Source organism: Ranitomeya imitator, chromosome 8 (genome assembly GCF_032444005.1).
Source record: "Ranitomeya imitator isolate aRanImi1 chromosome 8, aRanImi1.pri, whole genome shotgun sequence".
In the NCBI taxonomy this organism is placed as follows: Eukaryota; Metazoa; Chordata; class Amphibia; order Anura; family Dendrobatidae; genus Ranitomeya; species Ranitomeya imitator.
Genome location: NC_091289.1, coordinates 204,672,528 through 204,816,706, shown reverse-complemented (window position 1 = coordinate 204,816,706; position 144,179 = coordinate 204,672,528).

Here is a 144,179-nt window from a genome sequence, read left to right as displayed (position 1 = left end):
AAGAAACCTGAAGACACAAAAGAGAATAGTAAAACCAAAAACACTCAGTTTGAAAAAATGTTGCAGTAATCCGCAAGTGCTAGTAAAAGATGTAAAAAACAGGGTATTTGGTTGATACGTTTTTTGCAAAAAATGTATACTAAGCTGCTCTACCAATCTTCACGGTATACCCTTATCAGAGCAGTCCTAACTAATGTATGCAATCCCTATCTGATGTATTTAAAAACCTGATCATCTGTATATAACCTGTGTGAACAGGGTTCAGAGAGGAAAAATCCATGTGTGCATACAGGGTAGAACAGCTTTTGTGCAGATAGCCCAAGAGGAGTGGTGGAACTCCCCAGTCTTGTAGACACAAGAGAACAATTATGGAAACAGGAACACATGGGCTACTTGCACAGTGAACAAGTCTGTATGATTATGTTCACACACCACCAAGAAACCTGAAGACACAAAAGAGAATAGTAAAACCAAAAACACTCAGTTTGAAAAAATGTTGCAGTAATCCGCAAGTGCTAGTAAAAGATGTAAAAAACAGGGTATTTGGTTGATACGTTTTTTGCAAAAAATGTATACTAAGCTGCTCTACCAATCTTCACGGTATACCCTTATCAGAGCAGTCCTAACTAATGTATGCAATCCCTATCTGATGTATTTAAAAACCTGATCATCTGTATATAACCTGTGTGAACAGGGTTCAGAGAGAAAAAATCCATGTGTGCATACAGGGTAGAACAGCTTTTGTGCAGATAGCCCAAGAGGAGTGGTGGAACTCCCCAGTCTTGTAGACACAAGAGAACAATTATGGAAACAGGAACACATGGGCTACTTGCACAGTGAACAAGTCTGTATGATCATGTTCACACACCACCAAGAAACCTGAAGACACAAAAGAGAATAGTAAAACCAAAAACACTCAGTTTGAAAAAATGTTGCAGTAATCCGCAAGTGCTAGTAAAAGATGTAAAAAACAGGGTATTTGGTTGATACGTTTTTTGCAAAAAATGTATACTAAGCTGCTCTACCAATCTTCACGGTATACCCTTATCAGAGCAGTCCTAACTAATGTATGCAATTCCTCTCTGAACCCTGTTCACACAGGTTATATACAGATGATCAGGTTTTTAAATACATCAGATAGGGATTGCATACATTAGTTAGGACTGCTCTGATAAGGGTATACCGTGAAGATTGGTAGAGCAGCTTAGTATACATTTTTTGCAAAAAACGTATCAACCAAATACCCTGTTTTTTACATCTTTTACTAGCACTTGCGGATTACTGCAACATTTTTTCAAACTGAGTGTTTTTGGTTTTACTATTCTCTTTTGTGTCTTCAGGTTTCTTGGTGGTGTGTGAACATGATCATACAGACTTGTTCACTGTGCAAGTAGCCCATGTGTTCCTGTTTCCATAATTGTTCTCTTGTGTCTACAAGACTGGGGAGTTCCACCACTCCTCTTGGGCTATCTGCACAAAAGCTGTTCTACCCTGTATGCACACATGGATTTTTCCTCTCTGAACCCTGTTCACACAGGTTATAGACAGATGATCAGGTTTTTAAATACATCAGATAGGGATTGCATACATTAGTTAGGACTGCTCTGATAAGGGTATACCGTGAAGATTGGTAGAGCAGCTTAGTATACATTTTTTGCAAAAAACGTATCAACCAAATACCCTGTTTTTTACATCTTTTACTAGCACTTGCGGATTACTGCAACATTTTTTCAAACTGAGTGTTTTTGGTTTTACTATTCTCTTTTGTGTCTTCAGGTTTCTTGGTGGTGTGTGAACATGATCATACAGACTTGTTCACTGTGCAAGTAGCCCATGTGTTCCTGTTTCCATAATTGTTCTCTTGTGTCTACAAGACTGGGGAGTTCCACCACTCCTCTTGGGCTATCTGCACAAAAGCTGTTCTACCCTGTATGCACACATGGATTTTTCCTCTCTGAACCCTGTTCACACAGGTTATATACAGATGATCAGGTTTTTAAATACATCAGATAGGGATTGCATACATTAGTTAGGACTGCTCTGATAAGGGTATACCGTGAAGATTGGTAGAGCAGCTTAGTATACATTTTTTGCAAAAAACGTATCAACCAAATACCCTGTTTTTTACATCTTTTACTAGCACTTGCGGATTACTGCAACATTTTTTCAAACTGAGTGTTTTTGGTTTTACTATTCTCTTTTGTGTCTTCAGGTTTCTTGGTGGTGTGTGAACATGATCATACAGACTTGTTCACTGTGCAAGTAGCCCATGTGTTCCTGTTTCCATAATTGTTCTCTTGTGTCTACAAGACTGGGGAGTTCCACCACTCCTCTTGGGCTATCTGCACAAAAGCTGTTCTACCCTGTATGCACACATGGATTTTTCCTCTCTGAACCCTGTTCACACAGGTTATATACAGATGATCAGGTTTTTAAATACATCAGATAGGGATTGCATACATTAGTTAGGACTGCTCTGATAAGGGTATACCGTGAAGATTGGTAGAGCAGCTTAGTATACATTTTTTGCAAAAAACGTATCAACCAAATACCCTGTTTTTTACATCTTTTACTAGCACTTGCGGATTACTGCAACATTTTTTCAAACTGAGTGTTTTTGGTTTTACTATTCTCTTTTGTGTCTTCAGGTTTCTTGGTGGTGTGTGAACATGATCATACAGACTTGTTCACTGTGCAAGTAGCCCATGTGTTCCTGTTTCCATAATTGTTCTCTTGTGTCTACAAGACTGGGGAGTTCCACCACTCCTCTTGGGCTATCTGCACAAAAGCTGTTCTACCCTGTATGCACACATGGATTTTTCCTCTCTGAACCCTGTTCACACAGGTTATATACAGATGATCAGGTTTTTAAATACATCAGATAGGGATTGCATACATTAGTTAGGACTGCTCTGATAAGGGTATACCGTGAAGATTGGTAGAGCAGCTTAGTATACATTTTTTGCAAAAAACGTATCAACCAAATACCCTGTTTTTTACATCTTTTACTAGCACTTGCGGATTACTGCAACATTTTTTCAAACTGAGTGTTTTTGGTTTTACTATTCTCTTTTGTGTCTTCAGGTTTCTTGGTGGTGTGTGAACATGATCATACAGACTTGTTCACTGTGCAAGTAGCCCATGTGTTCCTGTTTCCATAATTGTTCTCTTGTGTCTACAAGACTGGGGAGTTCCACCACTCCTCTTGGGCTATCTGCACAAAAGCTGTTCTACCCTGTATGCACACATGGATTTTTCCTCTCTGAACCCTGTTCACACAGGTTATATACAGATGATCAGGTTTTTAAATACATCAGATAGGGATTGCATACATTAGTTAGGACTGCTCTGATAAGGGTATACCGTGAAGATTGGTAGAGCAGCTTAGTATACATTTTTTGCAAAAAACGTATCAACCAAATACCCTGTTTTTTACATCTTTTACTAGCACTTGCGGATTACTGCAACATTTTTTCAAACTGAGTGTTTTTGGTTTTACTATTCTCTTTTGTGTCTTCAGGTTTCTTGGTGGTGTGTGAACATGATCATACAGACTTGTTCACTGTGCAAGTAGCCCATGTGTTCCTGTTTCCATAATTGTTCTCTTGTGTCTACAAGACTGGGGAGTTCCACCACTCCTCTTGGGCTATCTGCACAAAAGCTGTTCTACCCTGTATGCACACATGGATTTTTCCTCTCTGAACCCTGTTCACACAGGTTATATACAGATGATCAGGTTTTTAAATACATCAGATAGGGATTGCATACATTAGTTAGGACTGCTCTGATAAGGGTATACCGTGAAGATTGGTAGAGCAGCTTAGTATACATTTTTTGCAAAAAACGTATCAACCAAATACCCTGTTTTTTACATCTTTTACTAGCACTTGCGGATTACTGCAACATTTTTTCAAACTGAGTGTTTTTGGTTTTACTATTCTCTTTTGTGTCTTCAGGTTTCTTGGTGGTGTGTGAACATGATCATACAGACTTGTTCACTGTGCAAGTAGCCCATGTGTTCCTGTTTCCATAATTGTTCTCTTGTGTCTACAAGACTGGGGAGTTCCACCACTCCTCTTGGGCTATCTGCACAAAAGCTGTTCTACCCTGTATGCACACATGGATTTTTCCTCTCTGAACCCTGTTCACACAGGTTATATACAGATGATCAGGTTTTTAAATACATCAGATAGGGATTGCATACATTAGTTAGGACTGCTCTGATAAGGGTATACCGTGAAGATTGGTAGAGCAGCTTAGTATACATTTTTTGCAAAAAACGTATCAACCAAATACCCTGTTTTTTACATCTTTTACTAGCACTTGCGGATTACTGCAACATTTTTTCAAACTGAGTGTTTTTGGTTTTACTATTCTCTTTTGTGTCTTCAGGTTTCTTGGTGGTGTGTGAACATGATCATACAGACTTGTTCACTGTGCAAGTAGCCCATGTGTTCCTGTTTCCATAATTGTTCTCTTGTGTCTACAAGACTGGGGAGTTCCACCACTCCTCTTGGGCTATCTGCACAAAAGCTGTTCTACCCTGTATGCACACATGGATTTTTCCTCTCTGAACCCTGTTCACACAGGTTATATACAGATGATCAGGTTTTTAAATACATCAGATAGGGATTGCATACATTAGTTAGGACTGCTCTGATAAGGGTATACCGTGAAGATTGGTAGAGCAGCTTAGTATACATTTTTTGCAAAAAACGTATCAACCAAATACCCTGTTTTTTACATCTTTTACTAGCACTTGCGGATTACTGCAACATTTTTTCAAACTGAGTGTTTTTGGTTTTACTATTCTCTTTTGTGTCTTCAGGTTTCTTGGTGGTGTGTGAACATGATCATACAGACTTGTTCACTGTGCAAGTAGCCCATGTGTTCCTGTTTCCATAATTGTTCTCTTGTGTCTACAAGACTGGGGAGTTCCACCACTCCTCTTGGGCTATCTGCACAAAAGCTGTTCTACCCTGTATGCACACATGGATTTTTCCTCTCTGAACCCTGTTCACACAGGTTATATACAGATGATCAGGTTTTTAAATACATCAGATAGGGATTGCATACATTAGTTAGGACTGCTCTGATAAGGGTATACCGTGAAGATTGGTAGAGCAGCTTAGTATACATTTTTTGCAAAAAACGTATCAACCAAATACCCTGTTTTTTACATCTTTTACTAGCACTTGCGGATTACTGCAACATTTTTTCAAACTGAGTGTTTTTGGTTTTACTATTCTCTTTTGTGTCTTCAGGTTTCTTGGTGGTGTGTGAACATGATCATACAGACTTGTTCACTGTGCAAGTAGCCCATGTGTTCCTGTTTCCATAATTGTTCTCTTGTGTCTACAAGACTGGGGAGTTCCACCACTCCTCTTGGGCTATCTGCACAAAAGCTGTTCTACCCTGTATGCACACATGGATTTTTCCTCTCTGAACCCTGTTCACACAGGTTATATACAGATGATCAGGTTTTTAAATACATCAGATAGGGATTGCATACATTAGTTAGGACTGCTCTGATAAGGGTATACCGTGAAGATTGGTAGAGCAGCTTAGTATACATTTTTTGCAAAAAACGTATCAACCAAATACCCTGTTTTTTACATCTTTTACTAGCACTTGCGGATTACTGCAACATTTTTTCAAACTGAGTGTTTTTGGTTTTACTATTCTCTTTTGTGTCTTCAGGTTTCTTGGTGGTGTGTGAACATGATCATACAGACTTGTTCACTGTGCAAGTAGCCCATGTGTTCCTGTTTCCATAATTGTTCTCTTGTGTCTACAAGACTGGGGAGTTCCACCACTCCTCTTGGGCTATCTGCACAAAAGCTGTTCTACCCTGTATGCACACATGGATTTTTCCTCTCTGAACCCTGTTCACACAGGTTATATACAGATGATCAGGTTTTTAAATACATCAGATAGGGATTGCATACATTAGTTAGGACTGCTCTGATAAGGGTATACCGTGAAGATTGGTAGAGCAGCTTAGTATACATTTTTTGCAAAAAACGTATCAACCAAATACCCTGTTTTTTACATCTTTTACTAGCACTTGCGGATTACTGCAACATTTTTTCAAACTGAGTGTTTTTGGTTTTACTATTCTCTTTTGTGTCTTCAGGTTTCTTGGTGGTGTGTGAACATGATCATACAGACTTGTTCACTGTGCAAGTAGCCCATGTGTTCCTGTTTCCATAATTGTTCTCTTGTGTCTACAAGACTGGGGAGTTCCACCACTCCTCTTGGGCTATCTGCACAAAAGCTGTTCTACCCTGTATGCACACATGGATTTTTCCTCTCTGAACCCTGTTCACACAGGTTATATACAGATGATCAGGTTTTTAAATACATCAGATAGGGATTGCATACATTAGTTAGGACTGCTCTGATAAGGGTATACCGTGAAGATTGGTAGAGCAGCTTAGTATACATTTTTTGCAAAAAACGTATCAACCAAATACCCTGTTTTTTACATCTTTTACTAGCACTTGCGGATTACTGCAACATTTTTTCAAACTGAGTGTTTTTGGTTTTACTATTCTCTTTTGTGTCTTCAGGTTTCTTGGTGGTGTGTGAACATGATCATACAGACTTGTTCACTGTGCAAGTAGCCCATGTGTTCCTGTTTCCATAATTGTTCTCTTGTGTCTACAAGACTGGGGAGTTCCACCACTCCTCTTGGGCTATCTGCACAAAAGCTGTTCTACCCTGTATGCACACATGGATTTTTCCTCTCTGAACCCTGTTCACACAGGTTATATACAGATGATCAGGTTTTTAAATACATCAGATAGGGATTGCATACATTAGTTAGGACTGCTCTGATAAGGGTATACCGTGAAGATTGGTAGAGCAGCTTAGTATACATTTTTTGCAAAAAACGTATCAACCAAATACCCTGTTTTTTACATCTTTTACTAGCACTTGCGGATTACTGCAACATTTTTTCAAACTGAGTGTTTTTGGTTTTACTATTCTCTTTTGTGTCTTCAGGTTTTTTGGTGGTGTGTGAACATGATCATACAGACTTGTTCACTGTGCAAGTAACCCATGTGTTCCTGTTTCCATAATTGTTCTCTTGTGTCTACAAGACTGGGGAGTTCCACCACTCCTCTTGGGCTATCTGCACAAAAGCTGTTCTACCCTGTATGCACACATGGATTTTTCCTCTCTGAACCCTGTTCACACAGGTTATATACAGATGATCAGGTTTTTAAATACATCAGATAGGGATTGCATACATTAGTTAGGACTGCTCTGATAAGGGTATACCGTGAAGATTGGTAGAGCAGCTTAGTATACATTTTTTGCAAAAAACGTATCAACCAAATACCCTGTTTTTTACATCTTTTACTAGCACTTGCGGATTACTGCAACATTTTTTCAAACTGAGTGTTTTTGGTTTTACTATTCTCTTTTGTGTCTTCAGGTTTCTTGGTGGTGTGTGAACATGATCATACAGACTTGTTCACTGTGCAAGTAGCCCATGTGTTCCTGTTTCCATAATTGTTCTCTTGTGTCTACAAGACTGGGGAGTTCCACCACTCCTCTTGGGCTATCTGCACAAAAGCTGTTCTACCCTGTATGCACACATGGATTTTTCCTCTCTGAACCCTGTTCACACAGGTTATATACAGATGATCAGGTTTTTAAATACATCAGATAGGGATTGCATACATTAGTTAGGACTGCTCTGATAAGGGTATACCGTGAAGATTGGTAGAGCAGCTTAGTATACATTTTTTGCAAAAAACGTATCAACCAAATACCCTGTTTTTTACATCTTTTACTAGCACTTGCGGATTACTGCAACATTTTTTCAAACTGAGTGTTTTTGGTTTTACTATTCTCTTTTGTGTCTTCAGGTTTCTTGGTGGTGTGTGAACATGATCATACAGACTTGTTCACTGTGCAAGTAGCCCATGTGTTCCTGTTTCCATAATTGTTCTCTTGTGTCTACAAGACTGGGGAGTTCCACCACTCCTCTTGGGCTATCTGCACAAAAGCTGTTCTACCCTGTATGCACACATGGAGTTTTCCTCTCTGAACCCTGTTCACACAGGTTATATACAGATGATCAGGTTTTTAAATACATCAGATAGGGATTGCATACATTAGTTAGGACTGCTCTGATAAGGGTATACCGTGAAGATTGGTAGAGCAGCTTAGTATACATTTTTTGCAAAAAACGTATCAACCAAATACCCTGTTTTTTACATCTTTTACTAGCACTTGCGGATTACTGCAACATTTTTTCAAACTGAGTGTTTTTGGTTTTACTATTCTCTTTTGTGTCTTCAGGTTTCTTGGTGGTGTGTGAACATGATCATACAGACTTGTTCACTGTGCAAGTAGCCCATGTGTTCCTGTTTCCATAATTGTTCTCTTGTGTCTACAAGACTGGGGAGTTCCACCACTCCTCTTGGGCTATCTGCACAAAAGCTGTTCTACCCTGTATGCACACATGGATTTTTCCTCTCTGAACCCTGTTCACACAGGTTATATACAGATGATCAGGTTTTTAAATACATCAGATGGGGATTGCATACATTAGTTAGGACTGCTCTGATAAGGGTATACCGTGAAGATTGGTAGAGCAGCTTAGTATACATTTTTTGCAAAAAACGTATCAACCAAATACCCTGTTTTTTACATCTTTTACTAGCACTTGCGGATTACTGCAACATTTTTTCAAACTGAGTGTTTTTGGTTTTACTATTCTCTTTTGTGTCTTCAGGTTTCTTGGTGGTGTGTGAACATGATCATACAGACTTGTTCACTGTGCAAGTAGCCCATGTGTTCCTGTTTCCATAATTGTTCTCTTGTGTCTACAAGACTGGGGAGTTCCACCACTCCTCTTGGGCTATCTGCACAAAAGCTGTTCTACCCTGTATGCACACATGGATTTTTCCTCTCTGAACCCTGTTCACACAGGTTATATACAGATGATCAGGTTTTTAAATACATCAGATAGGGATTGCATACATTAGTTAGGACTGCTCTGATAAGGGTATACCGTGAAGATTGGTAGAGCAGCTTAGTATACATTTTTTGCAAAAAACGTATCAACCAAATACCCTGTTTTTTACATCTTTTACTAGCACTTGCGGATTACTGCAACATTTTTTCAAACTGAGTGTTTTTGGTTTTACTATTCTCTTTTGTGTCTTCAGGTTTCTTGGTGGTGTGTGAACATGATCATACAGACTTGTTCACTGTGCAAGTAGCCCATGTGTTCCTGTTTCCATAATTGTTCTCTTGTGTCTACAAGACTGGGGAGTTCCACCACTCCTCTTGGGCTATCTGCACAAAAGCTGTTCTACCCTGTATGCACACATGGATTTTTCCTCTCTGAACCCTGTTCACACAGGTTATATACAGATGATCAGGTTTTTAAATACATCAGATAGGGATTGCATACATTAGTTAGGACTGCTCTGATAAGGGTATACCGTGAAGATTGGTAGAGCAGCTTAGTATACATTTTTTGCAAAAAACGTATCAACCAAATACCCTGTTTTTTACATCTTTTACTAGCACTTGCGGATTACTGCAACATTTTTTCAAACTGAGTGTTTTTGGTTTTACTATTCTCTTTTGTGTCTTCAGGTTTCTTGGTGGTGTGTGAACATGATCATACAGACTTGTTCACTGTGCAAGTAGACCTAGAGCATAGTAAACAATTCCAAGACCTTTATTTAGGCAATAATATGAAAGGTCCATATACGATCCACCACACAAAGGATAAAATAGTCCAGAACCCGAATGCAGTTCAGTAAGGGGATAAAAGTCCAACAATCCAGCAGACAAAGGATCACATAGTCCATATACTCTTCTTTCTCTCTGAGGTGCTGTGAACACATCATAGTTCCACACATAGTTACATAGTTATTAAGGTTGAAGGAAGACTATAAGTCCATCTAGTTCAATCCATAGCCTAACCTAACATGCCCTAACATGTTGATCCAGAGGAAGGCAAAAAAAACCCATGTGGCAAAGAATAAGCACCACATTTGGGAAAAAAATTCCTTCCCGACTCCACATACGGCAATCAGACTAGTTCCCTGGATCAATGCCCTATCAAGGAATCTAGTGTATATACCCTGTAACATTATACTTTTCCAGAAAGGTATCCAGTCCCATCTTAAATTTAAGTAATGAATCACTCATTACAACATCATACGTCATAGAGTTCCATAGTCTCACTGCTCTTACAGTAAAGAATCCACGTCTGTTATTATGCTTAAACCTTTTTTCCTCCGAACGCAGAGGATGCCCCCTAGTCCCGGTTTCAGGTCTATGATTAAAAAGATCATCAGGAAGGTCCTTGTACTGTCCCCTCATATATTTATACATTAACATAAGATCACCCCTTAGTCTTCGTTTTTCCAAACTAAATAGCCCCAAGTGTAATAACCTATCTTGGTATTGCAGACCCCCCAGTCCTCTAATAACCTTGGTCGCTCTTCTCTGCACCCGCTCTATTTCAGCTATGTCTTTCTTATATACCGGAGACCAGAACTGTGCTCAGTATTCTAAGTGTGGTCGCACTAGTGACTTGTATAGAGGTAAAATTATGTTCTCCTCATGAGCATCTATGCCTCTTTTAATGCATCCCATTATTTTATTTGCCTTTGTAGCAGCTGCCTGACACTGGCCACTGAATATGAGTTTGTCATCCACCCATACACCCAGGTCTTTTTCATTGACGGTTTTGCCCAGAGTTTTAGAATTAAGCACATAATTATACATCTTATTACTTCTACCCAAGTGCATGACCTTACATTTATCCCCATTAAAGCTCATTTGCCATTTATCAGCCCAAGCTTCTAGTTTACATAAATCATCCTGTAATATAAAATTGTCCTCCTCTGTATTGATTACCCTGCAAAGTTTAGTGTCATCTGCAAATATTGAAATTCTGCTCTGAATGCCCCCTACAAGGTCATTAATAAATATGTTAAAAAGAGGGCCCAATACTGACCCCTGTGGTACCCCACTGCTAACCGCTACCCAGTCCGAGTGTGTTCCATTAATAACCACCCTTTGTTTCCTATCCCTGAGCCAGCTCTCAACCCACTTGCACATATTTTCCCCTATCCCCATTATTCTCATTTTATGTATCAACCTTTTGTGTGGCACCGTATCAAAAGCTTTTGAAAAGTCCATATACACTACATCCACTGGGTTCCCTTGGTCCAGTCCGGAACTTACCTCTTCATAGAAGCTGATCAGATTAGTCTGACATGAACGGTCCCTAGTAAACCCATGCGGATCCTGGGTCATGAGGTTATTCCTCCTCAGATACTCCAGTATAGCGTCCCTTAGAATGCCCTCCAGGATTTTACCCACAGTAGAGGTTAAGCTTACTGGCCTATAATTTCCGAGTTCAGTTTTTGTTCCCTTTTTGAATATTGGCACCACATTTGCTATACGCCAGTCCTGTGGTACAGACCCTGTTATTATGGAGTCTCTAAAGATTAAAAATAATGGTCTATCAATGACTGTACTTAATTCCTGCAGTACTCGGGGGTGGATCCCATCCGGGCCCGGAGATTTGTCAATTTTAGTGATTTTTAGACGCCGCCGCACTTCCTGCTGGGTTAAGCAGGTGACATTTAATGGGGAATTTTTATCACTAGTCATTTTGTCCGCCATGGGATTTTCTTGTGTAAATACTGATGAAAAAAAGTCATTTAGCATATTGGCTTTTTCCTCATCCTCATCCACCATTTCACCCAGACTATTTTTAAGGGGCCAACACTATCATTTTTTAGTTTCTTACTATTTATGTAGTTAAAGAATATTTTTGGGATTATTTTTACTCTCTGGCAATGAATCTCTGTCTCAATCTTTGCTGCCTTGATTTGCTTTTTACAGAATTTATTTATTTTTTTGTATTTATTTAATGCCTCCTCACTACCTACTTCCTTTAATTCTCCATATTCTTTCTTTTTGTCCCTTATTGCGCCCCTTACAGCTCTATTTAGCCATATTGGTTTCCTCCTATTTCTAGTATGTTTATTCCCATACGGTATATACTGTGCACAGGTCCTATCCAGGATGCTAATAAATGTCTCCCATTTTCTTTGTGTATTTTTGTGTCTCAGGATATCGTCCCAGTTAATTGCACCAAGATCCTCTCTCATCCGTTGGAAATTTGCCCTCCTGAAGTTTAGTGTCCTTGTAACCCCTCTACTATACATCTTATTAAAGGATACATGAAAACTTATTATTTTGTGATCGCTATTCCCCCAGTGACCCCCAACCCTTATATTTGCTATGCGGTCTGGCCTGTTGGTTAATATTCGGTCTAGCAGTGCCCCCCTTCTTGTTGGGTCCTGAACCAGTTGTCAGAGGTAATTGTCTCTCATAGTTGTCAGACCCCGATCACCTTTGCTGGAACTGCAGGTTTCTGTTCCCCAATCTATTTCAGGGTAGTTGAAGTCCCCCATAACAATGACTTCCCCTTGAGTCGCAGCTTCATCTATTTGCTTTACGAGGATATTCTCCATTGCTTCCATTATTTTGGGAGATTTATAACAAACCCCTATCAGTAATTTATTATTTTTTCCCCTTATCTCCACCCACAGGGACTCTACATTTTCATTAAATTCACCTATATTATCACGCAGGATGGGTTTCAAGGACGATTTTACATATAGACACACCCCACCCCCTCGCTTATCTGTACGGTCATTTCTGAACAGGCTATAGCCCTGCAAGTTCACAGCCCAGTCATGGCTCTCATCCAGCCACGTCTCAGATATCCCCACCATGTCATAATTATGCTCCAACAACATTAGTTCTAATTCGTCCATTTTGTTGGCGAGGCTTCTGGCATTAGTATACATGCACATGATGTTCCTCTCTGTACCTCTATTTCTTAAATTATTAACTGTTCTAACCCCACTCCCCATGCCACCGCCACCCCCAACTTCCTTATTTGTGCCAAGGTCTCTGTCTGCACTATCTTCCCCTCCTATATAATGAATACCCTCCCCCCCAATTCCTAGTTTAAACACTCCTCCATCCTTCTAGCCATTTTCTCCCCCAGCACAGCTGCACCTTCCCCATTGAGGTGCAGCCCGTCCCTAGCGTAGAGCCTGTAGCCAACTGAGAAGTCGGCCCAGTTCTGCAGGAACCCAAACCCCTCCTTCCTACACCAATTCTTGAGCCACTTATTAACCTCCCTAATCTCCCGTTGCCTCTCTGGCGTGGCACGTGGTACAGGCAGTATTTCGGAAAATACCTTGCTTTCAGCTTGCAGCCTAATTCCCTGAAATCATCTTTAAGGACCTTCCACCTACCTCTAACTTTGTCATTTGTGCCAATGTGCACCATGACCACTGGGTCCTCACCAGCCCCTCCCAGTAATCTGTCCACCCGATCAGCGATGTGTCGGACTCGAGCGCCAGGTAGGCAGCACACCGTCCGACGATCCCCATCTATTCCCCTAATAATTGAGTCGCCCACTACCAGCACCTGTCTGGCCTGCCTTGCTCTCCTATTTCCCTCCTTACTGGAGCAGTCACTCCCCCGGCTTTCAGAGGACATGCCTGGCTGCAGCAGTGCTACCCCTGTACTGGCACCCCCCTCATCTGCCAACTTAGCAAACTTATTGGGGTGTGTGATGGGGTGTACGGCAGAGCAAGAAGGGACAACAGGCCAAGGGATGATTCCACAGATTTATTATCAAGAACGCTGGAACAACACATGCAGGTAGATCTACAGAGTCCACAATTAGTCCAATGGAACAGGTTCGGGGCACCTCCCGATAATCCTTGTGCCAGGTAACAAAGCAATAGTCCACAATTAGTCCAAGGGATCCCAAAACAATCTCAGGAACGACGAGATATGTCCTCAGCTCAAGTCTCGCCCCGTTCGCTTCCGCAGTCCCAGATGGACATGGGGTTTTGCCTCAGCTAAGAATCCCCACTCCTTCTCCTTCAAGGATCAACTCACATCTGATCTCAAAATAAGAATGGATTGTCTGAGCTCCTGGGATCCGCCCATGAAGGGGGGTAGGGTCACACCTTCTATTCAATGGTTGGGTCCACCAGAAGATTCTAGACTGGTGGGCTCCAGGCAGTCTATGTAATATGTACATTTGACTAGCCACCTGCTGTGAGGAAGAATGGCTATTCCTCCACTAGTGATGTTGACAAAGCTTAATTACATTAGAGCTTAGGGCTGCAAGTATTGGGGGAACGAGACATTGTTACAGGTGAACTCCCAGCCAAGAAAATACATTAATTACAGCTAATAGAAACCAGAGAACAGTTACATACATCAAATGGCATATTATTCAAATACAGGACAGGGCAAAAGTACATATCATGACAATCCCTTCCCCTCCCAATTTGTGTACGTACCAGGGACCTCTACAGGTCGCTGGTTAAGTACACACAGGCAGAGCGTAACTTACATGTGGCTTCATGCAGCCACGAATTGGCATCGTAGCTCTCCCACATCATTGCCCAGGAGAACATCTGCAGGCAGACCACCCATCACCCCAATCACACATCGCCTGACCCCAAAACCAAAGTTCAGATCTACAGTGGCTGTGGGAATAGTCCTCCATTGTCCACCAGCCAGTTCAATGACAATCCCAGGTCCTCGATGGATTGCCTCAGGCCGAACCACTCGGGGATCAGCCAGTGTGAGGAAAGCCCCTGAGTCACAAAATCCAATAAGTCTCTGTCCATCCAGCACGACCTCCTGCAAGTGCTTACCTCGATGAGCAGAAGTCGTCATAGCTGCGGGTCGCACACCATAAACTCCTAGTTTACGACTGGGTACAGGATTAATCCTCATTTGAACAGCTGGGCAGGAGGCTTGCAGATGCCCCGGCTGTCCACATCGATAGCATCTCTGCTGGGTCTCACTCCATCCAAGGCGTCCTCTTGGGCGAGGGGTAAGGGAACCTGGAGGCCGGCTTCCACCTGAAGGTGCTGTAGGGGTTTGAGGATGACTTCTCCATGAGCTGGCTGGGCATGAGGCCTGCAGATGCCCCAGATGCCCACAACCATAACACCTGCGCTCTGCTACTTCCTCTCCTCGTCGTATTCCAGAAAACGCAGTAGAAGCAACTGGAGGCACATTTACACGGGTATCAGCATGAGGTGGTGGCTTAGAGGAACGGGGAACAATGGGGACAGAAGAACAGGGGGCCACCGGTGTTGTGGAGCTGGTAGGCCTCTCTCCATCCTCCAACAGAACCCTCCACTGAGGCTTGATGGTGAGAGCTTCATCAGCTAGAGCTGCAGCTTCCTCCACAGTGGCTGGTCTCCTCTCATGCACCCATTCCCGGATCTCAGCAGGGCACTTGAAGTAAAACTGCTCTTTTAGGATAACCTGGAGGAAGGTCTCCCAGGTTAAGGCCTCATCTGCCTCCAGCCAGCGATGACATATCTGTTTGAGTCTGTGGGCATACATCTTGAAAGACACTTCCTCATCACAGGCTAAAGTACGGAACTGAGTCCTGTAAGTGTCTGGGGTAACAGCATAATGTTCTAGAATAGTCCGTTTAATCTCCGCATACTCACAGTTCCCCTGAGGGTCCATAGCTCTATAGGCTGCGGCAGCTCCACCCTCTAAGAGCCCCACCAGATGTCGGACTCGGTCCCTTTCCGGGACTTCCATTAATCGACACTGATGCTCAAAGTCCTGGAAGAAGCCCTCAATGTCGCCTGCAGCCTCATTAAAGGGCTTGAAGTCTTTGCGGGACACTCTGGGGAGTTCCCTCATGGTGGGTGCTGGGGTTAGAGTCTGTCTGGAGCTTCTAGCTGCTTCCAAAGCGATCTGCCTCTCCAGCAATGCCATCTCCTGAGCTCTGTCCTCGGCTCTGTGAATGGCCTCCCTCTCCCTCTCCTCGGCTCTGTGAATGGCCTCCCTCTCCTGAGCTCGGTGAATGGCCTCTTTCTTATAGTCTATGGTGGCCTCTTCTCCCAGCAATGCCAACTCCTCCTCGTACCACATAACCCACTGACGTTTTTGGGCATTTACCTCCGGCTGCCTTCTTTCCTCCATTTGCTGTGAGGATCCTTCCTCAGCGTCATCTTGCAGGCGAACTACTTCCAAAGCCTCAATAAGCTGCTCCTTGGAGAGTCCTTTAAAACGGACTCCTACTTCCTGGGCCTTTGATTGTAGGCTCCCCAAACTCCAGTTCTTGTACTCTGTGGTGCTGGTTCTCGATGTTGATGGGCCGTTGTCCTCCATTCCTTCTGCTCTGATCCCATTGCTTGCCACCAGTTTGTGACGGGGTGTACGGCAGAGCAAGAAGGGACAACAGGCCGAGGGATGATTCAACAGATTTATTATCAAGAACGCTGGAACAACACATGCAGGTAGATCTACAGAGTCCACAATTAGTCCAATGGAACAGGTTCGGGGCACCTCCCGATAATCCTTGTGCCAGGTAACAAAGCAATAGTCCACAATTAGTCCAAGGGATCCCAAAACAATCTCACGAACGACGAGATATGTCCTCAGCTCAAGTCTCGCCCCGTTCGCTTCCGCAGTCACAGCTGGACGTGGGGTCTTGCCTCAGCTAAGAATCCCCACTCCTTCTCCTTCAAGGATCAACTCACATCTGATCTCAAAATAAGAATGGATTGTCTGAGCTCCTGGGATCCGCCCATGAAGGGGGGTAGGGTCACACCTTCTATTCAATGGTTGGGTCCACCAGAAGATTCTAGACTGGTGGGCTCCAGGCAGTCTATGTAGTATGTAACATAGTAAGATAGTAACATAGTAAGGCCGAAAAAAGACATTTGTCCATCCAGTTCAGCCTATATTCCATCATAATAAATCCCCAGATCTACGTCCTTCTACAGAACCTAATTGTATGATACAATATTGTTCTGCTCCAGGAAGACATCCAGGCCTCTCTTGAACCCCTCGACTGAGTTCGCCATCACCACCTCCTCAGGCAAGCAATTCCAGATTCTCACTGCCCTAACAGTAAAGAATCCTCTTCTATGTTGGTGGAAAAACCTTCTCTCCTCCAGACGCAAAGAATGCCCCCTTGTGCCCGTCACCTTCCTTGGTATAAACAGATCCTCAGCGAGATATTTGTATTGTCCCCTTATATACTTATACATGGTTATTAGATCGCCCCTCAGTCGTCTTTTTTCTAGACTAAATAATCCTAATTTCGCTAATCTATCTGGGTATTGTAGTTCTCCCATCCCCTTTATTAATTTTGTTGCCCTCCTTTGTACTCTCTCTAGTTCCATTATATCCTTCCTGAGCACCGGTGCCCAAAACTGGACACAGTACTCCATGTGCGGTCTAACTAGGGATTTGTACAGAGGCAGTATAATGCTCTCATCATGTGTATCCAGACCTCTTTTAATGCACCCCATGATCCTGTTTGCCTTGGCAGCTGCTGCCTGGCACTGGCTGCTCCAGGTAAGTTTATCATTAACTAGGATCCCCAAGTCCTTCTCCCTGTCAGATTTACCCAGTGGTTTCCCATTCAGTGTGTAATGGTGACATTGATTCCTTCTTCCCATGTGTATAACCTTACATTTATCATTGTTAATGTATGTACATTTGACTAGCCACCTGCTGTGAGGAAGAATGGCTATTCCTCCACTAGTGATGTTGACAAAGCTTAATTACATTAGAGCTTAGGGCTGCAAGTATTGGGGGAAGGAGACATTGTTACAGGTGAACTCCCAGCCAAGAAAATACATAAATTACAGCTAATAGAAACCAGAGAACAGTTACATACATCAAATGGCATATTATTCAAATACAGGACAGGGCAAAAGAACATATCATGACAGGGTGTTTCAGATCTGGACTAGCCTCCCTGGCACTCTTCCCTCTACCCCGCTTCCTAACTGTCACCCAGCTTGCTACTTCACCATCCTGCAGCTCCATCCTACCATCCCCCCCCCTCATCTGTCCCATTGAGCGTCTGCTCCGTGAGCAGAAGACTCCTCTCCATATTGTCTATGGATCTCAGTGTTGCCAGCTGCACATTTAGATCCAGAATCTGGGTTTCCAAATGCACAACGTGCTCACATCTCGCACAGCAGTATGCACCCTCGATCGGCTGCTCAAGGATTGCGTACATGTGGCAAGATGTGCACTGGAGGCATTAACAAGAGTGGAGCACATTTCCTAATGGGGATTGCACCAGACAGATAAGTTAAATAAAAAAAATAAAAAATAAATACAAAATATTATTAACTCCTTTACCCCCAAGGGTGGTTTGCACGTTAATGACCGGGCCAATTTTTACAATTCTGACCACTGTCCCTTTATGAGATTATAACTCTGGAACGCTTCAACGGATCCCAGTGATTCTGACATTGTTTTCTCGTGACATATTGTACTTCATGACAATGGTAAAAATTCTTTGATAGTACCTGCGTTTATTTGTGAAAAAAACGGAAATTTGGCGAAAATTATGAAAATTTCGCAATTTTCCAAATTTGAATTTTTATGCAATTAAATCACAGAGATATGTCACACAAAATACTTAATAAGTAACATTTCCCACATGTCTACTTTACATCAGCACAATTTTGGAACCAAAATTTTTTTTTGTTAGGGAGTTATAGGGGTTAAAAGTTGACCAGCAATTTCTCATTTCTACAACACCATTTTTTTTAGGGACCACATCTCATTTGAAGTCATTTTGAGGGGTCTATATGATAGAAAATACCCAAGTGTGACACCATTCTAAAAACTAAACCCCTCAAGGTGCTCAAAACCATATTCAAGAAGTTTATTAACCCTTCAGGTGTTTCACAGGAATTTTTTGAATGTTTAAATAAAAATGAACATTTAACTTTTTTTCACAAAAAATTTAATTCAGCTCCAATCTGTTTTATTTTACCAAGGGTAACAGGAGAAAATGGACCCCAAACATTGTTGTACAATTTGTCCTGAGTACGCCAATACCCCACATGTGGGGGTAAACTACTGTTTGGGCGCATGGCAGAGCTCGGAAGCGAAGGAGCGCCATTTGACTTTTCAATGCAAAATTGACTGGAATTGAGATGGGACGCCATGTTTCGTTTGGAGAGCCCCTGAAGTGCCTAAACATTGAAACCCCCCACAAGTGACACCATTTTGGAAAGTAGACCCCCTAAGGAACTTATCTAGAGGTGTGGTGAGCACTTTGACCCACCAAGTGCTTCACAGAAGTTTATAATGTAGAACCGTAAAAATAAAAAATCATATTTTTTCACAAAAATTATATTTTCGCCCCCAATTTTTTATTTTCCCAAGGGTAAGAGAAGAAATTGGACCCCAAAAGTTGTTGTACAATTTGTCCTGAGTATGCTGATAGCCCATATGTGGGGGTAAACCACTGTTTGGGCGGATTGGAGAGCTCAGAAGGGAAGGAGCGCCGTTTGACTTTTCAATGCAAAATTGACAGGAATTGAGATGGGACGCCATGTTGCGTTTCAAGAGCCACTGATGTGCCTAAACATTGAAACCCCCCACAAGTGACACCATTTTGGAAAGTAGACCCCCTAAGGAACTTACCTAGAGGTGTGGTGAGCACTTTGACCCACCAAGTGCTTCACAGAAGTTTATAATGCAGAGCCGTAAAAATAAAACAAAATTTTTTTCCCACAAAAATTATTTTTTTAGCCCCCAGTTTTGTATTTTCCCCAGGGTAAGAGGAGAAATTTGACCCCAAAAGTTGTTGTCCAATTTGTCCTGAGTGCGCTGATACCCCATATGTGGGGGGGAACCACTGTTTGGGCGCATGGGAGGGCTCGGAAGGGAAGGAGCGCCATTTGGAATGCAGACTTAGATGGAATGGTCTGCAGGCGTCACATTGCGTTTGCAGAACCCCTAATGTACCTAAACAGTAGAAACCCCCCACAAGTGACCCCATATTGGAAACTAGACCCCCCAGGGAACTAATCTAGATGTGTTGTGAGAACTTTGAACCCCCAAGTGTTTCACTACAGTTTATAACGCAGAGCCGTGAAAATAAAAAATCTTTTTTTTTCCCACAAAAATGATTTTTTAGCCCCCAGTTTTGTATTTTCCCAAGGGTAACAGGAGAAATTGGACCCCAAAAGTTGTTGTCCTATTTGTCCTGAGTACGCTGATACCCCATATGTTGGGGTAAACCCCTGTTTGGGCACACGGGAGAGCTCGGAAGGGAAGAAGCACTGTTTTACTTTTTCAACGCAGAATTCGCTGGAATTGAGATCGGACGCCATGTCGCGTTTGGAGAGCCCCTGATGTGCCTAAACAGTGGAAACCCCCCAATTATAACTGAAACCCTAATCCAAACACACCCCTAACCCTAATCCCAACAGTAACCCTAACCACACCTCTAACCCTGACACACCCCTAACCCTAATCCCAACCCTATTCCCAACTGTAAATGTAATCTAAACCCTAACTGTAACTTTAGCCCCAACCCGAACCCTAACTTTAGCCCCAACCCAAACTGTAGCCCTAACCTTAGCCCTAGCCCTAACCCTAGCCCTAACCCTAGCCCTAACCCTAACCCTAGCCCCAACCCTAACCCTAGCCCTAACCCTAGACCCAACCCTAACCCTAACCCTAGACCCAACCCTAACCCTAGCCCTAACCTTAGCCCTAGCCCTAACCCTAGCCCTAACCCTAGCCCTAGCCCTAACCGTAGCCCTAACCCTAATGGGAAAATGGAAATAAATACATTTTTTAAATTTCTCCCTAACTAAGGGGGTGATGAATGGGGGTTTGATTTACTTTTATAGCGGGTTATTTAGCGGATTTTTATGATTGGCAGCCGTCACACACTGAAAGACGCTTTTTATTGCAAAAAATATTTTTTGCGTTACCACATTTTGAGAGCTATAATTTTTCCATATTTTGGTCCACAGAGTCATGTGAGGTCTTGTTTTTTGCGGGACGAGTTGACGTTTTTATTGGTAACATTTTCGGGCACGTGACATTTTTTGATCGCTTTTTATTCCGATTTTTGTGAGGCAGAATGACCAAAAACCAGCTATTCATGAATTTCTTTTGGGGGAGGCGTTTATACCGTTCCGCGTTTGGTAAAATTGATAAAGCAGTTTTATTCTTCGGGTCAGTACGATTACAGCGACACCTCATTTATATCACTTTTTTATGTTTTGGCGCTTTTATACGATAAAAACTATTTTATAGAAAAAATAATTATTTTTGCATCGCTTTATTCTCAGGACTATAACTTTTTTATTTTTTTGCTGATGATGCTGTTTGGCGGCTCGTTTTTTGCGGGACAAGATGACGTTTTCAGCGGTACCATGGTTATTTATATCTGTCTTTTTGATCGCGTGTTATTCCACTTTTTGTTCGGCGGTATGATAATAAAGCGTTGTTTTTTGCCTCGTTTTTTTTTTTTTTTTCTTACAGTGTTTACTGAAGGGGTTAACTAGTGGGCCAGTTTTATAGGTCGGGCCGTTACGGACGTGGCGATACTAAATGTGTACTTTTATTGTTTTTTTTTTTTTATTTAGATAAAGAAATGTATTTATGGGAATAATATTTATTTTTTTTCATTATTTTGGAATATTTTTTTTAATTTTTTTTACACATTTGAAAAAATTTTTTTTTACTTTTTTACTTTGTCCCAGGGGGGGGACATCACAGATCGGTGATCTGACAGTTTGCACAGCACTCTGTCAGATCACCGATCTGAGAGCAGTGCAGGCTGCTTCACAGTGCCTGCTCTGGGCAGGCACTGTGAAGCCACCTCCCTCCCTGCAGGACCCGGATCCGCGGCCATCTTGGATCCGGGACTCGAGCAGGCAGGGAGGGAGGTAAGACCCTCACAGAAATGCGATCACATCGCGTTGCTGCGGGGGGCTCAGGGAAGCCCGCAGGGAGCCCCCTCCCTGCGCGATGCTTCCCTGCACCGCCGGCACATCGCGATCATCTTTGATCGCGGTGTGCCAGGGGTTAATGTGCCGGGGCCGGTCCGTGACCGCTCCTGGCACATAGTGCCGGATGTCAGCTGCGATAGGCAGCTGACACCCGGCCGCGATCGGCGGCGCTCCCCCCGTGAGCGCCGCCGATCGCGCTGGACGTACTATCCCGTCCATAGTCATGGGGGCCCCCCCCACCTCGACGGGATAGTACGTCCGATGTCAGAAAGGGATTAAAAAAAAAAAAAAAAACAGACAGCAATTCAGTACTTCCTCCCTTGGAAACTCCCTGACTCCAAAGTCACTGAATCACAAGTCACACTTACCGCCGTCCACACTTAAGGTACCTTCACACTAAACGACGCTGCAGCGATCCAGACAACGATCCGGATCGCTGCAGCGTCGCTGTTTGGTCGCTGGAGAGCTGTCACACAGACAGCTCTCCAGCGACCAACAATGCCGGTAACCAGGGTAAACATCGGGTTACTATGCGCAGGGCCGCGCTTAGTAACCCGATGATTACCCTGGTTACCATCGTAAAAGTTAAAAAAACAAACGCTTCATACTTACTTACCGCTGTCTGTTCTCGGCGCTCTGCTTCTCTGCTCTGGCTGTGAGCGACGGGCAGCCGGAAAGCAGAGCGGTGACGTCACCGCTCTGCTTTCCGGCCGCTGTGCTCACAGCCAGTACAGAGAAGCAGAGCGCCGGGGACGGACAGCGGTAGGTAAGTATGAAGCGTTTGTTTTTTTAACTTTTACGATGGTAACCAGGGTAAACATCGGGTTACTAAGCGCGGCCCTGCGCATAGTAACCCGATGTTTACCCTGGTTACCAGTGAAGACATCGCTGAATCTGTGTCACACACGCCGATTCAGCAATGTCTGCAGGGAGTCCAGCGACCAAAGAAAGTTCTGGCCTTCTAGCCCCGACCAACGATGGCACAGCAGGATCCTGATCGCTGCTGCGTGTCACACTGAACGATATCGCTAGCCAGGACGCTGCAACGTCACGGATCGCTAGCGATATCGTTTAGTGTGAAGGTACCTTTACGCTCTGGTCACACTCAGCTCGCTCACACTCGCTATGCTGAAGATTTATAGTTTTTTTTTTCTCTAGTTCCCTTAACAGCAATCCACCTTGCTGTCCAAATGCACTTCCCAAAAAAAAAAAGACTCATCTGTGTCTCACCTTCCTGACATTTACAAGTCCCTCTCCTCATTCACAGGTTAGGCTTGTTTCACACTTACGTCGACAGTGTCCCATCGTAATGCGTCGAGGAGACGTACCGATGGACGTTTAGTAAATAGTGTTAAAACGGATGGAACGTGTGCAGTATTTCAATAGATGCGTCGCCCGAATCTTTCTAGTGTAGAAGTTGGATTTTGTAGTCCGGGGATGAGAGGGAGGATTTTGTAGACCGGTGTAGAGAGAGAAAGAGAGAGAGAGATTTTTCCCCGGTCTACAGAATCCTTCCAGGCATGCTCAAAACAGAAAAACGCAATACGTCGCTGGAATCCTGCGTTTCACAGGCAACGACGCATCCTGCTTCCATAGGCTTCCTTTATAGCAGCCGACGTATGCTGCAGGATGCGTCGTGGCACGTTTTTCCACTGCAGACAAAAACGTTTCATGGAACGTTTTTTGCAAACGATGTGCCGTCAAATTCCGCAGGATCCAGTGCACGACGGATGAAATGTGTGGCCATACGCCGCGATATGAAAAAACAGGATCCTGCACATTTTTTTGCAGGATCCTGTTTTCTCAAAAAATGACGTATCTCGACGGGACTGCAAAAACGGAAGTGTGAAAGAGGCCTTAGGGGGGTGGGTCACAGGGACTCATTGTTTCAACAAGCTAGGTCAATATGTCATTAGCATATTAGCAAACAATACAGTGCTGTGGGGGCTGATATCAGATGGCAGCAACAGCCATTCATTAATTAGCAAATAACAACTCCTACAAGAGAACACCATGAAAATAAGTAAAATAGAAATATACACAAAAATGATACCCGCATAGCATATCACACCGTCACAGAGTCCTCTACAACTTTTATTGATAGGGTCAGTGTAAAACTACTAGAAAAAACTTAGTACTCAGTACAAGGCATAGAACATATCTAAAGTACATAGTCTTATGTGAACTGTGCAAATATTTCTAATATCAAAAGACTACTTTGATATAAAACATGTAGAACAGAGTAGCTACATAATACAATAACAAGGGGAAAATAATAACTCCCTGACTTTGCTATGTGGAGGTAAACAACCTGAAAATCAGGGAGAGATAATCAGCATGTCAGTATCCATGAGGCCAAAATGGCTGCTGGAGAAGACGGGGCAAGGCTAATGCAGAGGCTGATGGGAAACTACGGAAGCCTTGATGAGCAACGAATAATTGTACAGCAACAAATTAAACAGAAAGTAAAGCTGTAATGAGAACATTGTCAAAGTATGGCTCTGTTGGATAAGTTATCACAACACAGCACACTTCAATGTTATCCATACACTACAATTCAATACAAAGCATAGCAAAACTGATTATATGCCTCTGAACAAAGGCATGACACTCCCTGTCTGATATCCAGGGGATGCCAAATAAACTTAAACTAGAAAGCAATAAAATAAGTTCAGAGACAGGACAAAGAAACAGTTTTCAGCTTTGCTTGGGGATCTTGATCTCCACCTTCTGGACCTGTCCATCTTATCTTGGGAAGACTTTGGTTAGCAATCCTAGAGGCCACTCGTTCCTTTTAGACTGAGTGTTGTTGACTAGGACAACATTTCCAGGTTCCATGTTGGGCTTACCAGCTTGCCATTTGTCTCTTGTCTGTAACGTAGAAAGACAGCAAAAGGGAATAAAGCCAGCTCACCGAGTAGCCACCGCAGGTGCACGGAACTCCACGCTGATCCACGTAGTCGTCACATGTAGAAAAGGAAAAATCGTTCCAGCTCCATATTAGTAAAATCAAGGCTTTCAACTTTATTATGCCAATGTAAAAACAGTGGAAATGTGCTCTGCAGATGCACACCAGGACACGGGAGACGCGTTTCGATCACTGCGGATCTTTATCAAAGCTATATATACAAAGTTCACAACCCGATATATAGATCCCAAGAACCAATGAATCAAATAAGTGGTCACATGCTTAAACAAAAGGTCCTTCAAATGTGAAGGAAAACAATTACTAATGAAAAATAACGAAACATAACAATTAATGACAAGACAATATCATGAGACGATACTAAAATTAAAAACATAATGAAACATATATACATACTATTAATAATGAAACATCAATTCATTACGCTTGTTGAGACCTGTGGGAGACCGGGTATTGAGGTAGTAAATCCAGAAGGCTTCACGGGTATGGAGACAACGTGTGGTGTCTCCACCCCGTAGAGGTCTATTAACATGTTCAATTCCATATACTCGGAAGAACTTGGTGCTGCGAGCATGAACAGTGACAAAATGTTTTGAAGCCGCAGACAAGGTGCGAGTCGAATCTCCAATGTGGCCTATGTCATACAAGTGTTCATTTATACGAACTTTCAATTTACGTGATGTGCAGCCGACATATGATAACTGGCAAGCAATACAATCAATTTTATAGATAACAAAATTTCAAATCAAAATCAAAGTATTGCACTTGATATACTGCTTGATATTAAAACTTTGCGAGTTATTATGGTTGGAAACTGTTTTGGTAACGGTCGCATGTGCACACGTTCTACAATTGTTAGAACCGCACTTGAAAAAACCATTATACTCTAGCCACGTCTTATTCCTCTTCTTGTCTGCACGAAACATACTCGGTGAAATTTTATTACCTATGGAAGGGGCTTTTCTTGCTACAACATTAATACCGGTTTTCAAAATCCTAGCCAGACTCTCGTCTTCATATAACATGGGGAGAAATTTATTTATAATCCCCTTAATTTGGTGAAATTGTGGGCTAAATTGAAAACATACATAAGGCTTTTTATTATTTGAAGATGCTGATGTCGTTACTTTTTTCCGTGCAATGAGATCCTCACGATCCTTATGACTAAGAATATTTTGGGCTCTATTAAGAGTCCAATCTGGATAGTTGCGGCATTTTAATTTGCCCGATACCAAATCTATCTCTGCGTTTAAATCACGCTTATTACTACAATTACGTTTAATTCTAACGAATTCGCCCACTGGGACAGACCGGATAGTATGTCTGGGATGGCCACTATTAGCGTGTAAAATGGTATTTCCACTCAACGATTTATGATGTGTACTTGTAGAAATAAAACCGTTAACTGTACCACTTAAATTTAAATCCAAAAATTGAATATAACCGGGATCATGTCTGTATGTAAAACGAATATTAAACTGATTGGAATTCAAATAATTAATAAACTCCGGTATGGCAGATACATCGGAACCCCAAATTATGAGTAAATCATCGATGTATCTGCCATACCTGTTGTGAATTCTGTGGTCAAGCTCCCTCCTGTGGTCATGAGTGGTACTTCGGCTGGTTCTGTCCTTGAGCTTCCTTTGGTGGATGTGAGTGGGGCTGCGGCTTCTGAGTTTCCTTCCTCAGGTGACGAGGTTAAGTCGTTAGGTGCTGCTCTATTTAACTCCACCTAGTTCTTTGTTCCTGGCCTCCAGTCAATGTTCCAGTATTGGTCTTGCTCTCTCCTGGATCGTTCTTGTGGCCTGTCTGCCCTGCATAAGCTAAGTTTTGCTGGTGTTACTTTTGTTTGCTATTTTTCCGGTCCAGCTTGCTATATTGGTTTTTCTTGCTTGCTGGAAGCTCTGAGACGCAGAGGGAGCACCTCCGTACCGTTAGTCGGTGCGGAGGGTCTTTTTGCGCCCTCTGCGTGGTTGTTTGTAGGTTTTTGTGCTGACCGCAAAGCTATCTTTCCTATCCTCGGTCTATTCAGTAAGTCGGGCCTCACTTTGCTAAAATCTATTTCATCTCTGTGTTTGTATTTCATCTTTACTCACAGTCATTATATGTGGGGGGCTGCCTTTTCCTTTGGGGAATTTCTCTGAGGCAAGGTAGGCTTATTTTTCTATCTTCAGGGCTAGCTAGTTTCTCAGGCTGTGCCCGAGGCGCCTAGGTCTGGTCAGGAGCGCTCCACGACTACCTCTAGTGTGGTATGATAGGATTAGGGATTGCGGTCAGCAGAGTTCCCACGTCTCAGAGCTCGTCCTATGTTAATAGTAACTATCAGGTCACTTTGTGTGCTCTTAACCACTAGGTCCATTGTGGTTCTGATTCACCAGTTCATAACACATACCATACCAAACATGACAAAAAAGGATTGGATACTGAAAAAATAAATTACTAATATGGAGCTGGAATGATTTTTTCTTTTCTACATGTAACGTAGAAAGGTATTGTTTTTTTCCACTTGGTCTAGAAAAGGTCTGTTAGCATTTGCACTTTCTTCTACTGGGATTTGTACAAGTCTTTCGTAGTAAACTTCCCTGGTGTTGAGTTGAGGGAGTAAGCAGGGATGGGTCTTCAGGATCATTGAATGTGGCAATCAGTGGTCTAGCATTTATAATGGCTACTACCTCAGCCATGAAGTTAGTGAGAGTTTCATGGGTGAGCTTCGAAGGACCTAGTTGTAGAAAGATGGCATTGAGGATTCTGCGAGCAATGCCGATCATGCGCTTCCACATGCCTCACATATGAGATGAGTGGGGACTATCCTTAGGGACATCTCTATGATTTTGGAGGGACTCCAGAGTCTGTGTATAAGCCTTATCCTGGACACAACGAATGATAGCATGTTTCACCTGCATGAACTGGTCCTCTGAGTAAGCTTTATGACCATGATGCCAGCCTTTGTATAGAACTGACCTTGTTGGTGTGATTTTAAAAGATCTAACAAGATTGGAACAAAACAAAATCCTCTAAACTGCATGCTCGCAAACGCCAGAAGCCTGACAAACAAGATGGAAGAACTAGAAGCAGAAATATCTACAGGTAACTTTGACATAGTGGGAATAACCGAGACATGGTTAGATGAAAGCTATGACTGGGCAGTTAACTTACAGGGTTACAGTCTGTTTAGAAAGGATCGTAAAAATCGGAGAGGAGGAGGGGTTTGTCTCTATGTAAAGTCTTGTCTAAAGTCCACTTTAAGGGAGGATATTAGCGAAGGAAATGAGGATGTCGAGTCCATATGGGTCGAAATTCATGGAGGGAAAAATGGTAACAAAATTCTCATTGGGGTCTGTTACAAACCCCCAAATATAACAGAAACCATGGAAAGTCTACTTCTAAAGCAGATAGATGAAGCTGCAACCCATAATGAGGTCCTGGTTATGGGGGACTTTAACTACCCGGATATTAACTGGGAAAGTGAAACCTGTGAAATCCATAAAGGCAACAGGTTTCTGCTAATAACCAAGAAAAATTATCTTTCACAATTGGTGCAGAATCCAACCAGAGGAGCAGCACTTTTAGACCTAATACTATCTAATAGACCTGACAGAATAACAAATCTGCAGGTGGTCGGGCATCTAGGAAATAGCGACCACAATATTGTACAGTTTCACCTGTCTTTCACTAGGGGGACTTGTCAGGGAGTCACAAAAACACTGAACTTTAGGAAGGCAAAGTTTGACCAGCTTAGAGATGCCCTTAATCTGGTAGACTGGGACAATATCCTCAGAAATAAGAATACAGATAATAAATGGGAAATGTTTAAGAACATCCTAAATAGGCAGTGTAAGCGGTTTATACCTTGTGGGAATAAAAGGACTAGAAATAGGAAAAACCCAATGTGGCTAAACAAAGAAGTAAGACAGGCAATTAACAGTAAAAAGAAAGCATTTGCACTACTAAAGCAGGATGGCACCATTGAAGCTCTAAAAAACTATAGGGAGAAAAATACTTTATCTAAAAAACTAATTAAAGCTGCCAAAAAGGAAACAGAGAAGCACATTGCTAAGGAGAGTAAAACTAATCCCAAACTGTTCTTCAACTATATCAATAGTAAAAGAATAAAAACTGAAAATGTAGGCCCCTTAAAAAATAGTGAGGAAAGAATGGTTGTAGATGACGAGGAAAAAGCTAACATATTAAACACCTTCTTCTCCACGGTATTCACGGTGGAAAATGAAATGCTAGGTGAAATCCCAAGAAACAATGAAAACCCTATATTAAGGGTCACCAATCTAACCCAAGAAGAGGTGCGAAATCGGCTAAATAAGATTAAAATAGATAAATCTCCGGGTCCGGATGGCATACACCCACGAGTACTAAGGGAAGTAAGTAATGTAATAGATAAACCATTATTTCTTATTTTTAGGGACTCTATAGCGACAGGATCTGTTCCGCAGGACTGGCGCATAGCAAATGTGGTGCCAATATTCAAAAAGGGCTCTAAAAGTGAACCTGGAAATTATAGGCCAGTAAGTCTAACCTCTATTGTTGGTAAAATATTTGAAGGGTTTCTGAGGGATGTTATTCTGGATTATCTCAATGAGAATAACTGTTTAACTCCATATCAGCATGGGTTTATGAGAAATCGCTCCTGTCAAACCAATCTAATCAGTTTTTATGAAGAGGTAAGCTATAGGCTGGACCACGGTGAGTCATTGGACGTGGTATATCTCGATTTTTCCAAAGCGTTTGATACCGTGCCGCACAAGAGGTTGGTACACAAAATGAGAATGCTTGGTCTGGGGGAAAATGTGTGTAAATGGGTTAGTAACTGGCTTAGTGATAGAAAGCAGAGGGTGGTTATAAATGGTATAGTCTCTAACTGGGTCGCTGTGACCAGTGGGGTACCGCAGGGGTCAGTATTGGGACCTGTTCTCTTCAACATATTCATTAATGATCTGGTAGAAGGTTTACACAGTAAAATATCGATATTTGCAGATGATACAAAACTATGTAAAGCAGTTAATACAAGAGAAGATAGTATTCTGCTACAGATGGATCTGGATAAGTTGGAAACTTGGGCTGAAAGGTGGCAGATGAGGTTTAACAATGATAAATGTAAGGTTATACACATGGGAAGAAGGAATCAATATCACCATTACACACTGAACGGGAAACCACTGGGTAAATCTGACAGGGAGAAGGACTTGGGGATCCTAGTTAATGATAAACTTACCTGGAGCAGCCAGTGCCAGGCAGCAGCTGCCAAGGCAAACAGGATCATGGGGTGCATTAAAAGAGGTCTGGATACACATGATGAGAGCATTATACTGCCTCTGTACAAATCCCTAGTTAGACCGCACATGGAGTACTGTGTCCAGTTTTGGGCACCGGTGCTCATGAAGGATATAATGGAACTAGAGAGAGTACAAAGGAGGGCAACAAAATTAATAAAGGGGATGGGAGAACTACAATACCCAGATAGATTAGCGAAATTAGGATTATTTAGTCTAGAAAAAAGACGACTGAGGGGCGATCTAATAACCATGTATAAGTATATAAGGGGACAATACAAATATCTCGCTGAGGATCTGTTTATACCAAAGAAGGTGACGGGCACAAGGGGGCATTCTTTGCGTCTGGAGGAGAGAAGGTTTTTCCACCAACATAGAAGAGGATTCTTTACTGTTAGGGCAGTGAGAATCTGGAATTGCTTGCCTGAGGAGGTGGTGATGGCGAACTCAGTCGAGGGGTTCAAGAGAGGCCTGGATGTCTTCCTGGAGCAGAACAATATTGTATCATACAATTATTAGGTTCTGTAGAAGGACGTAGATCTGGGGATTTATTATGATGGAATATAGGCTGAACTGGATGGACAAATGTCTTTTTTCGGCCTTACTAACTATGTTACTATGAATGAGGCAAGCTAATGTCTGTAAACTGACCTTCAGGTGGAGAATCTGAGGGAGCGACTGGAATCAAGGTGCCTTTTGGTGACTGTTGTCTTATTGTTGAAACTTGAGGCCGGATCTCTACATCTGATTCGGGCTCGAAGAGTTCATATGTATATGTCTCGTGAGCAGTGGCTACTGTTTGATACATAAATGCAGGCCCGACGAGCCAGGTAATGTCTTTCAGGCATGATGCTGGTATGCCCTGGTTGTATAGTCTGCAGGATCCTGGTTAGTCAGTACATATCTCCACAGAGAAGGCTGTAAAGACTTCCTCATTCTGAGTACTCAGTTGTTTAGGTAGACGTAGAATCTCCTAGTCTCGTTATGAATGCAGCCTAGCACTACTTTGCTATCAGTGAAGAATTCTGTGTCTTCAAGTTGTAGGTTGAGTTCTGATGTGATAAGTTCCACCAGTTTTATGGCAAGAACAGCAGCGCAGAGTTCTAGTCTGGGTATGGTAGATTCAGGACATGGTGCCAACTTGGCTTTACCCATGAGGAAGCCAATGTGGGCATTACACCTAACATCTAAAGTTTTAAAGTAGGAGACTGTGGCTATGGCTTTGACTGAGGCATCACAAAATACACAGTTTCCTAGAGAAAACTTCTTCTGAGGAGAAATACGGTGTACGGCCTGTGTATTTGCAGGTCAGATAACGACTCTAGAGAATCCGTCTAGATTACCCACGAAACATATTTCTCAGGAGAAAGTGGGGTGTCCCAACCGAGTGTACAATTAACTCGTGTAGCAAAGTCATGCCTTGAATGATCACCGGTGCAGTGAATCTAAGGTGATCATATAGACTGTTGATTGTGGACAGGATGCCTCGTCGTGTGAAGGGTTTTTGCTCTAGGTTGACCGGAAATGTAAAAGTATCAGACTTTAAGTCCCAATTGAGCCCTAGACTGCGTTGTACAGGAAGAGAGTCTGTGGATAAGTCTAGGTCTTTCAATTCAGTGGCATAGTCTTTGATGGGAAAGGCTTCCATCACCATTTTGCTATTAGAAGCTATCTTATGCAGTCTGAGATTAGAACAAGCAAGTGCATTCTGAGTCCTTTTGAGTAGGCTGATTGCAGCCTCTGGTTATGGAAGCAACTTTAAACTGTCATCTATGTAGAAGTCTCTTTCAATGAACTGTCTGATGTCTTTATCAAAGTCTCTTTTGCTTCCTTGTGCGCATCACTTAAGGTACGGTCACACTCAGCAACTTTACAACGAGAACGACAACAATCCGTGACGTTGCAGCGTCCTGGATAGCGATCTCGTTGTGTTTGACACGCAGCAGCGATCTGGATCCCGCTGTGACATCGCTGGTCGGAGCTAGAAGTCCAGAACTTTATTTTGTCGTCAGGTCGGCGTGTATCGTCATGTTTGACATCAAAAGCAACGACGCCAGCAATGTTTTACATGGAGCTAACAACCAGCGAGAACGATAGATGAGTCGCCGTTACGTCACTGGATCGCTCCTGCATCGTTCTGGAGTTGCTGTGTTTGACTTCTCTACAGCGACCTAAACAGCGACGCTCCAGCGATCGGCTCGTTGTCTATATGGCTGCAGTGTTGCTGAGTGTGACGGTACCTTTAAGTGTGTAGATTGCTATGGCAGGGGTTGGGCTATTGCCAAAAACATTGTGTGTCATGGAGCTATGAGGCAGCAATGTCTTTGGTAGGTTCATTATCTCTGAACCAGAAGAACTGTAAAAAGTCTCTATGTTCTTCATTGATGAAGAAACTGAAACATTTGTTGTGTCTGCTTTGATGGCAACTGTTTCTTTCAGGAATCTGGAGGTCAGGACCCTTTAAAAAAACATAATTCAAGGAAAGTCCTTGGTGTTGTGAGCTGGAGTCGAACACTACGTGTATCTATCCAGGTTTTTTTAGGTGATACATACCAAATATTGGTAAGTACCAGCGTTCTTTGTTCTCTTCCAGAGGTGAAGCTATCTCCGTGTGGCCATTTTTTAATATTTTGCCCAAGAAAGCAAAGAAGTGTTCCTACAATTCTGGCTTCCTTAAGAAGCTGCGATTCACAAGGGCAAGGTGCTTTAGTGCAGGCTCTTTGCTGTTAGGAAGAAGGGGTCTCTGCGGTTTGAACAGTAGTGTAGCCACGCCACCCAGCTGTAGTTTTCATCCTTGTGAAATCCTTGATCCACTATCTCCAGGTAAGTCTCATCTTCGATGGAATGGGTTAATTTATAATCATCTTTAGTCCTTTGGAAGACAGCACACCCTAGGTGATCTTTTTCTCCGTTAGACAGGTACTCCATGGTATACGTGTCTTCCCTTTCTTTCAAGTGTGCTGAGTTGGCGAGCTTCTCCTTTACAAGAAATTTGTTGGGCAGGGTAAGAAAAGAGATGGATGCCCACTCTCTACCGTGTTCGTGTAGAGAGAGTTCACATTGTTTGGTTTCTGAGTGTTTCCTAGGCAAACGTCCCCCATGATGACCCATCCCAGATCTAGCTTATGAGCATAGGGCGAGTTATGAGGACTGTTTTTCTGCTTCTTCACCTTGTGGACTCAGCAAAAGGACCATCTTAGCTTGAGGATTGAGTGCAAGAATGAGATGCGCTATGCATCTCAAGTGACGATGATGTAGCGCTGATTCTGGTGTAGGGATTTCTTCCCTGTTTTTCAGGATAGAATTACACTCAATTAATGTAGAAAGGGGTAAAATATCCTTATATTTGCCCATCCAGGGATTCGATTTGATAATCTGTGGCTCTTCTCCCAGATTCTTCACTCACTCCTGTGCATGTTTTAAGTGAGTAGGATAAGCTGAGTCTGTCTATTTTAATTATGTCAAAGAAAGCTGAGCTGGCAAGCGATCTATTATTTTGATCATCGAAGATAGTATAGAGCAGGAGTCTCAAAATGCATTTCTCGAGGGCCTCAAACCATGCGTGTTTTCAATATTTCCTTAGCATTGCACAAGGTGCTGGAATCATTCTCTGCAGGTGATTAAATTATCACCTGTGCAATACAAGGACATCCTGAAAAAATGACCTGTTTGCAGTCCTCGAGGAATGCAGCTTGATGCCCAACTGTTTGGGAGCAGTGGATGGAAAACATTTTAGAATTACCAAACAGGCTGGAACTGGATCCATGTACTTTAATTATAAAAAATATTTTTCCATAGTGCTCATGGCAATTGCAGCTGTGGACTGAAGTTTAGTCGCCGTGGACATTGGAACATTTGGCCGTGGTAATGACTCCTAGACATTTAAAAACTCGGACATAGCCAACGGTTATATGGCAATAATTTCAATTTCCCCCTGCCACAACCTCTTCCCAACACTTAAGGCCCACCAATGCCATTTGTTGTGGTTGAGGATAAACCATACTCCAGTCGGGACTTGACACACACAAAAAGGATTTTTAATTACCGACTGACCAGGACTCGAAGAACAGTTGAGTGTGCCTTTGGTATTCTTATCTCAAAATGGTGCATTTTAGAGACTGCCATTAATCTCAAAATTGAGACAGTTGATGAGGTTGTCAAGGCGTGTGTGGTTCTGCACGACTACATAATGGCTAAAGAACGACCCAACATTGAACTTGATGAACCTGTAAGTAACCCATTGCCAAATTACTATCATCACCCTCTCAGGACAACAGTTGAAGTTGCCCAAATGAGGTATACATTTTCGTCCTACATTGTTTCTGAGAGTGGACATCTGTCCTAGTAAGATGAAATGGTTTAGGGTTCTTGTAATGTTATGTACCTGTAATTATTAAAATGTACCTTTTTAATGTTTGCTGACAATAAAACACCTCTAGTTAAACACCTGTTCCAAGTGCCCTCTGTTGTGAATTCTGCTCTTGGGTTCCCTCCAGTGGTTGTAGATGGGAATGCAGCTGTCTCTGAGTCACAGACCTGGCCAGGTGTATCGGATGATTACAATTCTGACTGGGATATTTAAGTGGGCAGGATCCTTTAGCCCTTGCCAGTAGTCAATGTTCCTTGTGAAGTGTTGGATCACTTTCTGGCTTCTCCTGCTCGCTGCCAATTTCAGCAAAGATAAGTGTTTGGTTTTTGTTTCTGTGGCACACTGCCAGTGTTGTTGTGAATTCTGCTCTTGGGCTCCCTCCGGTGGTTGTTGATGGTAATGCAGTTATTCCTGAGCAGCAGTCTTGGACAGGTGTTTCTGCTAATTGCAATTTGGACTGGGGTATTTAGCTGTGCAGGACTCATTAGTCCTTGCCAGTAGCAATGTTCCTTTGGAAGTGTTGGTCCTCTGCCTGGCCCCTCCTGCTTGCTGCCAATTCAGCTAAGATAAGTGTTTTCTTAATTTTTTTAGACACACTGCTGTGTGTTTATTTTCTGTGCTTATCTTGTTTCTATTTTGTTCCTGCTAGACTGTGCCTGTTGTTTTTCTCAGTCTAGTTGGACTCGCTGGAGTCGCAGATATACTCTCCACATCTTTAGTTAGGTGGTGGAGTTTTTGTATTTTTCTGCTGTGGATATTTTGTAGTGTTTTATGCTGACCGCATAGTATCCTGTACTATCCTTTCCTATCTAGGTAGAAGTGGCCTCCTTTGCTTATCCCTGTTTTCTGTCTGCGTGTGTCTTTTCCTCTCCTACTCACAGTCATTATTTGTGGGGGGCTACCTATCCTTTGGGGGTCTACTCTGAGGCAAGAGAGTTTTCCTATTCCCATCTTTAGGGATATTTAGTCCTTAGGCTGTGTCGAGGTGTCTAGGTCTGGTTAGGCACACCCCACGGCTACTTCTAGTTTCGGTGATAGGATCAGGGGTTGCGGTCAGTAAAGTTACCACTGCTCCAGCAAAGGTCATTTCATGCTGCTCCAAGGCCACCTGATCATAACACAGTGTGCTTGTTTCAGTTTTATTCCTGCTCTGATTGTAGGATTCACTGGAGTTGCAGATTTACGCTCCTACATCTTTTAGTAAGATGTAGGAAGTTTTTGTATATTCTGCTGTGGATGTTTTGAAGGGTTTTTATACTGACCGCACAGAACTCTGTCCTATCCTGTCCTATCTAGCTAGAGTGGCCTCTTGTGCTAATCCTGTTTTTCTGCCTGTGTATGTTTTTTCCTCTCTGACTCACCGCCAATATTTGTGGGAGGTTGTCTATCCTTTGGGGATTTTCTCTGAGGCAAGATAGTATTCCTATTTCCATCTTTAGGGGCATTTAGTTCTCCGGCTGTGACGAGGTGTCTAGGTGTGTTAGGCACAATCCACGGCTACTTCTAGTTGTGGTGTTAAGTTCAGGATTGCGGTCAGTACAGTGGCCACTTTCTCCAGTGAAAGTTCTCATGCAGCTCCTAGGTCACCGGATCATAACAGTACTACTGGCCAACAATGAGTTAAATGCATCTCAGAAGAAGGGAAGGAGGCTCTTGAGCCATTTTTTTTTTCTCCAGTCTGTTTTGTCTTCTCCTCCCTCTTTATCTCTGGGTGGCTGAGGAGCCTGGTGCAAGCATGAATGTTCAGGAGTTGGTTTATCGTGTGGACCAGCTTGCTGCTAGGGTGCAAGGTATTTCTGATTATATTGTTCAAACTCCTGCTTTAGAACCGAAGATTCCTACTCCTGATTTGTTTTCTGGTGACAGGTCTAAATTTTTGAGTTTTAAAAACAACTGTAAACTGTTTTTTGACCTGAGACCTCGATCCTCTGGTGATTCCATTCAGCAGGTAAAAATCGTAATCTACGTGCTGCCTGGCGACCCGCAGGATTGGGCGTTTTCCCTGTAATCTGGGAATCCGGCTTTGCTTAATATTGACTCCTTTTTTCAGGCTTTAGGACTATTATATGATGAACCTAATTCTGTGGATCAAGCTGAGAAAACCTTGTTGGCCCTGTCTCAGGGTCAAGAGGCGGCAGAATTGTATTGTCAGAAATTCAGAAAATGGTCTGTGTTGACTAAATGGAATAATGATGCTTTGGCGGCAGTTTTCAGAAGGGTTCTTTCTGAATCCGTTAAAGATATTATGGTGGGGTTTCCCACGCCTTCCGGTCTGAGTGATTCTATGTCTCTGGCCATTCAGATTGACCGACGCCTGCGGGAGCGCAGAACTGTGCGCGCTGTGGTGTTATCCTCAGAGCAAATTTCTGAGCCTATGCAATGTGATAGAATTCTGTCTAGAACGGAACGACAAGGTTTCAGACGTCAAAATAAGTTGTGTTATTATTGTGGCGACGCTTCTCATGTCATTTCTGTGTGCCCTAAGCGGACAAAGAGGATCGCCAGTTCAATTACCATCAGTACTGTACAACCTAACTTTCTGTTATCTGTGTCCCTGATCTGCTCATTGTCATCATTTTCTGTCATGGCGTTTGTGGATTCAGGCGCCGCCTTGAATTTAATGGATTTTGAGTTTGCCAAGCATTGTGGTTTTCCCTTGCAGCCTTTGCAGAATCCTACTCCTTTAAGGGGCATTGATGCTACACCCTTGGCTAAAAATAAGCCCCAGTTTTGGACACAGGTGACCATGCGCATGGCGCCAGCCCATCAGGAAGATTGTCGATTTCTGGTGTTGCATAACTTGCATGATGCTATCGTGCTGGGTTTTCCATGGTTGCAGGTACATAATCCTGTGTTGGACTGGAAGTCCATGTCTGTGACTAGTTGGGGTTGTCAGGGGGTACATAGTGATGTTCCTTTGATGTCAATCTCCTCTTCTTCACATTCTGAAATTCCGGAGTTTTTGTCTGATTTTCAGGATGTATTCGATGAGCCCAAGTCCAGTTTCCTTCCACCGCACAGGGACTGCGATTGTGCTATTGACTTGATTCCAGGCTGTAAGTTTCCTAAGGGTCGACTTTTTAATCTATCTGTGCCTGAACATACCGCCATGCGGAGCTATATTAAGAAATCTTTGGAGAAAGGGCATATTCGGCCATCTTCACAGTTGGGAGCGGGGTTCTTTTTTGTTGCTAAAAAAGATGGTTCCTTGAGACCCTGTATAGATTATCACCTCTTGAATAAAATCACGGTCAAGTTTCAATACCCTTTACCTTTGCTTTCCGATTTGTTTGCTAGGATTAAGGGAGCTAGTTGGTTTACGAAGATTGACCTTCGGGGGGCATATAATCTTGTTCGTATTAAGCAGGGTGATGAATGGAAAACTGCGTTTAATACGCCTGAAGGCCATTTTGAATACCTTGTGATGCCATTCGGACTCTCTAATGCTCCATCTGTTTTTCAGTCCTTCATGCATGATATCTTCCGGACTTATCTTGATAAATTCTTGATTGTATATTTGGACGATATTTTGATTTTTTTCCGATGATTGGGAGTCTCATGTGCAACAGGTCAGGATGGTATTTCAGATCCTTCGTGAAAATGCTTTGTTTGTGAAAGGGTCTAAGTGTCTCTTTGGGGTGCAGAAAGTCTCTTTTTTGGGCTTCATTTTTTCACCTTCGTCTATAGAGATGGATCCGGTTAAGGTTCAGGTCATTCATGATTGGATTCAGCCCACATCTGTGAAGAGCCTTCAGAAATTTTTGGGTTTTGCAAATTTTTATCGCCGTTTCATTGCTAATTTTTTCAGCGTGGTTAAACCCTTGACCGATTTGACAAAGAAAGGCGCTGATGTGGCGAATTGGTCCTCTGTGGCTGTCTCTGCCTTTCAGGAGCTTAAACGTCGATTTACTTCTGCTCCAGTGTTGCGCCAACCGGATGTTTCTCTTCCGTTTTAGGTTGAGGTTGACGCTTCTGAGATTGGGGCAGGGGCCGTTTTGTCTCAGAGGGATCCTGTTGGTTCCTTAATGAAACCATGTGCCTTCTTTTCCCGTAAGTTTTCGCCTGCTGAACGCAATTATGATGTCGGCATTCGGGAGTTGTTGGCTATGAAGTGGGTATTTGAGGAGTGGTGACATTGGCTTGAGGGAGCTAAGCACCGTATTGTGGTTTTGACCGATCATAAGAATTTGATTTACCTCGAGTCTGCTAAACGGCTGAATCCTAGACAGGCTCGATGGTCCTTGTTTTTTTCCCGTTTTGATTTTGTGTTCTCATACCTTCCGGGTTCTAAGAATATTAAGGCTGATACCCTCTCTAGGAGTTTTTTGCCTGATTCTCCTGAGGTCTTAGAGCCGGTCGGTATTCTGAAAGAGGGGGTGGTCCTTACTGCCATTTCCCCTGATTTACGACGGGTTCTTCAGGAATTTCAGGCTGACAAACCTGACCGCTGTCCTGTGGGGAAATTGTTTGTTCCTGACAGATGGACTAGTAGAGTGATTTCTGAGGTTCACTGTTCCGTGTTGGCCGGTCATCCTGGTATTTTTGGTACCAGAGATTTGGTTGGTAGGTCCTTTTGGTGGCCTTCATTGTCACGTGATGTGCGTTCTTTTGTGCAGTCCTGTGGGACTTGTGCGCAGGCCAAGCCTTGTTGTTCCCGTGCTAGTGGGTTGCTTTTGCCATTGCCAGTCCCTGAGAGGCCCTGGACGCATATTTCGATGGATTTTATTTCTGATCTTCCGGTCTCCCAGAAGATGTCTGTTATCTGGGTTGTTTGTGACCGGTTCTCAAAGATGATTCATTTGGTGCCCTTAATAATCGGGCTAGTTCTGCTACCTTGGTTTCACCTTTCTTTTGTAACTTTGGTTTTCATCCTCGTTTTTCTTCTGGGCAGGTTGAGCCTTCTGACTGTCCTGGTGTGGATTCTGTGGTGGACAGGTTGCAGCAGATTTGGGCTCATGTGGTGGACAAGTTGGTGTTGTCTCAAGAGGAGGCTCAACGTTTTGCTAATCGTCGTCGGTGTGTTGGTTCCCGGCTTCGGGTTGGGAATCTGGTCTGGTTGTCTTCCCGTCATGTTCCTATGAAGGTTTCTTCTCCTAAGTTTAAGCCTCGGTTTATTGGTCGTTATAGGATTTCTGAGAATATTAATCCGGTGTCTTTTCGACTGGCGCTTCCGGCCTCTTTTGCTATCCATAATGTCTTCCATAGATCTTTGTTGCGGAAATATGTGGAGCCCGTTGTTCCCTCTGTTGATCCTCCGGCCCCTGTGTTGGTTGATGGGGAGTTGGAATATGTTGTTGAGAAGATTTTGGATTCCCGTTTTTCGAGGCGGAAGCTCCAGTACCTGGTCAAATGGAAGGGTTATGGCCAGGAGGATAATTCTTGGGTTTTTGCCTCGGATGTCCATGCTGCTGATTTGGTCCGTGCCTTTCATCTGGCTCGTCCTGATCGTCCTGGGGGCCCTAGTGAGGGTTCGCTGACCCCTCCTCAAGGGGGGGGTACTGTTGTGAATTCTGCTCTTGGGTTCCCTCCAGTGGTTGTAGGTGGGAATGCAGTTGTCTCTGAGTCACAGACCTGGCCAGGTGTATCGGATGATTACAATTCTGACTGGAATATTTAAGTGGGCAGGATCCTTTAGCCCTTGCCAGTAGTCAATGTTCCTTGTGAAGTGTTGGATCACTTTCTGGCTTCTCCTGCTCGCTGCCAATTTCAGCAAAGATAAGTGTTTGGTTTTTGTTTCTGTGGCACACTGCCAGTGTGCTTGTTTCAGTTTTATTCCTGCTCTGATTGTAGGATTCACTGGAGTTGCAGATTTACACTCCTACATCTACGTAAGATGTAAGACGTAAGATGTAGGAAGTTTTTGTATATTCTGCTGTGGATGTTTTGAAGGGTTTTTATACTGACCGCACAGAACTCTGTCCTATCCTGTCCTATCTAGCTAGAGTGGCCTCCTGTGCTAATCCTGTTTTTCTGCCTGTGTATGTTTTTTCCTCTCCGACTCACCGCCAATATTTGTGGGGGGCTGTCTATCCTTTGGGGATTTTCTCTGAGGCAAGATAGTATTCCTATTTCCATCTTTAGGGGTATTTAGTTCTCCGGCTGTGATGAGGTGTCTAGGTTGTTAGGTACACTCCACGGCTACTTCTAGTTGTGGTGTTAAGTTCAGGATTGCGGTCAGTACAGTGGCCACTTTCTCCAGTGAAAGTTCTCATGCAGCTCCTAGGTCACCGGATCATAACAGCCCTCTATATTACAATATTTTTTTTAAAGTTTAATAAGGTGATCATTGTTTCACAAGTACAGTTTTTATAAAATCCACTCGCTATATCATGCAGATTGCATGAGACAGGGATTCGATTATAACCAAATTGGATTATGCAGCCCATGCTTTATACTACACCTCTTCTCTCTGAGGTCAGTGCTATGGTAGGTGACATTGGATTAGCTCCATCGTCTCTTCAGTCTGCATTTCTATAGTTCTATATATTAATGCAGACTGAAGAGATGAGGAGCTAATCCACCTAATATCTTTACTTACCTGCCTGTGTGTCAGAACTAGTGCACTCAGGATGCAGAAAACACAGCATCCTGAGAGCACTAGTGCTGACACCTGGGCAGGTGAACATTGCTGACCCCTGACCTTCTGTGCTTTATATACTGTATATATTTGGAGGATTTTCAGTCCTCTTTGTGTTTTTGCCACCTCATAGCTCCATGACAGACACAAGAAGCAAATCTGCAGTGTAAAGCAAATAAAGAAGAGGGGCAGCAGATTGTGTGTCATGGAGCTATGAGGTAGCAATAACACTGTGTGTAGACGGCAACGTGTGTTGACTGCGCACGGTGTGTGTTGCTGGTGACTAAAGAGACAAAGAACAAGCAGTGATTGGGGAAAAACAACCAAACAAAAAAACCTTTTACATAACAATGAGGGGGAAATGTTATAGACCTGGGGGTGTGGAGCTGGGAGGATTGGCAATGTGTGGACGATGAAGGGGTTCCAGGGGAAGGGTTAACTAAACTTGTGGGGTCTGGGAGGTCAAGGATGAAAGTAGACACATTAGGAGTGGAAGCATGGGACAGGAGAGACACATTGGAAGGGCGAGAAAAACTGGACAACACAGACACATTGGGAGGTGAGGGTGGAGGTAGTACAACAGTTCTGGGGGTACGACTCTTTTTAGCTTTTGTCCCGTCGTAGGTGGCAGCCTTCTCTTTTTGTGTCTCCTTGGGAGGATGGTAAGGGTCAGCAGGGCGTCCAGAATGTGGACCAGGTCTGGTGGGGGCGATGGACAGCCGTGCAGGATCTGGACGCAGCCTAGTGGTTGTTGCTGTGCACACCCATGCAGGATCTGGAGGCGGCCTAGTGGTGGTGGCAGTGGACAGCCTAGCAGGATCTGGAGGTGGCCCAGTCGTGGTGGCGGTGGACAGCCGTGCAGTATCTGGAGGCAGCCTGGGGTGCTGGTGGTGGTGGACAGCTGTGCAGGAGCGGGACTTGGCATGGTGGTGGCGGTGTAGTGGTGTGCGGCAGGACTGGGCACGGTGGTGGCCGTACAGTGGTATGGCGCAGAACTCAGTATTGAGGTTAAGTGTGTAATTTGTGGCACAGGTGGAAATACCACCTGTGGCTGCTGTAAGTACCAAGTCTGCTGCATAGCCTGAACGTAAGCAGCATTGCAGGCCTGCATCACATTGAGCTGGAGTTCAGGCGTAAGGTGATCGCTTCAGAAGACGATCCAGGTTATAGGTTGCTGCTCCAGGTACTGTGAAAAGGAAAGTAAAATATTACTCAAAAAAAATAACAATTGTAAAAGCGCCAACTCCTGTGGAATAGAAAAATTCAGATTAGGGAATACAACACAAAAATACTTACATTCTCTGAGCCAGGATAGGCCTCAGGAAATCCAGCAGCCGGTAGTATTTGTATTTCCCTATCCTTGCTGCAGCACCACTGTGAACTTGGATCTCCTGTCTCAGGTCCTTGTTAAAGCGATCCTTCATCGAACGCCAATGGGTTTTGACTTTGATCACTGTGAATAGGAAAAAAAATTGTTAAACAATGAACTTTAGGCCGGGATCACACAACCGTGTGTGATGCGAGAAACTCGCAGTAGTTTATCGCATCACACACGGTTATGTGATCCCGGCCTTCAGGTTCACTGCCACATCAGACCACACTGCAATACTTACGAAAAGCCTTTCTGACTCGTGACGTGTTGTTGTCCCAGTCATCCATCATTGCTTGGGCCACCTCATTCCACAGCTGCCGAATCACCACAGCATCCGAGTGCTGCTGCTCCCGGGTGTCCCACAACGCAACTCGCTCTTGCACCAATGTGATGAGGAGGTCGTTGTCAAGGAATTAATCCTCCCATTGTGGAAACTAGAAATGAAACAAGGACATTAATGTTGGAAAGATAAAACACTTAAAACAAAAAAAGGAAAAAAGAAAAAAAACAGTCAAGAGTACCAAAAACAGTCAAAAATAAATAAAAACAGTCAAGACTACTTACACGCCGTCTTGCCACCGGAACTTGGGCCTGAGCCTGCTGCTCCTGCTCATCTGCACTGGAATGGTTCTGTAAAAAGTAAAATAAATATTTTGCCACGTGTAATAGTGACAGTGAATACTTACCAATCAGGAGCAAATGTGCTCACTACAGTCTCCTTTCCACTCTGTGAGTTCTGCTCTTCACTGGAGGACATGATGAGGAATGCTGCAAGAGAGACAGAAATGATTACAGACTGCAGGGAGAAAAACAGACAGGCAGACATACAGCTTGTATACTCACATTATAGTCAGAGTCTTCCAGTGCTTCCAAAAAAGACTTCCGATGCTTGCAGAGTCTTGAGAGTACTGGACTTCCACTGCCCACACCTTTTATAAGCTTTGCTTGTGAGTGGCTTAAAACCAGTTCCTAGACATGTTTGTGATGCACCAGGGTCCTGGTCATCACAGTGGCATTGTTTTCCTCACGGGGAGAGTGATGTCATGCTTGGAAGCGATGAAAGACCTCTTTTATCAGGTAATCACATACGCACAACACGTTCATGCTCCAGGCCAGAAGGGGGAGCTCTGAACCCGGATTAAGGGGAACTTCACTAATATATTCTGGCTGTAAGGAAAGGGAGGTTTTCATTCAGTCTGACAGAGGAGAGTGCATTCGGACAGTGAGTGTCAGAAAGATTGAAGGGGCCATGTAGCCGGAATCACTATAAAGCTCCTGGAGAAGGGAAACAGAGAAGGAAAGGACAGCTTGTGGAAAGTGTGCAGGAGAGAGAAGGCACAGGAGAGTGACACCAGGGGAGCAGAGCAGTGATTTGACTACCTCCCTGGCTGTGTGCAGATTCTGGTAGCCGGAAGACCGAGGCCATGTTGAACTCTAAGAGACATAGCTGAAATCGGCAGGACAGCTGAACTTTAAGTTACCTGTCTGCCTTTATACCCAGGAGGCACAATGAAGCATAGGGCCGGGTCGTGATAGAGACCCTATAAAAAGGCTCAAGTCACATGTCATAGGGGATTGTGTTCTAACCTATATGCGGGACAGAGAGGAACTGTGTAGACCTTATCAGAAGCCATAGACAGTAGGGGACTACAACACCACCGTGCTTTGAGGAAGGCTTTCATCTTCACCTGGTAAAGGGGACTCTGGATTCGCTTCCAAGCCAGCTGGATCCTGCCTGTACCTGTTGTCTGGTGCCCTGGACTGCGGTTGCCTGAAGCTTCATAAACCAGGTAAAGAGACTGCAAACCTGTGTCCTCCGTTTCTTTATTGCACCATTCACCATCCTCATCTATACACCGGGAGCCCTGGAGACCTACTTCACCTGTGGGAAGCTATACCATCTAGCTGCCATAACACCACCCCAGAGGACCCCTTTAAGCAGCGTCAGTCCCCACTGACCGAATACCACAGGTGGCGTCACGAACACAAACTTTAATCAATTTCCCTTGACTCTAATACTAATACTCTAACATATTACACATTTGTTAAAATATCCAATACAATTTAGGTATATTTTTATTTTTCAATTTTTAAAATGATCAATAATATCGCATACAGGGGACAAATACCACCGCACCATGACCAAACCATGTATTACCACCGCATAGTGACCTATAATACCACATACAAAGGAACAAATACCACCACACCATGTCCAGACAACATATTAACACCACAGAGACCTATAAAACCATATACAAGGAACAAATAGCACCACATCATGTCCAGACACCATATTACCACCTCAGTGACCGAATAATACCACATACAAGGAACAAATACCACCACACCATGACTAGACCACATATTACCACCACGTGGTGACCGAATAATACCACATACAAGGGACAACTACCACCACACCATGACCAGACCACATATTCCCACCACATGGTGACCGAATAATACCACATACAAGGAACAAATAACACCACACCATAGCCGGACAACATATTACCACCACATTGTGACTGAATACTACAATACTGATCATTAACACAAAAAAACACAATACTAATATCACCTTAAGTGACATTATACACAGGAGATCTGTACTTAGTATGCAGTGTCTGTGTACAGGTAATACAGTGATCACCGGTGACATTATACACAGGAGCTCTGTCTATAGTGTCAGTGTACAGGTAATATAGTGATCACCAGTGACATTATGCACAGGAGCTCTGTATATAGTGTCAGTGTACAGGTAATATAGTGATCACCGGTGACATTATACACAGGAGCTCTGTATATAGTGTATAGTGTACAGGTAATACAGTGATCACCAGTGACGTACACAGGAGCTCTGTATATAGTGTCAGTGTGCAGGTAATACAGTGATCACCGGTGACATTATACACAGGAGCTCTGTATATAGTGTCAGTGTACAGGTAATACAGTGATCACCAGTGACATTATACACAGGAGCTCTGTATACAGTGTCAGTGTACAGGTAATACTGTGATCATTGGTGACAATGTACACAGGAGCTCTGTATATAATGTATAGGTAATACAGTGATCACCGGTGACATTATACACCGGACCACTGTATATATTATGCAGTGTATAGTGTGCGTGTATATGTAATACACTAACTCACCAGTGACATCTCTAGGTGAAGTTCTTCATCTTCGCTTTTAGTTTTCATCCAGCACAGACCGCCATCACGTCTTCCAGCCAGGGCTCATCTCTGCAGGAAATAACAAAAGTTATCTAGAGCACCGCTTCCAAAACACATTACTTAATTTTATTCCAAATTCTAAACTACACCAGATGAAGAAAAAATGTGACAGTGTTGCTCTGCACATTAACAGGACCGCCTCCTCCATTTAAAACAGTACCCTTAAAAAAGGTGCATATCAAAACTTATCCTTTACTATGTAAAATTGTAAAAAGCCAAATTAGTCAAACAAAAACAAAGGGGTACCACAGTGAAGGAAGTGCCCTATAACCAATGAACAGAAAAAGGGGTGGGGGGTTGTTAAAAAAGTACCACTGGCCTCTCAGATCCTCAATATTAATCTGACCTGATAGCAAAATGACTATAGTTGTTATAGGGAAAGGAAAAACAGAGAGAGAGAAAGAAAGGAGAGAGAAAGTAAGAACAGAGAGAGAAAGAAAGAGGGGAAATAAAGAAAGAACAGAGAGAGAGAAAGGAAGAACAGAGAGAACAAAAGAGGGGAAAGAAAGAACAGAGAGAGAAAGAAAGGGGAAAGAAAGAAAGAACAGAGAGAGAAAGAAAGAACAGAGTGAGAGAGAAAGGAAGAACAGAGAGAAAGAAAGAGGGGAAAGAAAAAGAACAGAGAGCGAAAGAAAGAACAGAGACAGAGAGTAAGAGGGGAAAGAAAGAACAGAGAGAGAAAGGAAAGAAAGAACAGAGATAGAAAGAAAGAAAACAGAGCGATAATAAAAGAGGGGAAAGAAAGAAACAACAGAGAGATAGTGTTCTGTCTCCGCCATCTAATATTGTTACCCTGATTATCTGTTTGCGTAATTGCAGGTTTCTCAGTATGGATGTTCATATCTTTATTTGTTTTTAGTGCTTTGGCTCCCTCTAGCGGTCAGAGTTATGTTGGCAGTTCAATCTTGTTTTTGTATTATTCATGTCTGATTCTCCTCCTCCTTTGCAATGCATTATGGTAGCTCAGCCTCCATTTCCCTCCATTTTTCCTTTCACTTTCTTCGGTTTGCCTTCAAGGAAAGACGCTTCAATTCATCCCCCTTGCGATTGCATTGCCGGTATGTCTTTATGCTTTCTATAGATATTTCTGCTCTATATTAGCTTAGTTTAACCAGTTGTACTCCTAGTTTAGTCACTAGCTTTCTAAATGTTATGCATAATGTATATCATGTGTATTATGTATCTGTTCTATGCCATGCACTGATTCTATGTATATCATTGTTCACAGTTTCACCGCATCAATATACCACTACGTTTAATAAAGCACAGACTCAACCACAGTCTCCTTATTGGACACCGGTATAGCGGTTTAGCTGACTGTATAGCTACGTATGAGCCTGCCTCAGCTAGTGAGGACAGAACAGTGAAACGGCAGCCATCCAACTAGTGGGATTCAAGTCACCGGCTACTCAGAGACTAAATACAGCTACAGCAATCTCTGCACAGCCAAGCACTTTCCCAAGACACCATGTCTCACAAATCGCATAGGACAAGATCTGTTACTTCCGTCTCCTCAAAGACAACATCCATCAGCAGCGCTGTCGCCATTGCCCGCGCAAATGCTGAAGCTGCCAAAATACGAGCGAGCTTTGCTGATCAAGAGATGCAACTTAAATTAGAAAAAGCACGCCTAGATGACGAAGAGAGAAGGTCGCGCTTATAGAGAGCCAATCAAGAGAGAAGGTTGCAGTTAGAAAAAGCATGCATAGATGATGAGAGAGCCGATCAAGAGAGAAGGTTGCAGTTAGAAAAAGCACGCATAGATGATGAGAGAGCCGATCAAGAGAGAAGGTCGCAGTTAGAGAAGGCACGTGTGGATGCCGCCTTAGAAAGCCTAGCAGCAAAAAGGGAAGCTGCCGCAGCCCTCGCCGAAGCAGAATCGCTAGAAGCCGCGCAAAATCCCAAGCTGCATAGCCAAAGCAGTACGTCGAGTCTGGAGTTTCCACTGCAAGACTCACCACAACGCACATCTCAGTATGTTAATGACCTTCCTGATCCAAACTATAACCCGTAACCAGTACCAAAACCAGAATACGACACCTCCAGAGAAGTGAGCGAGAGTCGTCACGAGGCTCAGGACAGAAACAAACTCGAAAATGTGAGGCAAAACAACTCTGCTAATGACTACCTTGCCCCTCATCAGGTAACCAACGTGGATCACCCTGCTGACGCACCGTACATCAGGCCGAAGCAATATGACACCGGCTGGCGCCACCATGAGGACACTAACAGGTACGAACGCACCTCACATCACTATCAGGGCGACCCATCACCAGTATACTCTGCTGACAACCGGTTCATGACAGAATTTGCCAAGTTCTTCACACGACGTGAACTGGTTGCCAAGGGACTCATGAAATTCACTGACCGAGCTGAAGGTTACAGAGCTTGGAAAGCTTCCTTCCAAAATGTCATTAGAGACTTGGGGCTACAACACAGGGAAGAGATAGACCTGTTAGTCAAATACCTGGGAGAAGAGTCAGTCAAACACGCAGTAAGGATCAGAGACATTAATATAAACCGCCCTGAGACTGGCCTCAAAGAGATCTGGAAAAGGCTGGATGAGTGTTACGGCTCAGCAGAAGTAATAGAAAGAGCCTTGTTCAAAAGAATCGATGACTTTCCTAAAATATCTAACAAAGGTCTCCAGAAACTTAGAGAGCTAAGCGACTTGCTAAAGGAAGTCCAAGTTGCCAAATACGAGGACGACCTACAGGGACTTGCATTTCTCGACACAGCCAGAGGTGTTAACCCTATAGTCCAGAAGTTGCCCTACAATCTACAGGAGAGGTGGCTCACACATGGTTCCACATACAAATACAAACACAGCGTTCCATTCCCTCCCTTCTCCGTTTTTGTAGACTTCATACACCAACAAGCGAGAATTAGAAACGATCCCAGCTTTGACTTTGCAATACCATATGCCACACCGTCACCACCTGCAAATCCACGCAGAACATCTGTGGAAGTACACAAGACTTATGTTTCTTCTCCAGGTTCTAATTACAGGTCTGCTGGCTGCTCCCAATCAGAGACAAAGGTGCAGGACCCTGACAAGCAGTGCCCACTTCATCAGAAGCCTCATCCTCTCCTGAAATGCAGAGTCTTCAAAGGAAAATCTATGCCAGATCGCAGAAGCTTCCTGAAAGAAAACGGTATCTGCTACAAGTGCTGCTCGTCCACAGCTCATCTCGCCAAGGATTGCAAGGTCAGTGTAAAATGCACAGAATGTGGCACCACAGACCATAACACCGCTCTACACCCTGGCCCAGCTCCATGGAATACACAAAACACGCCAGCTGACAGTGAGCATGGCGGGGAGGAAAGGAACACTGATACAGCTACGCCAGAGATCACTTCACAATGCACCGAGGTCTGCAAAGGGACAATAGACAGTAGGTCCTGTTCAAAAATATGCCTCGTCAAAGTATACCCGAAGGGCCATAGAGACCAAGCTGTAAGACTGTATGCTATCTTGGATGATCAAAGTAACCGATCCTTGGCTAGATTAACATTCTTTGACCTATTCAACATCAAAGTGCCAAGCACTCCCTACTCCTTAAAGACGTGTGCAGGTACTGTGACAACAGCAGGCAGGAAAGCTACTGACTACCAGATCGAGTCTTTAGACGGACAATTCTGCCTACTGCTACCTACGATCATCGAATGTAACCAGATCCCAGACAACAGATCTGAAATCCCTACACCAGATGTAGCAATCCATCACGCTCACTTAAAACGAATAGCACACCTTATACCAGAACTCGACCATCAGGCCCAGATAATTCTGCTGTTGGGGAGAGATATCCTGCAGGTTCATAAAGTGAGACGTCATATCAATGGACTCCACAATGCTCCCTATGCCCAAAGGCTAGACCTAGGATGGGTCATAATTGGCAACGTATGCTTGGGACGCATGCACGCCCCATCTTCTGTGACAAGCATGCTGACAAATACATTGGAGAAAGGACGTCCATCTCTGTTTCAACCTTGTAACAATGAGTTCCATGTCAGGGAACTGCCACACAGCATCCAACTGCCCAACCATTTAATAGACTTTACTCACGACAGCAGTATAGTGTCGGGAAGCTATGAGGATCAGTTAGGGTGCACAGTCTTCCAGAGAACTAAGCAGGACAACCAAGTGGCAATGTCGGTAGAGGACAAGTTGTTCTTAGAGGTAATGGACAAGGGACTCGTTAAAGATGAGACCAACAGCAGGGTCGCACCTCTTCCCTTCAAAACCCACAGACCACGTCTACCGAACAACAGAAATCAGGCATTACAACGTTTCTCCTCTCTCATTCGTAATCTGCAAAAGAAACCAGAGATGAAAGATCACTTTTTCTCCTTCATGTCAAAGATTTTTGAAAACCGTCACGCAGAACTAGCTCCCACTCTCAAAGACTCTGAAGAATGCTGGTTCCTACCCATGTTCGGAGTATACCACCCTAAGAAACCAGGCCAGATCAGAGTCGTGTTTGATTCCAGTGCTAAATTTAATGATGTCTCCCTGAATGACGTTCTGCTGACAGGACCAGACCTCAATAACAAACTACTGGGTGTACTTATGCGCTTCCGTAAGGATTCCATTGCCTTCATCGCTGACATCCAGCAAATGTTCCATTGTTTCCTTGTGAGAGATAGAGACAGGAACTTCCTAAGATTCTTCTGGTACAGAGACAATGATCCTACTAAAGAAGTCACAGAGTATCGCATGAGAGTGCACATCTTTGGCAACAGTCCTTCACCTGCAGTCGCCATTTACGGACTCAAAAGGTCGGCTCAGGAAGGAGAAGCAGAATACGGAGCAGATGTCAGACAATTCATAGAAAAGGACTTTTATGTCGACGACTGTCTAAAAGCCATGCCTTCAAATGAGACTGCCATCAGTCTTCTCAGGAGGGACATGCTTGCCTGCTCGAACCTTAGGCTTCATAAAATAGCCTCAAACAGCCAAGAACTCATGGAAGCGTTCCCTTCTCAGGACCTATGTAATGGTCTCAGAGACCTGGACCTGGGGTCAGACCCCGCGCCAATGCAACGCAGCCTCGGGCTTCTCTGGAATCTACAATCAGACACTTTCACCTTTCAGGTCAGCCAGGAAGAAAGGCCTGTCTACCATCAACAGTCTGTACGACCCCTTGGGTTTCGCAGCTCCTGTTACTATACAAGGCAAGGCCAAACTAAGAGACTTAACTAGGGAAACATCTGACTGGGATGCACCTCTGCCACCTGATAAGAGGATCCAGTGGGAAGAGTGGAAGAACTCGTTAGCGGCACTCTCCAACTTGCATATGCCAAGACCATACACCCCTGTGCCATCTACTGAGATACAGAGCCAAAGACTGTACGTATTTGCAGATGCTTCTGTCAAAGCAATTGCCGCTGTTGCCTACCTCAAAACTGTAGACTCCAAATGTCAGTGCCACATTGGTTTCGTCATGGGAAAGGCCAAACTCGCACCACAACCAGAGCACACTATACCCAGGTTAGAGCTTTGTGCCGCAGTCTTAGCCGTTGAGTTAGCGGAGTTCATCGCATCCGAAATGGATATCGACCTGACACAGGCCAAGTTCTACTCAGACAGCAAAGTAGTCCTGGGATATATCCACAACGAAACCAGGCGATTCTACGTTTATGTCAATAACAGAGTGCTACGAATCAGGAGATCAGTTCACCCACAGCAGTGGCATTACATACCCACAGACCAGAATCCCGCAGATCATGCAACTAGAGCAGTTGACGCAAGTCGACTAGGAAGCACAACGTGGCTCTCTGGACCAAAACTATTGTACATTGAGGAATGTTTTCCAGACACCTTCGAACTTGTAGGAGAGGACTCAGATGCTGAAATCCGCCCTCAGGTGTCTACACTACATACAATGACCTCTGTTATCCAGCTTGGATCTTGCAGGTTCGACAGATTCTCAAGTTGGAAGTCACTTACTCGAGCCATTACCTGCCTGACACATATAGCTCGCTCATTCATGGCTACCAGAACTTGTGGCACAGAAAAATGTAAAGGTTGGCATCTTCGTAAAAATACCTACGTTACCTCCGACTTAGAGTTCTCTAGAAATCACATCATCCTCACTGTTCAAAGAGAAACCTACTTTGCAGAAATCCAATGTCTTACTAACAAAGCTCCAATACCAGCGAGCAGCGTATTGAGAAAACTCGACCCATTCATCGACAACAGCGGCCTGCTGAGAGTAGGAGGCCGACTCAAAGAAGCTGAGAAGGAGTTTGTGGAGAAATTCCCTCTTATACTTCCTGGAAATGTCATGTTGCCTACCTAATCGTACAACATTACCACAATCTGGTCAAGCCCCAAGGAAGACTATTTACAGAAGGAGCAGCGAGGCTTACCCATGAAAGCCTAATCACCTTCATGGCTGAAGCTGCAGCTATAATCAATGCAAGACCTCTGGTTCCAGTTCCTAACGACCCTGAGGAGCCTTTGTTATTGACTCCAGCTACTTTACTTACCCAGAAAACAGGACTGTCCAGTGCCCCTCCAGGAGGATTCGATGCAAAGGACCTCTACAAGCGGCAATGGAGACAGGTACAAAGTCTTGCAAATACTTTCTGGGACAGGTGGCGCAAACAATATTTGTCTACCCTGCAGCCACGGACGAAGTGGCAATCTACTAAACCTAATCTGAACATAGGTGACCTTGTTCTTGTGAAAGACTGTCAGATTCACCGGAACCAGTGGCCACTTGGTCTAGTTACCGCAACGTTCCCGAGCAAGGACGGCAACGTCCGCAAAGTTGAGCTAAGGATGACCAAAGGGAATGAACCTAAGACATCTTCCAGACCGGTATCTGAACTGGTCCTATTGTTGCCTTCGGAAGAAAGGAGTAGTGACATCCGTTGATGCCAGACGGGGAGTGTTCTGTCTCCGCCATCTAATATTGTTACCCTGATTATCTGTTTGCGTAATTGCAGGTTTCTCAGTATGGATGTTCATATCTTTATTTGTTTTTAGTGCTTTGGCTCCCTCTAGCGGTTAGAGTTATGTTGGCAGTTCAATCTTGTTTTTGTATTATCCATGTCTGATTCTCCTCCTCCTTTGCAATGCATTATGGTAGCTCAGCCTCCATTTCCCTCCATTTTTCCTTTCACTTTCTTCGGTTTGCCTTCAAGGAAAGACGCTTCACTTCATCCCCCTTGCGATTTGCATTGCCGGTATGTCTTTATGCTTCCTATAGATATTTCTGCTCTATATTAGCTTAGTTTAACCAGTTGTACTCCCAGTTTAGTCACTAGCTTTCTAAATGTTATGCATAATGTATATCATGTGTATTATGTATCTGTTCTATGCCATGCACTGATTCTATGTATATCATTGTTCACAGTTTCACCGCATCAATATACCACTACGTTTAATAAAGCACAGACTCAACCACAGTCTCCTTATTGGACCCCGGTATAGCGGTTTAGCTGACTGTATAGCTACGTATGAGCCTGCCTCAGCTAGTGAGGACAGAACAGATAGAAAGAACAGAGAGCGAAAAAAGAAAGGAGAGAGAGAGAAAGAACAGAGAGAGAAAGAGAGAACAGAGATAGAAAGAACAGAGAAGAAAAGAACAGAGAGAAAGAAAGAAAGATTAGAGAGGGAAAGAAAGAACAGAGAGAGAGAGACAAAAAAACAGAGAGAGAAAGAAAGAAAGATTCTATAAAGATACTACAGCAGCTCGGCTCTCATTGTAATGCTCACCTGAGCCTCCTGATGCAGGACATATGATCCGCTCACATGGCCAGCATCCCCGATTCCAAGTTGATCCCGCTGTCCACGCTGTCGGAGGACACAGTGATGGATCTGAATCATTCCCTGAAGTGCCTCCATGGTTCCGTCACAATCTCCTCCCGAAATTACCTAATTTCCAGTCAGCTTCCAGCATGTCACTTCCGGTGGAACGTCACGTGAGAGTTTTAATGTGCTCCTCGGGACTCCTGTGTGCACGGGAAAAGTAAGCTCCCGGCCGGGACAGTGGGGCAGATTCTCAAAATCGGGACTGTCCCGTTGGATCCAGGACGGTTAAGAGGTATGAAATTTGCTCCCCACCATTCACCAACTTCGTACACGCACGGCTCCACACACCTCATACACACACGTTTCCGCTTTGTATGCCTCGTACACACATCTCCGCTCCGTACACCTCGCGCACACACACGGCTCTGCTCCGTACACCTTGTACACACGCGGCCACGCTACGTACACCTCGTACACACATGGCTCCACTCAACCTTGTACACATGCAGCACTGCTCCATACACCTTGTACTTAAGAAGCTCCGCGCCGTACACCCTGTACACACAAGGCTCTGCTCCGCTCTGTACACACATGGCTCAGCTCTGTGCACTTCGTACACACGCGGCTTCGCTCCATACACCTTGGACACACACGGCTCCGCTGCATCCACGCTGTAAACCCCTCCTGACCCCACACAAACTTCACCTCATCCAGCACCAAGACAACCAGCACAGCAGAGTCCTACATACACGGAGGCACCTGATCATGTGACCCCTGACTCCTCCCCTACTGTGACCTCATCACAGATGCAGGAAAGGAGCAACTTCAGCTTCAGGACCCGTGATGATGTCACGATCACGTGACCGGTCACGTGACGCGGGGAGGGCTGGAAGGAAGGATTCAGGATGCAAATTCAGTTACTACAGCAGCAGAATCTGCTGCCCCCTCTCTCCATTGAAGGCAGTGCCGCTTGAGGCAAAGTACTCAACTTGCCACATGGTAGCAGCGCCCCTGCAAACGCATGAACCTGCGTCCACAATGTTAAAGATATGAAATCAAGCCTCTGCTCGGGTGGTTGATATTATCTCTGATGCGTTTTTTCTGCTGATTCATTTCCTAGCCACTTAACCAAGAGGTCGATCTCTTCACTGGCTGAGATGTCTATGTGGCGCCCCAGGGTCCTGGTCGTCACAGTGGCATTGCTTTCCTCACGAGGAGAGTGATGTTACGTTTGGAAGTGATGAAGGATCTTTTATCAAGTAACCACCATACAAACAACATGTTCACACTCCAGGCCACAAGGGGGAGCTTTTGATTTTATTACTAGGTGACTCTCCTTGCATAGGCATATATATTGTGGTTTGGAGGGAAATAGTAGTTAGTTCCTGTCAGAGAGACAGAGGAGAAAGCAAACCGACAGAGTGTCAGAAGGTCTGAAGGGGCCTGTAGTCTGAAGTACTGCAGCGCCTGGAGAAAGAGACATACAGAAAGCTGAATATTGTTCAGTGACGAGAGCGAAGCACAGGAGAGTGATATCAGGGAATACCAGCTAAGAGCAGGCTGCCTCCCTCTGAGGCACAGATAACCAGTAGCCGGACCACAGAGGTTGTGAGGACTCTACGACTTATATCAGAGACCAGCAGGAGAGCTGAACTGCAAGTTACCTGTCCACCTAAATACCCAGGAGGCACGGTGACACCTATAGAGCGCGGGGCATGCTAGAGTCCCTGTAAAAAGGCTCAAGTCACCAGTCACAGTCATACAGGTTTATGTCCTATCCTATATGGGGGACAAAGAGAAGAACTGTGAGGACCTTATGTGAAGCCATAAGCAGTAAGGGACTACAACACCACCGCACTAGAGGGAGGCTTTTAAGGTCTCAGTGAGCTATTGTTACCGTTAAACGTGTTATTGCCACGATAGTCACCATCTGAGTCTTCTATCTTGACTCTGATACTAAAATGACTCTGAAACTAAAATGAACTCTATAATTGAGTGTCCTCTTTAGGATGACTGGACTCAGCAATTCAGACCTTCATGTTTTCTTTGATTTTGAAGAGTCTCCATCTCCTGTAGATGACAGTGTGCGTGACTCATGTAAGAAGATGACCAGGTGTGGGGGGTCCTAAATTCTTCTGAATGAGTCTCTAAATTTAATAGAAGTGAATTTAGGGCAGTCTGTCCCCTGAGGTGTGACCGCTACACATGCCATCGAATTCCCTAGAGGTAGTGAAGGTATTCACCAGGTGACAGGACTGCAAGGATGGACACATTTATGTTGTGAATTCCGTTGTTGAGCTCCCTCCTGTGGTTGTGAATGGTACTTCGGCGAGTTCTGTCTATGGGCTCCCTCTGGTGGCTATGAGTGAAGCTGCTGCTTCTGAGGTTCCTTACACAGGTGACGTGGCTTATCCTTTGGTTGGCTGCTCTATTTAACTCCTCTCAGATCGTTACTCCATGCCAGCTGTCAATGTTTTTGCATTCGTTCAGTTCGCTCCTGGATCTCTCTGGTTCCCTGCCTTCTCCTGCAGAAGCTAAGTTCCTTATTGTCTTATTTTGTTCTCTGTTTTCTTGTCCAGCTGGTTTTCATGATTTTGTCTTGCTAGCTGGAAGCTCTGTGATGCAGAGTGGTCCCTCCGCACCGTGAGTCGGTGCGGAGGTCTTTTTTGCACACTCTGCGTGGTCTTTTGTAGGTTTTTGTGCTGATCGCAAAGTTACCTTTCCTATCCTCTGTCTATTTAGTAAGTCTGGCCTCCCTTTGCTGAAACCTGTTTCATTTCTGCGTTTGTGACTTTCATCTTTACTCACAGTCAATATATGTGGGGGGCTTCCTTTACCTTTGGGGAATTTCTCTGAGGCAAGGTAGGCTTTATTTTCTATCTCTAGGGCTAGATAGTTCTTAGGCTGTGACGAGGCGCCTAGGGAGCGTCAGGAGCGCTCCACGGCTATTTCTAGTGTGTGTGATAGGATTAGGGCTTGCGGTCAGCAGAGCTCCCACATCCCAGAGCTCGTTCTGTATGAGGTTTAATTATCAGGTCATTCCGAGTGCTCCTAACCACCAGGTCATAACAGTACAGCTGGCCCAAAGTATTAATGCATCTCAATAGAGGGATAAGAGAACTTCTGAGACCATTTTTTTTCTTTGCACTGTGTTTTGTCTTTCTTTTCCCCTAGACCTTTGGGTGGTTCAGGACACAGGTGTAGGTATGGACATTCAAGGTTTGTCCTCTTGTGTGGATCATCTCACTGCAAGGGTACAAAACATTCAAGATTTTGTGGTTCAGAATCCTATGTTAGAGCCTAGAATTCCTATTCCTGATTTATTTTCTGGGGATAGATCTAGGTTCTTGAATTTCAAAAATAATTGTAAACTGCTTCTAGCTTTGAAACCCCGCTCCTCTGGTGACCCCGTTCAACAGGTAAAAATCATTATTTCTTTGTTACGTGGTGACCCTCAAGACTGGGCATTTTCCCTTGCGCCAGGAGATCCTGCATTGTGTGATGTTGATGCGTTTTTTCTGGCACTTGGATTGCTTTATGATGAGCCAAATTCAGTGGATCAGGCAGAGAAAATCTTGCTGGCTTTGTGTCAGGGTCAGGATGAAGCGGAGGTGTACTGTCAGAAGTTTAGAAAGTGGTCTGTGCTTACTCAGTGGAATGAATGTGCCCTGGCGGCAATTTTCAGAAAGGGTCTTTCTGAAGCCCTTAAGGATGTCATGGTGGGATTTCCCATGCCTGCTGGTCTGAATGAGTCATAGTAACATAGTAACATAGTAACATAGTTAGTAAGGCCGAAAAAAGACATTTGTCCATCCAGTTCAGCCTATATTCCATCATAATAAATCCCCAGATCTACGTCCTTCTACAGAACCTAATTGTATGATACAATATTGTTCTGCTCCAGGAAGACATCCAGGCCTCTCTTGAACCCCTCGACTGAGTTCGCCATCACCACCTCCTCAGGCAAGCAATTCCAGATTCTCACTGCCCTAACAGTAAAGAATCCTCTTCTATGTTGGTGGAAAAACCTTCTCTCCTCCAGACGCAAAGAATGCCCCCTTGTGCCCGTCACCTTCCTTGGTATAAACAGATCCTCAGCGAGATATTTGTATTGTCCCCTTATATACTTATACATGGTTATTAGATCGCCTCTCAGTCGTCTTTTTTCTAGACTAAATAATCCTAATTTCGCTAATCTATCTGGGTATTGTAGTTCTCCCATCCCCTTTATTAATTTTGTTGCCCTCCTTTGTACTCTCTCTAGTTCCATTATATCCTTCCTGAGCACCGGTGCCCAAAACTGTACACAGTACTCCATGTGCGGTCTAACTAGGGATTTGTACAGAGGCAGTATAATGCTCTCATCATGTGTATCCAGACCTCTTTTAATGCACCCCATGATCCTGTTTGCCTTGGCAGCTGCTGCCTGGCACTGGCTGCTCCAGGTAAGTTTATCATTAACTAGGATCCCCAAGTCCTTCTCCCTGTCAGATTTACCCAGTGGTTTCCCGTTCAGTGTGTAATGGTGATATTGATTCCTTCTTCCCATGTGTATAACCTTACATTTATCATTGTTAAACCTCATCTGCCATCTTTCAGCCCGTTTCCAACTTATCCAGATCCATCTGTAGCAGAATACTATCTTCTCTTGTATTAACTGCTTTACATAGTTTTGTATCATCTGCAAATATTGATATTTTACTGTGTAAACCTTCTACTAGATCATTAATGAATATGTTGAAGAGAACAGGTCCCAATACCGACCCCTGCGGTACCCCACTGGTCACAGCGACCCAGTTAGAGACTATACCATTTATAACCACCCTCTGCTTTCTATCACTAAGCCAGTTACTAACCCATTTACACACAATTTCCCCCAGACCAAGCATTCTCATTTTGTGTACCAACCTCTTGTGCGGCACGGTATCAAACGCTTTGGAAAAATCGAGATATACCACGTCCAATGACTCACCGTGGTCCAGCCTATAGCTTACCTCTTCATAAAAACTGATTAGATTGGTTTGACAGGAGCGATTTCTCATAAACCCATGCTGATATGGAGTTAAACAGTTATTCTCATTGAGATAATCCAGAATAACATCCCTCAGAAACCCTTCAAATATTTTACCAACAATAGAGGTTAGACTTACTGGCCTATAATTTCCAGGTTCACTTTTAGAGCCCTTTTTGAATATTGGCACCACATTTGCTATGCGCCAATCCTGCGGAACAGACCCTGTCGCTATAGAGTCCCTAAAAATAAGAAATAATGGTTTATCTATTACATTACTTAGTTCTCTTAGTACTCGTGGGTGTATGCCATCCGGACCCATCCGGAGTCTATGTCTTTGGCCATTCAGATCGATCGGCGCATGCGTGAGCGCAAAGCTGTGCACCATATGGCGGTATTCTCTGAGCATAGGCCTGAGCCTATGCAGTGTGATAGGACTTTGACCAGAGCGGAACGGCAAGAACACAGACGTCGGAAAGGGCTGTGTTTTTACTGTGGTGATTCCACTCATGCTATCTCCGATTGTCCTAAGCGCACTAAGCGGTTCGCTAGGTCTGCCACCGTTGGTGCGGTACAGTCTAAATTTCTTTTGTCCGTTACTCTGATTTGCTCTCTGTCGTCCTATTCTGTAATGGCATTTGTGGATTCAGGCGCTGCCCTGAATTTGATGGACTTGGAGTTTGCCAGGCGCTGTGGTTTTTTCTTGGAGCCCTTGCAGTATCCTATTCCATTGAGAGGAATTGATGCTATGCCTTTGGCCAAGAATAAGCCTCAGTACTGGACTCAATTGACCATGTGCATGGCTCCTGCACATCAGGAGGATATTCGCTTTTTGGTGTTGCATAATCTGCATGATGTGGTCGTTTTGGGGTTGCCATGGCTACAGGTCCATAATCCAGTGTTGGATTGGAAATCTATGTCTGTGTCCAGCTGGGGGTACATGGTGATGTTCCATTGCTGTCAATTTCGCCATCCACTCCTTCTGAAGTCCCTGAGTTTTTATCAGATTACCGGGATGTATTTGAAGAGCCCAAATCTGGTGCCCTACCTCCTCATAGGGATTGCGACTGTGCTATTAATTTGATTCCTGGTAGTAAGTTTCCTAAAGGACGTCTGTTTAATTTATCTGTGCCAGAGCACGCCGCTATGCGGAGTTATATAAAGGAATCCTTGGAGAAGGGTCATATTCGTCCGTCATCGTCACCATTGGGAGCAGGGTTGTTTTTTGTGGCCAAGAAGGATGGTTCTTTGAGACCTTGTATTGATTACCGCCTTCTTAATAAGATCAGAGTCAAATTTCAGTATCCTTTGCCGCTGCTGTCTGATTTATTTGCTCGAATTAAGGGGGCTAGTTGGTTCACCAAGATAGATCTTCGTGGTGCGTATAATCTTGTGCGAATTAAACAGGGCGATGAATGGAAAACGGCATTTAATACGCCCGAGGGCCATTTTGAGTACCTGGTTATGCCATTCGGGCTTTCTAATGCTCCATCTGTGTTTCAGTCCCTTATGCATGACATATTCCGAGAGTACCTGGATAGATTCATGATTGTATATTTAGATGACATTTTGGTCTTTTCGGATGATTGGGAGTCTCATGTGAAGCAGGTCAGAATGGTGTTCCAGGTCCTTCGTGCGAATTCCTTGTTTGTGAAGGGGTCAAAGTGTCTCTTTGGAGTTCAGAAGGTTTCATTTTTAGGTTTCATTTTTTCCCCTTCTACTATCGAGATGGACCCTGTTAAAGTTCAGGCCATTTACGATTGGACTCAGCCGACATCTGTGAAGAGCTTACAGAAGTTCCTGGGCTTTGCTAATTTTTATCGTCGCTTCATCGCTAATTTTTCCAGTATTGCTAAACCGTTGACTGATTTGACCAAGAAAGGTGCTGATGTGGTCAATTGGTCCTCTGCGGCTGTAGAGGCTTTTCAGGAGTTGAAGCGTAGTTTTGCTTCTGCCCCTGTGTTGTGCCAGCCAGATGTTTCGCTCCCTTTTCAGGTTGAGGTTGATGCTTCTGAAATTGGAGCAGGGGCTGTTTTGTCGCAAAGAATTTCTGATGGCTCGGTGATGAAACCCTGTGCCTTCTTTTCTAGAAAATTCTCGCCTGCTGAGCGCAATTATGATGTGGGCAATCGGGAGTTGTTGACCATGAAGTGGGCATTCGAGGAGTGGCGACATTGGCTTGAAGGAGCTAAACATCGTGTGGTGGTCTTGACGGATCACAAGAATTTGACGTATCTCGAGTTTGCCAAACGGTTGAGTCCTAGACAAGCTCGATGGTCGCTCTTTTTCTCCAGTTTTGATTTTGTGGTTTCATACCTTCCGGGATCTAAGAATGTGAAGGCTGACGCCCTGTCAAGGAGTTTTGTGCCTGACTCTCTGGGTGTTCCGGAGCCGGCGGGTATTCTTAAAGAAGGGGTAATTTTGTCTGCCATTTCCCCTGATTTGCGGCGTGTGCTGCAAAAGTTTCAGGCTGATAGACCTTACCGTTGTCCTACGGAGAAACTGTTTGTCCCTGATAGATGGACTAGTAGAGTTATCTCTGAGATTCATTGTTCAGTGTTGGCTGGTCATCCTGGAATCTTTGGTACCAGAGATTTGGTGGCTAGATCCTTTTGGTGGCCTTCTTTGTCACGGGATGTGCGTTCTTTTGTGCAGTCCTGTGGGATTTGTGCTCGAGCTAAACCCTGCTGTTCTCGTGCCAGTGGGTTGCTTTTGCCCTTGCCGATCCCGAAGAGGCCCTGGACGCATATTTCCATGGATTTTATTTCTGATCTCCCTGTTTCTCAAAAGATGTCGGTCATTTGGGTGGTTTGTGATCGCTTCTCTAAGATGGTCCATTTGGTACCCTTGTCTAAATTGCCTTCCTTCTCTGATTTCGTGCCATTGTTTTTCCAGCATGTGGTTCGTTTGCATGGCATTCCAGAGAACATCGTCTCGGACAGAGGTTCCCAGTTCGTTTCGAGGTTTTGGCGGTCCTTTTGCGCTAAGATGGGCATTGATTTGTCTTCTTCTTTGGCTTTCCATCCTCAGACTAATGGCCAAACCGAACGAACTAATCAGACTTTGGAGACATATCTGAGATGCTTTGTTTCTGCTGATCAGGATGATTGGGTGTCCTTCTTGCCTTTGGCTGAGTTCGCTCTTAATAATCGGGCCAGCTCAGCTTCTTTAGTTTCTCCTTTTTTCTGTAATTCTGTTTTCCATCCTCGTTTCTCTTCAGGGCAGGTTGAGTCTTCGGACTGTCCTGGTGTGGATGCGGTGGTGGACAGGTTGCAGCAGATTTGGACTCATGTGGTGGACAATTTGACATTGTCCCAGGAGAAGGCTCAACGTTTCGCTAACCGCCGGCGTTGTGTTGGTCCCCGACTTCGTGTTGGGGATTTGGTTTGGTTGTCATCTCGTCACGTTCCTATGAAGGTTTCCTCTCCTAAGTTTAAGCCTCGTTTCATTGGGCCATACAAGATTTCTGAAGTTCTTAATCCTGTGTCATTTCGTTTGCACCTTCCAGCTTCTTTTGCCATCCATAATGTGTTCCATAGGTCGTTGTTGCGGAGATACGTGGCGCCTATGGTTCCCTCCGTTGATCCTCCTGCCCCGGTGTTGGTCAAGGGGGAGTTGGAGTATGTGGTGGAGAAGATTTTGGATTCTCGTGTTTCGAGACGGAAACTCCAGTACCTGGTCAAGTGGAAGGGTTATGGTCAGGAAGATAATTCCTGGGTTTTTGCTTCTGATGTTCATGCTGCCGATCTGGTTCGTACCTTTCATTTGGCTCATCCTGATCGGCCTGGGGGCTCTGGTGAGGGTTCGGTGACCCCTCCTCAAGGGGGGGGGGTACTGTTGTGAATTCTGTTGTCGAGCTCCCTCCTGTGGTTGTGAATGGTACTTCGGCAAGTTCTGTCTATGGGCTCCCTCTGGTGGCTATGAGTGAAGCTGCTGCTTCTGAGGTTCCTTACACAGGTGACGTGACTTATCCTTTGGTTGGCTGCTCTATTTAACTCCTCTCAGATCGTTACTCCATGCCAGCTGTCAATGTTTTTGCATTCGTTCAGTTCGCTCCTGGATCTCTCTGGTTCCCTGCCTTCTCCTGCAGAAGCTAAGTTCCTTATTGTCTTATTTTGTTCTCTGTTTTCTTGTCCAGCTGGTTTTCATGATTTTGTCTTGCTAGCTGGAAGCTCTGGGATGCAGAGTGGTCCCTCCGCACCGTGAGTCGGTGCGGAGGTCTTTTTTGCACACTCTGCGTGGTCTTTTGTAGGTTTTTGTGCTGATCGCAAAGTTACCTTTCCTATCCTCTGTCTATTTAGTAAGTCTGGCCTCCCTTTGCTGAAACCTGTTTCATTTCTGCGTTTGTGACTTTCATCTTTACTCACAGTCAATATATGTGGGGGGCTTCCTTTACCTTTGGGGAATTTCTCTGAGGCAAGGTAGGCTTTATTTTCTATCTCTAGGGCTAGATAGTTCTTAGGCTGTGACGAGGCGCCTAGGGAGCGTCAGGAGCGCTCCACGGCTATTTCTAGCGTGTGTGATAGGATTAGGGCTTGCGGTCAGCAGAGCTCCCACATCCCAGAGCTCGTCCTGTATGAGGTTTAATTATCAGGTCATTCCGAGTGCTCCTAACCACCAGGTCATAACACATTTATACCACACACATATATACATGGTATAGCCAAACACCATAAGAAAGTGCAGAGGTGAGTTAGAAAACATCTGCACTGGGTCCTCGCAATAATGACTTGTTAAAGGGATTTTATATTTAGAGGCCGCGGCTCAAGCGCTGAGCACAGGTTATTAAATGGCCTGTCTGAATGTACATCAAACCTGTCCCTGGTGGGGCCAATGCTAAATTCCATCATTAAAACCTATTACCGAGCCATCAAACTCCGCTGTAATTCCCTCTAATGACCTCATTTCCCTAAGTGTCAGAGCTGCGCTCTTCTCCACGTCTTTCTGCTGACTGGAGCGTCTCAGAGAGAGAAATCAATGTGTAAAGAGATGAAGGTGGAGAGCCGGCAGCAGGGGACCCAGAAAAATCTCCAATATTCCCTCTTCTATCCAGTCTATTAGCGTTCTCTGTCAGCCGCTACCTCTGGATATGATTGAGGGCCGAGCCGAGACCAGACAGGAGGGGGCTGCTGGTTACAGCTCTTTTATGAATCCACTTATGAAGGCGGGTGTATATAAAAATGGATTATTGCATTAAAAGTTCACAATGTTCTCGGTTTCTTGCAGTTTCCCGAGAAATCAAGAAATAAAGCAAGACCTGGAGAAGATACGCAGCCAAGAAGCTGCTCTCCTCCTCCGCCCGCCGCTCTCTGCTAGAAATCATTTGGTAAATACAAGAAGGTGCCCCCGGGCGATCGGTGCCCAGGCACTCATTTTTAGAGTGGATAATTGACTTCTTTCAGTTGATAATTCATAGCTTGCATATGTTACCTAATACATCAACGCGCGCAGAGTCGCCACTGCCCCGAGCTGCGGCCGAGACTGCGGATGATAGATGACTGCATTATGGCTTTGGGAATGAATAATGTCTGACAAACGCGTTGAGCGGGAGAGGCGGCCGCCCTGTATCTGCCCTAATCTGGGAGGAATTATCACTATTTCCACATAAAAATAAAAGGAACTAATGGAGCAATTGAGCCATTAAAAATGTATAGTGCTACGATTTAGCGAGCTCTTCGCACACATCCATCATGGCGCACTTCGCTGGTTCCTTCTAGATAAACAGGTCAGAATTATTATGACAGCGAGAGCTGCAGTCTAGAGCCCACTGACCATGGTGTTCACCCAGTACCACGTGGAAGGTCATCAGCTCCGAGCGGACACATCACATACAAGCACCTCCACAACTAGCAAATTCTGGAATCATGGAACTCCATAGCCCCACCACCAGACTACAAGTCTCCAGTAACCACAGGGCGAGATGAGTAACCAGGTGAGGTTCGGAAGCCTTCCGTCTCGCACTTTTAGGCGAGTTCCTTGCTGCCTGTGGCTTCTGTCAAGATTAAGATACCTTACACCACCACACACAATCATCCCTACAAAATAATCTAAACCCTAAAGCCCCCCACCCAGCTATGTTCACTTACAGTCCAATACATACAGTCACCAGTGACAGTATATCTAGGGACCTACACCGTGTGCACTTATTAGGCAATTTGTATTTCTGATCATGTATTTTATTATTGAACATGTCCAGTGCTGTCATCAGTCCAAAAGGTTGATAAACCTGAAATCCGAATATTTCAGAAAGTAAAAGTGCATTTTTGTGTTTCACATGAGAATATCTACAGCATATGTGCTGAATTCTTAGGTAACTAATAGAAAATGTAAATTTTCCATCTCAATTGTTTTTTTCCATCTGTTACAGTGAGAATAAGAACCAGAAATCAATGTGCAAAATCCATTTCTGACATTTCACAACAAAATAGTGACCAATATAGTGATGTTGCTGCCCTTCTTTTCAATATCAGTTTTCAGCCGTCCATCCATAGTCTGTCAGTTTCTTCATCTGTTGATGATTATCTTTTTGTGCAGCACCAACCACAGCCCCAAACATAGCTCCGAGAGGGGAAACACAAGTTCCCTCTATGGTTTAGGTGCCCAAGCAGTGGAGAATTTGATGCTGTGATGTAGACTTGGTCTGCAGAACAATCCTGCTTTTCTGGAGAGACACGGACTTTTTACTGCTCTACTGCTGGAAGAAAGTGTCTGCTAATTAGAGATGAGTGAACTTTTCAAGGTTCGATTCGGATCGATTCACCAAATGATTAGACGTTCGCCGAACATGCTCAACGAGCTTATCCAAGCCCCATTAGATTCAATGGAAGGCCAAAACCAAATGTATACACAACACCTTAAGGGATGAGAAAGAGCTTCTCAAACAGCTTAAATTAGGGGCAGACACCATGAAAAGTGGCATCAGTTGACCCACAGTAGAAATTTGCAAATGGCACAGCAGCAGTCAGCCATGGGCCCTGCATGAGGTATCAGGGTCTGTCCCAGCATTTACACATTGGAATTGAAGTTTTTATAAGGCCTTTTTGGTTAAGGGGGTGGTGTAAGCCTTCTTAGGCTACGTTCACATTGGCGTTCCGCCAATGTGCGTCGCTGTTGCGCCGGCGACGCAGCGGCGACGCAGCGGCGACGCGCCCCTATGTTTAACATAGGGGATGCGTGCGTCGTTTTGGTGGCGTTTTTCGCCATGTGCGTCGTTTCCGACGCTAGCGTCGGACGCAAGGAAACGCTACATGTAGCATTTTCTGTGCGTCCGATTTTCGTCGGAAAACGACGCACGCGTCGCAAAACGCGCGCGTTTTTGCGCGCGTTTGCGTGCGTTTTAGCGTGCATCGCGCGTTGCGTCGCCGACGCATGGCGGCGCAACGCTAATGTGAACGTAGCCTTAGCTGGCAGAACTAATCCCACATGCAACACCTTCCATTTTTTTTATTACAGCCATACTCAGATCTAACAAGCATCAGTTTCATAGACTTCTATTGGTATAAAAAAGGAAGGAGAGTAACACCGGTAGGTGACTGATCAATTGACCCACAGTAAAACATTTTTTAATAGTACAGAAGCAGTCAGCCATTGGCCATGAATGTGGTATCAGGGTCCGGGCCAGAATTTACAGCTTTGAATGTAAGATTAAATTAATAGGAGCTGGGTGAGGGATCAGTGTAGGCCGGCTGTACTGGGAGCCCCGATACCTCATGTAACAGCTCAATTTTTTTCCCAGCCAGATTCAGGTAGCACAAAAATCAACTTTGTAGAGCACTAATGTTAGAAAAATGGAAGGATACTAACACTTTTTATTCTGACTCTTCAAGGCAGTATGAGTCTCTAAATCCTTAGCAATCAATCCCTTACATAACTGTATGATTGTTGTACTCGCATACCAGGTGTCCTCAGATAGTGCCAACTCAGCTAGCAGTGACTTGTAATAAGAGTCCAGGAGAAACAGAGTTGGCATTCTCTGAAATCTTGTATTAAGTACAATGCAGCAGGTGGAAAGAGTAATCCCAAACAGAGAAATATACATGTGCATCCAAAGATGGCTACAGCAAACTGATAATGAAGAAGAAGGGAGGAGCAAGGACTCACATCATCAACTACAGGAGACAAAGGGACAAACTTCAGAGGTCAAGCTTCTTCCTGGCAACAGCAGAATTAAACACATATCACAGAAAATACGCAACAAGTTGTTCCCATTCATGGGACACAACATTCCCCATCTGAAGTCTTCAGATTTCACAATGTCTCTATATGACATGATGAGTCATTGCTATCCAACGCTAACATGGAACCTGAAAAGAGGAGAGAAGAAAACAATATGAAACAATAATGCAACAATTCAAGTCCATACTTGAACGATAACACGTAGTGCTTGAATAAAAAATAAAGAAATTAATATGAGTTCAGTAGAAAAACCCAACAATCCAATGGTAACGTTTAATCCACGGAGAATTGTTCAAGGCGTTTGATGTCCTAGTACGGCTGGGGTATGAGGAAGTATGCTCCCCGCCATGATGTAGTCCAGCAACAATGTTCAGCTCATGTGATGTCCTCCTTCGGTAGAAGTAGCACAAGTTCAATGACTGGGCGAAAGAAGATTCGAGATTAACACCTTTTGTCACCTTGACTATTACCTTCCGAGTCTTTCCGTCATCGCTGGGCACAATCTTGGTGATAAGACCCATCGGCCAGTGGTTGGGATGTGCCTCTTTGTCTTCAATGGTAGGATGACCCTTGCACATGTGCCAGCCGCGACATCCTGATAACTTGTCAATGGTAGAGCAATGAGTGATGTGAGTAAGATAAGCCATGGCTCGTAAAGCAGATGACCAACTTGAGAAGCGTTCAAAACGATGAGGTTTCAACTTTGGCCTTGATGTTATTAAAATATAGTGTGTGGAGATAGTTGGTCTAATTTCTTTGTCAGATTGCTGACGTAGTTATCATAGGTATCCTCGTATAAGATACTTGGAGGTGTCAGCCACATGTTGTCACTGAGCTTGGATGCAGCTGTGAGTCTCATTCCTCAGCTGGGTTTAGATCAGTGGGGATGTGTGTGCCCAATTAAGAAGTAGGCCCAATGTAATGTAATGCCCAATTTCCCAATGTGGGGTGTAATGTATAAGAATTAGATCTGTCTCTTTAAGAAAGTGAGGGCGGGAGTTGAGAGGAGTTTCAGTTTCAGTTCTGACCTGAGGAGGCGACGAAGGATGGGATAGAATCACCTGCTACTGTGAGTACTGACCCCTGCTTTACTGCTTCACACGCCAGCGCCACTGAGAGACTCCATCATGGCTGAATACTTGCACATGTTCCCACAGTTTGATATGACTGATGTCACTAATCTCTCTCATAACTGGAGAAAATGGTTAAATCGATTTGAGAATTTCCTGGAAGCAATAGATATAAAAGAGGAGAACAGAAAAAAAGCCGTGTTCCTGCATTGTGCGGGCACAGGAGTCTATGACATATACAGCACATTACCAGCAGCGGAGACAGACACGTACAGCAAATGCTCCAAAGCTCTCACCGACTACTTCAACCCTAAACAAAACATCAGATATGAAAGATACAAGTTCAGGATTGCTAAGCAGCTTCCAGAAGAATCCATAGACACCTATGTCACCCGGGTGTGCATTTACTGACGTAGATGATGAAATCCTAACTCAAGTAATTGTCACCTGCTCGTCTAATACCATAAGGCGTAAAGCTCTACAGCAGGATCTCTCTCTGCATGATTTACTCAAGATGGCCCGTGCTATAGAGATAGCAGATCATCAGGCAACTGCAATGGAGAGTGGGGATAATTTACATGTGCATAATCTCAAACATAACAGTGCACAAGGCAAGCAGGCCCCGCAACAGAAGAAATGTTATAGATGTGGACAAGATTTCCCTCACCACATGAACAAATGTCCAGCTATAGGACAAACTTGCAGTAAATGTGGAAAAGGGAACCATTGTGCAGTTGTCTGCAAATCAGCGCCCAACAAGTCTCCTCTGTCAATTACAAAGCCTGCAAATATAAAAATGGTAAATCAGGATATAGGAGAAGTGTCTGTGGCTGAGAACTATGTGTTCACGACGTCTGCCACTGGCTCAGTGCAGTCTCCATGTATTACACTCACCATCTGCAACACGGATATCACCTTTACCATAGATACAGGAGCTTCGGTGGATATCATAGACAGCAATACTTATGAACAGTTGAAAACAAAGCCAGTCCTACAGCAAGTGCATACTAAAATCTTTCCATATGGATCTAAAACACCTCTAGTTACAATGGGACAATTTGATGCTGAACTTAGCTATAAAGAAAATAGGCAGAAAACCACTTTTCACACATTACAAGGATCCGGAGGCTGTCTTCTCAGCTATCACACTGCCTTGAAGCTAGGACTCATCCAGATTGTTCATACCATAACCGACCCTGCGGACCTGGATGTACAAGCCATGGTGAATAGTTTTCCCTCCCTATTTAGTGGATTGGGGAAATTAAAGGACTCTCAAGTGCATCTTCATGTGGATGACAGTGTCCGTCCAGTAGCCCAGGCTCACAGGCGTATTCCATTTCACCTGAGAAAGAAGGTAGAAAAGGAACTCCAATTACTCATGGATGATGATGTCATTGAAACAGTTTCTGGTCCCACTCCGTGGGTCTCTCCACTTGTGGTAGTTCCAAAACCAAAGACTCCAGAGCAGGTAAGACTGTGTGTTGACATGCGCCTGCCCAACACTGCTATTCAAAGGGAAAGACACATCTCACCCACAATTGATGACATTATTAATTTATTAAATGGAGCAACTGTTTTTTCAAAGCTCGACCTCAATAAGGGCTATCATCAATTAGAATTGAGTCCAGAATCCAGATACTTAACAACATTTTCCACCCATGTGGGTCTCAGAAGATACAAAAGATTGACGTTTGGGGTCTGCTCAGCAGCAGAAATTTTTCAAGATACGATAAGGAGTGTCATTCAACATATTCCAAATGCCTTTAATTACAGTGATGACATACTGGTTTTTGGGAAAACTCAAGCTGAACATAATCGTGCTCTATATGCTATCTTTGAATGTCTGCTCTCTGCTGGACTCACTTTAAACAAAGAAAAATGCGAATTTGATAAAAATTCATTGGAGTTCTATGGTCACATTTTCTCGGCGGAAGGATAACGACCTGATCCCAAGAAAGTGGAATCCATCAGAGCAGCTTCAATTCCACAGGATGCCAGTGAAGTGCGCTCTTTTCTTGGAATGGCAAGTTACTGTGCTAGATATATTCCAAATTTTTCGACAATCAGCACTCCATTAAGGGAACTTACGATACAAAATTGCGTTTTTCAATGGTCCCAAGACTGTCAGGCCTCTTTTGAAACAATCAAAAAGGAACTCTGCTCAACAACCACCATGGCCTATTTTGATCCAGCTCTTCGAACCGAACTGATTGTGGATGCTAGTCCCGTGGGACTGGGTGCAATTTTAGCACAATACAAGGATGACAATCAAAGTCCCCACATCATTTCTTATGCAAGTAAAAGCTTAACAAGCACTGAAAGAAAGTATTCACAACCTGAAAAAGAAAGCTTGGCAGTCTGGGGATGTGAACACTTTCACTTATTTCTCTATGGAGCTCCCTTCACCATTGTCACAGATCATCAAGCTCTCCTTACAATTTTTGGAAATCCCTGAGCTAAAATGCCAGCACGGATTGAACGATGGGGTCTACGTCTACAGGACTATAATTACAAAATTGTTCACAAACCTGGAAAATACAACAATCCGGCTGATTATCTCTCAAGACATCCCACGAATGATGATTTACCTGTGCATTCCTCCATTGAAGAATACATCCACTTTGTTGCAGCTCACGCCGTGCCAAAAGCACTTTCTGTTGATCAGTTTGTGAATACGACAAGTGACAAGACACTCTGTGCCTTAATACAAATTATTCAAAATAGAAGGTGGCATGAAATTCAAAAGAAAAAATTTCCTGAAGATGGGATTGATCTGAAAGAGTTAAAACTATTTTCAAATGTACGTGAGGAATTATCAGTCACTGAAGATCAACTCATCCTTCGTGGTACCAAACTGGTTGTACCTAAGGCCTTGAGCAACCTAGTCATACAGATAGCACACGAAGGTCATCTAGGAATTGTTGGCACAAAAAAGTTACTCAGAGAAAATGTGTGGTTCCCAAATATGGATAAATTGGTGGAAGAGAAGATTGGACATTGCTCCACTTGTCAATTAATTACTCCATCATCAACTCTAGAGCCATTACAAATGTCTCCGTTACCCACTGCTGTATGGGAGGAAGTGGCAGTCGACATATATGGACCATTACCAAATGGCCAATACATTCTAGTAACAATTGATGAATATTCTAGATACCCTGTCATTTCATTCATCTCTTCAACGTCTGCTAATAGTGTCATACCAGAACTGGACGACATATTCTCTGCATATGGCATTCCAAGAGTGGTCAAAACAGATAATGGACCTCCATTCAATGGACATGTGTTTGCACAGTTTTCTGAATACTTGGGGTTCGGCCACAGAAAAATCACACCTTGCTGGCCGCAAGCTAATGGAATCATAGAACGTTTCATGCGCACCATGGGGAAACGAATCAAGGCAGCTAGCCTGGAGCACACCCCACTGAAACAGTCACTATACAAATTCCTGCGCAATTACCGCAACACGCCACATTCCACCACTAATGCTGCGCCATCTCATCTAATGTTCAGCAGAACTCTTCGTACACGGATCCCTGATGTGACCAGTCATCCCTTACCAAATGACTCTTCAGTGCGATCAACGGATTTCTTTAACAAGCAAGCCATGAAACATTATGCAGACAGAAGGCGACGGGCACAGCCATGTGCCATCAAAAGAGGTGATATGGTTGTTGTGCGTCAAAAATCAACCAACAAAACCTCAGCTGTATGTAGTCCTGCAAAATATAATGTTACTGAGAGAAAAGGCAGTATGGTCACGGCTGAGCGAGACGGACACTCCATCACTCGAAATTCCTCACATTTTAAAATCATACCGCAGAACAATGGTAATGAACTCCCACCAGTGGAAGATTTGATACCCGACGGTGGAGAGGACCAACAAGAGGTGACTGATCCGTCAGCACTGGACACCCCCAATGAACGCAGACATTACCCTACATGGGAAAGAAGGGCTCCATCGAGACTTATTGAAGAGATATAGTTTAAAAAAAAGGGGAATAAGACAATACAGACATATGGTTTTTCTTGGACATTTTCGTGTTGTTACATTGTCAATATTTGTTTTAGGTTGTTAATATATGTATATAAAAAAAAAAAAAAAAAAAAAAGGGGATGATGTAATGTATAAGAATTAGATCTGTCTCTTTAAGAAAGCGAGGGCGGGAGTTGAGAGGAGTTTCAGTTTCAGTTCTGACCTGAGGAGGAAATGTTATGCTGCTGTTATGCTGTGTGCTGGAGGAAATGAGAAGAATAAACTACAGTTAAAGCTTACTCTCTCTTAAATTCCTTACACCGTGTGGACATTACAAGGGGTACTTTTTTTTATAAATATAATAGTACCATCACAGCCCCCTTGCCCAAAATTCACCGGCCTATAACAGTACAGAGCACGTTCACCCTGGTCATCTAGTGGTTCTGGATGATGAGGATCAGGATAAGGAGGAGGATAGGAACAAACAGATCAAATCTGGAAGCGTATACCCATGTGTGGTTGTGAAGAGGTGTATGAGAATACACCTCCCGAAAACAGAGAATGTATTTGAGGATATGTTTCGCTGTTTTCATTGGTGGTGTACAGAAGTCTTTCCCGATCTAGCCCTTGTTCATTTTTATAAGAGTCAGCATTTTCAGTTGACAGGTGGATGTGCTTATCTGTTATAATTCAATCAGAGCACTAAAAACCCGCTCTGACAGAACACTAGCAGCAGGGCAGGCCATGATCTCCAAGATGTAGACAGCCAGTTCATGCAACGTGTCCAGCTTGGATGCCCAATAATTAAAAGTCACAGAGGAATCACGAAGGATGTTTGTACGATCTGCAAGGTACTCCCTCACCATCTTCCCAAACATTGCACTTCTCGTGGCAGCACCCCTTGCCTCTGTGCCATCACGATGGAAGGGTCTGAGAAAACTGTCCTAGAACTTTGCCATTGTTCCCCTGCCTGAGCTGCATTGTACTTCTGTCTCTCTCGCTTGGACTCCTTGGTTGTACAACAAACTCTGATGTCTGCTGCCAGCGTTATCACATGGGAATTTTCTAAGCGATTCCGCTACAAGGGCCCGTTGGTTCTGCAACATTTTAGTACACCTCTCTGCCTCTGGCAGAAGTGACTGAAAGTTCTCCTTGTAGCCTGGGTCTAGAAGTGTCACCAACCAGTAATGAGTGTCACCCAAAATTTTTATAAAGCGAGGGTCACGTTAAACGCAGCGCAACATAAAGTCAGCCATGTGTGCCAGACTGCTAACAGGCAAAACTTCCGTGTATTCACCAACAGGACAGCTGACCATGCTGTCCACCTCATCCTCATCCTCCTCCTCCCTATCCTCAGGCCATCCATGCTGAACAGACGGTATGACAACTGTGCTTGTAGTGCCATCTATAGCGCATGAAAGTAGCTCCTGTTCTTCCTACTCATCCTTCTCATTGCCTACCAATCCACGTTGAGAAGACCTGAGGCTGGGTTGAGTGTAATCCCCCTGTATAGTTCCTTGCTCCATGTTCTCGTGCACTGCCTGCAATGCATCCTCTTTAATTGTGAGCGGAGAGGTTTTCAGAATGCTGAGAAGCAGGATGGTGATGCTACTTATGGCGTCATCGCCGCTCACCATCTTGGTGCAGTCCTCAAAGTTTTGTAGGATGGTACATATGTCTGACATCCATGTCCACTCCTGAGGTCTTGTGTGTGGAGTCTGAACTGAATATCGACGTCCTTGTTGATTTGGTACTCAACAACTGCCCTCTTCTGCTCACAAATCCTTTCCAACATATGTAGCGAAGAGTTCCAGCGCATGGGGACATCACACACTATTCGGTGAGCAGGAAGCTGCAAACGCTGCTGAAGCACGGCAAGGGCGGCTGAAGTTGTAGCTGACTTTCTAAAATGGGCAGACAGAGGGCGTACTTTCACTAGCAGATGCTGCAGCTCCAGGTAGCTTTTCAGAAAATGTTGATCCACGAGGTTAAGCACATGGGCCAAGCAAGGTACGTGTGTGAGCTCACCTTGCATCAGAGCCACCACCAGGTTACGGCCATTGTCACACACAACCATGCCTGGCTGTAGGTTCAGCTGTGTCATCCAAATATCTGACTGCTCTTTCAGCGCTGCCCACAACTCTTCTGCATTGTGCAGATTAGCTATGCAGATTAGCTTCAGCACAGCCTGTTGCCGCTTGGCTGAGGCAATGCTACAGTGCTTCCAGATTCTGACTGATATGTTGATTTCAGAGATGGAGGATGAAGAGGAGGAGGAGCTGTAGACTGTGGGGGCAACCCTGATTGACGTAGGCCCAGCAATCCTCGGTGTGGGATGTGTTGTGAGTTCTGTTTTTGGGCTCCCTCTGGTGGTTACTGATGGTACTGGGTGATTTGTGTTCTGCTGTCTCTGGTGTCCACCTGTTCTATTAGGATTTGGGAGTTTCCTATTTAACCAGGCTTTCTTGTCATTTCCCCGCCGGCTATCAAGGTTATCAGAGTGTTTTGTTACCTCAGCTTCTGGCTTCAGTAATCTTCAGGACAAGCTAAGTTTTTGATTTTCTTGTTCCACGTTTTGCTTTATTTTTGTCTTGTCCAGCTTGCATTTAATTGTTTCTTTGCTGCTGGTTGCTCTAGTGGGCTGTAATTGCTCCTCATGTTCCATGAGTTGGAACATGAGTTCAAGTAATTGCAGGATGGTTTTTTGAAGGGTTTTTTGCTGACCGCACAGTTTACTTTTGTATCCTCTGCTATCTAGTTTTAGCGGGCCTCATTTTGCTGAATCTGTTTTCATACTGTGTATGTGCCTTCCTCTCATTTCACCGTCATTATATGTGGGGGGCTGCTATTTCTGTGGGGTATTTCTCTGGAGGCAAGAGAGGTCTGTGTTTCTTCTAATAGGGGAAGTTAGATCTTCGGCTGGTGCGAGACGTCTAGGATCAACGTAGGCACGCTCCCCGGCTATTGTTATTTGTGTGTTCAGGTTTAGGGTCGCGGTCAGCTCAGGTTCCATCACCCTAGAGCTCGTTGGTGCTTGTCCTTTTGTGATTCCCTGCCATTGGAATCATGACAGGGATGTGTTCCATCCCAAGGTCCGACTGGGTCCCGGCTTTCACTATGTTAACCCAGTGTACCATCAGTGAGATGTACCATCCCTGCACACAAGCTCTTGTCCACGTGCCCATGGTTAGGTGGACTTTCCCTGTAACAGCATTGCTGAGGACACGGGTAATGTTGTGGGACACATGCTGGTGTAATGCCGTTACGGCACACCGGGAGAAATAGTGGTGACTGGGGACCGAGTACCTTAGGATGGCTGCTGCCTTCAGGTTGTGGAAAGCTTCCGTCTCAACTAGCCTAAAAGGCAACATTTTGAGCACAAGCAGAAGAGAGATGTTAGAATTTAGGACTGTTTCCTGTGGGGCGTTGGCTAGGTATTTCCACTTGCGTTCCAAAGACTGGGGTATAAACAACTGAAGGCTATGCTAGGACAAGGACGTGGATGGGCTTGATGATGGTGCTGCTTGACTGTGGTCAACAGGAGTAGAGCTAGAGGCATCTTCACATGCACGGTGTACTGGAGATTGGCTTCTACACAAAACAGTGGAAGAAGCAGTGGTGTGACCTGCAGATAGTGGTCCTGGAGCCCGGGGTTCAGCCCACAAAGTCGGGTGCTTTGCTGCCATGTTCCTGATCATGCTGGTTGTGGTTAGGCTGGTTGTTTTGCTACCCCTGCTGATGCGAGCATGGCAGGTGCTGCAAATGGCCTTTTTTTAGATTCTCGGCAGAGTCTTTAAAAAATAACAAGAATCTGGAAGATCTAACAGTTGCAATGGCAACTTCCCTCATGTTGGTGTTACGGGGAACGGATGCACGCCTTCTCTCTGTGGTAACCACTGTCACGATATTGTATGAAATATCATATATCATCTAAGTTTAGTTTCGCTGCCAGCACATATAGGGTGGGCGGCGACCCCACCTTCACTCTGTGTTTAGCTTGCCTTGTGAATGTGTGTGTAGGAGAGCTTTTATGGCTTCTTGCAAATTCCTGACTTTCAGCTCCCAAACCCCTCCTGCCCCTCCTAAAGGAATTTTTACGACCAGGCTTAAATCTTCCTCCCGCAGAAACTGGATTAGAGAAGCTTCCAGAATCCATGAGAACCTTTGTTCTAATATGATAAAATATTGGGCCAACTACTGGGGCTAAGAGAATATTAAATAGATATTGCTAAAGTCCATCGGAGCCTCTATCCATCACGGTAAACCTGAGCTTCTAACTCCATCAGGTAAAAAAGTAGGGATTTCTCTGTAATGACGCATCACACATAGGACATATTTGATCTCAATAGAATGCCAATGTTAAGACGAGATGAATGCTGGGTTTGTTATGTCTATGACATGTTCTGTAGCGGAGTTACAGACATTAGACAAAATTTAGGGTAAAGTTAGTTAAACTGAAGAGGTAGGAGGGACGAGGTAATCCAACCCCTTTTAGTGATGTCAGCAGGTTGAGCTATAAGTGTTTTGCCAGACCCCAGCAGTGAGTCTGTCTGCTGGAAGCCATGTGAGTCTGACCTGAAGAGCTGTTCCTAATGCACTGGGACAGATGGAAACCCCCACTAGCCTGGTTGCCTGAACTGATCTGAACACATGTAAGTGTTATTTCTCATGTAATCCCTGTTTTTTTTATATAATTACCTTGTACATATTTTTTCAATTGTCTCATATTGTAACATCTTTTATAAACACTGCCTAATTTTAACGGAGTAAAATATATAAATTACTAGTTCGTTCTTCCTGTTCTAAAACGTACCCTAAGTCTTCTGAAGGAATTACGCTACTGTTTTGGGTTAGCTTCGGACCCGTTTAATCGAAGCTGGTGGCAGCGATACCGTGTGCAGGCCTTTGGGTGTCGTTGTAGCGACTGCGGCGTTGATCATTATTGTTCCTGCCTGAGTAGGAGTAGTTTATCGCGTCGCTGCAGCGTGCCCAATAGCCAGTACATAGCAGGCAGCCTGTCTGGTGACTAATTACCCCAGGTGCAGTACCTAATCTGACCTGAGAGTAAGGGGGGCGCCAGAGAGCTGCAAGTTTCAAGTGGAACTGTAAGCGGGATATACATCAATCCCTGCAGTTGTGGTATATTAAGGAGCAGTGGGATACCTAGAATAAGCCCCTGCTGTAAACTAAGAGGTCAATAGCCTTGTGTGTGTTTTGTTCATCACATTGTGGAGTGGAGGGATAACTAAGATAAGCCCCCTGCACATGTGATAGCCGTCTGTTGGCCTAAAGTCACCCCGATCTGTGACGTGGGGGTGACGGTCACGGTGTGAATCGTGACATATTGGTGGCAGCGGTGGGATATCTTAGAGCATTACTGATTTGGTTTGAGTGATCATTCCTCTCTCTAAAAACTTGCAAAGTTCTTGCAAAGACTCTGTGCAGATAAGTTTGGAGAACGAACTCAGTGTTTATTAGTCCTGAGACAATTGTGTACTGGTAATTATCCCTTCCCTTTCTCTTCGTTTTTCTGTCCTATCTTTTATTTGGCAACCATGGTTGGGCTGGGAGCAAACAGGGCAAATTGGACCCCCACCTGCAGGCGGCCTTGAAAGAATTCGCCACTGACGACCATGAGGGACGTCGGCAGCTGATTCAGCAATACCGGCAGGAGGCCGAGGCCCGAGCCGAGCGAGAGGCCCAGGCCCAGCGAGCCGAGTGGCAAGTGGTGCGGGAGTACCAGCTGCAGTTAGCCCAACTGCAAATGCAGGGGTCGTCCCAGGCCAGCCGTGAGCCCAGCAGCGCTCAGACACTGAAGCCCCGGCCTGAGCACTTTCCTGTGATGGAAAAGGATGGGGACTTGGACACGTTTCTGTGGGCCTTTGAGAAAGCCTGCAGACAGTACCGGTTGCCTACAGACCAATGGGCACGATACCTGACACCAGGGCTGAGAGGCAAAGCTCTGGAGGCGTTTGCTGCCCTCCCTCAAGAACAAGATGGAGACTATGAGGCCATCAAGCAGGCCCTGATAGCCAAGTACCAGCTTACACCCGAGGTGTACCATAGAAAGTTCCGGACCCTCCAACGTGGCCCACACGACAGTTACAGTGATGTGGTGCATGGCCTGGGGACCCACTTTGACCAGTGGACCCAAGGACTGTCAGTGACCACCTTTGCACAGCTGCGAGACTTGATGATCAAAGACCAGTTCTTACATCTTTGCCCAGCTGAGGTGCGACAGTTCGTGATGGACAGAGACCCCAAAGACGTGACGAAAGCAGCGCAGATTGCCGATGCCTATGAGGCCAACCGTAGATCGGAAGTGCGGAAGCCAGTCCCCACTAGCTGGAGAGGGGGTAAGCCTGCATCCAACGCCAGTACCCCTGCCAGCCAACACACCAGAGGCCTGTCCCCGTGGCCAACAGCACCAGACCTACCACCGAACTTCGCCAGTGTTACCACTGCAGGCGGCCTGGTCATATGAGTACCTACTGTCCAGACAAGCCGAAGAACCCCCCAGCCAAGGCCCCAGGGCCTAATGCAGCAGTTCTTTTGGTGGGTGGTGTGGTTGGGAGGGTGTGTGACAACGTACAGCACGTCACTGTGGGAGGCCATGTTGCTACAGGCCTCAAGGACACCGGGGCTGAACGAACCCTCATCCGACCCGAACTGGTGGCCCCTGAAGAAATCATTCCAGGTAAAACCCTAACTGTCACGGGGATTGGGGGCATCAGCTGTCCCTTACCGATGGCCCGGGTTTATATTGATTGGGGTGCCAGGAGCGGGGTGAAGGAAGTGGGGCTGTCTGATAATTTGCCCACTGTTGGGGACTGATTTGGGGAGGATGGTTGCATACTACGTCCCTGACACCCCTCCCCAATCTACTGATAAGGGTAACGCTAACCCTGATGATGATGATAATGATGGGAAATCGCATGTGTTACCTGACCATGCTTTATCTTGTAATGATGCATCTAATAACCATTTTTTCCCTAGGATTGATGGTGAAAATGTTGTACCTGTGCCAACTGAACCTGATAATGATTTTTCTGTGAAGATTAATGTGTCCATAGGTACAGGCGTGCCCAGCCACGTCGCTCTGCGGAGTGAGACGGCTGAGGAACCCCTAACAGGGGCAAGTGTCGGTGCTACAGGAAATGGGGAGATGCATAGGAACCGTGAGGAAGGTGATGCCATGAAAGTGACCAGTGCCACCGAGGAAGGTAACTGGCCTATAAGTAGCACTGCCCCTGGAGTGTTGGGGGTGGATGGGGAGGTAGAGCCCATAGCAACGCCGGCTGATGGGTCTGTAGAAATCCCCGGGGAGACAGCCTACGTAGCTGCTGTCACCCGCAGTCAGAGTGCCCGGAACACGAATAACTGTCGGCCTTCCGGACCCTCCTCAGTCATCGCAGTGACTGAACCAGAGGTGGACCCAGACCAGGTCCAAGAGGGTTCCCGTGGGGAAGGGACCCTGACATCGCTTCTGGCTTCCCCTAGCCAGGAGTTTCAGGCCGCTCTGCGCACAGATGCGAGCCTAGAGAGTTTGAGACAACTCGCCGAGACGCACTTCTCCGAGACTGATAAGGAGAAGGTGTTCTGGGAACGAGGAAGGTTGTACCGGGAGACAGTACCCGGAGAATCACAAAAGGAGTGGTTGAGGGAAAGACAGCTGGTCGTCCCGCAGCAATTCCAGGGTGAGTTGTTACGGATTGCCCATGAGATCCCGCTAGCTGGACACTTGGGGATCAGCAAAACTAAGGCCCGGCTGTCTCAACACTTCTATTGGCCTAAGATGGGGACAGATGTGTCAAACTACTGCCGCTCCTGTATCACTTGTCAAAGAGTGGGGAAGGCGGGGCCTGCTCTTAAGGCTCCCCTGATCCCTTCACCAGTGAAAGAGGAGCCTTTCCAGAGAATTGTGGTGGACATTGTGGGCCCGCTGGCCGTCCCCAGCAGCTCTGGAAAGCAATACAGCCTTACTGTGGTAGACTACGCTACCCGGTACCCAGAGGCAGTAGCTCTGTTATCAACTAGGGCAGATAAGGTGGCAGATGCCCTGTTGGCCATCTTTTCACGTGTAGGGTTTCCCAGGGAAATGCTTACTGATCAAGGGACCCAATTTATGTCTCACCTAATGGAGGCTCTCTGTGAGAGAATGCAGGTGAAGCACCTGGTATCGAGTGCGTATCACCCACAGACCAATAGCTTGTGTGAACGCTTCAATGGTATCCTCAAACAGATGCTACGCATGCTAGTTGAGACCCAAGGGCGCGACTGGGAGCGGTACCTCCCACACCTGCTATTCGCTTACCGAGAGGTTCCGCAGGCCTCGACGGGGTTCTCCCCCTTCGAGCTCCTGTATGGCAGGCGAGTTCGGGGACCCCTTGGGTTGGTAAGAGAATCCTGGGAAGAGGAGCAGAACCCTTCTGAAGTGTCCATAGTGGAGTATGTCATGCGCTTCCGTGACAAGATGCAGACCTTGACGCAGTTGGTGCATGACAACATGACGCAGGCTCAGGCTGACCAAAAGCACTGGTACGACCAGAATGCCCGGGAGCGGACCTACCACATGGGTCAAAAGGTGTGGGTGCTGGTCCCTGTACCAAAGGATAAGCTTCAGGCAGCCTGGGAGGGCCCGTACGTTGTCCACCAACAGCTCAACCCGGTCACCTACGTGGTCACGCTTGACCACGCTCGGGGTAGGCGAAAGGCCTTTCACGCCAACATGATGAAGGCTCATCACGAACGTGAACCTTTCGTCCTACCAGTCTGCAGCTTAACCAAAGACGGGGAGGAAGACACCCTCCTGGACAATCTGGCCCAAGCCAAGGCCGGTGGGTCCATCGAGGATGTGGAGGTAAGTGCCTCGTTAACTGAACCCCAGCGGTTGCAGTTGCGGACCAAGCTGGAACCCTTCCGGGTCATGTTCTCCAACCGACCTGGGAGGACTGAGCAGTCCACAAGGTGAACACCGGGAATCATGCCCCACTACGGCGAACACCCTATCGAATCTCTGACCAGATGCAGCAGATTATGCGCCAGGAGATCGATGAGATGTTACAGCTGGGGGTGATTCGACGGTCAAAGAGCGCGTGGGCCTCACCTGTAGTTCTCATGCCAAAGAAAGACTGGTCCACCCGGTTCTGCGTGGACTACAGGGGGTTCAATGCCATCACAGCCTCTGACGTGCACCAAATGCCGCACATCGAGGAGCTGCTTGAGAGGTTAGCTGGCGCAGAGTACCTGACCATAATGGATCTGAGTCAAGGATATTGGCAGATTCCCCTGAGCACGGAGGCGCAGGAGAAATTCGCCTTTATCACACCCTTCGGACTGTACGAGTCCACAGTCATGCCCTTCGGCATGAAGAATGCCCCTGCCACTTTCCAGCGGCATGAGGGAGGTCCACTACCTGGGGCACTGGGTAGGCAGAGGCACCCTAAAGCCAGAGCCTGAGAAAGTGGGAGTGATCGTGAACTGGCCCACCTCCAGGACCAAGAAACAGGTGATGTCCTTCCTGGGCACTGCAGGGTACTATAAGCGCTTCGTGCAGCACTATAGTAGCCTGGCAAAACCCTTGACGGACCTCACCAGGAAGAAGCTACCCCACATCGTTAACTGGACCGACGGCTGTGAGGGGGCCTTCCAGGCATTGAAAACAGCACTGTGCAACGCCCCTGTGTTGAAATCAGTCGACAGCAGTCGACCGTTCTTGGTGCAGAACGACGCCAGCGAGTTTGGCCTTGGTGCTGTGCTCAGCCAGGTTGACTCGGAGGACCAAGAGTGTTATACCTGAGTCAGAAACTTTTGCCGAGGGAAGTGGCCTACTCCACCATCGAGAAGGAGTGCCTGGCCATAGTCTGGGCCCTGCAGCGCTTGCAACCCTACTTGTACGGTCACACCTTCACTGTCGTGACCGATCACCACCCTCTGCCCTGGCTAAACGCCATGTGTGGAACCAACGGCAGGTTGTTATGCTGGAGCCTTGCCCTTCAGCAGTTTGACTTCACCATTGAACACAAAACAGGCAGGGAGCATGGAAATGCAGATGGACTGTCCCGCCAGGGTGAACCTACTGAGGTGCGCATGGAGGCATACCGAGGGGTTCTGCCTCCGTAGCGCACACCAAAAGGGGGAGGTGTCACGATATTGTATGAAATATCATATAAGTTTAGTTTCTCTGCCAGCACATATAGGGTGGGCGTTGACCCCCCTTCACTCTGTGTTTAGCTTGCCTGTGGGGAAGTTTTATTGAAGAGAGGTATTTACAACTGGCATAGCTGCAGTGGAAAGTTGTACTAGCTAAAACTGGTCTGATTCCCTTCTGTAAATGCAAGAAGTCCTTTGTCCCATTCTTGCAAGATATTGGGCTAACGATTTAGGCTAGAAAAAGGAAAAATACATATTCTTTACGTCCATCGGCGGATCTGTCAACCGCTGTAAACATGAGCTTCTAACTCCATCAGGTAAAAAAGTAGGGATTTCTCTGTAATTATGCATCACAAATAGGACATATTTGATCTCATTAGAATGCCAATGTTAATACGAGATGAATGCTGGGTTTGTTATGACTATGACATGTTCTGTAGTGGACTTACAGGCATTAGACAAATTTAGGTTAAATTTAGTTAAACTGAAGAGGTAGGAGGGTCTGGAAAAACCAGCCGTTTCTGTGATGTCATCAGGTTGAGCTATAAGGCTGTCTGTCTGCTGGAGCCTATGTGAGTCTGACTTGAAGAGTGTTTCAAGGCATCCGCTGCCCATTCTGAAGTCCGGGGAGGAGGGGGCGGAGTTTCATCCGCACATGCACGGTAGAAAATGGCGGACGCGATAGACAAAAAAAATGTTCACTTGAACTTTTTTTTGTGCCAAGGGTCCGCCAAAACACGACGGATCCGTTGCACGATGGACGCGGCGTATGGCCATCCTTCACGATCCGTTTTTTTCTTATAGAGTTGTATTAGCTCCGGATTGCGCCTAATGGCCAAACGTTTCATCCGTTTTTTGCCGGATCCGTCAAAAAAGCTGTTTCTGCCGGATGGAAAACACATACAGATGAACGTTTTCTCTGTCCGGCGAAAAAATGCACAGCGACGGATCCGGCAAAAAACGGATGAAACTGAGATGTGAAATGATGAATTTGGCCTCCAAATCCATTTTTTCATGCATGTTTCCATTCAAATCATGCACATTTTCCGTTTATTTATTTTTTTACTTCCAAAAACTGCATCAAAACCAGGAAAAAACTGCACCAAAAACTGCATCAAAACCTGCCCAAAAACTGCATCAAAACTGCATTAAAAACTGCATCAAGTACCGCATCAAAAACCGCACCAAAAACTGCATCAAAAACTGCATCAAAACCTGCACCAAAAACTGCATTAAAACTGCATCAAAAACTGCATCAAATACCGCATCAAAAACCGCACCAAAAACTGCATAAAAAACTGCATCAAATACTTGCATCAAAAACCGCACCAAAAACCTGCATCAAAAACAGCATCAAAAACTGCACCAAAAGGTGCCTCAAAACCTGCATAAAAAACTGGTGCAGTTTTGATGCAGTTTTTGGTGCAGTTTTAATGCAGTTTTGGTGCCATTTTTGATGCAGGTTTTTGGTGCGGTTTTTGGTGCAGTTTTGATGCAGGTTTTGGTGCAGTTTTTGGTGCAGTTTTGATGCAGTTTTTGGTGCATTTTTTATGCAATTTTGATGCAGTTTTTGGTGCAGGTTTTTGGTGTGGTTTTTGATGCAGTTTCGATGCAGTTTTTGATGCAGGTTTTTGGTGTGGTTTTTGTTGTGTGTTTTTTATGCTGTTTTTGGTGCAATTTTTATGCAGGTTTCGGTGCAGTTTTTGATGCAGGTTTTTGGTGTGGCTTTTTATGCGGTTTTTGATGCAGTTTTTGGTGCAGTTTTTGATGCAGGTTTTTGGTGTGGTTTTTGATGCAGTTTTTGTGCAGGTTTTGATGCAGGTTTTTGGTGTGGTTTTTGCTGCTGTTTTTGGTACAGTTTTTGGTGTGGTTTTTGATGCAGTTTTGATGCAGTTTTTGGTGCAGTCTTTGATGCAGGTTTTTCATGCAGTTTTTGATGCAGGCTTTGGTGCAGTTTTTGATGCAGGTTTTTGGTGTGGTTTTTGAGGGTATGTGCACACGTTGCGGATTTTCTGCGGATCTGCAGCGTTTTTTGCGGTGCAGAAAAGCTGCAGATCCGCAATTGATTTACAGTACAATGTAAATCAATGAGAAAAAAAATGCTGTGCACACTTTGCGGAAAAACCGCTGTGGAAACTCTGCAGTTTAAAAGAAGTAGCATGTCACTTCTTTTTTGTGAATCTGCAGTGTTTTTGTACCCATTCCATTATAGAACACCGCAGGGGTAAAAAGCGAAGCAAATCCGCAAGAAAACCGCAGCAAAATCGCACAAAAAACACTGCGGAACTGCACAAAAAACGCAACAAATCCGCAGGTGCGGTTTCTGCCAGGAGAGGCAGAATCCGCACCAGAAATTCCTAAGCCTAATCCGCAACGTGTGCACATAGCCTGATGCTGTTTTTGATGCAGTTTTTTGTGCAGTTTTTGATGCAAGTTTTTGGTGTGGTTTTTGATGCGGTTTTTATGCAGTTTTTGGTGCAGTTTTTGATGCCGGTTTTTGGTGTGGTTTTGGATGCAGTTTTTGATGCAGGTCTTGGTGCAGTTTTTGATGCAGGTTTTTGATGTGGTTTTGATGCTGTTTTTGGTGCAGTTATTGGTGCAGGTTTTTGATGCGGTTTTTGATGCGGTTTTTGATGCTTTTCTGATGCTGTTTTTGAAAAAAACGGATCCAGCGGAAAAAAATGGATCCGGGGAAAAAACGGATCCTGCGGAAAAAAACGGATCCGGTGGAAAAAAAACAGATCCGGCAGAAAAAGCGGATCCTGTGGAAAAAAATGGATCTGGCAGAAAAAAAACAGATCCTGCGGTAAAAAAATAGATCCTGCAGAAAAAAACATCCTGCGGACAAAAATTGATCCTGCAGAAAAAACGGATCCGGGGAAAAAAACGGATCCTGTGGAAAAAAACGGATCCGGTGGAAAAAAATGGATCCGGCAGAAAAAACATCTGGCGGAAAAAAACGGATCCCCCCCCCCCCATCCCGGCTACAAATACCAGTCCGCAGCCGCCCCAGAAATGGGGCAAGTGAGGGACTAGGTATCCTGGTCGGCGATGGGTTGAAAGAACCCGTATAGGGACGGTAGCAAGATCAGGGCACAGCCTCAGGTGAGTGCAGGAGGTGCCCATTCCCCGTTCCGTACCGACAGGGTCCACCATTGTACCCTTGTGTGTTTTGCCGTTTTGTGACCGACCACCCGCCATGTCGTGTCACACCAGGACAGTCACAGCGTGACAATTTTATAGCCAGAAAGGCTACGCAGACAGCTGCGGGTTGATATTCATAGCCTAGAGAGGGGCCATGGATATTGGCCCCCCGGCTACAAATATTAGTCCGCAGCCGCCCCAGAAATGGCGCATCTGTATGATGCGCCAATTCCGGCAGTTAGCCCCTCTCTTCCCACTCCCGTGTAGCGGTGGGATATGGGGTAATAAGGGGTTAATATCACCTTGCTATTGTAAGGTGACATTAAGCCGGGTTAATAATGGAGAGGCGTCAATAAGACGCCTATCCATTATTAATCCAATACTAGTAAATAGTTAATAAAACACACACATTAGGAAAAAAATATTTTAATATTCTTCATTTAACCATACTTACCATACTTCAGCGCCTGCAAAAAACATAAAATAATAAACCGTATACTACCTGTCCGCCGTAGTCCAATTAATATTGAGTGTCCCACGACGATCTCCCCTATAGAACAGTGACATCGGGTGATGTCACTGCTCTATAGGACCCTCAGTGACACTGACAGGAGACAATGGCTCCAGCAGTGCATCACTGAGGTTACTATATTTCGAAGTCTCACTTTATGGCACAGCAATGCCAAAAGGGAGACTAGGGACTATTTTTTTTACAGCGGCGGTGGAATACAGTGCGGAAGGATACCTTCCTCCCATCATTGTGTTCCTGGAGCCCCTGGAGAGTGGTCACATCAGCTGATGCTGCCGTTCTCCACGGGAGATCGTCGTGGGACACTCGTGGATTTCTGCGGACAGGGAGTATATTGGTTGTTTGTTATTTTAATCCTTTTTACAAATGACACTGGCTTCGGGGAACAAAGTGACAAGTGATGGTGAGTATGTAATCTATGTTTAATGTACTGTATGTCTGTATTGTATGTAATCTATGAATGTATTGTATGTAGTATGTATGTAGTATGTATTGTGATGCAGTGACCCCTATAACAGGTAGGGAGCGCTGTATGGTCTCCCCAGTATACGCACGGAGGCGTATTGAGGCCATAGGAATGCATGGCAATTGCATGCACAGATGTGATTATGTGACGAAGTCCGGCATTGTGGTGACTGACCGATATATGTGTTGCAGTGGAGGGGACTCTGCACTGCCAGCCTGAAGCGATGTGGTGTTCTGGGACCTATAGTCCCACAAGTGCATGCTGTATGTTTATAATGGGAGGTTGGCAGGGCTAGTTATGTGAGATGGGCGGGAAAAACTAGCCACACACCCACACTCCCACCCAGGTTAAAGATATATAATGTGACCGTCCTGTGTGGGTCCTGTGTATGGTCGCTGTGAGTTTCCAGTTTGAAGCCTGTGTTGGAAGACCTGGGAGGAGGCTTCCTGAAGAGCACATGGTGGGGCTTCAGACCTGGTGGCCTGGGGTGTTGGACTACCGTCCTGAATAGCACCTGGATAGGCCACACTTTTGTTTGTTGGGAGGTCCTGGGAGTAGGACCGGATCCCTGAAAAGCGCACAGTGGAACTGTTGGGGAGGCTACCGTCCTTCGGTGGGTCTGGACTGACTAGGATATGCCGCACAGGCAAGTTGGTGATTCCCGTGAGGCAGCTTTCCCAGAGGACTGACGAGGAGTCAGCAGGTGGAGCAGGAGCTCCCATCAGGTACTTGTACAGACTGTTGGTACTTGTGATATGAACTGTGTGGTAACCTATGGCAACTGGTCAGGGGAGGACCAGCGTGTTTAGTTGCTGCAAACCGTAATGTCATATGTTGGTGCCTGTTGTGCTCCATGGACACTAATCAACTGTATGGCGGGAGGTCACCCACGATAACTGGACACAGAGGTTCAGCGTGATTAGTGACCGCGTTTTCAAAGCCGTATACAGTTAATGTGAAGATTGATGCAAAGACTGTTTGCTTATTGTTCATATTTCTGTGGTTTATGGTGCCATAATAAACCATGGGGACTGTTTTGTGGGAAAAACCGTGCCCGTGTGCTTGAATCCCGTGCTAAGCGAGTGTCCCCCAATACACTCAGTAAGAGCAATCTTACAGTATGTCGTATGTATGTAGCATGTATGCAGTACGTATGTGCAGCGCCCCAGAGACCTGGTCGTTGCAGTATGGCACTCTGCCGCTAAGGAGAGTGGCGGTACGTCTGATGGCACTAAGGACTTCTCCTGACCAGGTATCACCAGAACACATTACACTTCACACTCCGGCCACTAGGGGGAGAAAAAGGCTTTATTTATTGGGCCACTCCTCACATTGGTAAAACTAGGGGCTGGGGAGGAAGTTAGTCAGAAGCTGACTGGGTTGGAACCAGACAACATCCCGTGGCAGGGGGTGTTGCAGGGAGAAGGCACAGGGGGTCCCTGTCAGGCTTGGGAACCTGGCAGGTGCCTAGCGAACAGAACAGAACGTAACGGAACCGCGCCTGCACACCCTGCGGCGGTATCCAGGAGAGAGACACGATGGGAAGGATATTGTGGAACAGTGTAAACGAGATCAAGCACAAAGGAGAGCCAGTAAGAGTCGTGCTGAGAGAGAGAGGCAACATCTTACTGAGGCGCGTAGTCGGTGGCCGGAACACCACAGGAGTAACTGACTTCAAGCCTTACTTCAAACTCCGCCAGACAGTTAATTATAGGTTGGCTGTCTACCTTAAATTTCCTAAGAAGACATAGGGGGCAACATTGGGAGAGGGGCATCTCTAGGGTCCCGGAAGACCTCCAAGCCTTCCCGTCATACGGGTGCGTCCTAGCCAAAACATACTGGGGGACGAGAAACTAGCAACATCTGGAACTGAAGAGAGAGAGCTGTAGAGAACGAACGAACGAGAACAGCAGTTGTGAGGACTATTCCGAATGCTCAGCAGGGTAGGACTACAACACACAGGCGCTAGTGGTAGGCAACGATTTCCATCTGCGAAGGAAACTCTGGTTGTGCCCATCGGACCGGCCGGTCTCTGATATCCCTGTTAAACGTGCTCTGGATTGAGGATCCTGAAGTCTTCAGTAAAGAGACTGCAACCTTGTGTCCTCATTATTGCCTGCACCTCACACCATCACCATCCACCTTACTGGGAAGCCCTGGGGACATACTTCACCTGTGGGAAGTTATACCACACAGCTGCCATTCCATCACCCCAGCGGACCCCACAGCAGCGTCGGTCACCCTGACCGAACACCACGGGTGGCGTCACGAACCCCTGACAGACTCTACCACCACCTCCATTGGACGCCCCTTAGCAGGGTCGCGGACCGGGCCTAGCCACCGTGACAGCCTCAGCACCGAACCAGAGAGGCCCGGTACCGAGAACCCGTGGCCCTGTGTCTGGGGGCGATCCAACTCGGCGTCACGAACAGGATCGTACTTAAGCCTGAAGAATTGGGTCATGTGTGCCTTGGAACTGTGATTGAAATGTGTTGGACTGTGATTTATTGCAAAGACTGTATTGCTATCTACCGCAAGGTTCCCGCCGAAACTGCCGCCATTGCAGCGCCACGAGGAGCGCAAGAGAAGAAGGGCGTGGAAGTGGGCGTGAGTAAGCTGTAGAGCGCGAAAGATAATGGCCGCCCAGTCTAAGCATTGCTCCATTGGACGCCCCTTAGCAGGGTCGCGGACCCGTGGCCCTGTGTCTGGGGCCGATCCAACTGTAGTATGTATGTAGCATGTATGTAGTATGTATGCAGTATGTATGTAGTATGTATGTAGCATGTGTGTAGTAACATACATAGTAACATAGAAAAAAAGACATTTGTCCATCCAGTTCAGCCTATATTCCATCATAATAAATCCCCAGATCTACGTCCTTCTACAGAACCTAATAATTGTATGATACAATATTGTTCTGCTCCAGGAAGACATCCAGGCCTCTCTTGAACCCCTCGACTGAGTTCGCCATCACCACCTCCTCAGGCAAGCAATTCCAGATTCTCACCGCCCTAACAGTAAAGAATCCTCTTCTATGTTGGTGGAAAAACCTTCTCTCCTCCAGACGCAAAGAATGCCCCCTTGTGCCCGTCACCTTCCTTGGTATAAAGGACCGGCGAGATATTTGTATTGTCCCCTTATATACTTATACATGGTTATTAGATCGCCCCTCAGTCGTATGTAGTAGTATGTATGTAGTATGTATAGTATGTATATATGTTGCATGTATGTAGTATGTATGTCATATGTATGTAGTATGCATGTAGTATATATGTAGTATGTATAGTATGTATGTAGTATGTATAGTATGTATGTAGTATGTATAGCATGTATGTAGTATGTATGCATGTATGTCGTATGTATGTAGTATGCATGTTGTATGTATGTAGTATGTATGCAGTATATACAGGTCCTTCTCAAAAAATTAGCATATAGTGTTAAATTTCATTATTTACCATAATGTAATGATTACAATTAAACTTTCATATATTATAGATTCATTATCCACCAACTGAAATTTGTCAGGTCTTTTATTGTTTTAATACTGATGATTTTGGCATACAACTCCTGATAACCCAAAAAACCTGTCTCAATAAATTAGCATATCAAGAAAAGGTTCTCTAAACGACCTATTACCCTAATCTTCTGAATCAACGAATTAACTCTAAACACATGCAAAAGATACCTGAGGCTTTTATAAACTCCCTGCCGGATTCATTACTCAAAACCCCCATCATGGGTAAGACTAGCGACCTGACAGATGTCAAGAAGGCCATCATTGACACCCTCAAGCAAGAGGGTAAGACCCAGAAAGACATTTCTCAACAAATAGGCTGTTCCCAGAGTGCTGTATCAAGGCACCTCAATGGTAAGTCTGTTGGAAGGAAACAATGTGGCAGAAAACGCTGTACAACGAGAAGAGGAGACCGGACCCTGAGGAAGATTGTGGAGAAGGACCGATTCCAGACCTTGGGGAACCTGAGGAAGCAGTGGACTGAGTCTGGTGTGGAAACATCCAGAGCCACCGTGCACAGGCGTGTGCAGGAAATGGGCTACAGGTGCCGCATTCCCCAGGTAAAGCCACTTTTGAACCATAAACAGCGGCAGAGGCGCCTGACTTGGGCTACAGAGAAGCAGCACTGGACTGTTGCTAAGTGGTCCCAAGTACTTTTTTCTGATGAAAGCAAATTTTGCATGTCATTCGGAAATCAAGGTGCCAGAGTCTGGAGGAAGACTGGGGAGAAGGAAATGCCAAAATGCCTGAAGTCCAGTGTCAAGTACCCACAGTCAGTGATGGTGTGGGGTGCCATGTCAGCTGCTGGTGTTGGTCCACTGTGTTTCATCAAGGGCAGGGTCAATGCAGCTAGCTATCAGGAGATTTTGGAGCACTTCATGCTTCCATCGGCTGAAATGCTTTATGGAGATGAAGATTTCATTTTTCAGCACGACCTGGCACCTGCTCACAGTGCCAAAACCACTGGTAAATGGTTTACTGACCATGGTATTACTGTGCTCAATTGGCCTGCCAACTCTCCTGACCTGAACCCCATAGAGAATCTGTGGGATATTGTGAAGAGAAAGTTGAGAGACGCAAGACCCAACACTCTGGATGAGCTTAAGGCCGCTATTGAAGCATCCTGGGCCTCCATAACATCTCAGCAGTGTCACAGGCTGATTGCCTCCATGCCACGCCGCATTGAAGCAGTCATTTCTGCCAAAGGATTCCCGACCAAGTATTGTGAGTGCATAACTCAACATTATTATTTGATGGTTTTTTTGTTTGTTATTAAAAAACACTTTTATTTGATTGGATGGGTGAAATATGCTAATTTATTGAGACAGGTTTTTTGGGTTATCAGGAGTTGTATGCCAAAATCATCAGTATTAAAACAATAAAAGACCTGACAAATTTCAGTTGGTGGATAATGAATCTATAATATATGAAAGTTTAATTGTAATCATTACATTATGGTAAATAATGAAATGTAACACTATATGCTAATTTTTTGAGAAGGACCTGTATGTAGTATGTATAGTATGCATGTAGTATGTATAGTATGTATGTAGTATGTATGTAGCATGTATGTATGTAGTATGTATGTAACATGTATGTATGTAGTATGTATAGCATGTATGTAGTATGTATGTAGTATGTATAGTATGTATGTAGCATGTATGCATGTAGTATGTATAGCATGTATGTAGTATGTATGTAGTATGTATAGTATGTATGTAGTATGTACGTAGTATTTTTTATTTACATTCAACACATTAGACAGATGATGGGACTACTACTGTCCCATCATTGGCTAATGTGTCAATCACTGTCACTTGTAGTCCCATCGGACGATGCCTGCACACACGCACAGACCCCCGGCAGGCACGCACAGATCCCCTGCAGGCCGCACAGAGCCCCGGAAGGCACGCACAGACCCTCCACGGTCACACGCAGACCCCCCACAGTCACGCACAGACCCCGTCCGCACACACACACACACACACACAGTCTCCGCCCACACTCCATTATAGTGCATCTTTGCACTATGGAAACTTCCGATTCCGGTATCTGATATCGCAAAAATATCGAAACTCAGTATCGGAATTCCGATACAGCAATTATCGGCCGACACCGGAATGCTCAACACTATTCTCGACAATTACAGTTGTTATGTTATCTATACACAAGCAGAGGGGAGTATCTAGCTAAGGGTCACACACAATGTCTCTGAGAATATAGGTTTGGCATCAAACTCTCTCTAAAGTCTGCGTGCGTGCGTGCTCCCTCCGGGATTCCTGTGGTGGGGCCAGAGCTCAGGACTTACTGGCCATATACTGGTCCCTGATGAGACTGACTGGTTGTCCTTTCGGAGATTTAGCTGGGATCCTGGGCTTGTCACCTAGAGAGTAGTGATGGGAGAACAGGAGGCCTCCATGTCACAGCAGATGCCGACTCTGCATCCAACCGTTGTCATCCCCAAACTAATTCTTCCTCTATAACAGGAGTCACAGAAACAGTTAATTTTTTTCATCAGAACTCTGATCAGTTTCTAGTACAAACTCTGAGCTTCAGGACGTCATTAGGACAGGCCGGAGCGAGCCGCCCCCTCCCCCCCACGGCTAAGCGAAGGCCAGCATGACAATGGGTTGGAGAGGAGGGGGTGGGGCTGAAAGGGTTAACAGTATAGGGGGCGGGGGAGATAGTTGAAGAGAGGGTTAGGGAAGTGTCAGGGGGCGGGGGCCGGTCAGTTCCCGCTCACCAGCACTGAAAGCAGCAGCATGTCAGGTGTGGACGCTGAGCTGCAGAGCCTGAGGGCGGCTGCAGCCTCTCGGCCTCCCGGATGGCTGGAGGCGCAGGTGGCCCACCTGCTGGACGGCGGCGCCGGCGGCAGCGGATCCCCGCCGGCGGTCCCCCATCTTGATCGGCGGGCTCGGCGGACACGGCCCCCCGAGCGCCTATCGTCGGATCCTGGGCCTAGCGTCCCCCGCAGGCGTAGGAGCCCCTCCCGGGACCCTCCAGGCCGGGCGCCGGTAAGAGCAGCGGCGAGTAGGCCCCGGCCTGGGAGGAATCCGACTGCCAGGGGGGGCGCAGCGGCGGTTGCTAGGCCCTCACCTCGTGGTGCGGTGGGGGCGGAGCCAAGACGCGCCGGGCAGCGCTTGGGGCCTAGAGCAGCGGGAGGCCGCGGTGGTGCCGGTTCCGCCGCGCGGTCTGCCTCGGCGGTGAGAGCGGGGCCCAGAGGAGCGGTGGATGGAAGCGGGGCGGGCGGCCCGAGGCAGGATGGCGCTGGGTCGGCCCCTACTACAGTGGCGGGGGTCCCCCTGCTCCAGGGCCTTGGAGCGGACAGCCTCTTACAGCGGCCTGGACTGCGGCTGGCGCCGGTCAGCAAGATGTGCCCTCGCCGGTCCAGGCGGCGTCTCCCCCCATCGCGGGGAGTCCGAATCCAGTGTCCCACGGGCCAGCTGCGTCCGGGAGCAGCGGGTCTGACGGACACCTCCAAGGCACATCGTTGGACGGGTCGGTGGCGGATTGGGCCGTTCGTGGACGTCCGGATACCAGCACTCCGGCTGGAGGGACCACAGATCCCTTGCAGCCCGGTGAGTATGCGTCTGTGTCTCGTGCTTGTTCTTATGATGCTAGTGCGCCTGCGTTTAGTGGTGGTCAGGGAGCGCTTAGCGGCGTAGCTGCGGCAGGGGTAGCAGGCGGCGGTGAAGCGGCAGGGGTGCGGGAGCTTTTGGTTAATGTGCAGAACCTGCTAGCTAGATTGGATCGTGATGTGGCTCCGCAGGGTTTTTTGGGTGCTTGGTCTGGTGTAACACGGAGTCCGGTTAGTGCGGCAGCAGCGCAGGCCGAGGTTGCGGAGCCAGTTTCGGTTTCTGTGCAGACTGAGAAGGAGAAGGAGTGTAGGGTCCACTTAGATGATAGGGCGCACGGTGAGGTATACGTGTGTTTTGAGGGCCCGTTGGGGGCGCATCTTAAGAAAGAGGTCAGGGAAAAGATTAGTAAGGATGAGTACGTGGAAATTTTTTCACTGCTCCCCTTGGAGAAATTTAACATTGACAAGGGGAAGAAGGAGGATTTAAAAAAGGAGGAGGAAGAAAAGCGGCGTTGGCGTTTGATTCCCCAGACTTTTGCTAATTGGCTTCAAGCTTTTGCCATTTTGGCCAGTGTTATTGGCGAGAAGGCTCCGGAGAATTGCTCGGGGCTGTTTTGCTACATGGATTCCATCAGTGAGGCTCATAGGGTGTATGGCGGTCAGGCGTGGCTGAGATACGATGAGCAGTTTAGGCAGAGAAAAGCTGTGCGGCCGGCTATTAGGTGGGACCAGAAGGATATTGGTCTCTGGTTGCGCATGATGGCGCAGTATAAGTTCGGCCATCCCTTTCAAGGGGGGGCCGGTGGGTCCGGCCATGGATCTCAGTCCGTTGCAGGGAGCTCCTCAGGCAACGCCGGTCAGGCAGGAGGACAGAAGTTGGGTGTCTGCTGGCAATTTAATGAGGGACAGTGCAAATTTGGAAGCAATTGTAGATTTAAACATTTGTGCTCCCACTGCAGTGGTTCCTCCCACGGAGCCGCAAAATGCTTTAAGAAGGGCAAGGCAAAAGCAGGTCCAGGTAATTCCCATGGGGGAGACTCCGGTGATGGTGGAAAGGATGGTCCCTTATCTAAGTAGGTACCCGGATAAGGAAAAGGCGGCACTGTTACTGTCCGGTTTTACGGAAGGTTTTGTTATTCCAGCACCTCCTTTTGTGGTTCCCGTTGTTAGGAAAAATCTGCATTCAGCCTTGTTACACTCTGAGGTGGTTTCAGAGAAGTTACGTAAGGAGGTGGCTTTGGGCCGCATGGCTGGCCCTTTTGACCATGCTCCGTTTGAGGACTTAGTTGTTTCCCCTCTGGGGGTGGTCCCTAAGAAGGAAGCGGGAAAATTTCGCCTTATCCAGCACCTGTCGTATCCTAAGGGTAGGTCGGTGAACGACGGCATTGATCCTGATTTGTGCTCGGTGGTTTACGCATCGTTTGATGAAGCGGTAGCTTGGGTGCAGAGATGCGGAAAAGGTGCCCTGTTGGCAAAGACGGACATAGAAGCCGCTTTTCGATTGTTGCCGGTTCATCCGTCTAGCGTTAGACTTCTTGGATGTTTTTGGGAGAAAAAATTTTTTTGTTGACAGATGTTTGCCCATGGGTTGTTCGCTGTCTTGTGCTCTGTTCGAGGCATTTAGTTCCTTTTTGGAATGGGTGGTACGGGACGTGTCTGGTTGCGATGCGGTCCTACACTACCTAGACGATTTTTTGTGCATCGGCCCGGCGGGGTCCGATTGCTGTGCAAGGATTTTGAATGCGATTGAATGGGTGGCTTCGCGCTTCGGGGTCCCGCTGGCACCGGGTAAGACGGAAGGCCCGAGTACGTGCTTGTGTTTCTTAGGCATAGTCATCGATACCGTGCGGTGGGAGTTTCGTTTGCCTGAGGACAAATTGACGGGCCTACGGGAAGACGTTGTGCGAACTGGTCGCCTGCGTAAGGTGCCTTTGCGAGACCTGCAATCTCTGCTCGGTAAGCTTAATTTCGCTTGTCGAGTCATGCCAATGGGGCGAGTTTTTTCTAGGAGGTTGGCTAGCGCTACGGCGGGAGTTAAGGCTCCTCACCATTTTGTGCGGTTATTAGCTGAGCACAAGGAGGATTTGGCAGTGTGGAGTGAGTTCCTGAAGTCATATAATGGTAGGTCGTTGTTTATGGCGGGCGTGATTGACAACGAGTCGTTGGAATTATTCACTGACGCAGCCGGAGGTTCGAGTTTTGGAGCATATTTCCAAGGGCAATGGTGCGCGGTTAAGTGGCCTGCGAGTTGGATTTCTACTGGTTTAGTTCGTAACATTGCTCTCCTGGAGATTTTCCCTATTTTGGTAGCGGTGCACTTGTGGCAAGATAATTTTCGGAACAGGCGTGTTCGTTTTCGTTGCGATAACATGGGGGTGGTTTGCGCGATTAATAGTTTGTCTGCATCTTCGCCGCCGGTGGTTTGCGTGTTACGGCGTTTGGTGCTGTTGTGTTTGAATTTGAACGCGCATGTCACAGCGTCGCATGTGCCGGGAGTTCATAACTCCATCGCTGACTCTCTTTCTCGTTTGCAGTTCGATCGTTTTCGGTCATTGGCCCCGGAGGCGGAGATGGTCGGTTTGGAGTGCCCTCCAGAAGTTTGGCTAGCGGTGTCCGGGACGCTCAGGCATTGATTACGGAGTCGTTGGCTCCCAGAACCTGGGAGGCTTATCAGGCAACTTGGCGGGAGTGGGAGTTTTTGCTAGCAGCGGAATCTGGTGGGTGGAGCTACCAGGATCAGATCGGGATCCTGTTGTCATGGTTGAGCCGGGGGGCATCAGCGGGTTGGTCTCCCGCAAAAGTGTCAAGAGTCATGGCGGCCCTGGCCTTTGGTTGCAAATTGCTGGGTCAGGACGATATCACCAAGTCCTTTTTGGTGCAGAGGGCCGTAAGAGGTTTTAGGCGGCGGCCCAGAGGAACAGATTCTAGGAGGCCGGTGTCTTTTAACGTTTTGGAAAAATTGGGCGAAGCATTGTCATCACTGTGTTCTTCGTTTTTTGAGCTTTGTTTATTTCGGCTGGCCTTTTCATTGGCCTTTTTTGGGGCCTTTAGAGTAGGAGAGTTGGTGGCACCAAACAAAAAAGGGCCGGGGGGTTTATTGGCCAGGGACGTATTGTTGGCTGGGGGCCAGGTGGAGTTATGGTTGCGAAGGTCAAAGTCGGATCAGGAGGGGCGGGGCAGCAGAATTGTGGTGGGCTCAGTTGCGGGGTCCGTTATGTGTCCAGTCTCTTGCCTTAGCAACTTTTGGGGCCTGCAGCCTAAGCGGGATGGGGCATTGTTATGTCACCAGGATGGTTCCTGCTTGTCTCGATACCAGTTCACGGCGGTTTTCAAAAAGGCGATTTCCTCGGTGGGGTTGGATGGGGCTTGTTTCGCCCCACTCCTTCCGGATAGGTGCCGCAACTGAAGCGGCAATTGGGGGATTGGAGGATTCCGCCATTCGTAGGATCGGTAGGTGGCGCTCCAACCGCTTTAGAAGTTATGTGCGGCCACAGGGGGTGGTCGATGGGGTTTTATAGGCTTTATGGAGCATTTTGCTGCAGTAGGGGACAGTTGTTAAGTTTGTGTTTGTTTTCCAGGTCACCAAGGTTTATTGGTGTGGATTCTTGGACACTCGTACGTGCACTGGGGAGCTCTGCGAGCCGACGTTCGGACGGAGGGCAGGCAACTCGGATTTGATCGAAGCGTCGCAGTCATCCGGTGGCTCGGTTTTCGGGGTATGGCCTGGAATCGCGTGTTGCGGGAAATCCAGAACAGTGTGAGACTGGACAGAGCTCCCGACGTTTTGGTTTTGCACGTGGGGGGTAACGATCTTGGGGTCCGACCTTTTCGGGAGTTGGTTAGAGACATCAAACAGGACTGTTTACGTTTGTGGGTTTTGTACCCGGGATTGACTGTCGTCTGGTCCGAAATCGTGCCGCGGAAACGGTGGAAGCACATGCGGTCTTTGCAAAAAATTGATAAGGCCCGCATAAAGGTGAACAGGGCGGTGTCTGCCTTTGTGGTTAGGAATGGGGGTGCGGCGGTCAGACATTTTGAATTGGAATCTGGAAATGGGGAGTATTGGTTGGTGGACGGCGTGCATTTGAATGCTGTAGGAATGGATTTTTGGGCTCTCGGGTTACAGGAGGGCATTGAGAAGGCCATAGCTTTTCGGTCGGGTGGGGTCTCGGGCCTTTAAGGTTTTCAAAGGCCTCTCGTTGTGGCGGTTGGGGGGAGTCCTTGGAGTTGGTGGAAATTGGTTTGGGGGGTCCATAGGTATATGGCTCCTCTGTTCTGAAGTTTATTATGTTTTGGATCTGGTGATTGGTGGTGGGGAGTTCCGGCAGGGGTGGTCGGATCTCATGTTTTTACCGCGAACAGTGAACCCTCTTGCGGGGTTTTTGGTGCTCCCGAGCCAGGCTTACAACGGCTGGGAGTAAAATATGGTTTGAGTTATGTTCGCGGTATGGTTAAAATCACCAGATTCTTTTGGGCTCCAAGGACTTCCCCTAGTTTTGAAATGTATGCTTTTACATTAATTGTTAACCGTTGTTTTTGTTTAATAAACAGGCTGCTGTGGCCTACATAATTCCAAAGAAACTCTTGTCTCTGTCTTAATTGGGAGAAGGGGTTCGGGTGGTCGCGCTGGGGGAAAAAAGGTAAGGGATGGTAAGAGTGTCAGTAGGGGGTATCTCCCTCTTTCCCAAGAAGCTTCGACAATACCAGGGTCAGGATTGTTCTACTCTGTCAGCTCGGCTCCAACTGAAAAACATGAGGTCTGCAATAGAGTCTATTTACGTGGCAACAGTGACCTCTTGTGGCCAGAGTCCAATACTGTTATTATTTGTATGTAATAATAATAATAATAATAATTTTATTTATATAGCGCCAACATATTCCGCAGCGCTTTACAAATTATAGAGGGGACTTGTACAGACAATAGACATTACAGCATAACAGAAATCACTGTTCAAAACAGATACCAGGAGGAATGAGGGCCCTGCTGCTCGCAAGCTACAAACTATGAGGAAAAGAGGAGACACGAGAGGTGGATGGTAACAATTGCTTTCGTTGTTCGGACCGGCCATAGTGTAAGGATCAGGTGTTCATGTAAAGGCCCCTTCACATTAAGCGACGCTGCAGCGATACCGACAACGATCCGGATTGCTGCAGCGTCGCTGTTTGGTCGCTGGAGAGCTGTCACACAGACCGCTCTCCAGCGACCAACGATGCCGGTAACCAGGGTAAATATCGGGTAACTAAGCGCAGGGCCGCGCTTAGTAACCCGATGTTTACCCTGGTTACCATCCTAAAAGTAAAAAAAACAAACACTACATACTTACCTACAGCTGTCTGTCCTCCAGCGCTGTGCTCTGCACTCCTCCTGTACTGACTGTGTGAGCACAGCGGCCGGAAAGCAGAGCGGTGACGTCACCGCTCTGCTTTCCGGCTGACCGATGCTCACAGCCAGTGCAGGAGGAGTGCAGAGCACAGCGCTGGAGGACAGACAGCTGTAGGTAAGTATGTAGTGTTTGTTTTTTTTACTTTTAGGATGGTAACCAGGGTAAACATCGGGTTACTAAGTGCGGCCCTGCGCTTAGTTACCTGATGTTTACCCTGGTTACCAGTGAAGACATCGCTGGATCGGTGTCACACACGCCGATCCAGCGATGTCCGCGGGAGATCCAGCGACGAAATAAAGTTCTGGACTTTCCTCAGCGACCAACGATCTCCCAGCAGGGGCCTGATCGTTGGTCGCTGTCACACATAACGATTTCATTAACGATATCGTTGCTACGTCACAAAATGCAACGATATCGTTAACAATATCGTTATGTGTGAAGGTACCTTAAAGCTGCATGAACCAGTTATCAGCCTAAGTATGTAGCAGTACAGACACAGAGGGCTAATAACTGCATAAAGTGTATGAGAACATGATTTGAGGAACCTGATTATGTTTTTTTTTTTTTATGATAGGCCACACAGGGATCGTTAGATTAATGCGTTGAGGCAGTAGGCCAATCTGAACAAATGTGTTTTTAGGGTACGCTTAAAACTGTGGGGATTGGGGATTAATCGTATTAACCTAGGTAGTGAATTCCAAAGAATCGGCGCAGCACGTGTAAAGTCTTGGAGACGGGAGTGGGAGGTTCTGATTATTGAGGATGCTAACCTGAGGTCATTAGCGGAGCGGAGGGCATGGGTAGGGTGGTAGACTGAGACCAGAGAGGAGATGTAGGGTGGTGCTGAGCCATGGAGTGCTTTGTGGATGAGGGTAATAGTTTTGTACTGGATTCTGGAGTGGATGGGTAACCAGTGTAATGACTGGCACAAGGTAGAGGCATCGGTGTACCGATTGGTGAGGAATATGATCCTGGCAGCAGCATTCAGGACAGATTGGAGCGGGGAGAGTTTGGTAAGAGGGAGGCTGATTAGTAGAGAGTTACAATAGTCCAGACGAGAATGAATAAGTGAGACAGTAAGAGTTTTTGCAGAGTCGAAAGTAAGAAAAGGGCTTTGCTTATATAGCGCCATTAATTCCACAACTTTACAGACATTATCATCACTGTCCCCATTCAGGCTCACAATCTAAATTCCCTATCAAGATGTCTTTAGCATGTGGGAGGAAACCCACACAATTACAAGGAAAACATACAAGCTCCTTGCAGAATTCCATGGTAGGATTTGAACTCAGGACCCCAGCGCTGCAAGGCTGTAGTGCTAACCACTGAATCACCGTGCTGCTACTGTAACAATGTCTATTCATTACCATCTGACAAGTGCACATTTAGACCTACTGTTTGGGTCTTCTCCTTTTGTCTTAATTATGTTACAGACAATATGATTTCTGCCATTTTTGTTGCAGGTTTCTGCCAGAAGTTGGAATGTGACTGAGTCTCATATTAGAGTGATTACTCCTGCCTAGTGTTGAGCGATACCTTCCGATATCGGGAAATATTGGATCAGATTGGATCGGACTGATACCCCAAAAATATTGGGTATCGCCAATTCCGATACCGGTAACCAATGCAAGTCAATGGGACACAAATATCGGAATGAAAATAAACCCTTTCTTTCCTTGTAGGTTAATTCTACATGAAGGAAAACAACTAAGAACAATGTAGGATTTATTGGGGGAGGTGGGGGAGACATTAAAGGCATAGAGGTTTAGCCCATTCAAATGGAATAGCAGGAATTAATTTTTTTTTTAAGACGTTCGGAGTTACAAAGATATTGACTATGCTAAGATTTTTTATATTTTGTCAATAATGTACAATAACAAATTGTATTGTGGTACCGTGTTAGCCAGAAAAATCGATGTGAATACTTTTCTGCCCAATGATAACAGAAGTATTCTAGGAGTGATACCTTTATTGGCTAACCGGAAAATAATGTTTGCAGCTTTCAGAGCACCGAGTCTCCTTCTTCAGGCAAGATTACAAATAGATTAATAAGAAACAAGCACAACATTTAAAGAACACTACAGCAGGACGTTTGTTAGGGGGTGGGAAGTGTGAGGAGTCCATACATAAGCCAAGGTAATCAAATTAGGCATTTCTTACAAAACTTAAAGCTTTAGTCACACTAAACGACTTACCAACGATCACGACCAGCGATACGACCTGGTCGTGATCGTTGGTAAGTCGTTGGGTGGTCGCTGGGGAGCTGTCACACAGACCGCTCTCTCCAGCGACCAACGATCAGGGGAACGACTTCGGCATCGTTGAAACTGTCTTCAACGATGCCGAGGTCCCCGGGTAACCAGGGTAAACATCGGGTTACTAAGTGCAGGGCCGCGCTTAGTAACCCGATATTTACCCTGGTTACCATTGTAAAAGTAAAAAAAAAAAAAACACTACATACTCACATACTGATTTCTGTCACGTCCCCCGCCGGCGTCCACAGGGTTAAAACTGCTTTCGGCAAGAGCGCTGCTAATGCACACGCTGCTGCCGAGAGCTTCCCTGCACGAACTGTCAGCGCCGGCAGTAACAGCGGTGACGTCACCGCTGTGCTCTGCTTTACGGCCGACGCTGACACAGTCAGTGCAGGGGAGCTCTCGGCCGGAGCGCGTGCATTAGCAGCGCTCCTGCCGAAAGCAGTTTTAACCCTGTGGACGCTTGCGGACTTATATTCTATGGGATAGTGGGGAAGAGGCAGAAGGTCGGGGCGAGGCAGCGGCTATGGCGAGGCGGCGGCTCTGGTGATGGCAAGGCGGCAGAATGGTTATTACAAGCTGTAGGCTTTCTTCAAGAGATGGGTTTTCAGGTTCCGTCTGAAGGAGCCGAGGGTGGTGGATAATCGGACATGTTGAGGCATGGAGTTCCAGAGGATGGGGGATATTCGGGAGAAATCTTGGAGGCGGTTGTGTGAGGATCGAATAAGTGTGGAGCAGAGTAAGAGGTCTTGGGAGGATCAGAGATTACGTGAAGGAAGATATTGGGAGATTAGTTCAGAGATATAGGGAGGGGACAGGTTGTGGATGGCTTTGTAGATCAGCGTTAGTAGTTTGAACTGGATTCGTTGGGGAATTGGGAGCCAGTGGAGGGATTTGCAGAGGGGAGAAGAAGGGGAGTAGCGAGGAGAGAGGTGGATTAGCCGGGCAGCAGAGTTGAGGACAGACTGGAGTGGTGCAAGAGAGTTAGCGGGGAGGCCACAGAGGAGGGTGTTGCAGTAGTCGAGGTGAGAGATGATGAGGGCATGCACAAGAGTTTTCGTAGATTGTGGGCTGAGGAAGGAACGGATTCTGGCAATATTTTTGAGTTGGAGGCGACAGGAGGTGGCAAGAGTTTGGACGTGCGGTTTGAAGGACAGGGCAGAGTCGAGAGTTACCCCGAGGCAGCGGATTTCAGGTGCGGGAGAGAGCGTGATGCCGTTTACCATAATAGATAGATCAGGTAGGGGGGATACGCGAGATGGGGGAAAGATGATGAGTTCGGTTTGGTCTACATTGAGTTTTAGGAAGCGAGAGGTGAAGAAGGAGGATGTGGCTGACAGACACTTCGGGATTCTGGACAGCAGAGAGGTGACATCTGGGCCAGAGAGGTAGATCTAAGTGTCGTCCGCATACAGGTGGTACTGGAAGCCATGGGATTTTATGAGTTGTCCTAAGCCAAGAGTATAGATGGAAAAAAGTAGGGGCCCTAGGACAGAGCCTTGAGGGACTCCAACAGAGAGAGGGCAGGATGAGGAGGTGGTGTGGGAGTGGGAAACGCTAAATGTGCGGTCGGAAAGGTATGAAGCAATCCAGGACAGGGCAAGGCCTTTGATGCCGAGGTAAGAAAGAATCTGTAGCAGTAGGCAGTGATCGACTGTGTCGAAAGTAGAGGACAGGTCGAGAAGGAGGAGGATGGAGAACTGTCTGATAGCTTTGGCTGTGACTAAGTCATTAGTAATTTTGGTCAGAGCAGTTTCGGTGGAGTGGTGGGGGCGGAAGCCAGATTGGAGGTTGTCAAGGAGAAAGTTAGATGAGAGGTGGGAGGAAAGTTGAGCATGGACATGCTGCTCAAGGAGTTTTGAAGCAAACGGGAGCAGTGATATGGGGCGATAGCTGGGCATAGCAGTTGGGTCAAGGTTAGTTTTTTTGAGGATGGGTGTGATGGTGGCATGTTTAAAGGCCGAGGGGAAGGTACCAGAAGATAGCGATAGGTTGAAGAAATGGGTTAGGGCTTGAATGAGCATGTTAGTGAGGTTAGGGAGCAGGTGGGAGGGGATGGGGTCAAGTGCACAGGTGGTGAGGTGCGATTTGGAAAAGAGGCGAGTAAGCCCTCCTTCAGTGTTGTTGGAGAGGGAGGTTATTAGGGAAGGGCAGAGGTCTGGTATATGGAGTGGTTGGGGTGATGGAACAGTAAAGGTTTGCCTTGTTTGGTCGATCTTGTTTTTGAAGTAGGTGGCAAAGTCCTCGGAGATGAGGGGAGTTGGAGGTGGCAGTGGTGGGCGGAGGAGAGAGTTACATGTGCTGAACAGTTGTTTTGGGTTGTAGGATAGTGAAGATACAAGGTTTGTGAAATAGGTCTGTTTAGCGGAGGTGAGGGCTGATTTGAAGTCAAATGTAGCTTGTTTGAAAGCAGTGAAGTCGTCTGGCAGGCGTGTTTTCTTCCAACGCCGCTCCGCCACCCTGGATGCTTGTCGAAGTTTTTTTGTGAGATTGTTATGCCAAGGTTGCCTATTGGTTCGTCACACTGTGCCATGCATGAGGGGCGACTGAGTCTATGGCTGATGTGAGGGTGGAGTTATAAAAAGCAGTGGCGCTGTCCGTGTCGTGGAGTGAAGATATGGAGGACAGGGGTAGGAGAGTGTCTGAGAGTCTGTGAGTGTCTAGATGTGCGAGGTTTCTGCGAGGATGTGGTAATGTGAGATTAGATAAGGAACAGAGGCAGGTGAAGATGAGGTCTAGTGTATGTCCGTCTGTGTGGGTGGCTGTGGAGGACCACTGAGTGAGTCCAAAGGATGAAGTAAGGACCAGTAGCTTGGAGGCTGCTGGCTGGCTGGTGTCAGTAGGGATATTAAAGTCACCCATGATGATGGTGGGGATGTTAGCAGAGAGAAAGTGAAGGAGCCAGGAGGAGAATTGGTCGATGAGGGCAATGGCTGAGCCCGGTGGTCGGTATATGACAGCCATTTGGAGATTGGAGGGAGAGTAGATACGGACAGAGTGAACCTCGAAGAAGGGAGGATAAGGGAGGGTGGGGGTTGGATAGGGTTGAAGGAACAGTTTTTAGAAAGGTGTTACAGAACCCCCAGCACCAAGAATATGTTATGCTATATATATATTCTGTATAATAGTTTCCATGTGAAATGCATCAGTCCACAGGCTGAATCCCGGGACAAGATATTCTCTTTCTGACCTCCCCCCAGCTTTGTAATTCCCACAGGAAATATCAGCAGGCTCCGGCCCCCTGCGGCTATTGTAATGTATGTCTGGTCTGCTTTTTCTATTGGCCTGCCCTGTGTATCTGTGTTATATATTCTGTGTGTTGTAAATAAAGTGTGTTCTTTTTAGACTGGAAATACCTGGAGTAGCAGTCAGCTTTTATATGCTCCCATGTAGTCAAGAAATTATAGCCAGCGTCCTTCATCCAGACTCCAACCAAAGCAGAGTGGACCTCCGGAAACACGGGGTGGTACTGAAAGAAGTACCCCAGATTGGTAGACCCCGTTACAGAAGGATACCCACTCCTCCACCATGTCTGTTGCCAGAGCGAGGAGTGTGGGTAAATTGGAGGCCACCGTAGCTCAGTGCTGCAGGCAAGGCCGTGTCAGGGGGAGTCAGCCAGGTCTCAGTGAGGGCCAGGAAGGAAAGGTTTCGAGAAGTAAAGAGATCGTGGATCACATGGAGCTTGTTGCATATGGAGCGGGCATTCCAAAGTGCCCCAGAGAGAGGAAGCAGGGGGGTGGGGGTCAGTGGCACAGATTTTAAGTGTGAGGGGTTGCGATAGTTTCTCATAGTTTGAGGATAGGGGTGAGGATTAGTGATGAATGAGGTGGGGGGCAGGATTGGGGGATGTGTCGCCAGCAGTGAGAATAAGCAGAGAAAGAAGCAGGTGGGTGAAGGAGAGTGAATGGCTTTTCGTATAATTTGGTGGTAGAGGTCTGAGGTTAGAGAGCAGGTCTACAGATGAAGCAAGGTGGGGGGTAAGAAAGAGGGGGAGATAGTTATGTGGTTTGAGGGTGGCAAGGCTATGGGGTTAATGGAGGAGATTGAGGATTAGTGGAGAAAAAACAGTGGGGGAAATGTGAGCATGGTTAAAGAGCAGGGGAGAAAAAGAAAGGCGAGTAAATTGAGAAGACAGTGATTAGCTTTACCATCTGGCTGATTTCTGGACTATTTCTGGTATATTTCAGATGATACACTTAAAATATGTCACTTAAAATTATGTCACATCTGACTGAAGTCAGATCTGACCCACACCATGCAACTTATACCATTCACTTCCATGCTCTTCACCTTCTTTTTTACTTCTCCCACACTTTCTCCTTCATCATCCTCAGCAGCATCTTTTTCATCAACATCTTCACCTTATTCATCTTCTTCACCTTCTTCCCATTATTTTTTTTTTTACGTTCTTCATTTTCTTCTTATTCAACTATTATTTTTCTTCATATTCTACGTCTTCATCTTCTTCATATTATTCTTCTTCATCGTATTCTTATTTGTTACACCTTCCGTTCTGCCTGTCACAGAAGATTTACAACAGAATTTGTCTGCGTTCAGTTTTGCCTGCAGTAGGTTTTTTCCAGGGGCACCACGAGGAGGAACGGACTCACCCCCATACACTGTTTAGTCTTCTTCTGCTTATAATTTAGATATCTTTTGCTCTGATTTTTAGTCTTATGCTTAATGTACTTCTGCTTTTTGTTCTACAGCTTCTTTTTCTTCTGCTTCTTGGTTTTCTGTCTCGTTCTTCTGTATCTTGGTGGTTGTTTTCTTGTTCTTTGTCCTTTTGGTCATCTTTTTCAGGGTCATCTTTTTGGTCTTCTTTGGGGTGGTCTTCAGGGTCGTCTTCTCCAGGGTCATCGTCTCCGGGGTCGTCGTCTCCGGGGTCGTCTTCTTTGGGGTGGTCTTCAGGGTCGTCGTCTTTAGGGTTGTCGTCAGGGAGATCCAGAATGATTACCAAAAAACATTTCAAAAAGCTTGGAAATGTAGCAGAAGGTAAAAGAAGGCTGAGGAACTGCCGAGAACCAGCTGACGGTACTGGAACCCGGATGGGTAGCTGAAGGTACAAGAGCCAATGGAACTACCGAGGACCAGCTGATGGTACTGGAACCCGGTTACTAAGCAGGAGGTATCCATGCCAGAAAGCACTACCAAGGACCACCAGACGTTGGTGGAACTTGGATACCGAGAAGGAGGCACCTAAGCCAAAGGCTCTGTCTGGAACCAGCTGATGGTACTGGAACCCAGGGGGACCTATTCAAGATTGACTTTCAAAGAACAAGCTAATGGTGCTGGAACTCAGATAGTCAGAAGGTCCACATGAAAAAAAATGCAAGGCCGCGAGCAAGCCGGAGTTACCGAAAACCCACAGTTCTACAGGGGGAGCTTGTCCTATTGGCACAACGGAACCAGCCTTGATTGCCAGATCCCGCAGCCCACATAGGAAGCACCTAAACTGCAGGCACCATAGAGTCAGCTAACTCGACCGCAACTTGACAGGACAATGTACTGGAGGCAAAGTGACCTTGACACTACCCGGAAACAGCTGGCGTGCTGGAACCAGGCTGGTCAGGAGGGAGTATCCGTGCCAAAGACACTTCTGAGCAGCAACTGGCGGTGTTGGAGCCCAGGGTCAATGCTAGAAACTGTCACAGGGCTACCACGACACAGAGGTTCCAGAGAACCGCAGCGCTCTGGGCCTCGTTCACACACCGTGAACAGAAGCTCTTCTCCTGTATTCTGACCTGGCTGCTTTGTGCCTGCAGTGCAGGAGTTAATCTTGTTGCCGAGTTGCTGTGAGCTGGGTCTCTCAGCTGAAGGTGATTTTGTAATCTCCTCCTCTTTATAGACCCAGCCTTGACTTCAGCTATTGTCAGTGATCAGTTCAGCTGCCTGGCTTGGAGGTTGAAGGAGCGTGGTGTATTAGGAGCTTGGAGGTTTATTTACAGAGATTGGTGTCTGTTTTGGTTGCATGTTAAACCTGTTTTCCTTCCTAGTTTTTTCCTTCTCTTTCCGTCTATGTATTACCTCTGTGGTTGTGTGAGCATTTGGTGAGTTTGAGACTTTTAGTTACCTTGTCTGTATACCCTGTTTATTGTTGTATTTATACACTGGTGCAGTACATCTCCTTTTGGGGTGTGAGGGGGCCATTGATAGGGCCTGCACAGGAGACAGGGATACGATGGCGGCTCAGGCCTCCTAACCATCATAGGTACCCCTGAGATAAGGGAAAGTCAGGGCCCCATTATAGTGGCAGGGACAGGTGCGGGTCCCAGTACGCCGTCCTGCCCCTTTATCGCCGTTAACGGCATGACAGTATCACTGACCATAGCTGAAGTCAAGGCTGGGTCTATAAAGAGGAGGAGATTACAAAATCACCTTTAGCTGAGAGACCCAGCTCACAGCAACTCAGCAACAAGACTAACCCCTGCACTGCTGGCACAAAACAGCCAGGTCAGAATACAGGAGAAGAGCTTCTGTTCACTGTGTGTGAACGAGGCCCAGAGCGCTGCGGTTCTCTGGAACCTTTCTGTCGCGGTAGCCCCGTGACAGAAACAGAGTGGAGGCAGAGGCGTAATTGGAGCAAGTCTAAAATCTGTAGTAGTGTGAATGTGGAGGGAGCAGGAGAAATTGCCGCACACACAGCAGGGGATCAGCTGACGTTACTGAACCCCAATAACACTGGAGCATGTGTTGACTGTGCAGACGGCACTTACGAGCAGCAACTTGCAGTGTTGAAGCCCAGGGATTACAGGAAAAACAGAGTGTAGGCAGAGGCGTAATTTAAGCAAGTTTAATATCTGTAGTTGTGTGAATGTGGAGGGAGCAGGAGAAATTGCTGCACACACAGCAGGGGATCAGCTGACGTTACTGAACCCCAATAACACTGGAGCATGTGTTGACTGTGCAGACGGCACTTCCGAGCAGCAACTGGTGGTGTTGGAGCCCAGGGATTACAGGAAAAACAGAGTGTAGGCAGAGGTGTAATTGTAGCAAGTTTAATATCTGTAGTACTGTGAATATGGAGGGAGCAGGAGAAATTGCCGCACACACAGCAGGGGATCAGCTGACATTACTGAACCCCAATAACACTGGAGCATGTAGGAGCGTGTACTGAAGGGGCAGACTTGTCTGTCCCTTCATCGTGGCACCTATGGAGTAGCTGGTTCCATATTTGCGCCTCCTGATGAACCGCATGAACGGGGAAACGCGTCGAGGCTGGAAGCTAAGTACTCTGGGCTAATTCCCAGCTATGCTTTTTCTTTCTATTATTGACAATGACCACCAACTTTGTATCTATGTGTCTCCATCTAACCCATCGTGGGTAATTGTCTTTGCATGAACCATGCTGTCTAACCATTTTGTGCAGTTCCTTTGATTGTGTCTGCAAGTCCTGTTGGAAACTGTGAGAGGATGATTGTTTGTTTAATTTTTGGGTCCTCATTTTTTCTGGCTAGTTCATTTGGCTATTTATATTGGTCTATTGGGGCTCTCTGATTTAAATGGTAGCATTATCATACAAAGCCCTCTCAGGACATACTTCCTAAATCTGAGTGTTGTCTATAAGTCCTGGTGGAGACTGTGAGGGGATGACTATCTTGGCTCAATCTTTGGGTCTTCACAGCCTTGGGCAATTTACACTGATATATTGGGGTTATCTAACCTAAATGGTATCTTTATTGTACATGGTCTCAACAGGACATATTTATTAATCTAAACTTGATTTTTTTGCAGAGTAACCACATAAGGGTGCACAAGATTTGGAGTTACCTCTTCTCTATATATATTGATAAGTTCTATCACTTCATTTCTTTTATTGCTTTTTGTTTTCCAACCTATAGCACAATAGTATGGATTAGGGCCAGTCATGGACAGCCGTCGTGGAGTGGGGGCGCCAAACAATCATGCCTATTAGGGTGCCAACCCCCACTGCTAGGAAGGGATAGTAGGCGAGTGTAGGGAATTGATAGGTTATTGCTAAGACCTATATTTTTGTTAATTTGTTATTGTTTGCACTAGGAAGGTATTTTTAACCAATTTCTCATTAAAGTTGATTTTTTTAAGAGATTACATGTTACACACTTTGATTTTTCTTCCCTTCTTTTCATAATATAATTCAACGTTACTGAACCCAAATAACACGCCAGCAAGTGTTGACTGTGCAGACGGCACTTCTGAGCAGCAACTGGTGGTAGTGGAGCCCAGCGATTACAGTTCAGGTGGTAGAAACATGAACACAATAGGAGACCTGAATACTCTTGCCAACCAATTACTTAATCTGGAAGAGGAGTGGCAAATTCCTGTGAGATCCAGGCCTTGTTCATTTCCAGGAAAGTAAGCAGGTCAACGTTATCGGAGGATAGTCGCATGCGACGGTCTGTTAGTACACCACCTGCAGCACTAAAGACGTGTTGTGATAATACACTAGCAGCAGGGCAAGCCAGCACCTCCAATGCATACTGGCTAAGCTCTGGCCATGTATCCAGCTTAGAGACCCAAAACTTGAAGGGGGAAGAGCCGTGTGGGAGAATACTGAGAGGGCAAGACATGTAGTCTGTCACCATCTGACGGAAACGCTGCCTCCTGCTGACTGGAGCCATCTGTGATGGTGCAGACTAGGGTTGAGCAAAACGGGTCGGTCATTTTCAGAAGTCGCCGACTTTTGGCAACAGTCGCCGACTGTGTGGGGTTGGCCATGCGGTACGCGACTTTCGCACCAAAGTCGCGTTTCAATGACGCAAAAAGCGCCATTTCTCAGCCAATGAAGGTGGACGCAGAGTGTGGGCAGCGTGATGACATAGGTCCTGGTCCCCACCATCTTAGAGAAGGGCATTGCAGTGATTGGCTTGCTTTCTGCGGCGTCACAGGGGCTAATAAAGGGGCGTTCCCACTGACCGCCATGTTACTGCTGCTGATCTGAGCATAGGGAGAGGTTGCTGCCGCTTCGTCAGAAGCAGGGATAGCGTTAGGCAGGGTACATTAACCCCCAAACCGCTTTTGCTGTAGCGATTTCCACTGTCCAACACCACCTTTTCTTAGCAGGGACAGTGGAGGCTACATTTTTTTTTTCCTCAGCGCTGTAGCTCATTGGGCTGCCCTAAAGGCTCCCAGATAGCTGCATTGGTGTTTGTACACTGCTGTGCAAACCAACTGCTTTTTTTCAAAGCACAAATCCTGTTGCTCCTTCCTTTCTGCACAGCTTTCTTGTTTGTTTGTCCACACTTTTGACTTTTTTTGTGCAGCAGTCCACTCCTTGTTGTTGCTGCCTGCCATACATTGCTGAGATTACTGCAGGGAGATAGTAATTGTAGGACAGTCCCTTTTTTTTGTTTCATTATATCTCTTCAAGCCACTTTCTGCCACAGAAAATATACTCTAATACAGTGGCGCAGATTTATTCACTAGTCTCCCTGAAGAAGAAAAAAAAAAGGGTGCAGATTAAAATTGGCAAATCTGTATCAGTGGCAGTCCTGTGTGTGGCATCTGTGTCTCATTTTCTGGCACAGAAAACATACAGTCTAACAGTGGGCCTGATTTCTTGCCAATTCTCCCATAAATAAAAAAAAAAATAGTGGGATATTAAGATTGGCAATTTTGCCTCAGTGCCAGTGCTGTGTGTGGCATCTGTCTCTAATTTTGTGCCACATTAAACCTAGTGTGTAATACTGGGCCAGATTTCTTTTCAATTCTCCCTTAAAAAATAAAAATAGTGGGAGATTAAGATTGGCATTTCTGCTTCAGTGCCACTACTGTGTGTGCCACCTGTCTCAAATTTTGTGCCACATTAAACTTAGTGTGTAATACTGGGCAAGATTTCTTTTCAATTCTCCCTGAAAAAATAAAAATAGTGGGAGATTAAGATTGGCAATTCTGCCTCATTGCCAGTGCTGTGTGTGGCATCTGTCTCTAATTTTGTGCCACAGAACATATACTGTAGAAGAGTGGGCCACATTTCTTCAATATTCTCCCCAAAAAAATAAAAAGGGGGAGATTTTAATTGTTAGTGTCTGCATCAGCGTCAGTCCTGTTAGTGGCATATCTGTCTGCCACTGAAGCTGTGTACTGTTATACATTGGGCCTGATTTTTCCCTGCAGTCTCACCCACCTATAAAGGGATATATAAATCCAACAGAAGTTTGAGTTCACCTTGTAACTGGTTTTACAGTAACAAATACCGTTAGTTTGGTTAAGTTTTTCAAACAATGTGGAAGTCTGGTGGAAGAGGTCGTGGCCGTGGGCGGTCATTGCCAGCTGGTAATGATGGTAGTGGTGGTGGAGCATCAGGTGGTCGTGGGAAAAGCAATATAGCACCTAAGTCTTGAGTTGTTGAGCCTGGTTCGTCGTCTGGCTACACAAGGCCTCGAACGCTCCCTTTTCTGGGAGTAGGAAAACCGCTTTTAAAGCCGGAGCAGCAAGAACAAGTTTTGGCTTTCCTTGCTGACTCAGCCTCTAGCTCTTTCGCCTCCTCTTCTGAAACTGCTAAATGTAAAAGCAGCTCGTCGTTAGTGGATGTTCACGGTCAGGGAGAAGTCGCTTCCTTGTCTTCTTCACCAAGAACAACAGAGAAGGATGCGTCAGGCAACACAACGGGTTACTCCATGGAGCTCTTTACACATACCGTTCCTGGGCTAGAAAGTGAAACAGTTAACAGGCCATGCCCATTACAAGTTGAATCGGAAATGGAGTGCACAGATGCACAGCCACAGCCAGATTACTATGCTGTTCCTTTGACTCAGACCAGAACATTGCCCTCGCAGTGTACTGATCCAGTGGTGCAGTGCTTCCTGAAAAGTTATCCGGGGTTACCCGACCTGCTCCTCCAAGTGCGCAGACTTTGCTCGCATATCCGCCGTTCGCCCGTGCACTCCAGCCGTATGCAGAACCATCAGCAGTCTTTGAACCTTCCTCAGCATCGCCTAATCATCGACGTTGCAACAAGGTGGAACTCCACACTGCACATGCTTCAGAGACTGTGCGAACAGAGGCGTGCTGTTATGTATTTGTGGGAGGATACACATACACGGGCAGGCAGTTGGATGGCAGACATGGAGTTGTCAGGTGTGCAGTGGTCGAAGGTACAAGACCTGTGTCAAGTCCTTCACTGTTTTGAGGAATGCACACGGCTGGTTAGTGCAGACAACGCCATAATAAGCATGAGCACCCCCCTAATGCGTCTGCTGATGCAAAGTTTGACGCACAAAGGAGCAGGCGTCTGCAGCCGAGGAAGAGGGAAGCCTTGATGACAGTCAGCCATTGTCTGGTCAGGACAGTCTACAGGACGAGGTAGCGGGCGAAGAGGAGGAGGACGAGGGGGATGATGGGGATGAGTATTTTTTGAATGAGGAAGCTTTTCCGGGGCCAATAGCAGCTGGTGGCGTTGCAAGGCCGGGTTCAGGTTTTTTGAGGGAGACAAGTGACGTAGATTTGCCTGAAACTGCCCCTCAACCCAGCACAACCGCAGATTTGACAACTGGAACTTTGGCCCACATGGCGGATTATGCCTTACGTATCCTCAAAAGGGACCCACGCATAACTAAAATGATGACCGATGACGATTACTGGTTAGCCTGCCTCCTTGATCCTCGCTATAAAGGCAAATTGCAAAATATCATGCCACATGAGAACCTCGAACAAATATTAGCAACCAAACAAACAACTCTTGTTGACCGTTTGATTCAGGTATTCCCAGCACACAGCGCTCGTGATCGTTCTCACACGAGCTCCAGGGGGCAGCAGACCAGGAGTGTTAGGGGTGCACACATCAGAAGTGGCGTTGGACAGAGGGGTTTTCTGACCAGGTTGTGGAGTGATTTCGCAATGACCGCATACAGGACAGGTACTGCAGCATCAATTCAAAGTGACAGGAGACAACATTTGTCCAGTATGGTTACTAATAGTGTTGAGCATTCCGATACCGCAAGTATCGGGTATCGGCCGATATTTGCGGTATCGGAATTCCGATACCGAATTCCGATACTTCCCGCGTATCGGATACCGGAATCGGAAGTTCCCAGAATTCAAATTGAACGCAGCAGCCAATGAGGAATGAATGAAAGTGTGGGCACATCCTGTTTTAGGGCCTTGCAGCGCCGTTTACGGCTGTCTGCACGGTCTCCGTGTGAGCCCAGCTCGCCCTGCAGTCTGTGTGCAGCCATAGCCGGTTGGATTCAGCTCAGGGTTCGTTACTGGCTCATACCTTGAGAAAAATTTTCCTTTTTTTTCAAATAGTGCAGCCTGTTTAAAATTTGAAAAAAAAAAATCCTAGAAGTGTCTTTCCACTCGTATCCAGCTAAATAGTGGAAAAACACTATATAGGATAACCTAGAGGGTTTTTTTTGGGCCTTGCAGCGCCGTTTACGGCTGTCTGCACGGTCTCTGTGTGAGCGCAGCTCGCCCTGTAGTCTGTGTGCAGCCATAGCCGGTTGGATTCAGCTCAGGGTGCGTTACTGCCTCATACCTTGAAAAACAATTTCCTTTTTTTTCAAATAGTGCAGCCAGTTTAAAATTTGAAAAAAAAAATTCCTATTAGTGTCTTTCCACTTGTATCCAGCTAAATAGTGGAAAAACACTATATAGGATAACCTAGAGGAGGGTTTTTTGGCCTTGCAGCGCCGTTTACGGCTGTCTGCACGGTCTCCGTGTGATTTAAACTAGCTCTGTAGCCCGATCTGCACCAAAAAAAAAGTTAAGTTCACCAAACACAACTTAACACTTGTGTAGGCCACATTTGAAAAATAATAAAGTTTAGTCCACAATTTACAACATTAGTGTTGCTTACACCTGTTAGGAGGAGCATTACAGGAATAAGCACACTAAGGCCTTAGTACTTTTCTGCTTATCTTTATCTGTCAACCAAGATGAAGAGGGCAGGGAGTAAGGCACGTGGGCGTGGGCGCGGAGCAGGGAGAGGAGCAGGGAGAGGACGTGGTGATTCTGTGCCTGCTGCGGGCGCCGGTGACTCGTCGTCACTCAGTTTCAGCAGGGAACAGTCCTTCATGCGCAGCTTTGTCGGAGAGCGCCGTGCACCGCTGCTGCGTGAAGACCAAATTGAAGCCGTTGTCGGGTGGATGGCAGCTAACGCCTCGGCATCGACTTCAGTTAGTGCCACATCCTCTCAGGCACAGAGCACTGGAGAGCAGCCATCTGTCTCTTCACCACCTGCCAAATTGGCCAGGCAGTCAGAGAGCCCAGGACAGGAGCCGTCTCTACTTCTGTTCTCTGAATCTCTTGGCTTGGAAACAGGGGGCCAGCCAAGCAGCATTGGAAAAATGGAAGAAGAGGCAGTGTGCAGTGATGCCCAACACCTTTTTCTCTCTGACTCTGAAGAGGCAGGTGGGCCAGTGCCTCCGGTGACCACAGCGCAGTACGCATCTGATGATGAAACTCAGGTGCCGCTTTCTCGTGCGTACTGTGCTGCTGAGACTACCCAGGAGGAGCAGTTGGTGGCAGAGGGTAGTGGAGATGATGAGGTCCTTGACCCATCGTGGCGTGAGGAACAGGAAGGTGGTGGGAGCAGCTCAGAGGAAGAGCTTCCTCTTACGGGCCAAAGAGGGAGAGGGAGGGGGAAGACTGCGGAGCCTGTAGCCTCCACTTTGGCACCCGTTAGGAGCCTGTCTCTTTCCAAAGCCAAAAAGGGCGCTCCCAAGACTTGCAGTGCCTGGTCCTTTTTTGACACAGTTGCAGATGACATTTGTTTTGTCAAATGCAAGCTGTGTCATCATAAAGTAAAAAGAGGGAAAAATGTCAGCAACCTCAATACCACAAATATGTGGAAACATGTGCGGACCAGGCACGCGGTGGAGTTACAGAAACACACTGAAGATGTAGGCCAACCAACAGCGGCAGCTACCACCTCTTCAGCTCGTGTTGCCTCTTCCTCCAGCTCACGCACAGCTGGTTTGGCTTCCTCCCAGAGACCTTGTGTAATTCCACCCACAGCACCACCTTCCCAGTCATCCTCACACTCCCAGTCTACTCTACAGCCATCGGTAGTACAGGCATGGGAGAAAAGGCGGGGATTCTCAGCCAACCACCCCCGAGCACAGGCTCTGAATGCAGGCATTGCCAAACTGTTGTCCCTGGAAATGCTCTCGTTCAGGCTGGTGGAGACTGACAGCTTCCGTGACTTGATGGCATTGGCAGTCCCACAGTACAAGGTGCCCAGCCGCTTTTACTTCAGCAGGCAGGCTGTCCCTGCCCTGCACAGGCATGTTGAGGCAAACATAAAACATGCGCTACTGAACGCCGTCAGTAGCAAGGTCCACCTCACCACCGATGCGTGGACCAGTCAGCATGGACAGGGGCGATATGTTTCCCTCACTGCCCATTGGGTTAATGTTGTTGAGCCAGGTACAGATCGTGCGAGTGGCGCAGGACGTGTCCTGCCCACTCCAAGGATTGCAGGAATCCAGTCTGTACGCATCGACTCCTCCTCTTACACCAGTTCCTCTGATTCCTCTCTGCAGGATCCTTCACAGTCCACCCCCACATGGACCCGTGAACGTTTACCTATGACCAACATGAGCACAGCCGTGGCCAAACGTCAGCAGGCCGTCTTGAAACTAGTTTCATTGGGGCATCGAAGCCACACAGCGCAGGAGCTCTGGAATGCCATAAAGCAGGAGAGCGATGTGTGGTTACTGCCAGCGAATCTCCAGCCAGGCATGGTAGTGTGTGACAATGGCCGAAATCTGGTGGCAGCTTTGGCCCTTGGCAACCTCACTCACATCCCATGTCTGGCACATGTGCTCAATTTGGTTGTGCAGAGTTTTCTGAGGGACTATCCGGATCTTGATGCCCTGCTGCACAAGGTCCGCCTAGAGTGTGCTCACTTGCGGCGTTCCAGCTTGGCCAGATCCCGCATTGCTGCTCTGCAGCGCAGATTCCGCCTTCCGGAACACCGCATCATATGTGACCTACCTACCCGGTGGAATTCCACGTTACATATGTTGGAGCGGTTGTGTGAGCAGCAGCAAGCAGTTATGGAGTACCAGCTGCATCAGGCGCAAAGAAGTCGCAGTCAGCGCCGATCAGACTTCACAACCACAGAGTGGGCCACTATGAAGGACGTCTGCCAGGTTTTGCGTCCTTTTGATTATTCCACGCGGATGGCAAGTGCAGATGATGCACTAGTCAGCATGACTGTCCCCCTTATCTGCCTGCTTCAGCAAACTTTGCAAGGGTTAAGGGATGATGTGGTGGAAGAGGTGGAGGATGAGGAGTCACCTTTTCCATCAGCTTCTGGAGAGTCAGCGCCACGTGGTTCCTCACAAAGGGGTACGCAGGGGCCAATTTGTGAGGAGGATGAGGAGGAGTCAATGGACGAGGAAGAGCTCCGTCCAGAGGAGGGAGCGACACAATTGTCCAGTGGTCAGTGTGTACAGCGAGGGTGGGGTGATGACGAGCGGGCAGAGATCATGTCTCAAGCAGGGGACAGCGTTTCTGGGCCGGTTGGCACTCTGCAGCACATGGTGGATTTTATGCTGCAGTGCCTGAGAAATGACCGCCGCATCGACCACATTCTCAACATGCCTGATTATTGGGTGTTCACCCTCCTCGATCCTCGCTACCGGGACAACGTCCAAAACCTCATCCCTGCGTTGACCCGGGAGCGTAAATTGCGGGAGTACCACGACACACTGGTGAATTCCATCATCTTCTCCTGTCCAACTGAGAGGAGTGCTGCTAGTGCTTTACAAAGCAGCTCAGTGCGTCGAGGCAGTGGGGGAGGCTCTGCCCAAAGAGGGAGCAGAAGCAGTGCCTCTGCCCAAGGCAAGCCGAGTATGGCACAACTCTGGCACACTTTTGTGTGCCCGCCCCAAATGTCTACACCATCACCGGCGGCTCCAGTCAGCAGGAGGCAACGGTTCCGTCAGATGGTGACAGACTACATGGCTTGCCCTCTTACTGTACTCCCCGACGGCTCTTCCCCGTTCAAGTTTTGGGTCTCTAAGCTGGATACATGGCCAGAGCTAAGTCAGTATGCATTGGAGGTGCTGGCTTGCCCTGCGGCTAGTGTCTTATCGGAACGTGTCTTTAGTGCCGCAGGTGGTGTACTAACAGACAGTCGCATGCGACTATCCTCCGATAACGTTGACCGGCTTACTTTCCTGAAAATGAACCAGGCATGGATCTCGCAGGAATTTGCCACTCCTCTGCCTGATTAATTAATTGGGTGTCATCCATGTCTTCTGCTGTGTTCATCTTTCTACCACCTGAAATGCTATTCCTGGGCTCCAACACCGCCAGTTGCGGCTCAGAAGTGCAGGCTGCACAGTCAAAACATACGACCCAGTGTTATTGGGTTTCAGTAACGTCAGCTGATCCCCAGCTGTGTAGCCGGCAATGTGTCCTGCGACCGCTACGCTGGCACAACAACCTGAATGTAAGGGAACCTGCCCCCCCCCCCCCCCCGTCGTTTGTTACTGAAAGAGCCATCTTGTGCAGCAGTAATGCTGCACAAGGAAAAGGTAGCTATTTTTTTTGGGCTCCTTGCACACGCAGAACTTAACACTTATAAAATGTGTTCACTGATACCGTTATACCGTCCCAGAGCTGGGACTTTCCTTCGTAATGTGACGCAGCACAGCTGTCATTCCTACCCCCTTGGTGCCATGCGCTGCCTCCTCAGCGTTGTTTTAAGCTGTCACGGAGCCTGCGCTGTTCTGTTATCCCTTGGCCATGCCCTATTTGCGCTGCCTGTCTTCTGACATAATTTGGTGTCAGGCTGGCTGCGCCTGTGCGGCCGCGCTGCCATAGATCCCGCCTCGCAGTGTCTTCTGATTGAGTCACACTGCGGGCCTGGGATCCATGGGCATGCGCAGTGCATATCTTCCCCTCGGGCTCTCGCTCATTTCCCTCCGCCTTCTTTAGACTGTGCGCCGTCAGCTGATCCCTAATAGCATGCCACGGCCGTGACAACGCACAGTCTGAAGAAGAGGGAAGGAGGGGAGTGAGAGTCGAGGATATGCACTGTGCATGCCCATGGATCCAAGGCCCGCAGTGGGATTACGTTAGACGAGACTGCGAGGTGGGATCTGGAGCAGCGTGGACGCACAGGCACTGACAGCCTGACACCAAATTATGTCAGAAGACAGGCAGCGCTAATTGGGCATGGCCAAGGGATAACAGAACAGCGCAGGCTCCGTGACAGTTTAAAACAACGCTGAGGAGGCAGCACATGGCACCAAGGGGATAGGAATGACAGCTGTGCTGTGTCCCATTACGAAGGAAATTCGCACCTCCGTGACGGTTTAACGGTATAAGGGGACACATTTTTAGTGTTTACTTCTGTGTTTGCAAGGAGCATAATTAAAAGAGCAACCTTTTCCTTTTGCATCCTTAGCGCTGCACAAGATGGCTCTTTCAGCTACAAACGTCTTGGGGGGGGGGGTTAAAGGTTCCCTTTCAACTTGCTCCAATCAGGCTTCGGCCTACACTCTGTTCCTCTGCTCCTCCTGCTGTCCCTGGGCTCTAACACCGCCAGTTGGTGCCTGGAAGTGCTGTATGCACAGTCAACAGTCGCTCCTCTGTTATTGGGGTTCAGTAACGTCAGCTGATCCCCAGCTGTGTGTGCGGTAATACCTCCAATCTGCTCCTCCTGCTGTCCCTGGGCTCTAACACCGCCAGTTGGTGCCTGGAAGTGCTGTGTGCACAGTCAACAGTCGCTCCTTTGTTATTGGGGTTCAGTAACGTCAGCTGATCCCCAGCTGTGTGTGTGGTAATACCTCCAATCTGCTCCTCCTGCTGTCCCTGGGCTCTAACACCGCCAGTTGGTGCCTGGAAGTGCTGTGTGCACAGTCAACAGTCGCTCCTGTTATTGGGGTTCAGTAACGTCAGCTGATCCCCAGCTGTGTATCCGGCAACGTGTCATGCGACCGCCACGCTGGCACAACTAAAATGTAAGGGGACCTGTCCCCCCCCCCCTAGGCGTTTGTTACTGAAAGAGCCACCATGTGCAGCACTAATCCTGCACAAGGGAAAGGTCGCTCTTGAAATTATGCTCCTTGGAAACGCTGAACTACACACTCATGTAATGTGTCCCCTCACACCGTCCAACCGTCCCAGAGGTGGGACTTTCCTTTGTAATGTGACGCAGCACAGCCGTCATTGCTACCCCCTTGGCACCGTGCGCTGCCTCCTTAGCGTTGTTTGATTCCGTCATGGACCCTGCACTGTTATGTTATCCCTTGGCCATGCACAGTTTGCGCTGCCCGTCCTCTGACATCATTTGTTGTCGTCCTGGCTGCGCCTGTGCGTCCACGCTGCCCGAAATCCCACCTCGCAGTGTCGTCTAATGTGATCCCACAGTGGGCCTGGTATCCATGGCCATGCGCAGTGCATATACTAGCCTCTCATTCCCCTTCTTCATGCTTCTTCAGACTAGGCGGCGTCAGCTGATCCCTAATAGCATGCCACGGCCGTGACGCCGCACAGTCTGAAGAAGCATGAAGGAGGTGAGTGAGAGGCGATGATATGCACTGCGCATGCCCATGGATCCCTGGCCCGCAGTGGGATTACATTTGATGACACTGCAAGGTTGGATCTCGGGCAGCTTTGACGCACAGGCACTGCCAGCCTGACACCTAAATGATGTCAGAAGACGGGCACCGCTAACTGTGCATGGCCAAGGGATAACATTACAGCGCGGGCTCCGTGACAGAACCAAACAACGTTGAGGAGGTGGCGCACGGCACCAAGGGGGTTGGAATGACGGCTGTGCTGTGTCACATTACAAAGGAAAGTCCCACTTCCGGGATGGTTTGACGGTGTGAGGGGACACATTATATGAGTGTGTACTTCAGCGTTTGCAAGGAGCATAATTTTCGGAGCCACCATTTTCCATGTGCAGTATTACTGCTGTACAAGATGGCTCTTTCAGCAACAAATGCCTGGGGGGGGGGGGGGGTTAAAGGTTCCCTTTCAACTTGCTCCACTGCAGGCTTCGGCCTACACTCTGCTCCTCTTTGATTCCCTGGGTTTCAACACTGTCAGTTGACACCTGGAAGTGTTGTCTACACAGAAAAAACACTAGGTGATGTGTCAGTGGGGTTCAGCACCGCCAGCTGTTCCCCTGCTGTGTAGTCGGCATCGTGTCCAGCACAAGCCACGCTGGCACAACCGACCAAAAGCTGCCACCAGTGCAGGCTTCGGCCTACACTTTGCTCCTCTCCTCCTCCTGCTGACCCTGGGCTCAAACACCGCTAGTTTTTGCCCGGAACTGCTAGCTGCACAGAGAAAAACACCAGCCAATGTGTTAGTGGGGTTCAGCAACGCCAGCTGTTCCCCTGCTGTGTAGCTGGCAACGTGTCCTGCAAACGCCACGCAGGCACATGAACTGAAATTGAAGGGAGCCTGGCCCCCTCTCCCCCAGGTGTTTCTATGTATAACAGCCACCTTGTACAGTAGTACTGCTGCATTTGTACAAGGTGGCTGACTTTTTATCCTTGCCCACGTGGAACTCAACACGTACAAAATGTGTCTCTTTGAGACCATTCCACTGTCCCTGAGGTGTGACTTTCCTTTCTAATGATACGCAGCACCCCCCTTGGTAGCGCTTCCCATGTTCTGACATCATCGGTTGGCTAGTTGCGCCTGTGCGTCCGCCCTGCCTCAATAAAATGCTCCTCGTTGTCTTAATTATTTTGACTGCGAGGGTGTGATTGATGGGCACGAGCAGTGCATATCTTCGCCTGTCTTAACTCATCTCCTTCCGCCTTCTTCAGACTGTGCAGCCTCATGGCCGCGGCATGCGAGAAGGGATCAGATGAGGCCGCCCAGTCTGAAGCAGGTGTAAGGACATGTGTGAGCGGCAAACATATTTAGTGCACCAGGGCACAAATCCCAGCACCGCAGTGTGATTTTTTAAAAACACACTGTGGGTCTGGGATTCATGTCCACCGCTAACCGCAACAGCCAACATGAAATGAGGTCATAAGACAGGAAGCGCTCACAGCGCATGGCCAAAGGATCACAAGAGCGCAGACTCCTGTACAGCAACTAACAACGCTCAGGAAGCTGCGCCCATGCAAAAAGGTGTTGTTTTCGACACCTGTGCTGCTTTTCTTTAAAAAGACAAGTCACGCCTCCACTACTGTTTAACAGTATAATGGGCTAAATAGTGTACGTGTTGCATTCAGCGTGTGCAAGTAGACAAATTAATAGAGCAACCTTTTACTTGTGCAGCATTAATGCTGCAGAAGGAGTGGCTCTTGTACTTTGTAACACCTGAGGGGGGGTTAAAGGTAACCTTTGAAATTGGTTCAACTAGGCTTCGGCCTACACTCTGCTCCTCTCCTCCTCCTGCTGACCCTGGGTTCTAACAACGCTAGTTTTTGCCCGGAAATGCTAGCTGCACAGAGAAAAACGCCAGCCAATGTGTTAGTGGGGTTCAGCAACGCCAGCTGTTTCCCTGCTGTGTAGCTTGCATCGTGTCCAGCACAAGCCACGCTGGCACAACCGACCAAAAGCTGCCACCAGTGCAGGCTTCGGCCTACACTTTGCTCCTCTCCTCCTCCTGCTGACCCTGGGCTCAAACACCGCTAGTTTTTGCCCGGAAATGCTAGCTGCACAGAGAAAAACACCAGCCAATGTGTTAGTGGGGTTCAGCACCGCCAGCTGTTCCCCTGCTGTGCAGCTTGCAACGTGACCTGCAAACGCCACGCAGGCACATGAACTGAAATTGAAGGGAGCCTGGCCCCCACCCCCAGGTGTTTCTATGTATAACAGCCAACTTGTACAGCAGTACTGCTGCATTTGTACAAGGTGGCTGATGTTTTCTCCTTGCCCACGTGGAACTCAACACGTACAAAATGTGTCTCTTTGAGACCATTCCACTGTCCCTGAGGTGTGAATTTCCTTTCTAATGATACGCAGCACCCCCCTTGGTAGCGCTTCCCGTCTTCTGACATCATTGGTTGGCTACTTGCGCCTGTTCGTCCGCCCTGCCTGAATAAAATGCTCCTCGTTGTCTTAATTATTTTGACTGCGAGGGTGTGATTGATGGGCACGAGCAGTGCATATCTTCGCCTGTCTTAACTCATCTCCTTCCGCCTTCTTCAGACTGTGCAGCCTCATGGCCGCGGCATGCGAGAAGGGATCAGCAGAGGCCGCCCAGTCTGAAGCAGGTGTAAGGACGTGTGTGAGCGGCCAAAATATTTACTGCTCAAGGCCACGAATCCCAGCACCGCAGTGTGGCTTTATGAAAAGACACTGTGGGTCTGGGATTTATGGCCATCGTTAACCGCACCGGCCAACATGAAATGATGTCATAAGATGGGCAGCGCTAACAGGGCATTGCCAAGGGATAACACAAGAGCGCAGACTCCTGTACAGCAAATAACAACGCTCAGGAAGCTGCGCCAAGCACCAAGGCGTTATTTTGGACACCTGTGCTGCGTCTCATCAAAAAACCAAGTCACGCATCCACTACAGTTTGACTGTAGAATGGGGTAAATTGTGTATGTCTTTCATTCAGCGTGTGCAAGTAGACAAATTAATAGAGCAACCTTTCACTTGTGCAGCATTAATACTGCACAAGGTGTGTCTCTTGTACTTTGTAACACCTGAGGGGGGGGTTAAAGGTTTCCTTTGAAATTGGTTCAACTAGGCTTCGGCCTACACTCTGCTCCTCTCCTCCTCCTCCTGCTTCAACACGGGCTCTAACATCGCTAGTTTTTGCCCGCAAGTGCTAGCTGCACAGAGAAAAACACACGCCATTGTGTTAGTGGGGTTCAGCAACGCCAGCTGTTCCCCCAGTGTGTAGCCGGCAAAGTGTCCTGCAAACGCAACGCAGACACAAAGCTGCCTCCAGTGCAGGCTTCGGCCTACACTCATCTCCCCCTGCTTACCCTTTGCTCCAACACCGCTAGTTGGGGCTCTAGGAAGACAATCTTTAATAGGCAAGGCAACGCATCTGGGTTCCAGCACCGCCAGCTGGTTCTCGGCAGTGTTCTTGTCACAGGTACTCCCTCGTGCCAAGCCTGGTTTCAGCACCGTCAGCTGTTTCCGGGTTGTGTCAACTTCACTGAGACGCCTATGCTTGCCCCGTCGTGGTGCGGTCGAGTTAGCCAACTCCAGGGTGCCTCCAGTTTAGGAGCTTCCTATGTGGGCTGCGTGAACTGGTAGTCAAGGCTGGTTCTGTAGTGCCAGTAGGCCCAGCTCCCCCTGTAGGACTGTTGGGGTTCGGTAACTGCGGCTGCCTCGCGGCCTAGCTGTTCTCTCCTCTCCTGTGGACCTTCGGGTCCACCACCTGGTTCCAGCACCGTCAGCTGGTTCCGGGTCGAGCCTTTGGCTTAGGTGCCTCCTCCTGGGTATCCGAGTTCCGCCAACGCCAGGCGGTCCTTGGTAGTGCTTTTAAGCGCGGGCACCTACAGCTTAGTAACCGGGTTCCAGCACCGTCAGCTGGTCCTCGGTCGTGCCATTGGCTCTTGCACACTGGGGCAACGCATCCGGGTTCCAGCACCGCCAGCTGGTTCTCGGCAGTGTTCTTGTCACAGGTACTCCCTCGTGCCAAGCCTGGTTTCAGCACCGTCAGCTGTTTCCGGGTTGTGTCAACTTCACTGAGACGCCTATGCTTGCCCCGTCGTGGTGCGGTCGAGTTAGCCAACTCCAGGGTGCCTCCAGTTTAGGAGCTTCCTATGTGGGCTGCGTGAACTGGTAGTCAAGGCTGGTTCTGTAGTGCCAGTAGGCCCAGCTCCCCCTGTAGGACTGTTGGGGTTCGGTAACTGCGGCTGCCTCGCGGCCTAGCTGTTCTCTCCTCTCCTGTGGGCCTTCGGGTCCACCACCTGGTTCCAGCACCGTCAGCTGGTTCTAGGCAGTGTCTTTTGCTCTTGTACCTTCTGCTCCCCATCCTGATTCCAGTAACGTCAGCTGGTTCCGGGCAGAGCCTTTGGCTTAGGTGCCTCCTTCTGGGTATCCAAGTTCCACCAACGTCAGGTGGTCCTTGGTAGTGCTTTCAGGCACGGGTACCTCCTGCTTAGTAACCGGGTTCCAGTAACGTCAGCTGGTCCTCGGTAGTTCCATTGGCTCTTGGACCTTCGGCTACCCATCCGGGTTCCAGTACCGTCAGCTGGTTCTCGGCAGTGTCTTTTGCTCTTGTACCTTCTGCTCCCCATCCTGGTTCCAGTAACGTCAGCTGGTTCCGGGCAGAGCCTTTGGCTTAGGTGCCTCCTTCTGGGTATCCGAGTTCCGCCAACGTCAGGCGGTCCTTGGTAGTGCTTTTTAGCACGGGTACCTCCTGCTTAGTAACCGGGTTCCAGTAACATCAGCTGGTCCTCGGTAGTTCCATAGGCTCTTGAACCTTCGGGTAGCCATCCGAGTTCCAGTTCCATCAGCTGGTTCTTGGCATTTTCTCAGCCTTCTTGTACCTTCTGCTACATTTCCAAGTTGAAGACCCTAAAGTCGACGACCCGGAAGACCACCCCGATGACGACGACGACCCGGAAGACCACCCCGATGACGACGACGACGACGACGACGGCGGAGACGACGACGGAGACGACGACGGCGGAGATGACGACACTGAAGACGACGACCCTGGAGACGACGACATGGAAGACCGAGAAGCAGAAGAACAAGAGGCTGCAGAACAAAGAGCAGAAGAACATTAAGCATAACACTTAATATCAGAGCAAAAGATATTATCTAAATTATATGCAGAAGAAGACTAAGCAGTGTATGGGGGTGAGTCCGTTCCTCCTCGTGGTGCCCCTGGATAAAGCCTGATGCTGCAGGCCAAACTGAACGCGGACAAATGTAACTTTTGTGACTGGCAGAACGGAAGGTGTAATCTTCCAACTTTTATAGATAACAACTACGGGAATGCCTGTCACAAATGAGAATATGATGAAGTAGAATAGGAAGAATAATAACAGTGGAATAAAAAGAATATGTAGAATAGGAAGAATAATAATAGTTGAAGAAAATGAATATGAAGAATGTAATAAAAAAAAAAAATAGGTAGAAGATGAAGAAGAAGATGAATAAGGTGAAGAAGTTGATGTCAAAGATGCTGATGATGATGAAGATGAAAGTGTGGGAAAAGGAAAAAAAAGAAGGGGAAGGTCGTGGAATAGTGAAACATCAATATCTGACAAAATAAAAAAAAATTTACATAGTCAATATCTTTTTCAATCCGAACGTCTTTAAAAAAAATAAAAATCATGCTATTCTATTTGATTGGACTAATCCTCATTGCCTTTAATGTCTCCGCCACCTCCCCCATACATCCTACATTATTCTTAGTTGTTTTCCTTCATGTAGAATGAACCTACAAGGAAAGAAAGGGTTTATTTTAATTCCGATATTTTGGTCCCATTGACTTGCATTGGGATCGGGTATCGGTATCGGCGATATCCGATATTTTTTGAATATCGGCCGATCCAAACCGATACCGATACTTTCCGATATCGGAAGGTATCGCTCAACACTAGTTACTAACTATTTTTCATCCCTTATCGATGTTCTCCCTCAACCGTCATTCCCATTTGATTACTGGGCATCCAAAATAGACACCTGGCCTGAATTGGCAGAATATGCATTGCAGGAGCTTGCTTGCCCAGCAGCTAGTGTGCTATCAGAAAGAGTATTCAGTGCTGCTGGTTCAATATTGACCGAAAAAAGGACTCGTGTGGCTACCCAAAATGTTGATGATCTAACCTTCATTAAAATGAACCACTCATGGATTTCTAATTATTTTGCCCCACCTTTCCCGGTTGACACCTAGCTTTCCTATAAAAAGGTCTTGCTTGTGGACTGGTCTTACTGACTGTTCCAACCTCTTTATTTGCAGCAGCTGTTTGTCCAGCATATGACATGTTTACACCTCCCTAAATGGGCTAACTCCCCCCACGGGGCCATGGTCTCGCCACTTGGCGCAAGCACCCGTGAGAGTGCCGTTTGTCTGAAGAGGTGGGTGTGCCCGCTTTTGGTCGACGGCACGGCCACTGGGTCCCTCATAGTACAATAAAGTGTCTCTGGCGGTGGTGGCGCGCACCCAATGTCAGACACACCGTTGTAACATGAGGGGCCCTGGGCCTGTACCGCCGGCCCCTCAGAGTTCCCCCCCCAGCTCAAACAGTGCTCTACCACTTGCAAAATTATCTATCACAGCTCCAACAATGTTTAGTCTATGCGCTGACATCCTTCAATGCCTGGCACTGACAATACCAATTTATTGACATGCATGATGCTAGTTAAAATAGTCAGGGTCAGTGTCCTATATTGACACCAGTAAATAGCGCTAAATTACTATGATGAGAAACTCAGCAGAGGAGCCCACCCCTCTACCTAAGTATGCCACCCTTTTATTTTTTGGTTTTGTTGTTTTGCGAGACATTAACATCTATTTATTTTTTGGGAGTACTAACTGTGTCAGACACTCCTTCCAATCGTCCTCCGCTGACCACACCAATGCTGCCTGTGTATCCCTGCCACATAATCGAAGGTGCTTTGAGCCTATTTTTTTTAATTTTAGGCCTACTAAGTGTGTCTGCGGTCCCTCCTACCATTTGTCCTCCTCTGAGCACACCAATGCCGACCGTGTACCCATGTTACTTTTTTCAACCTGCAGTGAGCCTACTTTGTGGTGTAAGGCCTACTAGCAGTGTCTGTCTGCACCACTTAATACAGCTGTCCTCCTCTAAAAAAAAAAAAAAAAGGCTGGTTTTCAGCCTGTCAGAATTATAAAACTGCATTGGGGCCACAAGTTTCGTTGTGGTCTACAAACTGAGTCTTCAGCTCCAAGGTGTTCTCCTGATTGCCTTTACTGAGCTTCTATCTTCAGGCTCTTGTTAAATAGTTTTTTAATCGAACAACTGCAGTGGGGCTACTAGTTTGGTTGGGACCTACTAACAGTGTCTGCCGCTCCAAGGTGTTCTCCTGGTTGCCTTTCCTGAGCTTCAATCTTCAGGCTCTCGTTAAATAGTTTTTTAATCGAACAACAGCAGTGGGGCTACTAGTTTGGTTGGGGCGTACTAACGGTGTCTGCCGCTCCAAGGTGTTCTCCTGGTTGTCTTTCCTGAGCTTCTATCTTCAGGCTCTTGTTAAATAGTTGTAAAATGGAACAACTGCATTTGGCCTACTAGTTGGGTTGGGGCCTACTAACGGTGTCTGCCGCTCCTTGCTGTTCTCCTGATTTCCTGTCCTGAAATTCCATTTTCAGGCTCTCCTTAAGTAGTTGTTAATATTACACTGAATTTGGCCTACTAGTGTGGTTGGGGCCTACTAACGGTGTATGCCGCTCCGTGCTATTCTCATGGTTTCTTGTCCTGAAATTCCATTTTCAGGCTCTCGTTAAGTAGTTGTTGAAACAACACTGCATTAGGCCTACAAGTTGGGTCTTGGTTGTAGAGACAGTGTCTGCCGCTCCAAGGTGTTCTCCAGGTTGTCTCTCCCTAGCTTCTATCTTGAAGCTCTCGTTAAGTAGTTGTTGAAACAACACTGCATTAGGCCTACAAGTTGGGTCTTGGTTGTAGAGACGGTGTTTGCCGCTCCAAGGTGTTCTCCAGGTTGTCTCTCCCTAGCTTCTATCTTGAAGCTCTCGTTAAGTAGTTGTGGAAACAACACTGCATTAGGCCTACAAGTTGGGTCTTGGTTGTAGAGACGGTGTCTGCCGCTCCAAGGTGTTCTCCAGGTTGTCTCTCCCTAGCTTCTATCTTGAAGCTCTCGTTAAGTAGTTGTTGAAACAACACTGCATTAGGCCTACAAGTTGGGTCTGGGTTGTAGAGATGGTGTCTGCCGCTCCAAGGTGTTCTCCAGGTTGCCTCTCCCTAGCTTCTATCTTCAGGCTCTCGTTAAATTGTTTTTAATATAACACTGCATTTGGCCTACTTGTTTTGTTGGCCCTACTAACGGTGTCTGCCGCTCCTTGATGTTCTCCTACACTGAACAAACCAGTGCCGCCTGTTTACTTCTGTTACCAATTTTGAATGCATTTAGCCTACTTACTGATTTGGGCCTACTCACTGTGTCAGCCTCTCGTTACATTTGTACTCCACTGAACAAAGCAATGCCCCCTGGTTAGTCCTGTTACCAATTTTGAACTGCATTTAGCCCACTTTATTCTTTGGGCCTATATCTGTGTTTCCTCCTCATCCTGCCCATTGCCCAGCCAGTGATAGATGAGTCTGCTGGTACATTGACCCATAACGCAACATTCCCCGTGCACGCTACACAGCAAGATTGTGACCCTGCTGAAAGTCAGGTTACCCTTCCCGCATACCATAACACCTTACACGGGGACAAAGAGGAAGGTGCAGATGAAAGTGCAGGTTCCTTCATCAGGTGTGGGGGGGGGAAACTCGTTGGCGACGTCACTGGCACAGGGCCCCTTATAGTACGCAAAAGTGTTGCTGCCGGTGGGAGGCGCCCCCGCCGTGCAAACACACCGCCGTACTTTGAGGGGCCCTGTGCCAGTGCCGAGTGCCCCCCCCCCCTGCTTGCTCAGGATGACAGCACTTGCAAAGTTGAAATACTTACCTCTCCCTGCTCCACTGCCGTGACGTGGTCCAGATTTCCTGGGCCCACTAAATACTTGAACCAGTCCTACCCCCCACAACTTTAGCCAAATGACCCCCAATTTCCAATGCCTTACTATTATTATCAGGTAAATTAAGATTGACAAGCTTCAGTAACAAAAATGTATGTTTTTGCCATTAAAATGGGCACTGTACATGTTTTCCTGGCCTCCACTCACTGCCGACTATGCTCCCCCATTGACTTGCATTGGGTTTCGTGTTTTGGTCGATCCCCAACTTTTCGCGATAATCGGCCGATTTCACTCGACTCGACTTTTGAGATAGTCGGGTTTCGCGAAACTCGACTCGACCCTAAAAAACTAAAAGTCGCTCAACCCTAGTGCAGACATTTGTGGCGGGCACACAAAACTGCCACATTTGGGCCAAACTGGTCTTGCCTTGTGCTGAGGCACTGCTTCTGCTCCCTCTTTGTGCAGAGCCTCCTCCACTGCCTCGACGCACTGAGCTGCTTTGTAAAGCACTAGCAGCACAGCTCTCGGTTGGAATGGAGAACATGATGGAATGCACCAGTGTGGCTTGGACTCCCGCATTTTACGCTCCTGGTTCAACGGTGTTATGAGGCTTTCTAAGTTGTCCCGGTAGCAAGGATCTAGGAGGGTGTACACTCAATCAGCCGTGTTGAGAATGTGGGCGATGCGGCGGTTGTTTCTCAGGCACTGCAGCATGAAATCATAGTAACATACATAGTAACATAGTTAGTAAGGCCGAAAAAAGACATTTGTCCATCCAGTTCAGCCTATATTCCATCATAATAAATACCCAGATCTACGTCCTTCTACAGAACCTAATAATTGTATGATACAATATTGTTCTGCTCCAGGAAGACATCCAGGCCTCTCTTGAACCCCTCGACTGAGTTCGCCATCACCACCTCCTCAGGCAAGCAATTCCAGATTCTCACTGCCCTAACAGTAAAGAATCCTCTTCTATGTTGGTGGAAAAACCTTCTCTCCTCGAGACGCAAAGAATGCCCCCTTGTGCCCGTCACCTTCCTTGGTATAAACAGATCCTCAGCGAGATATTTGTATTGTCCCCTTATATACTTATACATGGTTATTAGATCGCCCCTCAGTCGTCTTTTTTCTAGACTAAATAATCCTAATTTCGCTAATCTATCTGGGTATTGTAGTTCTCCCATCCCCTTTATTAATTTTGTTGCCCTCCTTTGTACTCTCTCTAGTTCCATTATATCCTTCCTGAGCACCGGTGCCCAAAACTGGACACAGTACTCCATGTGCGGTCTAACTAGGGATTTGTACAGAGGCAGTATAATGCTCTCATCATGTGTATCCAGACCTCTTTTAATGCACCCCATGATCCTGTTTGCCTTGGCAGCTGCTGCCTGGCACTGGCTGCTCCAGGTAAGTTTATTATTAACTAGGATCCCCAAGTCCTTCTCCCTGTCAGATTTACCCAGTGGTTTCCCGTTCAGTGTGTAATGGTGATATTGATTCCCTCTTCCCATGTGTATAACCTTACATTTATCATTGTTAAACCTCATCTGCCACCTTTCAGCCCAAGTTTCCAACTTATCCAGATCCATCTGTAGCAGAATACTATCTTCTCTTGTATTAACTGCTTTACATAGTTTTGTATCATCTGCAAATATCGATATTTTACTGTGTAAACCTTCTACCAGATCATTAATGAATATGTTGAAGAGAACAGGTCCCAATACTGACCCCTGCGGTACCCCACTGGTCACAGCGACCCAGTTAGAGACTATACCATTTATAACCACCCTCTGCTTTCTATCACTAAGCCAGTTACTAACCCATTTACACACATTTTCCCCCAGACCAAGCATTCTCATTTTGTGTACCAACCTCTTGTGCGGCACGGTATCAAACGCTTTGGAAAAATCGAGATATACCACGTCCAATGACTCACCGTGGTCCAGTCTATAGCTTACCTCTTCATAAAAACTGATTAGATTGGTTTGACAGGAGCGATTTCTCATAAACCCATGCTGATATGGAGTTAAACAGTTATTCTCATTGAGATAATCCAGAATAACATCCCTCAGAAACCCTTCAAATATTTTACCAACAATAGAGGTTAGACTTACTGGCCTATAATTTCCAGGTTCACTTTTAGAGCCCTTTTTGAATATTGGCACCACATTTGCTATGCGCCAGTCCTGCGGAACAGACCCTGTCGCTATAGAGTCACTAAAAATAAGAAATAATGGTTTATCTATTACATTACTTAATTCTCTTAGTACTCGTGGGTGTATGCCATCCGGACCCGGAGATTTATCTATTTTAATCTTATTTAGCCGGTTTCGCACCTCTTCTTGGGTTAGATTGGTGACCCTTAATATAGGGTTTTCATTGTTTCTTGGGATTTCACCTAGCATTTCATTTTCCACCGTGAATACCGTGGAGAAGAAGGTGTTTAATATGTTAGCTTTTTCCTCGTCATCTACAACCATTCTTTCCTCACTATTTTTTAAGGGGCCTACATTTTCAGTTTTTATTCTTTTACTATTGATATAGTTGAAGAACAGTTTGGGATTAGTTTTACTCTCCTTAGCAATGTGCTTCTCTGTTTCCTTTTTGGCAGCTTTAATTAGTTTTTTAGATAAAGTATTTTTCTCCCTATAGTTTTTTAGAGCTTCAATGGTGCCATCCTGCTTTAGTAGTGCAAATGCTTTCTTTTTACTGTTAATTGCCTGTCTTACTTCTTTGTTTAGCCACATTGGGTTTTTCCTATTTCTAGTCCTTTTATTCCCACAAGGTATAAACCGCTTACACTGCCTATTTAGGATGTTCTTAAACATTTCCCATTTATTATCTGTATTCTCATTTCTGAGGATATTGTCCCAGTCTACCAGATTAAGGGCATCTCTAAGCTGTTCAAACTTTGCCTTCCTAAAGTTCAATGTTTTTGTGACTCCCTGACAAGTCCCCCTAGTGAAAGACAGGTGAAACTGCACAATATTGTGGTCGCTATTTCCTAAATGCCCAACCACCTGCAGATTTGTTATTCTGTCAGGTCTATTAGATAGTATTAGGTCTAAAAGTGCTGCTCCTCTGGTTGGATTCTGCACCAATTGTGAAAGATAATTTTTCTTGGTTATTAGCAGAAACCTGTTGCCTTTATGGGTTTCACAGGTTTCTGTTTCCCAGTTAATATCCGGGTAGTTAAAGTCCCCCATAACCAGGACCTCATTATGGGTTGCAGCTTCATCTATCTGCTTTAGAAGTAGACTTTCCATGCTTTCTGTTATATTTGGGGGTTTGTAACAGACCCCAATGAGAATTTTGTTACCATTTTTCCCTCCATGAATTTCAACCCATATGGACTCGACATCCTCATTCCCTTCGCTAATATCCTCCCTTAAAGTGGACTTTAGACAAGACTTTACATAGAGACAAACCCCTCCTCCTCTCCGATTTTTACGATCCTTTCTAAACAGACTGTAACCCTGTAAGTTAACTGCCCAGTCATAGCTTTCATCTAACCATGTCTCGGTTATTCCCACTATGTCAAAGTTACCTGTAGATATTTCTGCTTCTAGTTCTTCCATCTTGTTTGTCAGGCTTCTGGCGTTTGCGAGCATGCAGTTTAGAGGATTTTGTTTTGTTCCAATCTCCTCACTGTGGATTGTTTTAGAAATGTTCTTACCTCCCTTCTGAGTATGTTTTCCTGGGTCGTCTTTGTTCGAGTCTAATGTTTTTCTTCCCGTCCCCTCTTCTTCTAGTTTAACGCCCTCCTGATGAGTGTAGCGAGTCTTCTGGCGAATGTGTGTTTCCCAGGTTTGTTGAGGTGTAGTCCGTCTCTGGCGAGGAGTCCATCATACCAGTAATTCAGTAAATCAACCATGTGCTGCAGACTGCCAACTGGCCAAGAAACGCTGTCCCCTGCTTGAGGCGTGATCTCTGCCTGCTCTGCATCATCCCACCCTCGCTCTACATACTGACAACTGGAGCATTGTGTAACTCCCTCATCTGGACAGATGTCTTCCTCCTCCATTGACTCCTCCTCATCCTCCTCACAAAGTGTCCCCTGCCTAGGTCTTTGTAAGGAACCACGTTGCGCAGACTGTCCAGAACCAGATGGCATTTGTGACTCCTCATCCTCCACCTCTTCCACAACCTCCTCCCTTAGTGCTTGCAGTGTTTTTTTCAAGCAGGCAGATAAGGGGGACAGTCATGCTGACTAGTGCATCATCTGCACTCGCCATCCGCATGGAATCATCGAAGGCACACAAAACCTGGCAGATGTCCTTCATAGAGGCCCACTCAGTGGTGGTGAAGTGTGAACGGCACGCAGTGTGACTTGTTTGCGCCTGATGCAGCTGGTACTCCATTACTGGCAATCAATGGAATCAATGGTGCTATATAAATAAATAATAATAATAATAATAAATTACTGCTGCCTGCTGCTCACACACCCAATCCAACATATGTAAGGTTGAATTCCACCTGGTGGGTATGGGGCTCCTGATTCAATATGGATATTCAAAAACATTTAACCTACTGATGTCTCAACTAGTTTTACTTTTATTGGTATCTATTTTTATTTTTGACATTTACCGATAGCTGCTGCATTTTCCACCCTAGGCTTATACTCGAGTCATTAAGTTTTCCCAGTTTCTTGTGGCAAAATTAGGGGTCTCGGCTCATACTCGGGTTGGCTTATACTCGAGTATATACTGTAACTGTGAGGATGTGAGATTGTGGGTTAAAAAAAAAAATCACCTAGGCAAGTTAATGATGCAACTATTTTTTATTTCATACAGCCATGGTTGTACAACAAATCCAGGTAGATGGCCAACATACAATGCCCTCAGGCCACAAGTTTCCAATCTGACATCGGTAGTTCCACTGGCCCCGTACCAGACGATACCCACTGTCTCCCAACTTTTGGTTGGCCCACAGCTTTTGGTATCTCCAGCTGGAATAGTGTGCAGTCACAGCCCATGTTCCTCCAGACGATGGATATCATGACCGTAGCTCATGGATCCCACTCCAGCCACCAATCAATCTCCAAAACTCCATAGATCATCCATCCCAGCTTGGATTTTCTCACTTGGAAGTCACTACAACTGCCTGATTCAACCCTTGTGTCTTTCTCCCTCCCCATTAAACATTTTCCATTAGCTCACAGAACAAGGCATATTCCATCACCTGGGACTGTATGTAAGACCCCCTGTGGTGACAGCTCCCCTGGACCTACTATCCCCAACCTCACAATGGGCCTAGAGTTGGGAGTACAAAGGAAGCGAGACCTTGATACAGAGGAGATTAATAGAGTCTGACCTTAGGTTTACATAAGATCTAGCCTGCTCGTCTTCCTCTGCAGACTGCCACTGAAAAGAAACATTGATTCCTGAGGATGAACTGACAAAGCAGGCAAATCACTAATAAAACACAACAAGCAAATTAATTATTAAATTACAATAATATTGATGTAACCGGTGATCTGTGCTGGAAAAAGTCTGTATCTCTTAGAGCTGTGGACTCCACTCTATGTTCGATGGTTCTATGCTCTTTAGTAAGTGGCCATCTCCTCACAATAACAATGTCCGGTACAACAGTCTTCACTAATATACAACCTACATAAAACTGACCAGGTACAACAGTCATCACTAACATACATACACCCTACATAACACTACACTGCCAGGTACAACAGTCATCACCAACCTACATACACGCTACATAACACTGACCGGGTACAACAGTCATCACTAACATACATACACCCTACATAAAACTGACCAGGTACAACAGTCATCACTAACATACATACATACACCCTACATAACACTACACTGCCAGGTACAACAGTCATCACCAACCTACATACACGCTACATAACACTGACCGGGTACAACAGTCATCAATAACATACATACACCCTACATAAAACTGCCCGGGTACAACAGTCATCAGTAACATACATACACCCTACATAACACTGACCAGGTACAACAGTCATCACTAACATACACACACCCTACATAACACTGCCCGTGTACAACAGTCATCACTAACATACATACACCCTACAAAACACTGACCAGATACAACAGTCATCAGTAACATACATACACCCTACATAAAACTGCCCCGGTACAATAGTCATCACTAACATACATACACCGTACATAACACTGCCTGGGTACAACAGTCATCAGTAACATACATACACCCTACATAAAACTGCCCGGGTACAATAGTCATCACTAACATACATACACCCTACATAACACTGCCAGGTACAACAGTCATCACCAACCTACATACACGCTACATAACACTGACCGGGTACAACAGTCATCACTAACATACATACACCCTACAAAACACTGCTCAATACAACAGTCATCAGTAACATACATACACCCTACATAACACTGCCCGGGTACAACAGTCATCACCAACCTACATACACCCTACATAACACTGCCCGGTACAACAGTCATCAGTAACATATATACACCCATACATAACACTACACTGACTGCGTACAACAGCCATGGCTAACATACAGTTGTGCTCAAACATTTACATACCTTGACAGAATTTTTGCTTTCTTGGTATTTTTTTCAAAGAATATGAATGATAACACCAAAACTTTTTCTCCACTCATGGTCAGTGTTTGGTTGAAGCCATTTATTGTCAAACTACTGTGTTTTCTCTTACATCACAATGACAACCCAAAACATCCAAATGACCCATTATACTGCCTCTGTACAAATCCCTAGTTAGACCGCACATGGAGTACTGTGTCCAGTTTTGGGCACCGGTGCTCAGGAAGGATATAATGGAACTAGAGAGAGTACAAAGGAGGGCAACAAAATTAATAAAGGGGATGGGAGAACTACAATACCCAGATAGATTAGCGAAATTAGGATTATTTAGTCTAGAAAAAAGACGACTGAGGGGCGATCTAATAACCATGTATAAGTATATAAGGGGACAATACAAATATCTCGCTGAGGATCTGTTTATACCAAGGAAGGTGACGGGCACAAGGGGGCATTCTTTGCGTCTGGAGGAGAGAAGGTTTTTCCACCAACATAGAAGAGGATTCTTTACTGTTAGGGCAGTGAGAATCTGGAATTGCTTGCCTGAGGAGGTGGTGATGGCGAACTCAGTCGAGGGGTTCAAGAGAGGCCTGGATGTCTTCCTGGAGCAGAACAATATTGTATCATACAATTATTAGGTTCTGTAGAAGGACGTAGATCTGGGGATTTATTATGATGGAATATAGGCTGAACTGGATGGACAAATGTCTTTTTTCGGCCTTACTAACTATGTTACTATGTTACTATGTTACCCTGATCAAAAGTTCATACCCCATTTCTAATACTGTGCATTGCCCCCTCTATCAATGACAGCTAAAGTCTTTTGTGGTAGTTGTGGATGAGGTTCTTTAGTTTCTCAGATGTTAAAGCTGTCCACTCTTGTTGGCTTCTTGGCAAAATACTTCCAGTTCCTGTAAATTCCTGGGCTGTCTAGCCTGAACTGCACGCTTGAGATCTCCCCAGAGTGGCTCAATGATATTGAGGTCAGGAGACTGAGATGGCCACTCAAGAACCTTCACTTTGTTCTGCTGTAGCCAATGACAGGTCAACTTAGCCTTGTGTTTTGGATTGATGTCATGTTGGAATGTCCAGGTACGTCCCATGCGTAGCTTCCGGGCTGATGAGTGCAAATTTGACTCCAGTATTTGCTGATAACGTGCTGCATTCATCTTTCCTTCAACTTTAACCAAGTTTACTGTGCCTTTGTAGCTCACACATCCCCAAAACATCAGCGATCCACCTTCGTACTTTACAGTAGGAATGGTTTTCCTTTCATCATAGGCCTTGTTGACCTCTCTCCAAATGTAATGTTTATGGTTGTTGCCAAAAAGTTAAATTTTGGTCTCATCACTCAAAGTTACCTTGTTCCAGAAGTTTTGAGGCTTGTCTCTATGCTGTTTAGCGTATTGTAGGCGAGATACTTTGTGGCATTTGCACAGTAATGTAAATAAGATAAGTAAATAAGATCGACCAAACAAGGCAAGTCTTCACTGTTCAACCACAACCCCTTTGTATACCAGACCAATGTCCAAACCCCATAACCTCCCTATCCAACATCACTGAAGGACGGCTTAATTGTCTCCTCTCCAAATCGAACCTCACCACCTGTGCGCTCGACCCCATCCCATCCCACCTCCTCCCCAACCTCACCACCACTCTTATCCCATCCCTAACCCACCTCTTCAACCTATCACTAACTTCTGGCACCTTCCCTTCTGCTTTTAAACATGTCACAATTATGCCTGTGCTTAAAAAGCCAACCCTCGATCCAACTGCTATGTCCAGCTATCGCCCAATATCGCTGCTCCCATTCGCTTTCAAACTCCTGGAGCAGCACGTCCATGCTGAACTTTCCTCCCACCTCTCCTCTAACTTGCTCTTTGACAATCTACAATCTGGTTTCCGCCCCATCACACCACTGAGACAGCCCTGACCAAAATCACTAACGACCTACTTACAGCCAAAGCTAACGGACAATACTCTGTACTCCTCCTTCTAGACCGGTCCTCTGCTTTCGACACAGTTGACCACTGCCTCCTATTACAGATCTTCTCCTCCTTTGGCATCAAAGACCTCGACCTACCCTGGATCTCCTCATACCTTTCCAACCGCACATTCAGTGTCTCCCACTCCCACACTACCTCCTCATTCCCTCCTCTCTTTGTTGGAGTCCCCCAAGGCTTTGTTCTAGGACCCCTACTCTTCTCAATCTACACACTCGGCTTGGGACAACTCAGTCTCATGGATTCCAGTACCACCTTTATGCTGATGACATTCAGATCTACCTCTCTCGCCGAGACATCACCTCTCTGCTGTCCAGAATCCCGGAGTGGCTATCAGCCATATCCTCCTCCTTCTCCTCTCGCTTCCTCAAACTCAATGTGGACAAATCTGAACTCATCATCATTCCTCCATCTCATAGATCTTCCTTACCTGACCTATCTATCGCAATTAACGACATCACACTTTCCCCCGTACCGTAAGTCCGCACATCCAAGCTCTTTCCACCTCCTGTCGCCTCCAGCTCAAAAATATCTCCAGAATCTGTCCTTTCCTCAACTCTCAATCTACTAAAATGCTTGTGCATGTTCTCATCATCTTCCGCCTTGACTACTGCAACACCCTTTTCGTGGCCTCCCTGCTAACACCCTTGCACCTCTCCAGTCCATCCTTAACTCTGCTGCCCGACTAATTCATCTCTCTCCTCGCTACTCCTCTGCTTTCCCCTCTGCAAATCTCTTCACTGGCTCCCATTCCTTCTGCATATCCAGTTCAAATTACTAATGCTAACCTACAAAGCCATCCATAACGTGTCTCCTTCAGATATCGCTGAACTAATCTCCCGATACCTTCCTTCACGTAATCTCCGGTCCTTCCAAGACCCCCTTCTCTCCTCCACACTTATTCACTCCTCACCCAACAGCCTCCAAGACTTCTCCTGAATATCCCCCCATCCTCTGGAATTCTTTGCCCCAACACGTCCGACTATCAACCACATTCTGATCCCTCAGACGGAACCTGAAAACCCACCTCTTCAGGAAAACCTACAGCCTGCACTGACCCCGCTGTCTCCTCATCACCACTACCGAAGCTACCGCCTCACCAACACCGGAGCTCCTGCAACCCTCAATCTATTGTCTCCTTCCCCACCATCCTGTAGAATGTAAGCCCACAAGGGCAGGGTCCTCGCCCCTCTGTATCAGTCTGTAATTGTTAGTTTGTTTACTGTAAGTGATATCTGTAATTTGTATGTAACCCCTTCTCATGTACAGCACCATGGAATCAATGGTGCTATATAAATAAATAATAATAATGGCTATGTTCTGGCGACTCGACCATGCAGTCCATTTTTCTTCAAGTGCCTCCATATTGTGCATCTTGAAACCGCCACACCACTAGTTTTCAGAGAGTCTAGTTTTTCAACTGATGACAAGCAAACAGGTCACAGGTGAGGATGTTACCTATAGTAGCCATTCAAACCCATTCGTGTCAACTACTGTGCATGTTATCAGGCTAAAATCACCAGGATATGTGAACTTTTGATCAGGGTCCTTTGAATGATTTGGGTTTTCATTACGATTTAAAATGAGAAAACACAGTAGTTTGATGATAAATGGCTTCACCCAATCACTAACCACGATGTTACGCCAAGGCAGGCGGAGAAAGGTTAGTGAACCCACTAGACCACAGAAGACTCTGTGGAAGCTGAACCCTAGCAAACAGCCAGACAAGGATGTCAGATGAATCAGCAACGCTTCATTCAGGTTATAAAGCAGGTGAATCCACAAGGGAGAACCCCCTGAGCTGAAACACAGAATACCCACGAGGGAGCTCCAGCGAGTGAACTCCTATACTGGGACAGACCCGGCGCAGCCAATGAAGCTCACGTGCAACAGTTCCAGAGACCAGAGGGTCAGACCCAAACGGGACAGTGGTACTGGGTGAGGAAGAGCGAGAGGTCCAGGGAGCCAGAGAAAGATAAACAGCAGTGCCCAAGGATACCGTCAAAGTCTGCAGGTAGATGGAAGGTATTCGGGATGACCGCACTAGGGAAAAAACACTGGATATTAGTTAAGGCAAGACGGAGTAAGCAAGCACTGATCTGTGACCTGAGAACAGCAACTAAGAACAAAATACAAAGTTGCCCAGGCACCTCCCAAAGGAAGTGAGGACCTAAAATACACCCAGATCTCTCAGCAATTGGCTGAGAGGACATTCAGGAAAAAGGGTACGCTGGCCCTTTAAATGATTTGACAGTGGCGCACAAGCGCCCTGTGCTTGCTCCCCTGTAACCAGGAAGTGAGGGAGCGGAGGAGACACGTCAGACAGATGCTGCAGCCAGTGGGAGTGTTGCGGGAGTGTGGACTGGGTGAGAAGGATTGCGGGCACCAGGGAAATGCCTGAGGGCAGGTGGGACCCGATCTCCCTGTACCTTGGAGATGGGATCCGCTGGCCAGAGCGCTACACACAGTTTTGGTGTTATCATTCATATTCTCTGAAAAGAGGCCAAGAAGGCAAAAATTCTGCAGGAGTATGTAAACTTTTGAGCACAACTGTACATACACCTTATATAACAATGCCCCATACAACAGTCATCAGTAACATACATACACCCTACATAACAATGCACGTGTACAACAGTCATCAGTAACATATATACACCTTATATAACACTGCCCGTGTACAACAGTCATCAGTAACATATATACACCCTACATAACAATGCCTGGTACAACAGTCATCACTAACATATATACACCCTACATAACAATGCCTGGTACAACAGTCATCAGTAACATATATACACCTTATATAACACTGCCCGGTACAACAGTCATCAGTAACATATATACACCCTACATAACACTGCCCGTGTACAACAGTCATCAGTAACATATATACACCCTACATAACAATGCCCGGTACAACAGTCATCAGTAACATATATACACCCTACATAACAATGCCCAATACAACAGTCATCAGTAACATATATACACCCTACATAACACTGCCCGTGTACAACAGTCATCAGTAACATATATACACCCTATATAACACTGCCCGGGTACAACAGTCATCACTAACATACATACACCCTACATAACACTGCCCGTGTACAACAGTCATCAGTAACATACATACACCCTACATAACAATGCCCCGTACAACAGTCATCAGTAACATACATACACCCTACATAACAATGCCCGATACAACAGTCATCAGTAACATACATACACCCTACATAACAATGCCCGGTACAACAGTCATCAGTAACATATATACACCCTACATAACACTGCCCGTGTACAACAGTCATCAGTAACATATATACACCTTATATAACACTGCTCGTGTACAACAGTCATCAGCAACATATATAGACCCTACATAACACTGCCCGTGTACAACAGTCATCAGTAACATATATACACCCTACATAACAATGCCTGGTACAACAGTCATCAGTAACATATATACACCTTATATAACACTGCCCGGGTACAACAGTCATCAGTAACATACATACACCTTATATAACACTGCCCGGGTACAACAGTCATCAGTAACATACATACACCCTACATAACACTGCCCGGTACAACAGTCATCAGTAACATACATACACCCTACATAACACTGCCCGGTACAACAGTCATCAGTAACATACATACACCCTACATAACACTGCCCGGTACAACAGTCATCAGTAACATACATACACCCTACATAACACTGCCCGGTACAACAGTCATCAGTAACATACATACACCCTACATAACACTGCCCGTTACAACAGTCATCAGTAACATACATACACCCTACATAACACTGCTCGTGTACAACAGTCATCAGTAACATATATACACCTTATATAACACTGCTCGTGTACAACAGTCATCAGCAACATATATACACCCTACATAACACTGCCTGTGTACAACAGTCATCAGTAACATACATACACCCTATATAACACTGCCCGGTACAACAGTCATCAGTAACATACATACACCCTACATAACACTGCCCGGTACAACAGTCATCAGTAACATATATACACCTTATATAACACTGCCCGGGTACAACAGCCATCAGTAACATAGTAACATAGTAACATAGTAACATAGTTAGTAAGGCCGAAAAAAGACATTTGTCCATCCAGTTCAGCCTATATTCCATCATAATAAATACCCAGATCTACGTCCTTCTACAGAACCTAATAATTGTATGATACAATATTGTTCTGCTCCAGGAAGACATCCAGGCCTCTCTTGAACCCCTCGACTGAGTTCGCCATCACCACCTCCTCAGGCAAGCAATTCCAGATTCTCACTGCCCTAACAGTAAAGAATCCTCTTCTATGTTGGTGGAAAAACCTTCTCTCCTCCAGACGCAAAGAATGCCCCCTTGTGCCCGTCACCTTCCTTGGTATAAACAGATCCTCAGCGAGATATTTGTATTGTCCCCTTATATACTTATACATGGTTATTAGATCGCCCCTCAGTCGTCTTTTTTCTAGACTAAATAATCCTAATTTCGCTAATCTATCTGGGTATTGTAGTTCTCCCATCCCCTTTATTAATTTTGTTGCCCTCCTTTGTACTCTCTCTAGTTCCATTATATCCTTCCTGAGCACCGGTGCCCAAAACTGGACACAGTACTCCATGTGCGGTCTAACTAGGGATTTGTACAGAGGCAGTATAATGCTCTCATCATGTGTATCCAGACCTCCTTTAATGCACCCCATGATCCTGTTTGCCTTGGCAGCTGCTGCCTGGCACTGGCTGCTCCAGGTAAGTTTATCATTAACTAGGATCCCCAAGTCCTTCTCCCTGTCAGATTTACCCAGTGGTTTCCCGTTCAGTGTGTAATGGTGATATTGATTCCCTCTTCCCATGTGTATAACCTTACATTTATCATTGTTAAACCTCATCTGCCACCTTTCAGCCCAAGTTTCCAACTTATCCAGATCCATCTGTAGCAGAATACTATCTTCTCTTGTATTAACTGCTTTACATAGTTTTGTATCATCTGCAAATATCGATATTTTACTGTGTAAACCTTCTACCAGATCATTAATGAATATGTTGAAGAGAACAGGTCCCAATACTGACCCCTGCGGTACCCCACTGGTCACAGCGACCCAGTTAGAGACTATACCATTTATAACATAGTAACATAGTAACATAGTTAGTAAGGCCGAAAAAAGACATTTGTCCATCCAGTTCAGCCTATATTCCATCATAATAAATACCCAGATCTACGTCCTTCTACAGAACCTAATAATTGTATGATACAATATTGTTCTGCTCCAGGAAGACATCCAGGCCTCTCTTGAACCCCTCGACTGAGTTCGCCATCACCACCTCCTCAGGCAAGCAATTCCAGATTCTCACTGCCCTAACAGTAAAGAATCCTCTTCTATGTTGGTGGAAAAACCTTCTCTCCTCCAGACGCAAAGAATGCCCCCTTGTGCCCGTCACCTTCCTTGGTATAAACAGATCCTCAGCGAGATATTTGTATTGTCCCCTTATATACTTATACATGGTTATTAGATCGCCCCTCAGTCGTCTTTTTTCTAGACTAAATAATCCTAATTTCGCTAATCTATCTGGGTATTGTAGTTCTCCCATCCCCTTTATTAATTTTGTTGCCCTCCTTTGTACTCTCTCTAGTTCCATTATATCCTTCCTGAGCACCGGTGCCCAAAACTGGACACAGTACTCCATGTGCGGTCTAACTAGGGATTTGTACAGAGGCAGTATAATGCTCTCATCATGTGTATCCAGACCTCTTTTAATGCACCCCATGATCCTGTTTGCCTTGGCAGCTGCTGCCTGGCACTGGCTGCTCCAGGTAAGTTTATCATTAACTAGGATCCCCAAGTCCTTCTCCCTGTCAGATTTACCCAGTGGTTTCCCGTTCAGTGTGTAATGGTGATATTGATTCCCTCTTCCCATGTGTATAACCTTACATTTATCATTGTTAAACCTCATCTGCCACCTTTCAGCCCAAGTTTCCAACTTATCCAGATCCATCTGTAGCAGAATACTATCTTCTCTTGTATTAACTGCTTTACATAGTTTTGTATCATCTGCAAATATCGATATTTTACTGTGTAAACCTTCTACCAGATCATTAATGAATATGTTGAAGAGAACAGGTCCCAATACCGACCCCTGCGGTACCCCACTGGTCACAGCGACCCAGTTAGAGACTATACCATTTATAACCACCCTCTGCTTTCTATCACTAAGCCAGTTACTAACCCATTTACACACATTTTCCCCCAGACCAAGCATTCTCATTTTGTGTACCAACCTCTTGTGCGGCACGGTATCAAACGCTTTGGAAAAATCGAGATATACCACGTCCAATGACTCACCGTGGTCCAGCCTATAGCTTACCTCTTCATAAAAACTGATTAGATTGGTTTGACAGGAGCGATTTCTCATAAACCCATGCTGATATGGAGTTAAACAGTTATTCTCATTGAGATAATCCAGAATAACATCCCTCAGAAACCCTTCAAATATTTTACCAACAATAGAGGTTAGACTTACTGGCCTATAATTTCCAGGTTCACTTTTAGAGCCCTTTTTGAATATTGGCACCACATTTGCTATGCGCCAGTCCTGCGGAACAGACCCTGTCGCTATAGAGTCACTAAAAATAAGAAATAATGGTTTATCTATTACATTACTTAGTTCTCTTAGTACTCGTGGGTGTATGCCATCCGGACCCGGAGATTTATCTATTTTAATCTTATTTAGCCGGTTTCGCACCTCTTCTTGGGTTAGATTGGTGACCCTTAATATAGGGTTTCCATTGTTTCTTGGGATTTCACCTAGCATTTCATTTTCCACCGTGAATACCGTGGAGAAGAAGGTGTTTAATATGTTAGCTTTTTCCTCGTCATCTACAACCATTCTTTCCTCACTATTTTTTAAGGGGCCTACATTTTCAGTTTTTATTCTTTTACTATTGATATAGTTGAAGAACAGTTTGGGATTAGTTTTACTCTCCTTAGCAATGTGCTTCTCTGTTTCCTTTTTGGCAGCTTTAATTAGTTTTTTAGATAAAGTATTTTTCTCCCTATAGTTTTTTAGAGCTTCAATGGTGCCATCTTGCTTTAGAAGTGCAAATGCTTTCTTTTTACTGTTAATTGCCTGTCTTACTTCTTTGTTTAGCCACATTGGGTTTTTCCTATTTCTAGTCCGTTTATTCCCACAAGGTATAAACCGCTTACACTGCCTATTTAGGATGTTCTTAAACATTTCCCATTTATTATCTATATTCTTATTTCTGAGGATATTGTCCCAGTCTACCAGATTAAGGGCATCTCTAAGCTGGTCAAACTTTGCCTTCCTAAAGTTCAATGTTTTTGTGACTCCCTGACAAGTCCCCCTAGTGAAAGACAGGTGAAACTGCACAATATTGTGGTCGCTATTTCC